Source organism: Equus przewalskii, chromosome 7, assembly GCF_037783145.1.
Source record: "Equus przewalskii isolate Varuska chromosome 7, EquPr2, whole genome shotgun sequence".
In the NCBI taxonomy this organism is placed as follows: Eukaryota; Metazoa; Chordata; class Mammalia; order Perissodactyla; family Equidae; genus Equus; species Equus przewalskii.
Genome location: NC_091837.1, coordinates 53739807 through 53883985, shown reverse-complemented (window position 1 = coordinate 53883985; position 144179 = coordinate 53739807). Strand labels below are relative to the sequence as shown.

General features: G+C 37.1%; 2 protein-coding genes and 1 long non-coding RNA gene across 9 annotated transcripts; all 3 read left to right on the top strand.

Moving 5' to 3' along the window:
• The first annotated feature begins 52764 nt into the window (after positions 1-52764).
• Positions 52765-83279, top strand: DSC1 (desmocollin 1). 2 transcript variants are annotated; one of them, XM_008506549.2, is made up of 17 exons: positions 52783-53305; positions 55823-55907; positions 57179-57381; positions 58585-58704; positions 59550-59705; positions 65295-65439; positions 66622-66788; positions 67247-67381; positions 68806-68991; positions 70412-70674; positions 70820-70962; positions 77065-77277; positions 77738-77980; positions 79293-79414; positions 80193-80447; positions 81188-81233; positions 81315-82950. In XM_008506549.2, the coding sequence occupies exons 1-16, from the start codon at positions 53243-53245 to the stop codon at positions 81221-81223; spliced, it is 2535 nt and encodes an 844-aa protein (XP_008504771.2). In that variant the 5' UTR covers positions 52783-53242; the 3' UTR covers positions 81224-81233; positions 81315-82950. The 2 variants fall into 2 exon arrangements, with proteins under 2 accessions (XP_008504770.2, XP_008504771.2); XM_008506548.2 differs by lacking the exon at positions 81188-81233 and having other exon boundaries at positions 52765-53305; positions 81315-83279.
• Positions 83280-85963: 2684 nt separating this feature from the next.
• On the top strand, positions 85964-88137 carry LOC139084529 (uncharacterized). 3 transcript variants are annotated; one of them, XR_011541973.1, is made up of 2 exons: positions 85964-86565; positions 87817-88137. It is a non-coding gene; the product is annotated as an uncharacterized lncRNA (long non-coding RNA). The 3 variants fall into 3 exon arrangements; XR_011541974.1 differs by having other exon boundaries at positions 85964-86684; XR_011541975.1 differs by having other exon boundaries at positions 85964-87702.
• Positions 88138-101727: 13590 nt separating this feature from the next.
• On the top strand, positions 101728-135788 carry DSC2 (desmocollin 2). 4 transcript variants are annotated; one of them, XM_070629832.1, is made up of 17 exons: positions 101831-103012; positions 110010-110094; positions 110984-111183; positions 112120-112239; positions 113491-113646; positions 114949-115093; positions 115988-116154; positions 119776-119910; positions 120149-120334; positions 121834-122090; positions 122219-122361; positions 126824-127051; positions 130571-130807; positions 131182-131306; positions 132575-132826; positions 133376-133421; positions 133509-135788. In XM_070629832.1, exons 1-16 carry the CDS (start codon positions 102944-102946, stop codon positions 133409-133411), a joined length of 2541 nt encoding a protein of 846 aa, XP_070485933.1. In that variant the 5' UTR covers positions 101831-102943; the 3' UTR covers positions 133412-133421; positions 133509-135788. The 4 variants fall into 4 exon arrangements, with proteins under 4 accessions (XP_070485931.1, XP_070485933.1, XP_070485934.1 ...); XM_070629833.1 differs by having other exon boundaries at positions 102429-103012; positions 112129-112239; XM_070629830.1 differs by lacking the exon at positions 133376-133421 and having other exon boundaries at positions 101728-103012.
• Positions 135789-144179: the final 8391 nt, after the last annotated feature.

The following is a 144179-nucleotide window of genomic DNA, read 5'->3' as shown; positions in this document are numbered from 1 at the left end:
CAAATAGCCAAAGCAATCCTGAGAAAAAGGAACAAAGCTGGAGGCATCACAATCCCTGACTTCAAAATATACTACAGGGGCTGGCCCTGTGCCCAGTGGTTAAGTTTGCACACTTCCCTGTGGCAGCATAGGGTTTTGCTCGTTCGGATCCTGGGTGCAGACATGGCACCACTCATCAGGCCACGCTGAGGTGGTATCCCACATGCCACAACTAGAAGGACCCACAACTAAAATATACAACTATGTACTGGGGGGATTTGGGGAGAAAAAGGGGAAAGAAAAAAATATATGTATACTACAAAGCTATAGTAATCAAAACAGCATGGTACTGGCACAAAAACAGACATATAGATCAGTAGAACAGAATTGAAAGGCCAGAAATAAAGCCACACATCCATGCACAGTTAATCTTTGACAAAGGAGCCTAGAACATACAATTAAGAAAGGAAATCTCTTCAATAAATGGTCCTGGGAAAACAGGAGAGCCACATGTAAAAGAATGAAAATAGATCATTATCTTGCACCATACACAAAAATTAACTCAAAATGGCTTAATGACTTGAATGTAAGACCTGAAACCATAAAACTCCTAGAAGAAAATATAGGCGGTACACTATTTGACATTGGTTTTAGCAGCATCTTTTTAAATATCATGTCTACAGGCGGTACACTATTTGACATTGGTTTTAGCAGCATCTTTTTAAATATCATGTCTACTCAGGCAAGAGAAACAAAAGAAAAAGTTAACAAATGGGATTACAGCAGACTAAAAACCTTCTACAAAGCAGAAGAAACCATAAACAAAAGGAAAAGACAACCCACCAACTTGGAGAAAACATTTGCTAATCATATATCCGACAAGGAGTTGATCTCCAAAATATATAAAGAACTCTTACAACTCAACAACAAAAAAACAAACAGCCTGATCAAAAAATGGGCAGAGGATATGAACAGACATTTTTCCAAAGAAGATATACAGGTAGCCTACAGACACATGAAACGATGTTAAACATCACTAATTATTAGCGAAATGCAAATCAAAACTACAACGATACACCACCTTACACCAGTCAGAATGTCTATAATTACCAAGCCAAAAAACAACAAACATTGGAGAGGATGTGGAGAAAAGGGAATGTCATACACTGCTGATGGGAATGCAAACTGGCACAGCCATTATGGAAAACAGTATGGAGATTTCTCAAAAAATTAAAAATAGAAATACCATATGACCCAGCTATCCCACTACTGGGTATTTATACAAAGAACTTGAAATCAATCATCTAAAGAGGTATAGACACCCCTATGTTCATTACAGCATTATTCACAATAGCCAAGATGTGGAAGCAACCCAAGTTCCCTTCTAGGGATGAATGGATAAAAAAGATGTGGTATATATAAATATGCAATGGAATACTACTCAGCCATAAAAAAGACAAAATCATCCCAGTTGCAACAATATTGATGGACCTTGAGGGTATGATGTTAAGCAAAATAAGCCAGACAGAGAAAGACAAATACTGCATGATTTCACTCATACGTGGAAGATAACAAATACATGGATAAAGAGAACAGATTAGTGGTTACTAGAGGGGAAGAGCATTGGGGGGTGGGTGAAAGGTGTAAAGGGGTATATATGTGTGGTGATGGACAAAAATTAGACTGCTGGTGGTGAGCACAATGAAGTCTATTCAGAAACTGATAAATAATAATGCACACCCGAAATGACACAATGTAATAAACCATTATGATCTCAATAAAATTACTGGAAAAAAAAGAATTCATGGAATTAGTATACATACATTTAAGAACTAAAGGAAAATATGTTGACAATGGCTCAAAAATAGGGACTATTAATAGAGAAAAATAATCTAATAGAAAGAAGTAAGTGGAAATTCCAGAGTTGAAAAGATGCAAATGTCCATTGGGGAATTTTTTGTAAGAGCAAAAAACTGGAAGCAATCCAATTATCCATCAATTGACCAATGACTATACAAGATGTGGTATATCTACACAATTGAATACTATTCAGCAATGAAAAGGAATAAACTTCTGAAACACACTACAACATAGATGAACTTTAACATTATGTCAACTGAAAGAAGCCAGACACAGACAATATATTGTATAATTCCATTTATATCAAACATCCAGAAAATGAATATGTATAGGGACAGAAAGAGGAGCAGTGGCTGCCTAGGCCTGGAGTTGGAGTGGGGATTGACTGCAAATGAGCACGAGGGAAGTTTTCAGAGTGATGGAAATGTTTTAAAATTGGATTGGGTGATGATTGCACAACCCTATAAATTTTCTAAAAGAATTGTTGAACTCTATATTTACAATGGGCAAGTGTTATGGGATGTAAATTATACACCAATAAATCAATTTAAAAATAGAGGAAAAATATGTAGGTATACAGATCACGAGGGGATCTTGTAGGAGGTGCAGAAGGAAGACATCACAGAAGTGATATACAGCTGCATGGCCCATATGACTTCTCTTCATTATCTGGCCAATGAAAGCGATGTGTAGCACTTCCAGATGGAAGCTTAAGAATCATCATTTGATTTGCCATGTTGGGTTTTTTTCTGCTTTAATCACTGACCTACAATACAGTTGGGGGCTCCTCTGTTAGCCTTGGTCTTAGAGAAGGACAGACACAGAATAGAGTCCCAGTTTATCTGTAATGAATGTGTAGCATAAACAAGAAATAAATCCTGTTATTTTAAATCACTATTTTTGGATTGTTTGTTATCACAGCTTAATGTCACCCATCCTGATGTGTACACATTCTCTAAAAGATACTCCAAACACACAATTGTTTAAACCTCTTTGCCTGTATTTGCTCATTCTTGTAGGGTATTAACCTACAAGTAATATTGACTGTCATTTTTCTTTTCTAAGGCTAAGTTTTAAAAAATTCTCTTTATCTGTGATGCATATAGTTGAGTGACTGGTAGTGAACTGATGTCTTATCTAATGAGTCTGTTCTCAAATCATCTCCATTTACCTGTGATGGGCTGACTAGAACAATCAGAGTCTGGAGATAGAGCCATCTGCTTGGGTGTGGTAGGTATTAGGAAATAGACACAGTTGTAGGTGTTGAAAGAAAGTCTAGTCAGTGACAGAACATGTCTGTTGAAGCAAATTCCTAACTGGTATTAAGTGATGAGTTACAGAAGGGTTGATAAAAATTATCTTAACACTCAGGACTTCCAGGTTAGACCTGAGAAGGCTGGAGTTTCTGGGCTGATTATGTCTGTTCATCAGCGATTTTATCTACTTGCTCTGTTTTTCTATTAAAGTATGGTCACGTTAGATGTGTGCCATGATGTGAAAGAGACTGAGAAACATAGCTCTAAAGGGTAAAAATCATATTTTAACAAAGCAGTTTTGAGGAGAGGAAAATGGAGCCAGAGGAAAATAGAGGTAGGTATTAATTAAGGGAGCACAGTGTCTCAATACATGAGTCCTTTTAGAGAATGATTTAGCAGCAATTGAGCAGCTGCGACCAGCCTTAGCATTTCAGTTCATATGTAATCATATTTAGTCTTTATTACTGTGAGGAAATCATTGCTAGTAACATTTTAAAGATGAGGAACCTGGAGCTCAGAGAGAAAATAAGTTAGCTTGAATCATGAGTTTGCGAATGAGGACACTGGGATTTGAATCAAGCTGTGGGACTAGAAAGCTCAGTCATGGGATCCAGGAGCAGGTGATAGTATGGAGAGCACGCAGGCAATTTGGCTGCCAATATCAGTGAAACCTGCCCTCTGGCAACAAGACCCAGCCACTGGGTTTGGTGTTGGTATGAGTTCTTCAGTTCCTAGCCAGGGAAGAGAGGAATTGGCATGAATAAAACAGGGTCACCAATTCTAGAGAGATTAGCACATAAAACTGGAGCTTGGTCACAAGGGAAAAGGCAGAAGCTATTGTCAGAACCTCAGTTTAAGATCAAGATCAGAATTGCAGCTGAGGGAAGTGTTGTTAATCTTGGAGTGTTAGGTTAAAAGTTCTCAGGATGAAGTGGAGGAATTAGGAGACCGATGAGCCCTCAACTGTGGGTGAAGATGGAAGAGCCCAGGAATCATCCAGCACCAACACAGGGGACTTGAGGCTATGTTAAGATTCGTTTTATAGTTTTGTCCACATTCATTATCCTGACCTTTGGGAGAGCCTGTGCTGACTTCTGTGAATGCCTTACTCATATTAAGCTCAACTCTGTAATGGTTGACTATGGGCATTTTCAAGACCACACTATAATTAGTCTTTAAAACGTGGTTAATGACCCCGGTGATCTAGTAGCAATTTCCAAATCTGAAAATGCACCAGAGTAACGTAGGGAGTGTGTTAAAATAGACTTCTTGGGCCTAGCTGATTAAATGAGAGAGAATATCTGGTAGGGTAGGGATCTGGAATCTGTATTTTTAAGAGATTCCCCAAAAGGAATGATGCAACCACAAAATGAGAGCAGACTCTCTAATGTTATTAAAAACTATAAATTAACCAAGTATTCTTTTGGCTTTTGGTTGTTATTCTCCAACCATGTGCCTTCTACTTTTTGAATTGGCCTAAATTTATCAACGTCATTCCTTTTTAACTTTCTCAGTTCTTTCTATTATTCTCTTTAAAATCAAAATAAAGCACACTTCATCAAGCAGAAATAAATGTTCTATTTAGAAAAGATTTTTTTTTTTTAAATGAGACGTGAAAAGGAGGAAAATATGTACTGTCATTTAGTACTTGTCATTTAGTCCTAAAGATTTTCTTTAGGACAACAACTTGAAATTACTGATCCAAGAATACAAGGGCCAACACACAATTTCTTGATAAGAATAGTCCTTTCCCAAAACTCTAGTACCATGGTATAGTCTTAGTTTTCCTTAATGTTGAATGAATTTTTAAAAAGTCCCAGATATTAAGCTCCAACTAGGACACTTGCAAATGTCAGTCAACCTTCCTCCGCTGCTATCCTCAAAGAGAGAAAGTCACGTGCCTGGCCTCAGTTTGATTTTCAGCCATGGTTTGGGAAGACTTTTAAATATTGTCTGTTCAGCTCTAACAGACTCTGTGCTAGACCATTTACATCTTTATTTTAAAATAACTGTATAATATTTTATTTTGTCATTTTCACTTTATATATGAGAAAACTGAGGCTTAGAAAAAGTAATTTGCCCAAGGTATATAGAATATCAAAGTGGTGGAGTAAGATTTTAACCTAGGCAGTTTCACTCCCAGATTTGCTGGATTAAATACTGTGCTGTAGACTCGTTACTCTGGCGAAACTTCATGGTAATAACTAAACATAATGAGACAGTTGAGTTATTAACACAAAAAGATTAAAAATAACAGATTATTTCAAAAATTATTACAGAAGAAAAGATTATAAAGGCCATCTGCCCTGACTTCCTGATTTGAGAAAGCTGCGATCAAAAGACATTAAAATTAAGCTCAGAGTCATACTGTTAGCAAGAGACTAGATAAACCAGTTCTTCTGACTGCCGCTGTAGTGTGCTGTGGTTTCAGCCCAGCAACTCAGATGTGTACAAGGGTAATGAGGGTTTCATAGGGATAAAATGGATCGAACTCGTGAAGAACTTTTGGCCGTAAAAATGAAGTTTGGTCTACATGTTAGTGAACAAAAGCAGATGTTTAAGGCTAATGTGCTGTTTAAGGCTAACGTATTGAAGGGTGAGGGCAGTAATCCTAAATGCTTGTGACGACTCAAAAAGATGTGAAGACTTCCAGTTTTCTCTTGGGATGTTGACAACTGGAAAGGGCATTACTCTCATCCTTATAACAGTGACACAAAAATTCAGACAAACTACAAATCCCTAGCTTTACTTTGAACCCATGAGAGGACTGAGGTCATAGTGCAACTAAGTAACCTAAAAGATAAAAAGAGAAAAATGCCTGCAGGAAGAGAGGGATGTGAGCACTTGTTTACCTGGGGCAGATGTGACCAGGCAAACTAAGAAGAATCCAGCTAAGGAATTAAAGGAATTGGTGGAAGCCAAGAGTGACCTGGTGAGAGTGTGGAGCCCCGGGGGGCTATAGATATAAGGGCCATTCACACCTTCTTGCAGACTCTTCTCCAGGAACCTCATCTGGTTCTCAAAAAAAAGATTGACGAGAGTCTTGAGAAAGCAATTTGATGGTACAAGCCTGGAGGAGGGGAATAGTAGTCTCTGTAGTAAAGGCAGGAAGCCCTGTGCAGACCTCCTTCCTTATCTCTCCTATGGAATACGTGCCTGAAACTGCAGGCAGAGGAATAACACACACTGCTGTACTTTTGGCTCTGGGGAAAACCATTCTAGCTGTGTGTAGGGAACAGAAAAAACTCTCTAGCCTTGCAGGACAAAGTAGGAATATGTGTGGAGTCCAGAACTACAGCTTGTAGGTGGGGCAGGAGCACTAAGAAGGCCGCATCCTCAAGATCCAGGGACATCGCGTTTGCGTAAGACTGACGCTTAATCAAAATAATAGACCCCTCCTCTTGCTTCCCTCCCACCAAGGTAACAGGCATTAAGCAACAGATAACAGTGAAATAATGCTGGGAGGGTTACAAGAGTGTGGAGAGGGATGCCCTTTCTGAGGCATGGCAGAAAGGGGAGACCTCAAGCTAAAGGTAAAGCAGATATTGAGAAAAAACTCCGCAAATCAGTCCCCACCCTAACTGCAAGCTATCTCTAGAAGAATTTGAATGCCGTGCGTGGTATACTGATTGTAACCATAGCAACAAGAAAACCAAGACCCAATTCAACCCCTTCCTAGATTGACAATTCCCCACAATAAGGGTCTAGTATGATGAAAGGCGCATGCACACATAGAAGCTGTTTGCCTCAGTTTCTATTCCTACACAAGATATCCAACTTTCAACAAAAAACTGTGGAGCACACCACAAGGCAAGAAAAAGTAGTACACTACCAAGAGAAAAGCAATCAATGGAACCAAATTCAGATATGATAGAGAGAAGAGAACTATCAGAAAAGAAATTTAAAATAACTGTGATTAATATGTTAAAGGTGCTAAAGGAAAAGATTGACAACATACAAGAACAGATAAGCAATTTCAGCAGAAAGATGGAAACTATAAGATGGAATAAAATAGAAATGTTAGAAATGAAAAATATAGTAACAGAGATGAAGAATATTATTATAAGCCTCTTTAGAAGACTTGATACAACTGAGGAAATAATTAGTCAATAGGCTAATTGCATTAGGTCAGTAGGCATTACCCAAACTAAAACACAAAGAGATCCAAACTGTATTTCTTATTTATTGTTAGTGAGAATGCAAAATGGTATAACCACTTTGGAAAAAATTTTCTCCTTTCTTATAAAGTTAAGCATATGCTTACCATATGATCCAGGAACCCACTCTGAATAATTACCCTAGAGAAATAAATAATGCATGTTCACATAAAAACCTATATGTAAATATTTATAATAACTTTAGTCATAATTGTTAAAAATTATAAAAACCTCAAATGTCTTTCAATGAGTGACTGGATAAACAAACTATGGCACATTCATACAATGAAATACTACTCAGCCATAAAAAGAAACAGAGTTTATACTCATAAGTAACATGGTTGAATCTTGAAGCATTTGCTAAATGAAAGAAGTCAAACCAAAAAAACCCCTCCATACCATAGGATTTCATTATATGACATTTGGGAAAAGGCAGAACTACAAGATGGAAGAACTTATCAGTGGTTGACAAGCTGGAGTCGGGGGAGTAGCTTACTATGAAGGGGCAACATGAGGAAATTTGGAGGGGTGATGGAACTCTTTTCTATGATAATTTTGATGGTAGATTTATAACTCAATGTATTTGTCAAAATGCTTAGAACTCAACACCACAAAGAGTAAATTTTACTGTAAGTTAAAAAATACATTTAAAAAAGAGAGGTGAATTGTTTGTGTTTCTGTACACAGAATTTGGAATTGGAGTAGTTTTTAGGGCTGGTGATCTTTAGCAAATATACTATAAATATAATTCAAATTTATTCTGACTCCTTTAAATGTCTGAGTGATTCCAGTGTGAAATCTCAAGAGAGTGTTTCTCAAACAGTCCTCCCTCACAGAGAACACTGACTTAGAACTTGAATGAGCTTCTCTCTTGTTCTGTGACTCAGCCAGATTCAACATAATGCACATTATAACATGTACTAATTTAAAAACTAATTGTTTGCTTCTTAACTAGTTAACATTCTGATTAATCTTTTTCTTCCTCACAAATATGCATTGTCAGTCTCTCCTCACCATCTTATGAGGCATCAAATTGTTCACTCACTAAAGAATGCTTGTGGGTGTGCTAAAGAACTATGAGGTATGTTGGAGACATGTTTTCTTTACCTAAGTATGTTCCAAGTAACCATCCACTGCTAAATGATTTACGTAAATTATATGGCTTATTTATTCAATTTATATTGCCTTGCTCTCCAAAAGAATGGTGATGGTAATTTATAATTATGATCAGCTTTGTTCACATTTCTAAAAATCCTTTGACTTCTTCCTCTATTGTTTGAATAATTGCACTTACATACAAAAAGAATGAATAAAATGATGGGAATTTTAAGCACTGTGGGAGCTGTTCTTCAAAAAGTGTTCATTTTGGGATTTGTTATTCATAAATAGAGTTGCCCTAATATCGTTGATCAATAGCCTTGAAATAGTTTTGGTCACTAACCTAAGTTCGCCAATCTAGATATATTAATGCAAATGTTCATTTAAAGTGCGGAGGAGGTTAATGACAGAAGACTGAGGTGGGATTCTTTCTTTTCCACTTCATTACATATTAATGTTACCAATAAGCTTTGGGGGAAAATCTTCTAGCTACTATTTAAAGCCAAAGGAAATCATAGAAATTAACTACAAAAAGGGATCCTGACAACGCCGATGAGTTTCTGACTGACTGAAGCATAACACAGTTCTCTCTTTCATACAGAATCTAGGATTTAGTCTTTGTAATCAGCATGCGATTTTGAAAGATGAGACAATTCTTTGATGATTAAGGCAAAAATTTGTATTTGCTTAATTCATTTTGTTAGGTGTACCAGGTCATGTCAGTAGCAACAAAAGTTCATCATCACAAGGTTAGGATAAATTGGGTTACAGTTGTATGTCCAAAGCAGAATTCCTGTCTTTCTAGATCAAATGCCCTCTTTACTGTTTCCTCTTTGTCTTACAGGGACCTTCTAATTCACTTAAACTCAAAACTGCACCCTCTTTGACTCATTCTTTTCCCTACTTCCTTCAACACTACCCCTATTTGCCATTAAACTGTATCAGTCCTGTATCTCCTGAGTGAATCCATTCCTTGTGAATGCTCTTCCTGCCACAATATTTCTGGCCCTCAATATTTATCACCTCTTTGCATGAAGCTTTGCCTCGGTTTCCTACGAACCAAGTGTCTCTTCTGGAATCAGTGTCCTTCTACACATCTTAGTCCCAATCTTAAATCTGTTTGTGTGGTTCATCTCTGTTCCCAAACCACCCTTGTGATATTCTATGATCACTTAAGATAAATATGACAACACATAGACTGGACCTCATTTTATAAAGGGGTTTTTTTTTTTAATGCTGGGATGAGAATCTTTACCCAAGTAGGAGTAGAAAGATAATGAATTTTTTCTTTTTAAATAGGAGGCATATGCAGCAGTATAAAGACTGGATTTGTAGAGAGAGAGAGAGAGACAGTATGACCAATCAGAAGGGCATTGTGATAGTTTAGGAGAAAGGTACTGAAAGCTGGAACTAGAGTGGTTGCAATGAGAAGGGAGAAGAAAAAGACAGACTGAAAAACTGTTAAATAAATAAAATCTACAAGATTCTAGCAAGGAATTATTTAAGGAGAGTGATGAGTAAGGAGGGACCACCAATGACTATGAGGTTTCTAGTCTTTGTGATGAAGAGGATGGATGTGCCAGTGACAGATGGAGGGAAGAGCAGATGCCGGAGGCATCAGGAAGCATGGGCAGACTTTACATTTAGAGAGGTTGTATTTTAACCTAGTTCTAGTACTTCAGTCCCTTTGACAACAAACAAGTGTCAGTTTCTTTCTGTCTTAATTTACATGTCTGTGTACTAGGGTAAAAATACCTACCTAAACAGGATGGTTATGAGGATTGAATGAGCAACTGAATGAAATGCACCTGCCACGCAGTGAGTTCTGGACCAATAAATGGAATTTATTATTATTCTTTGTATTATTATGATTACTCTAAGGAAATAAGCACCATCTAAGTTGTTAATCAGTAGTTAGTGATTGTCTCTCTACACTAAAATGGACATGATGCAGCATTTATATGAGGCATGCCTCACGACTCAGGAGGTGACTTGACTCATGGGACTCCAGCAGTCCATTCATATAAGATGATCTGTCTTTGAGAAGAGTCTTCCAGGAGGTTTACTCAGCTAATCTGCTTTTGCTTGTGGTTTGAAGTAATTTGGAAAGGATCCATTAAATGAAATGGGAAATGCAGGAAGACAGGCTGAGGAATCTAGGTGGGAGCTGTCTGCGGAGGAGTCAGGGAGGGGACATAAATGAAAGGCTTCATTAAGGTAGAAGCTGAGGGATTGAGGGCTGGGACAAAGAGGATCTGCTGGAGCCAGAGCTGTACAGTAGACAGGGTGTGGTGTGTGAGCTGTTAGCTGGAGAGGTGCAATCACCATAAAAAGAGGGAGGTGCCTGGGAAGGGCAGGCAGGAGGAGGGTGGAGACGTGGGAGGGGCAGGATTGGGAAGGGACAAATGGGAAATTGCTGGGCCTAGTGGGGTGGGGCTCTCCCAATAAATCATTTACACTTGCTGGAACTGGCTTGAATGTCTTCCTTTACATTGTGGCTCTCCTAGAAGGACACTGCTCCCTTTCTTTGTTGGCTCTATGTTCGTCACTCTATGACTCAGCCAAGGCAGCCGGAAGGCTTCATGTCACTCTGGGAGTGAGAGGCACGGAGCAGTTGGGTCTGTTTCACTTGAGCAAGCACAAGCAGGATTGCACATCTCTAGAACACGGAAGATAGTATCAGGAACGGGACAAACATAATATCAGGGTGGGACAGAATTATTGCTTGAATTAATTATATTGCAAAAATGTGTTGCTCATGAAATTATGTGCATGATACATACATAAGTATGTATTTAGGTTTTTGTGATTAAAAATATTTTTTTATTCAGTGTTTTAAATTATAACCTGCAGCACTATGTGCAACTGTGGTTGCTATGTGAAAAAGAGGGAGGAAGAGGAGGATGTCCACTGGAGCGTTGAGTATGGCTTTAGTATAAGCCAGAACGAGGTTCAAATCTCAGCTCTGCCACTTGGATGTGTGGCTTTAGGCAAGTTAGTTAACCTCTCTAGGTCTTATTTTCTTCACCTGTAGAGAGTGAAAAGTAATACCTATGAAAGGGGTGTATGGGGATTAAATAAGCAATGTAGCCAGACATAGTACGTACTTAACAAACGGCAGTTCTTATCACTTATTAAGTTTTACGTTAGGAGCTTTTCCTTGTAGTTATCTCACATATCTTTTCAAAGCCATCGAAGCACAAGTGTGATCCCACTTTCGCAGGAGAAGGGAACTCAGCTACACTGGCTAAGCTATTTGCTGGAATCACAGAAATGATAGGTAGTAGAGCTGGCATTAAAGTTCAGGTCTTTTGACTTCCAAGCTCCATGTCCTTTCTATACATGAAGTAAAGACACAATGAAGCAGGAATCAAGGCCTCCATTCAGCATTTATTCAGTTCAGGGCTTCTTTTCACGGTGCAATGCGAAAAACACCACATATTGTACTTCTATGAAGTGGGGTGATTGATGCTAGGTTGGGGGTTGCATTTTGGCTTGAGAAACTTTTTAGAGATGCTCTCAAACCTGTAGCACTGAACACCCAGAACAGAACAGTTCCACTGCTTCACTTGCAAAGAGGGGGGTTGCCTCGGGAGACGGGTATACAGTAGATATGGCCAAAGATGCACGACAGTGGGAGGAAGTATGGGCAGGTTGAAGATGTTGCAGCCTCTCTTGCTGCAGTCAATGACTGCTTTGGAAAGCAGATGCTTGCCTATAAGGATGCTTTTCATTTTTACCTGTGAAATGGCTGTATTGACCATAATCGTGTACTCTAACAAAGAGAGGCAACATAGAAGGATGCCAGGCAGTTTAGTGAAGCCTCTGCAGATATGGAAGCATAATCTACTCTAAGAAATTTGACATCAAAGTGGACATTAGTGGTTTCTAAATGTCTCTCCTACACCAGTTATGTTGTAGTGGCTCAAACCTATTGCCGTTAGAAGAAAGCCCACATTTTCAAGTATTGCTAGAAAAACCCCATGAAAGCTGCTTTTTCTTTAGCTCATTTTCCTCATTTCTTGGTACTCTCTACCTCAAGCTCTATGCTCACACCAGATCAAACTTCCCTCCATTTCTTATATAGCTTTCCTGTTGACCTTCATACATGCTGTTTCCTTGACTCTTCCCCTTTACTTGGTAATTCTTATCCTTCAGAGAGTAGCTTGAAGGTCATTCCCACCAACTAGCCTTGCTGACTCCCCTCTGTGATGTCTGTGTTGGAAACCTTGGTGTGTGCTCCCAACGCCCACTGCCCTTTCCCTGCCATGGCCCCTTTGCATGCACCACAGTGCTGTTTACTTATCTGCCCCCTCCCACAAGACCTCTGCCCCCAAGGGCAGGGCTCACAGCTCTCCACTTCGCCAGTGTATCCCCTGGGCCGAACTCCGTGCCTGGCACACAGCAGAGCAGGCTCTCCATAAATATTTGTTGAATGAGTAAAGACATGCATAAAGGTATAATTCTACAGTTTGTGAAATGAGCTTCTCGGGAAGAACATGGAGTTTATGAGCAGAGCTTTCCAGCAAGTTGTATTCAGTCAAAATACTACAAACATGCATATTATTAGCTCTATATTTCTTGGTTTTGAATGATAATAATTATTTCTGCAAGTTCTGAGTATTTGCATCAATTTATGAACTGCACGTAATATTAAACATGACAGTAGATGGCTCCTGTTTAAAAGTTATATTAGTAATATTCTGGAATTAAAGAGATTGATTGGGCACAACTATTTTAAAAACAATAGACTTTTCCCCCCAAAATACACACAGTTTGTCTTATTTGTAGATAATTTTGCTTCAGAAAAGTATATTTTTAAGTCAATGTATCTGAAATATTACATCCTTACAATGTCTGGGGCCCGTGCGAGTTAAGCAGGTCCTTAGTCTCATTTCTACATCACAAATCAGCAACATGAGGCCTGTAGAACATAAGGAAGGGGAGAATACAAGCATGAATTGATAGAATGACATGGTGGAGGTGCTTTCATATTCATTTTATCCTCTCGACAACCCTGCATAGGGTACCACGCTTATTTTTCACTTTACAGAAAAGAACACTGCAACACGGAATGGTCAGGCAGTTTGCTCAGGATCACAAAGTGAGTCTGTGACAGTCAGGTTGCCTGAAACCCTCATGCTCTTTCTAACACACCAAAGATACGGCAACTGCCTCTGTGTTAAGTGAGCCCAGCTCCTGAGCCCTGGCTTAGTATTCCACGTGACAGACTGTGTCTGCTTATTCAAGTAGGTACAGGTGTGTCCCCAAGGAAAGCTGACTGTCAGCAACATTTATCAGAATGGCATATTTCTGGGAGCAAAATGTCTCAGTCTCAATTCTGGCTCCATCTTTCCCTAACTGTGTGAACGAAGCAAATTACTTAACCTCTTTCTGCCTTTCGGGTTCCTCACTGTGAAACAGGTATTAACTAACTCATTGGGTTCTTCTGAGGATTAAACCTCATAATGCATGGAAGTTGTTAAACCCTGTATTCAGCACGTAGTAAATGTACCTCAAAATCAGACATTTTTAATATAATGCTTAGGCATGTGTTTTATTTATCCATTATTAATAATTTACTATAATTATATTAAAACAATATTTTATTAAAGAACTAATGGATTTAAACATGCAATCGGCTTACTAAATTACATAACATGGGTCTGAAACATCTGGTCCCTTGATTCAGAACCATTAATTGGCTACTGATACTTTAGAATCTGCAAAATATACGTAACACATTTGTCATCTTCACGATTTGGAAGTGAATTTTCATATAAGGGGTAGTAAGATTAAAAAAAATTTAAGACCATAGTGTCCTACTTCTTGCATTCTTTTCACCTTTGATTCCTATTCTCTAGTGGAAGCAAACGAAAGTAAATGTTTTCTCATCTTACTTGAGCTACTTTTTTTGACTGTTTATGATTTGATAATCTTAATTCTGGTACTAAAATATACAGCTATTAACTTGAGCCTGCATTATAGTAATTTCTGCGGTTGGTTCTACTTCTCATAGAGTTTTCACGTATATGAACCTTTCACAATGCTATGCTGCTTATTAGGAAATTTAAAGGTAAAAGATAAGACACTATTTTTCTATTCCTCTCAGTTGAATTTTTGTATAATCTTTTTACAGTTTTGTTAGATCAACTCAAAGAAATCTTATTTTATGGTTGAACACATAACTTAAGCCAGCTGAGGGGCCGGCCCCATGGCCGAGTGGTTAAGTTCACGCACTCTGCTTCAGGGGCCCAGGGTTCGCCGGTTCGAATCCTGGGCACAGACATGGCACCGCTCAGCAAGCCATGCTGAGGCAGCATCCCACATGCCACAACTAGAAGGACCCACAACTAAAAATATGCAACTATGTACTGGGGGGCTTTGGGAGAAAAAGGAAAAATAAAATTAAAAAAAAGGCAGCTGAGTACAGATGCAAATACTTCCCCTCTCTCCTGTATCACCTGCAAAATTCAGATTGTTCTGGAAAGAGCAAAGTTGGAGATTTTAAATAACTGTAGTCTAATTTCATTTTTAAGTGAAGTAAACTTATGTAGTTTAATGCCTAGTTTTGCCACAAATAAGGTAACAAGGCTGGGTGAATTTGCTATCCATTTTTAAGTTAAATTATGTCATGCCTTCCTAAACCCCATTCTCAGATTCTAAAACAGTTTGCATCTGATGCTAGTAAAAGAATGAGTATTGACTCCTGGGTTCCATGGCCTTGCTTTCTACCTGGAGAAAGTCTAGCCACAGCTATTCCTTCCCCCACACCCCCCCCCAACGCTGTCAGTCTTTCCCAATTCAAGTTTCAAAATATTTCATAATACCTATCTGACTGGGGGCAGCTCAGATATTCATAAGCTAGAGGAACACCACAAATTTAAAATGAGAACAACAAAAAACTCACTAAAATAAAAATGATAGAAAGGCCTAGTTTTGTTTTTAATTTTCATATTAAACTTAAAAAAGTTTATATATGTGTATTCCTTTAATAGGACACTTACTTCTAACACACAGAGAATCCATGGCAAAAGTGCCCAGAAGTTTCTTGAAGCAGTGAAAGAGTTACTAATAGAGAGAGCTTCAACACTAGCTTCTCTTGCTGTGTATTTCACATTTTTATAATATCTAGCATTCTTATATAAGATCTATTTCCTCCAGGAGGCAATAAAGGAACTTTTCTCTGCTAACCTATGGGTCAAGGCTAACGTAAACAGAGCTGTCAAACTCTCATAACAAGAGACTTCCTGAAGTTCACAGAGTTTGAACTTTTAAGTCAAATGCAATAGTGTCAAGATAACAGGAGGGTTTTTGATATGGAGACCAATCTCCAGGAAAGGCATTATGGGATCCCTCAGTTATAACAATTAAACTGCCACCACTGCCCAGCTGAGAAGTTGCGAAATGGAATCAAATGATTCCAGATTATCTCAGCCAGCAATCAGGACTTTCGCCTGGCTTTAGTCTGACCTCAGAAGACGAATGGGGCAAGTCTCACCGTGGAGGAGCTATGGGTTTGGATGCAAGGCTGGAGAATTTAACATAGATGGGTGCACAGAAACCATCACTAACAGGACACCTGGGAGAGACCTGGAGTCTGCTGTGACAGCTTGATTGCCGCTTCGCTCCTCAGAAAATGGGCATTGGCAGCAGCCCACAAATATAATCTGCATTCCTCTACATGAATGTTAATCACACACCTAAATCTTGCATTTTATTTTTAAACTTTGACACATGCACTCTATACACGTATCAGATATTTTAGCTTTCATACAGTCTAAAAGTTTTGCTTTTGGAGGGATTTTTACAATGTCAGGTATGTTTAGTAAATGTGCATTTTTATTTTGACCAAACTACTGGCCCCACACCTCAAAATGGGTTTGAATGCACCAACAGAATGTTTTTTGCTAGGTGAGAGAGGTGGCCTGGTTCTCTGACCTGGCAAGCCTGGACTTGTCACCACTCTGCGAGCGTCATAATGAAGTCAATCATTGATGAAAGGAGCATCAAAAGTCAGTTGGAATTTTTGGAAGAAAATCAAGTTTTATCTGCTTGTACATATCTAAAATTCAGTGTCAGATTGCTTAGCTCTTTAAAGAAGGGAGATATCTAAACTTGAAGAATAAAAACCCAAGAGAGGAAAGGAGGAACTGGTGATACCAGAGCTTCTCTGATGTCGCAAGAAGAAATCTTAGATCTGTACAGCATGATGAATGGGCAGGAAAGAACACTTTCAATGTGGTTGTCTTATTTAAAGCAGTTTATTTCCAAGGTCCAAAGTTAAATTTGCAGTAAGGAATCTGATTCTTATTGAATGACTCAAAAGGAAGGGCCTTTGCCTCTCATTAGAAGTAAATGAAAAGTAGAGACAAATAACCAACATTTTGTAGAATTTGCTTAGATGAAGCTATTTACCCTAAATAAAACACATGACAATTTCTCTTCTCCATTGTGGGATCATATCTTTATAATAACAGTAGGAGGGGAATGGAACTATGGTACTGCAACAGAATAAAGACAAAAATAATCTCAAAAGTTTAAGAAATGATTTGTAATATTGCCACATGAAATTCTAGCAATCACTATTTAATACTTAATTCACGATCATTTCTCAATGGGACAAGAAGTACATATGCTTACAGTACTGTTTAAGAATAAAAACTTAAGAGAGCAATGCAAATATGTAGAGCCTTTCATCATAGATAATATTTTTAGGTTGAAGTTAATCCAACCAATATAAGGTTCTGGGAAGTTAGATGTGCCTCCCAAATGGAATATTTCTTTTGAGAAGTAATATCTTAATCTATAGTTTGTGAATTTTTTTCCATGATGATAAGTAAGAGAGAGACCAAAGAGAGAAAGGCAAATGTGCGTTTCAGTTGAGAGTAGGCCAAGTACACAGTGACTCACAGCGTCCTAATCAGACAGGCGTGACAGCTCACTGAAAAAGAAGTTCACCCCACCCACCCCGCAAAGTGTTCTTTCCCAAGCTCAGCACACTGACAGCTACTTTCTAGACATGTCACCATGCTTATTCTGGATTATCTAGGAAATTATACCACCATGCTGACCGAGGCCGGTTAAATCATTATGTGACTCTAATGCTGGCCTCTCAGATACATTCAGCTGTGAGCATGGATTTGATTCAGGAGCTGATCTCATTTATTTATGGCTTTTTGATTTGCTTTACATTTTTCCAGCATTTTATAGGACCCATATACTTTTGAGGGAAATTATAATAAACATTTCTACTCACATTTCTTGTTCACATCCAACTCTATAGGATTACATAAATGAAATAAATTTATGACTTAAAGGAACTTTAAAAATCATCTCATCTAAATCTCTCATTTTATAGATGAGAAAAATATAGGCTTTACCTACCGTTACATAGGATTTTTTTTTTGCTGGGATGAAAATCCAGTCTCCTTTACTAATACTCTGATTTTTAAGAACAGAGTTATTTCATGAGTTATATAGCATGAATACACTTTGCAAATTATTGCTAGTGAGATCTGCAGAAAGATTAGGCATTTGAGTTTAAATTCATGATTTCTTGACATGGTGGTGCATTGGAATCACTTGGGAAATTAAAAAAACAAACCAACAAAATAAAACAGTGGAAAGACCCAACATGGACCTATTGACTCAGAATTTGGTAAGGTTGGACCCAATCATTAGTATATTTTAAAAAACTCTCCAGGTGCTTCTAACACAGTATGTGTGGATCAGTGTTTGAGAATACTCAAGAGTATTTAACACTTAGCTGGATGTTAAACAGGTACACGTTTGCTTTCCAAAATGGTTCCACAGAAAGTAGGTTAAAGTATCCAGCTAAAGTAGATAAAGTATCTAGCTACTTAAAGAATGCAATTATAAAATTTTAGCTTGAGGAAATCCCAATAATCTTCAATTTCATGCTGGTTGTTTCCAGGCTCTCTGTTGTCACTATTTCATTTATGGCACATGTTAGAAAACCTCTGAGTTTTATTAAAAGGCATGTCCACTGAATTTTATTTAGGAATTTATAACTGACGCCAGGACCAAAATGAATGTTGGAAGATTGTAAAATGAGAATTCGATGTTTTGACTAAATCCTGAATAAACGTGCAATAGGAATTTACGAAGGCTACATTTTTTTATTACTAATATAAGGATGTCTGTAGTTGATTGGTGTCCAAGAATAACATAAAAGACAGAAATCGCAGCATCTTAGGCCATGCTGTTGATCAAATGGCATCATGGGTATCAGGCCAAATCACAGGCCAAGCTTGATATATCGAGGACCCATTTCATGTAGGGATTTTATAAAAAACAATATTCAAAGATCATTTCTATTCTCTTTCTAATTGTGCCCCTACCCATCACTTCAACAAGCTACATAATTAAAAGACTAAGAAAAGATGTTTCTGAAGGTGTCACTTTTTGATGTCCCACGTAGGCCAGAGACAGACACCTTAGACATCTTGGCGCCCAAGGACATTCTTTAGGTGTAGAGGACAACTGTAGTGTTCTCTTCTTAACACTCCTCTATTCTCCTGGGAGCAACACTTCTCTTCCTTTGGGAATCCACCTTCCTTTCCTTTTAAGCCCATATTTTCAGAGGGAGGTCTTAATCACAATAGTCCTCTCATCTGGCCACAAGAGTGGCACATGACCTATGAAGATCTGCACCAGGTCTTCTTGGGATCAAGGAAAATGGTGCTTAAAAGAAAAAAGCCCTCTCTTCTCTGCTGGTGAAGGCACAAGACAATCTCCTGTAGAAGAAAGTGAAGGCGAATGAAGAGACAAAATAAGGTAAGGTAGAGAGTCCTGGCTGTGCCAGGGTCCCTGTCCTATCATCCTGTGATCCTCCTACCTCTCCGCCCCGCCTCAATCCTTTGTTTTTGTCAATCTATAAGCTTTTCTTTTTGGTCTCAGTTAGTTTGGGCAGGGTTTCTATAACTCAAAACCAAAAGAGTTTTAATTCAATAAAAATTCAAAATGCCCTTAGATTTCATAGACCATTTAGGGAAAATTCACATGATTTGACTTTCTCACATAATGCACTCCTTGGGGAGAGGGGATGGCAGAGGCAATTTCATTGCTGGCTAGTCTCACATAAATTTTCATTGCTGGCTGTTCTGTGGAAAAACAGAAAGCTGAAAACAGCAGCAACAACAAAAATCTCATAGAAAATGTAGAATTAAGTCAAAAGAGGGACAATAGAGAAGAGAGCGGATTTCAATAGTTATTACTAAATATATTTTGTATTTATCATTTGCATAAACACAAATACTTGCACATCTCAAATTCTTATAGACTAAATTTAATATTTTAAGTTCAAAATATCATTAATTTTGGAAAAAGCTTCCCAAGTAAGCTAAATTTTTATTCATACATTTGTAAGTTCTGATAGTATGTTAGATATGGTTTTCTTCAATTTAAGTAGATTTTATCTACTGGTTAATTTAATTACATTAACAAAAACTTCTAAGTGATTTGAAATGATCAATGTTCTTGCCAGAATATGTCACTTTCATCCCATTTTATCTATAATCTTAGTTTTGGTTTTAATTTGACTTAACATATTAAACATTTTCAAACAATAGAATATCCCAAGATGTCTTATGTTCTGAACAACAATTATATTATTTTCAATGTATTTGTACTTTTTTATTAGTTGATCAGGCTTCACTTGCAATATGTACTGTAATGTTTAAGCATATTGTGCTTTTATTCACCATCAGCCTAGTTGACACAGCTTTTGTAATTTCAGTTTCTACAGTCAAAAGTTTGAGTCATACTCAAAGGGCCAATGGATTTTTTGAGTTTGCTGAATGCCATGTTTCTTGCTTCATGTGAAGACATGAAAAATGTGTTGCATGGCCACAAGTGATGCCGAGTATGTGTCAATTTGTGTTTATGACAGGCATGGGAAAATCTCTGCAGGAATGTGCTTGTATTTCTAGTCAGTAAGTACTTACTGAGTGTCCACTATATGTCTGAGCTGGGAATTGTGGAACTGTCAAAATGAGTGTAGGGCATGGTCCCTTTGAATTAATGTGCATAACAACATGAGAAAACAACAAGGACTAAATTATGCTTTTCATGAGAAGTTCAGAAAACGAAACATATAGGCCAGATGCGTTTTCTTGGAAAATGTGGGACCTGTACAGGACCAAAATCAGTGACAAGCATAGACAGAAAAAAGAGAAGAAGACATGCCCAGTACTGGGCTAACCTCCCCTGGAAGTGGAAACCTCATGTACAATATCCTGATCAAAAGATTAACCCACCCGTATTTGTCCTCATGAGTGGCAAGGAACTCGGTAACTTGTGGGGATACTCATCCCATCCTAGATAGTTTAATTAAGTTTCTTTCTTATGTTTAAATGCAATTAATCTGGATTAAAAGTTTTGGCCTCATCTGGTAGTTGGGCTCCTACAATCTGTAGGCTGGTCACCCAACTTTGTCAGGAGGAACTGAGCTCCCATCTTCTCCTCTTACATTCCTTCGAAAAAGGAGTGTTAGGAACCTAGAGCCTTCCTGGAACTGCATGAAAATTTCTGCGGCACTGAGGACTCTACAAGGAGAAGGAGATGCTTTAACTCTCTGACATTTCTTTGAAACAACAGGATCCATCTTATATTTTTCTTTTGGGGTGATAAAGGGAAAAGAGAATTGAATAGATGGAGACTTGAACTTCTTGAGAGCTTACTGTGTTATAGGCCCTTGGGGTGTGTGTGTGTGTGTGTGTGTGTGTGTGTGAGTGTGTGTAGTGGAGGGGTACTTTACTTATATTACTGCATTTAATCCTCATAACTACACTATAAAGCAGGTGTCATTATCCACATTGCTTAAGAGACACGTACAGCTTAGAGGATCTCTGCTCATCCTCTCTTCACTCACTGCGACTTTCTATTTCTTTTCTTTTAAAGAAAGGTCTTTATAGAGCTACGCATTTAAGTTAAGGTGATCTTAGTGTTCGTATACAGTCTCACTTTTGAGATTGATGGAGATCAATGTTATAATTATGTCCCAATAAAAGGTGTAAACTTGGACCATCTGGGCAAACCTGAACCTCAGGTTACCATAACTTGAGGCCACTCCTAAGCCACCAGGAGGTCCTAGCCAGAAACACTGTAGCTTAGAGACTTGATCATAGTAATTGCACCTTTTGTTTCTAACACTCATGGCTCCTGTCTCTATGCACAGTATGAGAAAGTATATATCCACTTCTTATATCAACATCCACTCAAGAAGTTAAGCTTTCTTGTTTTTATAAGGAATACATTCTCACCTAAATTCACTTGAGTTCCTGACAAAATTCCAAACAACAAATGACTTCTCTAAATCTCCTAGGACAACAGCTGAGGCGGAGTTCTGTCTTGCGTGGCACTGTGGCTGCTGACAGGGCAGCTCATTTTTGGCCTCCTGTCCACTCAGTTTCTCAAGGGTTGAACAGGTTGGAGCTGTTCTCCAGCTCTCTTTGCTCAGGTCTGTGCAGTAGCCATCCAGACCTATCTCAGGAAAGGGTGAAATTAGTGTTGTAGAATCCCTTTGAGATCCCTGATGAAAGATGGTTTGATAGTATAAGATATTATTATCATAAACAGACCCTGGGATTGTGTCCTTGGGGTTATAAGTGATACTCACTCAATGTGAACACCGTATAAAGAAATGAACTTCAAACATCCACTTGGTAGTATCTTCTAATGACTTTCATTATTTTGGATCAGCAAATGTTTAGTCAATCCACAGTGAGAAATGCTCTGTGAGATCATTACTTAACAAGAAACTAAAACTTGTTTAACACGCACAGATAGACTGAATCATATTTTGAGGTGAGATAAGCACTATTAATACAGGTAGAAACTTGTTCAAATTATATGCCTTGGAAGAGCCAACTACCAAACAGAAGAAGACTCTATTTTGTCAGCATTATCCAAAATGATTCAAGATTAGATAAAGCCAAATTAACAGAATCTTGTCCAGTTTTACTTTACTATCTCAAAAATTGCAAGTCTTAAAAGGAATTCTAATTGTCATTTTATGTTAAACCAAGAATGAAGAAGTTGAAGCTGACTAAATTCTATTGAATAAATTATTATGCAATTTAAAGATTTAAAGTTATGAAATTCAGTGTGGAAAATGATTTGACTATTCAATTTATCTCTTTTTCTTAAGTCCCATCAACTTACAGATTTAGGACATCAATTTTTTTGGCTCTGTTATATTTTGGGTGATCTGAAGTGATAAGTGGTAGAATTATATTACTTAATTTAGCAACAGATTTACACATAGGAATACTTTTTACAGTTTTGCATTTGAAAATATTTTTTAAACCACAAAGCCTGCTTCAGAAACAAAATACTTGATTCCAAGGATGCGAGATGCTTACATAAACATTTCTTACACAAATGAAGAAAGAAACTGTAGAGCACCTAGAAATATTATGAGTAGACTGGTGGACTTTTGATTTTGTAAAGCTGTCTGCCTATAGATTTACTAGGGCTAGGTTAGTCATAGCAACTTTATGAGGTTTAACTTTGGCTCCCTTTCACAAGGAAAGAGATTTCTGCATTTTCCAATCTGCTTGTTTGTCACATCAAAGGAAAATTCGAGCTCTAAGGTAAGCAAGCTCACTATTGATGTTGCTGTTCTGGTCCCCAGGAATGTAGAATCCAGGTGAAGAGAATCACTTTGCAGTTATTTCAGTGCTACAGGCCAACACGAGCAAGGCACGTGCAGAAAAGTTGTAAAGCAGTAGTTTTCAAACTTTAGCGTGCGTAGAAACGACCTGTGGTTCTTGCTAAACATGCATTTTCCTTGATCCCTCCCTTCCCCCATCCCAGGACAGATTCATTTGGTCTGGAATAGATCAGGAATTTCAGGTTTACTAAGCACCTGGGTGTTTCCCAATGTTTGTAATCCAGACGCCACTCTGAGAACGCTCCTCCAAGTTATTAGGGACTAGAACAACGGCTGGGAATTTAAGACAGGTGTGGTAATAGAATGTTTCTTATAGCATGATCCAGGGTGGTAAAAAGGCGTGGTTAGAACCAAACTTATGAAATTTTATTTTCTGCCATTTCTCTTCCTTTCTTATCAGCTCCTCCCCAAATCCACTCTCCACCCCATATGCCTTTTAGATTAGACCTGATTTCTCCTCATCTTTCTAGGATGATAACTGATATGAGTTTACAATGAGTCACTTTCAAAGGGGGTGTTTTCACTATAATAGGGTACCCTTGAAATATATTCCTCATCAACAGCTCCTCTAATTATTAGAGAAGAAGTTTAGTCTAGTGGTTAAAGCCAGGCTACCTGGATTCAAATTCCACCTGTATTATTTCCTTGCGATGTGCCCTGAGACAGTCACTTTATACTTTATGTTTGTTATCTTTAAAAAGAGTAGTAATAATAGTGTCTATGTCATAGGATTGTTGTAAGGAATAAATAGACTAACTGATATAAAACACTTAGAACAGCGTGAAAAAATGTTACAGTTGTATAAATGTTGTTATTTATTATATGTTGTGTTTAAGCCAGTGGATCAGTTATCTGGGCCTTTATCTGGGTCCTTAGACTTCGTGTGAAACTGGAGCAAGATTTTGAGTCTCAGATTTAGGGAAATGAAGAGTATTCTTTTTACTAATCTTCAGGAACCATTGGCTTCTCTATGTAAACATAAATAAAGACGTAAGTAGGCATAGTAACCAACTTAAAGAAGCAATGGGAGAACTGAGATAACAAGAAGTGGGATATTTGTGAATGAAGCTGAGTCTCATATCAATGCATAAAACAGTAATAAAAATCATTTCAAAAAGGCATTTGACACAATTTGACAGCCATTCCTAATAACACTATTGTTATTTTTTTAAGCCTAGGAAGAGGGGGCTGGCCCTGTGGCCGAGTGGTTAAGTTCATGCACTCTGCTTCAGTGGCCCCGGGTTTCACTGGTTTGGATCCTGGACTCAGACCTAGCATCGCTCCTCAAGCCATCCTGAAGCAGTGTCCCAAATAGCAGGCCCAGAAGGACCTACAACTAGAATATATAACTATATACTGGGGACATTCGGGTAGAAAAAGAAAAAAGAAATTTGGCAACAGATGTTAGCTCAGGTGCCAATCTTTAAAAAAAAAATCTAGGTAGAGAAGTACATTGTCTTAACATTAACAAAGTTCTATCAGCCTAACAGGCAAGCTCACACTTACCTTCCTGACTAATCAGGGTCCTGCTAGGTGTTTGAAAGCTGTGATGAGGTTACCTTAGCACCTGGCACCAGAGCTTTGCTTGAGGAGAGAAATATCATTGGTTAGGGAAATACCTTTTATCCTAAATATCTTAGGGAAAATAAGTTTTTTGGTGATAATAAAGTGAGGACTGGAAGTAAGGACTCCAAGGAAATAAGGAAACAAAGAAATAGATCAACCACTCTACATTACAAATAAACATGAATTTAGAGGAGAATAGAGAAAAGAGCAGAGCAGAGAGTAGAAGCTACTCAGAAATTCCTGGCATGTGATTAGGTAAATTATGGTATTTTAAGAAGTGTTTCTAATATTATAACATTTTGTTTTATTGTTTTTGCTTCCTAGTTTCTACCATGCACTTGCACATATCTCTAAACCTCCCATGAAGCCTGATATGCCCATATATTTCTGTTGGGTGGTGTTGTGAATAAAGGGCTAAAACTATAAAAGAAAATGCGGTTCACTGGACACTGACATAAAGAGAGGTCAGGGAATTCCATGTGGTGAATTGCAGGAAAGCCAATGACAGGCTATGGCAGAACTGAGAGTGGCATAGAAAACCACCTGCAGGGTACACATTTTATCACTTAAGCTTCCCAAGAATCTATCAGGTAAAGCCTATTATTATTATGCCCTTTATATAGATAGGAAAACCCAGGTGGGAGGCTTGAATCAAGATGGTAGAGTAGGAAAATCCTTAGCTCACCTCCTCCCATGAACATGCCAAAACTACCACTACATATAGAAAAACTATTGCTAAGAATGACCTGAAGACTAGCAGAAAAGATTTTCCACAACTAAGGAAATAAAGAAAAAGCCACCTTTAGAAGGGCTGAAGGAGCAGAGATACCGTCTAGACAGCACCCACATCCCTGGAACAGGAATGCACAAGTGGGAGGGATACCACAACCAGTGAGGTTCTCCCAGATAAGAGAGGGGCCCGAGCCCCACATTGAACTCCCCAGCCTGGGGGACCTGCATAGGAATATGGGCTCCCATAATATCTGACTTTGAAAACCAGTAGAGCTTATGCCCAGGAAAGCCACGGGGCTACAGGAAACTGAGACTCCACTCCTAAAGAGCACATGCACAAACTCACTTGCTCCAAGTCCCAGTACAGAGGCAGCAGTTTGAAAAGAGCCCAGGTTATACATGAAAGAGATTTATTAACTAATTTTAGGGCATGTGCTGGAGGGGCAGGGACGTGTTGGAACTTTCTCTGAGGACGGAAGCACTGGCAGGCACCTTTTTTTTTTTTTGGTTCTCCTTCTACTCAACTGGTCCAGCTCCGGGAGGCACCATTTCTAACAGTCTCCACCTACCTTGCTAGCAGCCACTCACCCTCCCCTGACGTTCCTTTGCAGACCTGCCCCAGCCAGTGCACCTCTAAAACGGATCCTGCACTACCTCACCTGATGGGTGAACCTGGCCAGCACTGGAGCACCTCCAAAGCAGCTCTTGCCTCACCCCACTCAGTGGGTGGCCCCGGTGGGCATTAGAGTTCCTCCAAAGTGGTTCCCACCCTGCAGGGCCAGCCCCATACACTAGTGCACCTTCTGTAATTGTGGCCCAGGCACAATAGGAGGTTCACATGCAGCCTACCTGGGGAACACACCTGGAGCACCTGGCTCTGGCGACTAGGGGGGATTACGCTATTAGTCCCCACAGGTCACCATCTACATAAGTCCACTCCTTCAAGACTGCGAGATAACAGCTGATCTACTTAATATCTAGAAACAAACACAGAGAGCTAGGCAAAAATGAGGAAACATAGGAATATGTTCCAAATAAAAGAAAAAGACAAAACCTCATAAAAAGAACTAAACAAAACAGAAATAAGCAATCTACCAGATAAAGAGTGTTTGAAGTAATGGTCATAAAGATGCTCACCAAACTCAGGCAAAGAATAGGTGAACATAGTGATAACTTCAACAGAGAGATAGAAAATATAAGAAAAAACCAATCAGAACTGAAGAATATAATAACTGAAATGAAAAATACAGTAGAGTGAATCAACAACACAATAGATGATGCAGAAGAACAGATCAGTGATCTAGAAGACAGCTAGTAGAAATCAGCCAATCAGACCAACAACAAAAAGAATTAAACAAACAAACATAGCTTAAGGGAACTCTAGGACAACATCAAGTGTACTAACATTTGCATTATAGAGGTGCCAGAAGAGGAAGAGAGACAGAAAGGGATAGAAAACCTATTTGAAGAAATACTGGCTGAAAACTTCCCCGACCTGGTGAAGGAAACAGATATCCAAGTCCAGGAAGCACAGAGAGTCCCAAATAAGATGAAGGCAAAGAGACCCACAAGAACATACTTACAGGCCAGAAACTTTACAGACCAGAAAGGAGTGGAACAATATATTCAAAGTGCCCATTTACAGTTGCATCAAAAAGAGTAAAATACCTAGGAATAAATTTAACCATGGAGGTGAAAGACCTGTACTCTGAAAACTCTAAGACATTGATGAAAGAAATAAAGACAACACAAATAAATGGAAAAATATATCATGCTCATGGATTGGAACAATTACTATTGTTAAAATGCCCATACTACCCAAAGAAATCTACAAATTCAATGCAATCCCTACCAAAATATCAATGGCACTTTTCACAGAACTAGAACAAATAATCCTAAAATTTCTATGGAATCACAAAAGACCTTGAATAGCCAAAGCAATATTGAGAAAGAAGAACAAAGCTGAAGGTATCATGCTTCCTAATTTCAAACTATACTACAAAATATTAGTAATCAGAACTGTATGGTGCTGGCACAAAACAGACACATAGATGAATGGAACAGAATAGAGAGCCCAGAAACAAACCCATGCTTATATGATCAATTAATCTATGACAAAGGAGGCAAGAATATACAATGGGGAAAAGACACTCTCTTCAGTAAATTATGTTGGGAAGTTTGGACAGCTACATGCAAAAGAATGAAATTGGGCCATTTTCTTACACCATATACGGAAATAAACTCAAAATGGATTAAAGACTTAAATGTAAGACTGAAACCATAAAACTCCTAGAAGAAAACATAAGGCAGTCAGCTCTTTGACTCAGTCTTAGCAATATTTTTTTGGATCTGTCGCCTCAGGCAAAGGCAACAAAAGCAAAAATAAACAAATGGGACTGCATCAAACTAAAAAGCTTTCACACAGCAAAGGAAAACATCAACAAGGTGAAAGGGCAACCTACTGAATGGCAGAAGATATTTGCAAATGACGTATTCAATAAGGGATTAATATCCAAAATATATAAAGAACCCATGTGACTCAATATCAAAAAAACAATCTGATTGAAAAATGGGCAGAGAACTTGAATAGACATTTTTCCTAAGAAGACATACAAATGGACAACAGAAACATGAAAAGATGCTCCACATCACTAATCATCAAGGAAATACAAATCCAAGCCACAATGAGATATCACCTCACACCTGTTAAAATGGTTATTATCAAAAAGACAACAAGTGTTGATGAGGATGTGGAGAAAAGGGAACCCGTCTCCACTGTTAGTGGGAATGAAAATTGGTGCAGCCACAATGCAAAGCAGTACAGAGAATCCTCAAAAAATTAAAAATAGAGCTCTATATGATCCAGCAATTCCACTTCTGGGTATTTATCTAAAGAAAAGGAAAATACTAACTCAAAAAGATATCTGCACCCCATGTTCATTGCAGCATTTTGCAGCATTATTTACAATAAGCGAGATATGGAGGCAACCTAAATGTCTATTGATAGATGAACAGATACAGAAGTTGTGGTATATGATATATATGTATACGCACAATGGAATATTGCTCAGCTATAAAAAAGAATGAAATCTTGCCACTTGTGACAACATGGATAAACCTAGAGGGTATTAAGCTAAGTGAAATTAGTCAGACAGAGAAAGACAAATACCTTATGATTTCACTTATATGTAGAATCTAAAAAATGAACTCAGAAAACAAAACAGAAACAAGCTCATAGATACAAAGAACAAACTGGTAGTCATCAGAAGGGAGGACAGTGGGGGGATCAGTGAAACAGGTGAAGGAGATTAAAAGGTACAAATGTCCGGTTATAAAATACACAAGTCGTGGGGATGTGATGTACAGCATAGGGAATATAGTCAATAATCTCATAACTTTGTATGGTGACAGTTGGTTACTGGACTTATCATGGTGATCATTTCATAATGTATATTGATGCTGAATCACTATGTTGTACATCTGAAACTAATATAATATTGTATGTCAACTATACTTCAATAAAATAAATAAATAAATAATGGGGGAAAAATTAAAGCATAGACAGGCTAACTCACTTGTCCAAGATCATACAGCCAACAACTGGCAGAACTAGGTTGTAAAAAAAGGCCGCCAGATATAGAGCACAATATAACACCCTTCACCACAACATTGTAATGCTGGTTGACTTTGGAGATGGAAGGATGATAGCTAAGTCATGCATGAGAGCAGGAGAGTCAAAAGTTCAATGGGATGACCTGAGAGTGGGAACCTAAATAATAGGTGTAAACAGGAGGGCCTGAGCTGGGTGCTCAGAGCTAGTGATGACAGGAAACAGGGAGCGCCTGAGATAGATGGGGCTCTGGCTGAGAGCTAGGATTTTGCTGCTCACTGCGGCATGATGTGTTTGCAGGCCAGCTCCGTTTAAAGCACGTAAAGGTAGACTAGAAAATATTTAAAGGTGAGACATGACTGTTCCAATTAAATTCAGAAATGAAAGAAAAATGCTTCATCTCACTGTTGCTTAACATTATGCTGACAAGTGTAATAAGACCTACAACAGAAAAAGAGAAAATGGGAAAGGATTGGAAAAGAATGGAGAAAAATTGTTGCTATTTGCACGTAACATTTTAGTCAGCAGATTACTGGGCATGAAATTAGTAAACAACTAGTAGAGGGTTGTTCATGCTTCACAGGAACCTTTGTGAAACACATCGTTACAGTTTATTTTATAGAGACATTTATAGAAAGCTGACTACAGTCCTGATTACAAAAGGTAGGTTTATTCATTCTTATAAATTCTTTGCCTTCTTTATAAGGTTGTGAGTTTAACCCTTTAGGTATTGTTAACTGTAAATACAAGGTCTTGACAAATCAAAATATTGATACTCCAAAACTAAGCAGCACCAGCTAGTATTTCTGTCCCAGGGGACCCTTGTTCTGAGCACATGGTTTTAGTGGAAAAGGAATAATTAAAAATACAGTTTGTTAAAATGGATAAAAAGGAAAAGAAATATGTAAAAATCAACATATTTTAAAACACAAATATTACCAGATTAAAATCTCTCTCTCTGTTTCTGTTTCTCTCTCACACTCACACACACATGTACACACGCACACAACATACATATAGGATGTGAGGTCCAGGAGGTGCCTTTGTGTGAAAATAGAAAAAGAAGCTCTTCCTTCTGGCAGATACAGCTTCAGGCCAGGGCACACAGCTGATGTGGAGGACTGTGGCTGGATTTCATCTCCAGCTCACCCCTCCCCAGGTAGCCTTACTCAGGGCACAACCCGAAGAAACATATGCAGTAGATTTGTGGAAAGAGATCTTTTTAGCAACAGCAACAATAAAATATAGTATAGTTAGAAATGACCTAACAAGTTAAAGAAAATTGCAAAAATTTACTGATAAATATAAAATAATAAATTGAGAGTCAGCGTGTGCTTGAATTGGAAGTTTAAATATTTTACAATATTTCGAATTTGGAAACTCCAGCTAAAATACTGTTTTCTGTAGTAGAGGCCGGGGGGATCCAAAGGGTGTTTCTTAGATCATAAAACTCATTTACTGACCACAACACAACCCCACAGATATACATGTCCTCTTCAACTCTCCAAGTGTGTATAAACAACATTGGCTCCCAAATGGAGAAACCTTATAGGCAATAAGGAAAGGAAAGGGGAAGAAAGCTGAGAGGCTGAGCATTTATTACAAACAGACTGACGTTGTTCAGATGATGAGATGGAACTAATAGTAGCAGATAGGTAATATCACTGTTTATTTTCACCCCTGCTGTCACCAACACCACCACCCTTTATCCCAAATTTCCCTCATCTTTTAATCTTGTTTCTTTGAGGACCCTGTCCAACTAGCCTAACCATTCATCGCTGCCAAGAATTCATGAATATCCATAATTCAGGTCACTTCTTCCTCCATACAAAGTGAAAGACCAAGTGTAATGTTTTTGGCTTTACCCATTGGGAGAATTTGCCTTCCCCACCAGCGCCACCCCTGAGTAGGGCTATAATATAGCAGCAGTCCACTTATAATTAGTTCCAACATATTGTGCTGACTTATTGTGAGCCAGGAGTAAGTTTTGTTTCTCTTTTTGTTTCTTTCCCCCTACTTCATCAGTTGATCATAATTAACCCCTATGAGGTTATGTGTGTTAACCGGAAAAGAGACATGAATACAAAAGAAATAGGTGCCATGAGAATCTGGGCCATTTGGTCATATAAATTACTTGTGCCTTCTGGGCCTTCTCAAGCCCAATCCCAAATTATAATGTCCATCATCTAATGAAGTTTTCATGTTCTCAAAAATGAGACCAAAGTCTTCTGTCTTGGAGGATTTTATTATACCCAGATCATGATGGAAAGACTCAGTTGCGTTACAGGGTCCTTGCTCAAGGATTCTCAATTTACCCTTCAGTCAATAGACTGGGTCTGTAAACTCACTTACCTCTGGAAGCTGGATGAGGAACCATGAATTTTCTATCATGATGACTATTAGGCTTTTGCTCACCACCTCTTGATAAAGCAATGCCCTGATGGCTGACAATCTATCTCAACTCTTACAACACCACAATCTGTTATCCATCACCACAGATACTAGTGGGTTCAGGCAGCTTAATTGCCACTCCAGCCTTGCTTCTCATTGTAATAACTGTGTCAAACTTACATCTGGCCTCTGTCATTCTGGAACCTCATTATCCCCATCACCAGTAGGAAGTTGAGGCAACATCTTTTAGAGTAAACTCCAGCCTATAAGGACAACTACTATCAATCTCCTGAAAGATGCCATTGTCCCTGCACCAGTACAGTCCTCATTTCCTTAGTTTAAGTAGTGCCTTCCAGGCCCTCTCATTGAGCATAATACTGTCTCACATAATAAATTCATTAAAATACTCCCACCTCCCGAATCTTCTTGCTCCCAAATTTCGACATCTCCAATTCATTTACTGTAGACCATTTCCGCGTCCAAATTTCAAGGAATGAGATTCTCAGCAGCATTTTAGGAGTGGCTCCAAGTGTTCTTGTGAGAATTAAATCTTTACTCACAGAAGAGTGTTCTCATATCAAAAAATTCTCCCTTATCCAGTTTTATAGTCTACCTTCTATAGTCAAACACCAACTTCCACATGTGATCTCATAGTTCCTACCAGTACAAGTGGACTAGCACTTTCAATTCCTTTGGTGTATAAGCTATTTCTCTCCAGAGCACAGATTGTATTTCCCTGTAAGGCTGTGTTGAGGCCTGTAATGCTTAATCTTATGTGTCAACTTGGCTACCATGTCAGCTATTTGGTCAAGCATCAGTCTAGATGTTGCTGTGAAGGAATTTTTCAGTTGTGATTAGTCAGTAGACTTTAAGTAAAGCAGATTACCCTCCATAATATGGGTAGGCCTCATCCAAACAGTTGAAAGCCTTAAAAGCAAAGACAGAGTTTCCCTGAAGTAGAAGGATTTCTCAAGACTACAACATAAAAATCCTGCCTGAGTTTTTAGACTGCTGCCCTGTGGAATTTGAACTCAAGACAGTGTGAACTCTTACCTGAATTTCCAGCCTGCTGACCTGCTCTATGGACTTTGAACTTGCCAGCCTCCACAATCGCATGAGCCACTTCCTTAAAATAAATCTCTCTCTCTCAATCTGCACACCCACACACACATACCACACATGTATCGTTCCTATTGGATGTATATTGGTTCTCTTGGTTTTGATCCTGTGGAAAACTCTGACTAACACGAGACCCAAATTTGATTATAGGCCTGAAGGTAATGAGAAGACATAGGGGTAGATATTGAAAGAGGCTGCTCACTTCCAGCAAGGAGCATTCCATCCTGAGGGTTTGCCTTCTAGGACTACTTCCTATTGTCTTGGCCTGGGTTGTCCTAGAAGCAGAGCCTGAGGCAAGGTAAAACCTTCAGTGCAGGTTGTCTATTTGGGAAGCAGGGAGCAGGAGTGAAGGGCAGGGGAGAGAAAAATGGGAGAACGAAGAGCCAGTACACAGTAGGTGCATTACTGAGTCGGTCACCACCGCAGGTGACTGATGCTCGATCCCATGTCAACTTCTAAGGAGTCTTATGAAATGTCTCTGAGAACTCTATGGCCGGGAGATAAAAGGGAGAATTACTTATCTATTCAGCTTGCACCCTCCATTGTTCAAGATTGTGCTTTGTATTGTGCATACATGGGTACTACATGGATTCACTACTTACGTAATGAACCTTGAAATTTGTCACCCAGAACTACTTGAGGGGTAAAACAGTAAAACCAAACACTCTATTCTCTATCACCCATATCCTATAATTCAGTCTCTCACTTGCATACTTTTATTTTACTTTCTTTCCAGTGCCTAATCTTTGATTCCTACCTTTTGTCCCATTCACAGTGCCCTACTGGTTTCTAGTAGGTTCAGATCTTGTCTCTGCCACTTACCAGCTCTCTGACCTTAGGGAAGTTACTTCAACTCTCTAGGCCTCAGTTTTCTTGTCTATAAAACGGGATAATAACAGTACTAACTTTATGGAGTTGTTGTGAACATGATTTGAGATAATGCATTTAAGGCACTTAGCATCTGATATATGGAAACCAGTCAATAAATGATAGCTATTATGACTATGATAGTGGTTACAACAACAATGATGATATTTGTTTGGCTCAGGTACTACAATTCATCATCTACTCTCTTATCTTTTGATCTTTGGGTTTCTGCTGGTCCTGACCAATAAACTACAAATCCAAATTTATGGTCTCTTCACCTTAGTTGGACTGTTGGAGCAGAGTTAGCTATAATTACCAAAAAAGAGAAGATGAGGACTCATATCTATTCATATTCCTAGCTTTAGCTAGAATAACACTACTGTTTTTCACACAGTGGTTATTGAAAGGCTTGCTATCTCACTTTTTTGGAGTGATGTCCTTGCTTATTCTGAGCAAAAATTGAAATCAAGACAAGGAACACCTCAAAACCACCCTCCACTCCCTGCTTATATAGATACACACACTTGGGCATCTCCATCTTTCACCCCCTCCTTTTGTCATTTCTCAGAAGATGCTTTGTACCATTATCTAAATCTAAGAATTCAACATTTGTCCTTACTTCATCAAATCAACAAACCTATTGTTACCTCGATATGCTAGTCAAGGTGTGAGACTCTGACTTAAAAGAGTTCTGGAACCTGACTGCCTCACTTTCAATATTTGCTCTGCCATTATCTAGCAGTGTAGCATTTGAGAAGTCATTTAGCCCTTGAACTTCTCAGCATAACCTCTGCTAAAATGGAAAATAAGAATACTTATCGTATAGTGTGGGTTGTGAGGGTAAGTTAATGTGTGTGAAGTGCTTAGAACAAGGCCTAGACTCTAAGGGTTGTATAAGAAATAGCAATTACTTTTCTTCTTCATGTAGAGGATACACTGGTTGAGAGACTTAGGGAGAAGCAGAGCAAAAGGGAGAGATCCTCTCTCCCTGCCCTCTGGCATCTTGAGCTAAGATATTACATCCTTTCTCCCAGGGATTTGATACTTGAGCAGAGGAACCAAAGCTTGAAGGACAGATGAGAAGAACATTCAAGCCTGTATCAGGGGCTTTGAGAGCTTATGTGGATGGCAATGTCAAGTGTCCTCTGGTGGTGTTGTCAGTGGTGGCATCCTAGGTAGAAGCTTCCTGTGACAGGAACTTCAGTGTGCTTTCTTATAGCAGTTTTCTGAGCCTTGTTCATCAGCTTTTCTGTTGATTTTTTGATGTGTCTATGACTATTTCATTAAATTCCTTTCTGTTATGTTAGCTGGTGTCCACTTCTCTTGTCTGAGGCCAGGAATCCTGATGATTACAGTGACCACTACTGATTCTTAAAGTTCTCTCTTTCCTTGGGGGTCATCATTCCCTTATTCCTACTGCTCCTCAGAGTCATACTTTCCTGATTTTTATGCCAAATCCTTTGACCCTATATGTTGTCACTGTTCCCTTCATGGATTTTCTTTTTCTCTCATTCTGTACACTCTTTCTGATTGAGCTCATTCATGTCTCCAACTCCTTCAACTTTAATGTAAATGGTTCTTACATCTATTTTTTTCACCTAAGTCTTCAGTCCCAAATTCCAGATGCAATATTTTACTTTCTACTTATTATATGATCTAAATAAACTGATTAAATCATCTTCCATGTCGGAATTAGCTCATACCCCTGGACTCTCTTATTATACTAGCCAAAATTACGCAAAGTCATCTTGACTCTTCCCATATCTCCTATTCTCTTCTCCTGTTGCTCACTGCTTCATTTATGATCTCTCTTCTTTAGGCTGAAGAACTGCAAGGCCTTCCAAACTTGTGCTTTTTAAAGTGAGATCTGATATTGGTCTTCTGCTCAACGGTTTCAGAGTTCTTTGTTTTCCTCATATACACAAAGTAATTCTAGTCGAATTATTTCAATTCAAAATTAATCAGCTCAAGGACCATTTTGGAGGCCTTAATATAAGCTGTGAAGTACTAGAAATGCAAAGATACGTACAAATGATTCCTTACTCTTAGAGAGGTCAATGTCTTCTGGGAAAGGAAAATGCAATGCATTGAGAGCAACTTATGATCCACTTCAGTTCTCTCAGCCTTGCTCTTCTCTTTCTCTCCCAGATCTGCATGGTTCCTGGCTGATGTAACACAGGCACAAAGACAGCATCTTGCCTCTCCTCACAGAGTGCCTTGTCACTTCGCTTCCATATTCCCATCACCACACAGGTTTGTAGTGAAATTAAGTCCTGAATAAATGATTGTTCCGGAAATGTCATTTTAATTTTATATTTAAAACACACTAGCATTGATTATAAGCAAAACCTAAATAAGAACAACTCCATGTTGTTCTATCCATGGAGGATAATCGGGGATTTATACCTTATTTTTTTGATATTGTCTTTAATAGACTTCTAGCTTATAAGAGTGGGAGGCATCTTCATAGAGAAAATTCTCCCAACAAACCTAGCAGCTTCTTTATTGGAATGATTACACCAAATAAGTAAATATCCTCAGAATATTATTTAATTCTATTTATTAATGAGATTCTACTAAGTCATTAAGCTAAAGCTAGAGTTTAACATGTAATACCCTTAATAAAATAAAAAGAAGTCAAATGATTTTTATTAAAATGTTCTCTCTCTTACAAATGAAGGGGTAAAAACAACAAAAAAATAACCTCTTCTACCTTATATCAGAAGATATTTGCTGTGAAATGTACTTACTTTTTAGGATCATCCATGAATGTTCGCTGAAGATATCAAAATGTCTCGATTATTTGACTTGTGTACTAACAATTCAAAAAACACAAGGCATTTGTCTCAGTATTTATTGGCTTTGCTTTTGATTTTTGAAATCTTGTATTGTGAGATAAATTCAGATTTACGTAAGTTGCACAAATAGTACAGAGAGTTCTCCTATATTCTGTACCCAGCTTTCCCTTATATTAACATCTTACATAACTATAGAACAAATTGAAACCAAGAAATTTATCTTGGTACAATAATAATTAAACCACAGAATTTGGGGGATGGGAGGGTTCACCAATTTCTTCACTAAAGTCCTTTTCCAGGATCCAATCCAAGATACTGTGTTGCATTTAATTGTCCTGTCACCTGATTCCTCCCATCTGTAACAGTTCCTTAGTCTTTCTTTGTCTTTCATTGCTTTAACATTTTGAGGAGTACTGGTCAATTATTTTGTAGAATATCCCTCAATTTAGGTTTGTCTGATGTTTTCTCATGATTAGATTGAGTTTCTGCATTTTTGAAGGATACCACAGAGGTGGTAGTCCCCTCTCAGTACATCATATCGCAAGGGACATGGAGTTGATATGCATTATTGATGATGTTAATCTTGATCATGCGATGAAGGTGGTCTCTAACAAGCTTCTCTATAAAGTCATAATTTTTCTTTTTATCATTAATATTTTGAGGGAGATACTTTGAGACAACTCAAAATATGCCATTTATGCTTAAACTTTTATCAACACATTTTAGCATCGATGGGTGGATCTTGCCTGTGGCAATTACTATTGTGGTATTCTAAAGGTGATTTTCTATTTCCCTCTTTCACTCTACATTTACTAATTGGAGTTCATCTGTAAAGGAGAATTTTATTTATCTATTTATCTCCATTGATGGACTTGTAATGTTTATTTTATTCTTTGGGTTATAGTCCAATAATATGTAACGATTTTGTTGCTCACGGTATTCTAACTTTGGCCATTAGGGGCTCTTTCAGATTGGCTCCTGCACCCTTTTGGCTTGTCTCTATGTCCCCCCTGCCCTCCTTTTTTTTTTTAAGCATTTCCTTACTTTCTGACATCAAGAGATGCTCTAGATACCTTGTATTTTTCCTGCCCTAGACCTGCAATCAATCAGTTTCCAAGGATTTCTGGATTCTTTTATTGGAGATATAGAAACCAAGATCTGGGCACCAGTTATGCTCATTGCTACTGGGGCATCAGAGGTTACAGAAAAAAGAGAGATACAAAAAAAACAAAACTGGCAAAGGAAATTTGAAGAGAAGTCTCAGCACAGAAACTGTGTGGAGGGCCTAGCACTCCACAAGGCCAGCTTGGGGCAGGAGGGCAGAGATACTCAGGAAGAATGCCTGTAAGACAGAAATAGGACTCAGCAACTCTGACCTCATTGACAGTCATAATAATGTAGAAATTGAACAGTGACTTAATCAGAATTTGTGAAGGAAGTGGGGTGGGAGGTAGAGAACTATGGATGGGGGTTGTAAGAGAGCTAAATACTCGTATTTCCTGTAGTAGAAAATCAGCAAATAACTGTCTAAATTTTAACAATAACAGTTTCTGTATAAGCACATTATTTAGCAATATGGTGGCAAAGAGCAGAAGAAATAGCTTAAAAAGTTGAATGTAGTTGCTTCTAAAGAGTGAGAATTGGGAATTCAGAGAAGGCAAAAACTACCTTTTTTTAATGAGTGTATTTGATCTTTACATGCATTTTTGGTATCAACAAAAATTAAATTTAAAAAGAGAAGAAGAAGGCATCACAATCCCTGACTTCAAAACTTACTACAAAGCTACAGTAATCAAAACAGCATGGTACTGGTACAAAAACAGGTGCACAGATCAATGGAACGAATTGAAAGCCCAGAAATAAAACCACACATCTATGGACAGCTTATCTTCGACAAAGGAGCTGAGTGCATACAATGGAGAAAAGAAAGTCTTTTCAACAAATGGTGCTGGGAAAACCGGAAAGCCATATGTAAAAGAATGAAAATTGACCATTCTTTTTCACCATTCACCAAAATAAACTCAAAATGGATCAAAGACCCAAAGGTGAGACCTGAAACCATAAGGCTTCTAGAAGAAAACGTAGGCAGTACACTCTTTGACATGAGTATTAAAAGGACCTTTTCGGACACCATGTCTTCTCAGAGAAGGGAAACAATAGAAAGAATAAACAAATGGGACTTCATCAGACTAAAGAGCTTCTTCAAGGCAAATGAAAACAGGATTGAAACAAAAAAACAACCCTCTAACTGGGAAAAAATATTTGCAAGTCATATATCTGACAAAGGCTTAATATCCATAATATATAAAGAACACTCACAACTCAACAACAAAAAATCAAACAACCTGATCAAAAAACAGGCTGGAGACATGAACAGACATTTCTCCAAAGAAGATATACTGATGGCCAATAGGCACATGAAAAGATGCTCATCATCGCTGATCATCAGGGAAATGCAAATCAAAACTAAGATATCACCTTAAACCCATTAGAATGACAAAAATATCTAAATCTAATAGTAAATGTTGGAGAGGTTGTGGAGAGAATGGAACCCTCATACACTGCTGGTGGGAATGCAAACTAGTGCAGCCACTATGGAAAACAGTATGGAGATTCCTCAAAAAATTAAAAATAGAACTACCATACGATCCAGCCATTCCACTACTGGGTATCTATCCAAAGAGCTTGAAGTCAGCAATTCCAAAAGTCCTATGCACCCCAATGTTCATTGCAGCATTATTTACAATAGCCAAGACATGGGAGCAACCTAAGTGCCCATCAACAGATGAATGGATAAAGAAGTTGTGGTATATATATATACAATGGAATACTACTCAGCTGCAAAACAGACCAAAATCATCCCATTTGCAACAACATGGATGGACCTCGAGGGAATTATGTTAAGTGAAATAACATATTATCCAGCTAGATTATCCAGCTAGAGAAGGATAATCTCTGTATGACTCCACTCATATGAGGAATTTAAAAATGTGGACAAAGAGAACAGATTAGTGGCTACCAGAGGAAAGGTGGGGTGGGGGGGTGGGCACAAAGGGTGAAGTGGTGCACCTACAAGACGAATGACAAACATTAATGTACAACTGAAATCACACAAGATTGTAACCTATCATTAACTCAATAAAAAAAAAAAGAATGGACTTAAAAAAAAAAAGAGAGAAGAAGAGCACAGCCACAAAAGTTACAATAGGTAAGAGTTGATGGAGCTGCCTCTATTCCATGTGAAATAAATACAAGGAGATTCACACCTAGAGATATATTTTTTAATATATCACCTAGATGTATATTTGATCATAATTATATATATATTTATAATTATAATTTATATAATATATAATTATATAATTATATATTTATTATTTATATATATTATTTATGTTATTAACAGAAGATAAAACAAAAGTTTTGGGAAAAATAAATGCTGTTACCGAAGAACATTGTATTCTAACAAATTGTGTACCTTGTATAAAGTCAATGGAACTTCAGTTTTAAATATTTTCAAGTTAACAAAACATGCACCTACTGAAAACAAAATGTATTTTCATGTTTAATCCAGTTGACAGCTCATTTCACAGATTAGGTAACTGATTTGCAGGGACGTTTTATAACATACTCTAAATTCTTAAGCGTAAGAAGCAGAACTAGCATTAAACTCAGGTCTGTTTGACTTACCTGTTATGTTAGGTGGGAGCATTATTCCAGGAGCTTGACAATATTCCCTCTTCCTACTCTTCCTCCTTTTTCTTCTCTTTCTCTCTCTTTTTGCTGCTTGAGAAAATTTTTAAAAAACCAAAAAATCCTCAACAACAAAGTTTTGAGCCAGGAGTTCCAAACTCAGAATACAGATGTCTGTTAATTTTTCCTAAAAGGAGGAGGAGAGAAATAATCTATTCGTTATCAATTTTTTGCCAGTGGAACCACAGCAGCAGTGAAAGGGACAAAATCTGTGTGCTGGACACTGTGCTGGATTGTGGGGGTACAACGATGAACAAGACTGATGTGGCCCTGCCCGAATGGAGGGCACATTCTAATGGGGAAGATAGACAGAGACGGAAAAAAACGTAAGTAAAACACAGTATTGGCTTGTAATAACTGCCAAGAAGGAAACAAAGAAGGTGCTGGCAGAGGAAATAACGGGGACCATGTGATCTACTCTAAAGTGGGTGGCCAGGAGAAACTCTGAGAATATGATTTACCCTGATTCACGGTAGTTGAGAATGAGCTAGCCATGCGCTAGCTGGTGAGGAGGCGTTCCAGACAGAAGGACAGGAAGTGACCAAGTCAAGACAAGAATGACTACTGAAGTGTATGGACTCGTGTGGACAAATTAGGCATTTTCTCATTATGATTGCATTGGTTCCTGTTTTAGAGTAGTATTCTGTTAGTTTTTTATTTAGGTAGGCCAGTCGTTGTCATTCTTGGAAGCACATTAAAATCAGCTGGAAAGGTTTTTTTAAAAAATACATGTGCCTGAGCTCCAATCCCAGGGAGTCTGATTTAATTGGTCTGGGGTGGGGCCCAGACATCAGTATTTTTCTTAAAACTCTACAACTGATTGAAGTGTGTGGACAAAGTTGAGGACCTCTGGTCTAGTCAGTGGCTACTCATCAGAATCACCTGGGGTACTTGTTAAAAATATAGATTCCTAGTCCACTGCCTCAAGAATCTGATTGTGTAAGTCTGAGATAGACCAAGGAAATCTGTACTTTTGACAAGTACCCTGGGTGCCTCTGATAATTAGCCAAGTTTGAGTAACATTGGGGGCATCCAATAAAAATGAGAAACAAACTAGACTGGTCTGTTTCTTGCTTGATGACACATTTCCTCAAACTCATCCTACTGCTGCCTCTTGTTGAGAAAAAATTTCCTTCTAAAATTTCCTACTTTTTCTGTGTGTGAGTGTGTGTGTATGTGTGTTTGTGTATGTGTATTTGGTTTAGCTATTGACTAATCCTTTTCAGAGCATTCAAGTGCCAATTTTCAATATTTATTTTATGTACACACTTTCACACATGCTCACAATATAAAAAACACAACAAACTGTATAGTGGTAAAATACTTGTGTATATTTAATCACTCTAAACACTAAAAAGACTTTTTTAATTGCTATTTTTCTTTGGGGGGCATTTCTTCTTTTACAGTCAGATGCTACTTTCCTCACCAATTCTGAATCACCTTGTTCTATCCAAATGAATTTGGGATTCTTAAATGGCATTCTCAGAGTCTGACAGCACTGGGTCTAGAATATAATCAAGCACATTGTCTCCAATTTCCTTCACGTCTTCCCTGCCAGAACACCTCACCCTCATCCTCATTGAGGAGATAACACCACTAATTGGAGGTGGGAAGGGAGCTCCATTCTGCTGACCAGCCTTTTTCAAGTGACTCTGCCCAATGAGACTCTGTACAAAACTGTTTCTTGTTAGACAGGTGTCTTTCCACCAGGGATCACGTTGCAACTACTAAGTGTAGGTGGGTGGTGTAGGGATGAAGGAACTCCTTCTTTATTTTCATAATTTAAGTATTATATGCAGCATTCTAATTTACAGTATCTGCTGCATACGTTCGTACCTCTTAAATCAGCAGGGAGTCCTAGAAATACACATTTCACATAGAAGGATCTCTTTGCAACTTATCTTCAGGAAATAAATATCAAGTTGCTGCTCCAGACGTAGAAGAATTTCCACATTTAACGAACCAGCAAAACAAATAACCAAAAATGAATAAAACAGCAGCAGCATCAACAACAATAACAAAATAACACATTTGGGGACAATAACCCTTGGTTCTCTTTATTTTCCTTCTTCACTATACTCTTCCCTTCTTACCAGTGGCTACTTTTCACTTAGATCTTCAAACTCTCTGCAGTTAGAGTTTTTAACTTAGGCTCAACATGTTTATTCTGTTTTAATTTTCCTACAACAAAGTGAAATATATCGATTTTTTCTTTTACTTGCACTTGGAAATAGAACAAGATTTTCCAGGTCTAAAAACAGAACAAAATAGAATAAACAATGAATGTTATACTTGTTGGTGAATAACCAACTCTCCAGAAAAAATAAAAATTAAAAAAAACCCTCTGATTTAGAACATGTGACATTTGCCATGGTGGAAATACCCCCACCATAGCTGATTTCAAGCTGCCAACGTGGTGTCTGTGAGTGCAGATTTTGGAAGAGATGTACACAGTTGGCTCTAGAGAACCAGGACATACAGCTTCAGCACACCCTGGTGAGAACTTTATGGATATTTGTTCATTTAATTTCCATTATATTGCAGCGAAGTAGAAGGAGAAGCACTAAATTTATTCAGGACAATTGGGTTTGAGTCTGGGCCTAGCTACTTACTACCCTTGTGAACTCAGGCCAGTAATGTCATTCTCTCTGATCCTGAGTCCTTCTACCTAAAGTATTTAAATCTTTCTCTTTAATTATCTCCTTTTGAATGTTTTCAGCTTGTTAGCATGTTTCAAAACAATTGTAAAGTCAGTCATGTTGACAGTATGTGCCCTTGATGTGATGAAAATGGCATTTTACTCCAATCCAGTCATGAGAAAAATATCAGACAAATCCCAGTAGGACACACAATGAGAGACTATTACAGTCAAGAGGAACCTAAGAAGACATATCTACTAAATGTAATGTGGTATCAGGGATGGGATGCTGGAACAGAAAAAGAACATTAGGCAAAAACCAAAGAAATCTGAATAAAGTATGGAGTTTAGCTGTTAATAATATATCAATCTTGGCTCATAATTGTAACAAATGTGCCGTACTAATGTAAGATATTAATGATAGAGGAAAGTGAGTACAAAGTGTGTGGCAATTCTCTGTACTGTCTTTACAATTTTTCTGTAAATCTGAAACTGTTCTAAAACATAAAAACAAGAACAACCAAAAAACGAAGTATAAGGTTTCCTCTATGTGATAAATACTTGAAAACGACTATTATATAATATCAACATGGAAGCGTCTCTTGTGTAGGATAAAAGTTGTGAGTTTCTTTAACCATTCTTTGCATGATACAGCTTCAAGTTCTGCCTCCATCCTGGGAGTTTCTGATTATTTCCTGCGTAAGTATTGTTCTTTCGTGATTTTTGGTTTTGTTTATACACTTCTCTGCCAATTGTCCGTCCTTTGGACCCCTTTATCTCATTGGCTTCAACTCATTTTTCAAGAGCCACTAAAATAGCACCTCCTCCCTTGTGACACACTAAATCTAAAAACGTTACTTTCCCTATTCACCATGCTGAATGACTTTGTCTCTTCTCTCATGGCGTTTGTTCATAGTTGTTATGTCACCATGCTGTGTATAATATCTTTTCTCATCTGTTTCTTTTATCACACTGAGACAAGAGGCCATGTCTATGTCCTGAAAATGTAGAAAAGAACCAGACGCATAGAAGTGGCATGCTAAGTTGATACAGTTGGTCCATCCTGGGCTAGCTTTTCCCTTCAATCCATTTTGGTCAGTTCCCTCTTCATATATTCTTGTGCCTCTCTTATTTCATATGTTCTCCATACTCTTTCTGCTTATCTAATTCCTGTCCACCTTTCAAATCTCCTTTTATAGGATATACTAATCTCTTTCTGAACCTCAGTTTCTAGTTAGCAAAACACCACTAATTTGTCTCTCCTTGTTTCAATGTGCTTGTAGTTTGTCTGAGCTCAGGACCCTTGTCTTCATGCCGTGCTTGATGCTTGTATTCCTCACAGGTCACCTAGTATTTTGCTAAGATGTGCTGATGGTCTGGTTTTCTGAATATCCTGCTCTTCATGGAATGTCCTTCCTCTGAGTACTGGAGGCACTAAATTTCTGTACCAATATTTAGCATGTGATTGTATATTTCCTGTTCTGTTCTGTCTTTGGTGCATATACATTTTGTCTGCTTAACAACGTTGTAAGCATTTTTAGGGCGTAGTTGCTCCCCCCAATTCATTTTCTTTTTCTCACATTTTCAAGCAGTGTGCTAGACACATTACAGATACTTATTAATAAGTGCTGAACTTATTTCATATAAAGACTCACTCTCTCTGAGGACCTGGAAAAATATTAGGCCCATTCCAATTTGAATCCAGACCCTGTGAATGGAATCTGGGAGTTCCTAAACTCAGCATTTTCTAGACTCACTTTCCCTAAATTACCCCACTGCAGGAGAATTGTCTGTTACCAACTGATTGCAGAAGCACCTATAATGCAATGATAATTTGAGCCCAGTGGCTAATTGAGGCTATTTCATAAAGGGAGTATGCTTTAAGGGGTGTAGTTTCTTTTGTTTAGTGTTAATTACTCTTAATCTATTTACATAAAAGAAACCACAGCTAACACAAATGTATAGTATAGAAGTGTATTTTTAATGTAGTTTAGTCTAAAAATATTCATCGGTTACTATTTTCCCTTTCTCCATCCCATAACTATTTTATACATTACACACTATTTCCAAAAGTTAAAAGTTCTTATGTACTTTATTAATGAAAACAGAAATACAGATGTCTAAGAAAATATTTCTTTCTATTCTATGTTTTGTCTACTTGTTGTATGATACAACTGATTAATATTAAAGATTTTCCCAATATTTGCCATTTCTTTTAACTGAAATTCACTAAAAGATTTGCAGAATTTAGAAATCTGAATAATATGCTGAGATCATAAAACACCTAACATCCAATTCTAGAAATTATAATTATGAAAAGAACCCTTATCTTACAGCTTTAGTTTTTTTTTATTTTTCACTAATTTACTATTCAAATCAGTAAGCCAGATCTATGGACTTATAGGCAAAAGACCTAAATCTGCCCGTAGCCAAGACTAATGGTGTAACCTTGGGCACACCCTTTTTCTCTCAATTTTCTCATTTGGAAATCGAGGATTCAATGAGACAATGTGTATGAAAGGTTTCGATAAACTCTAAGATGGCATTTTAGTACTTTTAAGAAGACACTTATTCCAAGTTATAAAATTTGAAAATAAAAAAGTAAAACCTGATCAGGTAATAACCTTAAGAGCTCCAGGGACCTAGAAAATCAATTTAATAAAATTGCCCGTCCTTATTGGTGAAGGCAATTTTTTCATTCAGACTTCCCCACTTAGGTCAAGACATACGTAGGGTGCATAGCTCAAAAGAATTATTCCAAGTTGGTTTACTGCATTTGTTCTAATCAGTCCTGAAATAAACATTTGCTTTTGCGTCTCCCGTTGCTTTAGCCATGCAGAGCTGCTTTGATCGTGTTGTAGATCTTGCACATCTCTCTCCTTTGTGCCATTATTTATTGTGCTGTCCACGTGGAATAGCTTTCCGCCTTTCCTCCTTTACTGACAAATTCCTACATATCCTTCAAGACTCATTTGAAACATCATGGTTCTGGAAAGATCTCCCTGCCCCTTCTGCTCTGACTTGGTTAATTATCATGCCTTTGTGCCCCCATCAGACAGTGAACTTATTGTAGTCATCTCACTTTTCACTCTGTGTGTGTGTGTGTGTGGGAAGGATTGGCCCTGAGCTAACATCTGTGGCCAATCTTCCTCTTTTTGCTTGAGGAAGATTGTCCCTGAGTGAACATCTCTGCTAATCTTCCTCTATTTTATGTGGGATGCTGCCACAGCATGGCTTGGTGAGCAGTGCTGAGTCCTTGCCCAGGATCTGAACCTGTGAACCCCAGGCCACCAAAGCAAATCATGCGAACTTAGCCACTATGCCACTGGGCCGGCCCCACTTTTCGCTTTTATTTGAGTAAATCCTGATCTAGCCCATGGTGCATAATAAGCATTCAATAAAACTAGTTGAATCAGTCATTCTTCTATCCTTTTCTATCTTTTCTTATGTCTTCTTTTTCTTTCTCCTGGTCTTTCATCTCCTATGCATTTTTAATATTTTTGTCAAGCATATTATTTTAAAATTTACAAACTTGGGTATTTTCTGTTAATTTTTTACTATCACTACTGTCTCTAATTTTGTGCCACAGAACTTAAAAATCCTGAATGTTGTGGTTTTGATACATTGAGATGTATGCAATTATTTCATTTCATTTGAAAAAGACTAGAATTGTAGAATGCCCTATATTGCATTTTTTAAATAGTACAACTCAATTATCCCCTCAAGTTATATTTATTCTTTAGTATCCATTTTCTAGTACATTCAGTGAACAGGGTATTTGCCAGGCTACCCATTAGCCAAACTATTCATTGGTTCTACTTCCTAGCCTGGCCCAATATCCTGTCTCTAGTTGTTCATGGTGTGAGTCTGTATATCCTTCCTGTTCATTAAGGTCAATAGCCACCCTCCTCCACTCACCAGAACAGTCCACAGTGGTACAGCAATCCAGTCCCTAGAATCGAATTATTTGGTTTAATGTAACACCACCAGGGCTTCAGCAAAACATGGCATAATGTGCTTCTCTTTCAGAATAGTGATGAAATAGCAAAAGACTAAGCATAACAGTCTAGGCTAAGCTGAGGTAAAGCTGAGCTTTTTCACTATACCTGAGTCCTCTGATCTGTCTTAGGAGAAAGTGTGCAGGCACTCACGTACATCTTCAAAGTATAGGCAAAATGTCGAAAAACATTCTAGTTCAAATTGATGTAGGGAAACTTTTACCAAAAGACAACATAATTTACAAAGTGTTTCTCTATCCACACAGGAGAAAGTGTTTTGTTTGATTGTGCATAGCAGTTTCTGTTTCCCATTCCCATCTTTCTAATTATCTTCCAGTACTTAAGAAATAGCAGTGGTTCATAACAGCCATTATAAAGACCAGCAACCTAATCTCTTGTCTTCATCCTTATACCTGCAAAGCAGCAGCAGGACCATAGAGACAACAGTCTGTTTTCTCAATTAACCTTAGGTAGGAACAAATTCCTAGGGGCATTTCATGAAACACTATACAGAATCTGATCAATAGACATTTATTTTTGTTACCTCCAAAACATGCTGCAAGATCCTTGGAGAATGGGTTTTATTTTTAGTTCTACAACAAGGAAATTAGAGATGGTTCCTTTGGGTATGTATCACATTTGCTATAGAAATGACAATGCTTACATTTCAATCTAGCCAACGAATCAATTTATAAAGCTCTGGGTGAGTTTTGTGGCTGTTACTTCAGAAAATACCAGCAGTTTCTCAGGGACGATTAGCATTTCAATAGACTGATAAGGCAAAAGTACATTTGCACCGTCATCAGATTCAACACAAAGATAGAAAAGGCTAGAAACTAAAAGTTTAACAACCTTCTTATCTCAAAATAAGCTCCATTGAACAGAAAGTTTTAATTATTAACTTGTTTGGTTTATTTTGAATTTGCCAGTTTCCTCATAGTTCCAAATAAATGCCAATATATTAAAAGAGCATATACATCATAAAAAAATGCAATGGCTTGGTAGTTGTGAAAATTGCTCAACATCTTAACCAGGTAAATAATTCAGATTAAAATTATAATGTCTTACTTATCAATATAGCAGGATTTGTAATGAAATGATAATATTCAGTCTTGGCTGGGATATTTATTGTTGCATTCATCGTCAGTAAGAATGTATATTTGTACTCTGCTTTTGATATGCAAGTTGGCTTTATATATCAAGAGCCATTAAATCCCATATTTTTTTACCTAGAACTTCTACTTGTGGGACTCTATCTCAAGAAATGATCCCAAATTCAGAAAAGGGTTATGTATGAAGATAGTCTTTATAATAAAGAAAAGTTGGAAACAACTTAAATATCTAATAGGGAGTGGTTAAATCAATAGTAATGCATTTATTTGAAGGAATTTAATAGTCACTAACATATCTATATAGGATTTGTTGTGACATAGGACAAATGTTTGTTTATATTATTAAGGGGAAAATGCATACTACAAAATTATGTTTATAGCACAGTCTAACAATGTTAAAAATTCTATACACAGAAACTAGGCTGGAAGATATAAACTGGAAGATTACTTTTAGATCATGGGTGAAGTTTTCCCTCCTAATTTTCCATCTTAACAAAGTTTAGGTAGTGAGTATATATTCTTATATTTAAAAGTAAACAGTTAATGATATGAATTTTATATATAAGATAAATAATTGACAATAGGCTTCCATCTACTTTTCAAACATTTATTTTGAAGGCCACCAAAGAAAATAATAATTGAAGAAAATAATCAGGAAATGAATAAAATTCTAAAATGTTCATTTCACCAGGATTTTAATCCTGACCCTATCTTATGAATACTTTAACTAATTTTCAAAACATGTAGTAGATTGTAAGCTCTTTTAGAGCAGAGATCACATCTTCTTCAGCTTTCTATCATCAGCACCATGGGTAGGACTTAGAGTATAGAAGGTGTTAGTAAATGATTGATGGAAACTTGACTAGTATTATTGAAATGACAATAAAGAAAAGGCCAGTTTGGCGGACATCTCTTGATTTGCCTGTCTAGCCACTATTCCTCCTTTTTCTGTCAACAGCCCACAGTCATCTTTGGGCAACAACCTCTCTGCCACTTTTTGCCCACGAAATCTGGCCCACTCTTTGTCTTTAGGTTTATGGGCAAGATTTGGCCAGTGGGATTGTATTTTGCTTCAACTATTATATACAAGACTTGGCTTTCGACTATGGATTATGAAACCAATAGGGTGTAATCTTGTAGCTCCTGTAGCCATCTTTGTCTCCACACTGAGAAAACTGAATGATAATGAAACCAACACAAAGAAAGGCAGAGCTAAGAGATGGAGAGAACCAATATCTTGGGGACATGATTTGATCACTTGGCTTGAGCTATTCCTGAATCTAGGATATCCCTGGACTTTCCAATTACATGACCTAACAAATCCCTTTATCCTCAACAATTTTGTTTGTTTTATTTTTCTGAAGCCAATTCGAGTTAGATGTGTGCTGAATAGAGAGTTCTAAATTATATAGACCTGTATGCTGGCGTTTCTTTTCATAAGTCTGCCAACAGTTTTGATAATAGTGAGAAGTGGTCATTTTATGTAAAATTAACCAGTATTCTATGGAAAGAGTTAAGAAATATTTGCTAGTAGTTATCAGTACCTATGAGTCACTTCTAATTTTTAATAATCTTTCACCCAGATAAAAGTCTGTGAGTCCAGTGGAATTGAAGGGGCTTCCCACTGCCGTATATTGAACTCATGGGATCCAAGATGTCTTCTATAACTAAGACTTCTTTTTTCTTTGTTTATACACTTCTACTTTCCCATATTAAGATCACACACTCTGTTTTACCCCTGTAGTTTCTTTTCTCTTTGGTCATGTGTACTTAGCACAAAGTGCCTTGTTATGGCTTCATCAATGTATACAGCATTCTTACTGGTCCAGAGTCTCTTAGAATAAACTGAGTCACCAGACAGAGATAATAATTCAATCAGTAAGTGGTTATTTTAAGGCCTTGAATTTGTTCATAACCAGCACTTTCTGCAAATTGGCTGTGCATGAACATCTCTTACGAAATTTTTCATTGTATTTCCATCCTTTGAAATTCATAGGAAAGCATATTTCTTGACATGCCGTAAGCTAACAACTGAAGACCTGCAAGGGTCATGTGGGTCTTCGGACTTAAATTTTTCTCTGTATGGCCATGAATCTGTGGTGGAAAACAAATTATGCAATGTTTATATACTTAGAAATTCTTTTCTTATACAGGAGTCTCTACACTAATTATTGTCTATTCTTAATTTCTCTAACTTGCTAAGATATTGAATATCTGCTACAGCGTCTCTTTACCTTCTATTTTGAACTGGAAAGAGAACTACGTTTGTGTTTTCCTTTACAAAGTGTGCCTTTCTTTTTAAATAATAAGATTTCAGTCTTCTTTTTTCTGTATATGGTACTCATCTCCTAGCAGAGGTCAGAGCCCAGTATATGGATCCTTGAATATTTGTTCAATGAATAAATCCATTTGTATATCTTTAGATAGCTTTTACATAAGAGACCTTGGATTTTTGATAATTTTATGTTTGTTTCATTTGAAATTCAGTCTCTTTAACTTTTTATTGCACACCTAGGCAATTATATTGTGTAAAATAGGAGCATTTGTTATGAGCCAGACACTCTTCAAAGTACTTTCTATGTAATATCACATTTATCCTCACAATAACCTATAAATTAGTAGCTATTATTATCCCTATTTTATAGACGAAGAAACTGAGGCACAGAAGGGTTAAGCAACTTGCCTAATGATATATTGCTAATAAGTAGTAAAGCTGGGAGTTGAACCCAGGAAATCTAGCTGCAGAGTCTAAACTTTTAACCACTGTACCACACTGTCAATCAATCAGTTAGGCTGTTAACTTACACATAGATTAAAACAAAAAAATACAACAAACATACACATAAAATTAAAATAGAGTTCTTTCTGAATAACCTGATGGCATAAAATTGGAAGAGATAAATTTTGTTTTCACTTAACTTGATTTTAAGGTGGTCAATTTTATTATAATAAATTGTTTTCCTATAAGTACTTATATTTTAAAAGAAAACTTTGTGTATAAGTAGCAAATATAGGAGAAATACTATTGATGTGACCGATTTGCAATGGTTTGGAGTTTTGTACACATTTTTGTATTCCTTTTGAGAAAGAGAGATAATGGGAGAAGAAAACATGTAGTAGACAGCTAAACGAAGTGAGATGAAGAAAATCAGTTTTCCAGAACCACGGAGAGTATTCTGGATTCACCTGAAGCTCGCAATGCCTTGCATGTCTTCAACAGGCCAATACATGCTAATGTTTTCAGTATCATCAATTTAATTTTTTTAATGTTTTCTTTCCCATTTCAAAGGAGGATGTCAAAATTTAGGAAGATGTAATGATGACTTCATTAGCTGGAAAAGGTATTACCACTTTCCAGGACTGGAGAACTGGAGAACTTGAGTATAGAATTTTTTAAGTTACAGGAAGATATATATATATATATACACACATACATAAGATATATATATATATGTACAGATATATATGTATTAGAATACACACTTAGATAATTATGCTTAAACATACACAGACAGAATTACACTTGAATCTACACATATACACTTAGGCAATTATTCCTGTTTCTCTATTTCAATTCTTTTTTCTTTCTCCCAAAATATCAAATAGAAAAATATCCAATTAAAGTGATTTTATATTCTTATTGAGAAGTCAAATTCCAATGCAGACACAAATATATTTATTAGTGGCTATACGTTTGGCAATAAAATACTACAGGATATCTTTTAGTTCTTGTTCCAGGGTCTTTTATTTCCCAAATCTGCCTGGCCTCTAATTCCAAAGGAGCAGTTATATTATTATTTCCACCTCTACATGTAAGAAGCAATTGCTCCCACTGTCAAATATGCAAAAGAAAATCTTTCATCTTTCCTTTCTTGGCAGCATGGGTATTGAGCTGTACTTTTACTTTTCAGTTAAACATGAGGTAGAAATGTAAGTAGGAAGAGGAGGAAGAGGCAATTCACACATAAAAATTTATAAAGGAAGTCGTTTTACAGCCATTTTCCTTGACTATAGAATGACTCCTACAAAAGAGGCCAGATGCCCACAGTATTCTAGAATGATTGGCTGTTATTAAGTGGTGTAGGTTATAACTGCTTCTGAATACATTTTACTTATCTCAGATTGGCTTATTGTTCAGCAAGACAGAATTCTTACATACCTGATCATCATTTTCTGCTGCTTTTCAATATATTGGTGTATATTTGTCATCGAAATAGCATGAGAGAGTGAAAAGAATAGCACTTTGGTGGCAGTCAGACCTGGGTTCAAATGTTTACTTCTCCATTGTCTGTGGCTTAATGGGCAAAAGATAGTTTCTTACGTTCTCGTGGTTTCACCATCTGAAAGGAGTCCTCATTGGGTTGTGTGGGAGGATTCAATAAAATGCTTGTCATGGTTCCTGGTTCTTAGCAGTGGCTCAGTGAGTATGAATTTTATTTCCCTCTCTATATCCCAAATTAAGCAATTACCATTTGAAAATATTTACTCTCCTTCCCTAACTTCCGTCACTGCTGTTGAGTGCAATTGATATTGCACTCACTGACTTATGACGGGAGAAATGATGCTACAGTCCTCATTGCAAGGGTCATTAGAGTTTAAAAAACTAAATTTGATGGAATATTGTACTTTTAGGCTAGGATATCCTGCATGTAATGTACAAATAATTAGGATGAATGAAGTGATTTTAAAGAGAGTTGGTCTCAGATTGTAGTTGTTCTCGGAAAAAAGATAGGGGAAAAAAATATCACCTCATGAGTAACAAAAAGAACTCAATAAGAAAATTATATCCCTGATCTTTCTTTATTCTATTACTTTTATGAGGTCTATATACACTCCAGTAAATTCTTTGTGACATCTAGAGGATCAAACCACAGTGGACAGACAATAATAGGGAGTGGACACCTATGAAGTTGCTGCTCTAGACTGGAGTATGAGATCTTTGGCAGAACTGCAACGCTGTATGTGACAGACTACACCTAAATGCTTAGATAAGGAGATAACTTCTGATGATTGTGATTACACATGCAAATGTCCCCTGATTTGCCAATGGTAGCTGAGGAAGCATCCCTTACTTGCACGGAGTTTGTGCACAAGTTATGTTTGTACCCAGGGGCAAGACAGGTTAATAAGGCAAAGAAGGAGGGGAGGATGTGGGAGTGGGTAATAACTGGGGAGGACTTCAGAGCATCAACCTGGGGGGAAAGGGAGGAGGGCTGAGGCTCGAGGGTGTTCCCTCTTGCTTCTGCCTGTGTGTTAAGTGGCAGAAGAAATTTTGAAAGCTGCGAGGAGGAGCTAGTGACTAGGTTTTGGGATGTTTTGTACCCCACCCTCCCCACTTGTAGGAAAACCTCTTCAGATCCAGAGGTAACTGAATTGGAAGGAGGAAGACTGATCCGGGAATAGGAGGAAAGTAATTCTCCCACCGCGCCTCCTCCTCCTATCATTTATCACTTGCCTCCTGACTCTCCTCCAAACCAAGCTGCTCTGTGCCAAGGCGGCAGCAGAATCCCCTGCACGAGTGCCAGCCACTGGGAATCTGCTTAAGCCGCCCTGTGCATCCCAAGCTGCCCTATATCCGGTCGCCATCCCTGACCATTGGGACCACTTCTGATGGCTGTGGCCTCTGCTGCCGCAGGGAGCATCTTCCGTAAGCAGCTCCTTTTCTCTCTCTTGGTGAGTAACAACCAAAGTATCAGGGAATTCAAGCATGTTACTATGCGCTTTCTCCCTCCAGTTTGGGCTTGAAGGAGAGTAGAGATGGGAATGGAAGGCAGAGAAGATAGACTGGGAAAACAAAAACAGATTTGACAAAAATACAAGGAAGAGTTGAGAGACTTGTGACCTGGAATCGCTGGTGTTTTGCTTAATCTTAAATGCCCACTGCTAGGAAGTTAAAGTTTTTCAAGGGACTCTCCTGTTCAATCTTGCTGTAGTGTTTTTCTAAGGAGCAGTGGAATGAATTCTATCTGCAGGCATTGGCCCAGAAGGTTCTGAGGGTTGCTTTAGCTACTAGTCATTAAATAAACTGTAGTTATTTAACATGCTTAGCTCCACTGAGCTGCGAGAAGAGGAAAACGATTCTTGGTGAAGATGCGAATTATCCAAGACTTTCTTAATTTTACCCAGGAAGAGCTAAGAGAAGGGCAGAGCTCTTCGTTCAAGCAAGGGGTTTCACTTGAGAAAAATATTAAAGAAAAGCGTGACAGTCATTGAAAAAATGCCATTGACTTGGCTTCCACCTAGGTTTTTAATAACTTTGTAACTGTGTACTCAGGTGCTAATTTTTCTTTGGTAAATGGGGGGAGGGGGAGGCAGCCTACATCTACATCTTGCATTTCTGAGCACTGAATTCCCTTCTTTCTTAATTTTAGCAAAGTATTTTAACTTCAAATTATATTTTCAGAATGTAAAGATTTTAGCGTATGGGCATAAACACTTTCTCCATGTACGTAGTACAGGATGTAGGGTTGCTGGGCACATTCGCATCCTGTAACTGCCTGGGGCAGTGGGGCGGGAGGCGGGAGGGTGGGCGATGGATCTCAGAGACCTTCTTAAGTTAGTGTTAGGTAAAATGTGAAAGCTTCCCAAAGATTCACCCAGATTTATTTTACTTTTGATTTCCGGTTCGTCTCCTGCACATCAATCCCTAACCCCAATAATGACTAAAAGGGTGTCTGACCTCAGCTCCCTCCAAATCACTAAGCTGCCAATTTGACCTGAAGATTGGAATAGTACTTCTGGAAACCTCCATTGGCTCTGCCTGCAGAGGCAGAGCCAATGAAGTGGGGGTCTTAGGGCAGGAAAAAAAAGAAGATGGGGGTAGGAATGGAAATGTGGATGCATTCTATCAAGTAATGTATGTGTATATATATACATATATATGTATGTGTATATATATGTATACATATGTATGTATGTATATTTGTATATGTATGCATATTTCTAATTACAAAATGTTCCTTCCACATTACATATTTAGACCATTACTAATAGAATTCTTTATGTTCAGAAAGTTTTTAAGTGTAATTTAGTTCATTCCTTGGCATTAAAAATGAAAATATTAAAAAGTCAAATAAATAAAAACATCTCATGTTTTAAAAGATGGTTATTTAAATTAAAACTGAATACAAAAGTGACTTTTTAAATTCTAATTTTTGGTATAATCTGCCTAACAGAGCTTTTGTAAAATTGCAAGCTATTTAAATAGGCTGATATAATATATCCAATAGATTTGAGTTGAGTTGGAAAAAGAGTATACATCCATAATATGGCTGATAATCTTCTTTCCTTCTCCCAAATAATGGATCTTTTAGCTCTAGAAATACAGCTTCAGAGAAAAATTGATCATAAAATTGACCTATCTGTTTCAGGGAAATCCAGCTCTGCTCTATTTTATACTTACATAATTAAAGATCATCATTTTGATAAACACAAAGAGGAAGCAAGTAAACAGAAAATGCCAAGAAAAAGAAGCAAAATAGGTTTTGGACTGATAGACACTTTTAAACTGATAGATTTTCTTTTATTTTTCATACAGTCTCTATCTCCTTTCTTGAACCACTTAGCTTTTTAAAATAATGCTTGTGTCTTGAATTTAACTAAAAGTCTTTATCCTGTTGAAGGCCACTCTCTATATTTTGAAATATATTTCTTTTTAGACGAGACTTGTGAATGAGGTCATTTAGGCTTTGAAGTTTATGCCAAGCCAGACGAAGGAGTGATTTGAGATAGGTGAATATTTGTGGGTGTTGTTCTTTAGGAGGATCTAAAAAAATCCTGAAATATTTTCTAGACTTAATGAACTACACCCTCAAGTTGTTTGGGGCTATGAAAAAGATGATTTGTATACAAATACGTGATTATTATATTTCAGAGCTAAGTGTTTTCTTCACACTAGAAAATCAGAATGACATTTATGAATGGCCTTAGAGATGATAACCTCTATATAAAATCAATGATTTGTAACACATTTTCTTGAGATTCACTTTAGTTTCTTCATTGGTACTAAATGACTGTGGTGCCCCAAAGCCACTTTCTTTGCTGTTTCCTTTTTCAAAGAATATGAAAAATATCGAAGGATTAGAAGATTAATTTGTTTCTGAAATTGACAGTATTTTTATCAATAAGACAAAACTGTAATGTGAAAGTTTGTGATCAAATGTAATTCTGGATTTTTTTCTTTTTTTTGAGGTTTTAATATTATTTTGCGATGCATGTCAGAAAATTTCTCTTCAAGTTCCTTCTCATCTTCAGGCTGAAACGCTTGTGGGCAAAGGTGAGAAATGGTATTAGGAATTTTATAGTTTGAACTGCTGCATTAGCTTCAGGCTGCTCTCATAAAGTCTGGGATAAAAGCCATATAGTCTCCACTTGGCATTAAAATTCGACTTAAAATGAAAGACAAACCACTTGTTTCTTGGTAGTGGTTAGAAACAATTAAAGCACCAAGTTATTTATATACTTTTCTTGCCAGAAAAATTAGCAAACATAGAGGGCTAAGTTATCTTAGTTTAGTGCAAACAAAACAAGGCACCCAAACCAGAAGCAGATTTTAATTTATATCAACCAATCTGCTGCCAAAATTCCAAACAAGTTTCTTTGATTGATTAGATATAAAAGAGATGTGTCAAAATAAAATTGGTGCTTGAGGATGATTACAATGAACCAGTACCCAGTAAGAATTGATGTGATCTATTTCACAGAATAGCTGTGAAAGTCAAGTAAAATTTCAACTGATCTTATTATCACAGTCATACCTGAAGCATGGGTTGGTTGGTCTGAGTCCAAGGTTGACATTCCTTTCATCATTGGCCTTAAGTTTACACTTAGAAAAATACACCTTGAATGTAGAAGTGGTATGCTTTCCAAGATAGACATTGCTTTGACCAGTGCTTTGACATTTTAAATTAATCCCTTATATCTTTTAAAAATACTCTTCTTTTAAATAAAAATACTTAAAAGATATATAGTCTATACTCTAAAGACACAGTAAATATGCTAACTGTATTAAATATGAATCTATAAAGAATTATTTTGATAACCATAATATATACTAAGCATTGGGTTTATTAAATCTCCAAAAGATACTGCAGAATGATTATTTGCAATATTACTGAGAAATATTCCCTAAGTATAGACCAGTTTCCTTATTTCTTGCAAGAGTTTTAACAAAGATTATTGCAAACAAGTTCAAAATCTACCGATGTCACACAACTATCCTACATATGATGTAAAACTACAAACTTGTATATATATGTACAAACCCATAAATGAAAGTTAAAGTGGAAACTACAGATTTGGTGATGAAAATATTTTATGTCTATTCATAAATTAATTTACAATGGAAGCAATGGAAACTGTGACTCCATTAATTTAATTATTTAATTTTCATGGCCCCTAATTTTTAAAATAGTCGGTACTTAACAGATTTCAAGTGTAACCTCCCTCTTTCTGCTTCTCATGCACTAACTTGTAGTTGTCATTCCTGTAAAACTTGTTCTATGCCTGTTTCATCCTACAAATTACTGTGAAATTTCTTCCCTCTAGTGAATCTGAAGGAGTGTCTCCAGTCGGCCAGCCTAGTCCTGTCAAGTGATCCTGACTTCAGGATTCTAGAAGATGGCTCAATTTACACAACACATGACCTCATTTTGTCTTCTGAAAGGAAGAGTTTTTCCATCTTTGTTTTGGACAGTCAGAGAAAGGAACAGAAAGAGATTGAAATTGTACTGGCAGCAGGAGGAAACAAGGTACATTAGGCAAAGACTTAACCTTATTGATCTGTTTATGAGTCCTTCATTTCATAGACTTCCTTCCACATTAAAATCATTATTCTTGAATGCTCACTTGTCTATTCCACTGGTAATTACCATATGGAAAGACTAGACTGTTTTAAGGAGTGGTAGAGTTATTTACAAAATGATGTAAAAACGAACAACTGTAGCCAGGGAGCAAAGTCAGAATACCAAAGGTTTCGGATAGTGTTTTGAGGTGTGGCAATAATTAGAACAACTAACCTGAAGAACAAGGCAGGGATGGGTCTACAACTCAGCGAGAATTGATTGAGGCTGGAGGTGGGGCACTCCACCCTGACTAGCTCTCTCCCAAGTGACTATGCATTTCAGCCTCTCTTTAAAGAGGAGAAGAGATTGTCTAAAGCTTACTCCTATCCTAATCAAAAATCCCATGGAGTCCTTCTCTTTGGAGAATGGGATGGTCAGTCCACAGGACTGGTTTGAGTGTTTTGACTCTAGGCTCATTTTCTTGCAGTGAGTAGTGGTGATCAGGGAGTGGGAAGGAAGAAGATTACTGGAATTCACATAAATCTCACGTTAAGCAAACTCTGCACAATGAATTTGGCCTTATAAAATCATTTATTAATAAGTGGTTCAATATATAAGAGATTTTCCTGGATAAATTCCTTTTGATTACAGGAATTCCTCTTCATCAAATTTAGAATATGTTTAAGTCTTACAATATATTATTTTATACCCAAATTGTAAAGAGTCCCTACATCACATAAAATAAAACATACTTGAACAAATGCTGACCTGTATCTTTATAACGGTATACGAATGCTTTGAAATGCAGCTAGTGTTTTAACAAATTTTGGTTGCTCCACTTTTGGTGGAATAAAATGTATTCCCAAATAATTGTTAATAGATTTTCTATTTTTAGGGAGTCTATACTTCTCAGGATGGCCTCTTTCCCCAATGGCCTGTAAACTTCTTCTTGATTAACTGGTTAAATCAAGAAATAGGTCAAACTGGCTCTTAATTCTTGTGTAAGTGTGTGTGTTTATCTTATTAATAAAAACAGAAGTGGTTTTGGGGTTATCCATGATATTGTTTTGTATACCCTTTATTTGTTTTCTTCATGTTGATGTAACGTGAAAATCACAGTTCCTAGAATGATAAGTGATGCTGTATTTCTTCATCTCTCATCAAATATAGACTCCTAAGAAGAGACATACCAAAGACACAGTCCTCAAGCGCAGCAAGAGACGGTGGGCTCCTATTCCATGTTCACTGATGGAGAACTCGTTAGGTCCATTTCCACAACATGTTCAGCAGGTACACTTCATTTTGTTTGAGTTTATATGTTAGAGGATTTTTGTTTGTTTTGAAAACTTTCCATTTGAACTGCACAGTATATTGAACCAAGGCTTTAACCTATTGGTACTAATAAAGACTATCTATTCACCAGATCTAGGGTCCTACAGAAGTGAGTCAGTGTATTTTATCACTTCCTTCTAGAAATCATATTTAGTATTTAGAAACAAGTTTCATATTTTGAGTCTCTGATGCTCTTAGGTCTCCGTTGAGATTCTCCTGAATATTCTACCAGACTTCAGCGTTCACGTACAAAAGACACGCCTACAGAGTTTGCATAATTCACCTCTCAATTTGATTAACACTTACCTTCACAAGAAAAGGCCAGTGTTTCTGTTTACCAAAAAGGTGGTGTCACTGCCACATAGCTAGTGTGTAAACATAAGCCAGCTTTGAAATTATGCACTTCTTGAAGAATTCATTGTGAGAGGAAAATTGCATTACTTTACTTTTTTATCAGAAAACGTTTTATTCCAAATAATTCAAAATCACTGAAACTGTTAACTATTCTTCACATAGGAATAGGAATAAGTAATATGAATTGTAAAGATATCCAACTCCATGAATTTTTTATAAATATGCGGACAACACAAAAGAATTTGAGATCAAATAGGTGACAGAGTTTGTGGCTTTGTACATTGCAGAATATGAATAAGAATTTGAAAAATATGAGAGATGGTGGATAGATAAGCAGAGGAAAGAAAGGATGGGTTGAGTAAGAAAGAGAGCAAGTGATAAAAACTAAGCCATCACAAGAGTTTAGGTTGAAGATATTTATTATCCTAAATTGTCACTTATTGTTACAGGTCCAATCTGATGCTGCACAGAACTACACCATCTTTTACTCCGTCAGTGGACCAGGAGTGGACAAAGAGCCCTTCAATTTGTTCTTTATAGATAAAGACACTGGGGATATCTTTTGTACACGAAGCATAGACCGTGAGCAATATGACCAGTTTCCGGTAAGATTATTTATTCAGAATTATGTTTTTTATTACAGGTTTAATATTTTCAATGCTGGTTGTTTGCATATTAGAAGAATCAATTATTTGATATTTTAAATGCTGTTAATGTGTAATGTAAACTTCAAATTTCTATGGGTGCCATTGATGAAGAAAGACAACAGATATCATGAGGGAAGGAAAGGGAGGAAAAGGTATAGAAAATATAAGGGCAGAATTTTAAGGACAGGTTTGATTTGGGATAATGACAATGAATTTTGTTGAGTTTGAAGTTCCCTATAATAACATTGCTCAATTATTCTCAAACCTGATTGTACATTATAAATCACATTAGAACTTTTTAAATATACTGATGCTCGGGTCCATTGCCAGAAATTCTGATTTAATTGTTCTGGGGTGGGTCCCAGGCAATTGAAAATTCAAAGTCATCCAAGGTGATCCTAAACACACCCTAGGTTTGAGATCTGCTGCTTTAGCCTTCTGCATATCATCGTGCTTCTTTTCTTCTCTTCTTCCCTCTGACTGTCCTTCAGCAACAAGAATCTTGAGTATCATTTTATTTCCTTAGTAATCCAGAAAAAATTTACCAACTCTTCTTATTCAATTTAATCTTACCCAAATAAAAGTTCTAACTCTTCTGAAAATTAAATCCTTTTTTTGTTTCTGTTTCAAACTTCACATACCTCCTTAGTGTCCTGATGTCCAATCTGACGTATAAGAGAAATTCATAGTGAGTTTCGGGGGGATGGTGAATGACTTTGTTTAAGCACTTGGTGTCTTGAATTATAAGAGAGTATAGTAAAGGAGTTCTTTGCTAAAGGAGTACAGAAAAGGGAAATTCATCTCATACTTAGGTAGTCCAGAAAGTAATATCTTAGCAGACACTCAAGAGATGAGTAGGAATTGGTGGTTACATAACGGTAGCCATGAATGAAGGTAGCAGTTGGGGGGGGGGGGCGGGCAGCAAGGGGACAAGAGGAGGAGTGGGTAGCTAAGTGTTCTAGGCAGAGGCATCAGCAATATAAGACCCATTGGTTAAGAAGAAAACAACCAGAACAACAGCAAACCCTGGCTGGAGTGTTGTTTACAGCTAAGGAAGAGTGTGAAATTACTCTCTACTTACTAGAGCAGTAATGAAAGACTAGAGTGTGAAGGACCTTATAATTCATGCTAAGGGCCCTATCCTATGGATATCAAAGCACTATACAAGGTAGTGAAATTTTTAAAACAACATAAATGTTGGACTTTATGGATTTCATAATTAAATAAAATGTTTGGATTAGAATGACATTTTTTTATACTTTTATGCTCCCACTCAAATTCTTTGGAATAAACATACTCATAAAAATGTCAAATTGTTACTTTAAAAAGTAGCTTACATAGGCTCTTACAGGAGAGGTATGCTAAGCACTATTGCAAACATTTTGCTCTTTCTATCAAATAGCCAAATAAATAATTGATAGGTAAATGTATATACATATATATTTATCTATCTATATCTATATATATCTATATAGAAAGATACATATATATATACAGGTAGGTACTCTGCTGCTCTTATATTTCCTTCACAAGAAGAGAAGATCTAACACTAGTAGCCATTCTTGAGGAGAAATAAGCAGCTGCCTACTCTGTATGTCTCCATGAGCACTTCGTTTCTTATTCTACTGATAACATCCTGTTTATGGATTTTTGAGGTCTTCAGCCGCTTCTCACTGGTCAACCTGCTGTCTATATTGGCTTCTTATTGGGATCATTGCTAGAGAGAAGGAGGACAGACTAGTTTAAAATTAAACATAAGTTACTTTGCTATTTTTTGACACCTTTTAAAGGACAAAAGAATAAAATAGTTTGGAATTTATACTCAAAGTTGGGCTTTTGAATAATTTTTCCTTCAGAATTACCCATGTTTCTCTAGTTTCCATTAACATGATTGAGATTGAGTTGATCTTAAGAAACACCACTTGCAAATCAGTAAAATTCATAAAAGTATGATAATCAGTTGTAAACATGATGCAAGTTATAAAATCACTTGAGGCAATATAGAATGGAAGCCTTCTCTGTCAACGTAGAGCTTAAAATAAAAATAATATTTCTTTGCTTTTCCATCAAATCAATTTCACTTATTGTTTTATACTGGAAAGCTTATTTCTCTGGAAATTAGTAGCACTTCAGTATTTACCATTTTTCCTTTTAGCCTTGGACAGGTCACAACCCCAAGAATCTGTCTTCTTCTCTGATATATGGGCCACTGATGATTGTCTTACCTACCTCAGAGCTGTTGTGATCATTGAATGCTCTAATGTTGGTGAAATCAGCATATAAACTGTAAAAATCTTTAAAAATATTCTAATGGTAGATCAAACAACATATATGCTCCAGAATTTTGTTCTCAAACCTGGGGATTTTGATGGGATTTCCCAATTCTTTGCTTTTATCTAACCTATATAAATGTTATGTATTAATAAATTATTTAAAATTATTTGATTTCATTGACTATTGAGAAGAGTAGCCATGGGTCTAATTCAATACATATCCTTTTTGTGCTTCTGTTCTCTCTTGCCCTATGTTGTGTAGCTTAATCTTGGCTTCTAAAGGTTTTTCTGGGTAAGTCACACCATTATTGCAGCTTGAGGAATTTGTCTTAAACATTAAATTCATCTATCCTTTCAGGGAGTTTTATAATGCCATTTTTCTGAGTTTTCCAAAGAAGAGTTACATAAGAAGGGACTTTTCTTCAATAACTCCAAGTTATTCTCTGAAAAAAAAGCAGTTGCAAATACCCTTCTTCTTTGAGTGTTGAGGCAAATCTGAATTATAAACCCTTAGAGAAAAATTGGCTCTAGAACAATCTGGTGCCTTCTTCCTGTCCACCCAGAGCCTTACTATTTTGTACCACATGGAGTTTTTTTCCAGACATATGCTTACCCATTGTCTTTATATTTGTGTTGCTAATCACATTCTGTACCCGCTGAGCTTTCGTGTCATTGCTTTCCCTCTTCCTCTGCCCTGTGTACACTGGATATCTCTCTTTATAAGGCCAAACTCAAGTCCCAGCTCTGTGTATCTTCCAAAACTGTTTGCATCTTCCCAAAGATGAGAGTGATCTGAGCAAATTGAAGTGCAAAAGGGCTAAAAGAGAGGAGATTCTTCAAGCTACGGAATAATTCAAGAGGAAAATGATATGAAACACATATGAAATTTAAATAATACTCTTCTAACTCAACTAAAAATATGACTACTTTTAAAGTATAATATTCTATATTATACTTATTATAACAATATTTAAGTATATTGTTTTTAATACAGAATAATGGGAGCTGGACTGCAAAACTACTACTTTTATTAAGTTTTTTGAAATGTTTGCTTTAATGACTAAATAAGAAAGTGTTTATAATTAGTTTCTCTATTACATGAACATGAGTGGATTCTCCTAGGGAGCTAGGCTATGCTTTAAAGTTTAGCTACGTTCCTAGCTTGGATCATTCTCTTTACAATAATGATTCAATTTTGATTTATTTTGTAGATACTTATCTCATTATTCGCAAAAAATAAAAACCAGCACCCTGAAATAGTACCTTAAATAAAATCACCACATCTGAATCAGTGGAATGTGAAATGATAGTATTTATTTATAGTTGAGTGTCATGAAATATTATTTCAAACTACAAGTGATTATATGGTGGGAAATAGATGATCCTCATTTTTGTTGAAGAGGAAAACTAGCAAAAATTGGTGTAAATTACAGCAGGATGGACTTAGGTTAGATAGGGAGATATTTTAATGCCAATGTGATGAGGTAGAAGGATTCATTACAAGTCATTCCACAGAATGTTTACGACAGTCTTTACAGAGGGCACACTTAAAGGATGGTTTGTCTTCCTAAAAAGGAAAGATGGATGGAATTGAATGCAAAATGCTATTTACTGAAGAATTACCCAATCTAAGGTACTATGTTAGGTGCTTCAGGAACACGAATATCCATAAGTCTCAGGCTTCATCCCTGAGGACAATTGTAACCTAATAGAGACATAAAACAATTTCATAGTTTTCTCTAGCTAAAAATCTCAAAATGGCAGCAGTTTAAAGAAAGAAAAATTCACCTCAAATATGGGGGGGAAGGGAGAGATTGGTAGAAAGGCTGAATAGTGTGACATCTGGATGTGATGGTGGCGGTGATGATGATGGTGTGACAGCAGTGGTGGTGGTGAAGTAGTGATGACACACCCCTGCATTCCACTCCTGAGTTCAGAAGTTATTGAGAATAAGATGTAGCAGTCAAACTGATGGAAATCAAAGTATAAGTTTTATTACTGAAAAAGCCCACCTGAGGGATGGCTGGGAAAAAGTGAATAAGGCAACAGAGAGAACACAGGTGCTTATCTCAATGACTCCCATGTCAGAGATTGGAGTAGAAATTCCTTCCCCTCCAGGTCTGCATGAACAGTGAAGATGAAATGTTGCCTTTTAACACAATAGTGAGGATTTTGTGATTACTTTGGTAAATGATACACAAATCACTGAAGAGTCTGATTAGAGAACGTCATGATTAAAATTGTGCTTAATGAAAATGATCTGACTTCTAAGTGCTACATAGATTGAAGAAGGTCAGTTAGGACAATTGCAGGAAAGTTGGGAGGACAACATGTAGGATCCATCTGGAGTCACATGAGAATGTTGGCATTGGGAATAGAAAAGACGATGGATGATAGAGACACAGACATGCCACAATCTCTAGAATTTGGCAACTGACTAGTAAGGCTAACGAAAGAAAGGGAGGAGTTAGATATCTGGGATTTTAATCCTGGTTCGTTTGGAAGATGGTTACAGTAGGGAAGTCAGGAAGACCCAATTGTGGTGAAGAACTGAGTTAATACAGAGTTCACTTTGGGCAGGTGCAGTTGGTCCTATGAGTGAAGAAAATCTGCCTAACTCAACAACCATTTATTGAATACTTGCTATGCATAACTTTTATAAGAAAAGTGAAGAAATAATTTGATGATGTTGAAAGGAAAAGGACATTAAATCCTGGCATTTGGGGCCATGATATATCATTTTGAGGTGGAGTTTGGATTTTGTAAATGATTTCTTTAGCATGTTTATTACACAAGAAATACACATTTATGATAGAAAAGTCAGAAAATGCAGGTAAATAGAGAAAAGAATCCATAACTGAGTCACCCAGCTATAGTTGATATGTATTTATATGTATATACAAATCTGTAAATAAATAGAATCATATTTTTTGTAAACTTTTAAGAAATACTTGTTATTAGCACAACTGGGGAAGTCCACATGCGTTCTAACAAGTAGAACAGCATGCAGTTAATTCAGGGAATGGAATAGGCTTATTCAGCTGGAGTGCTTGGCACTTGGTGGGAGAATAGTGAGAACGGTGCAAGAGGATTGAAGCCATACGGCAGGTGGAGACTGTGCTGGTTTGTTGTCTTTCCATGGCATAAGTTCTCAGCTACAAATACCTTTATGGATGATTTCTTTAAACATTACATCTTTCCCCTAACTGCTAGGTTTAATTTGTGCATAATTTGTTATTTACGAATAAGCTCAGGGTGTTTGTCTACTTTTCAGCTATATGCCTATGCAACAACTGCAGATGGTTATGCCCCAGAGTACCCACTCCCCTTAGTATTCAAAGTTGAAGATGATAACGATAATGCCCCATATTTTGAAAACAAAGTGACTGTCTTTAACGTGCCTGAAAATTGCCGATCTGGTAAGTTCGCATTTTAGGAAAACACTAGATTTTTGCATCAGTTGAATTCTTCATTAATATTTTAAACATGATTATGTAAAACATTTTTAAATGCTTGACTTTCAAGGATATTCTACATAAAACTTTGTAATCTTAGAAAATCATATACTCTTCAAAGGCAAACCTTTTTGTGCTCATTTTGCTATGCATGTATATAGGGCAGCTAGTTGATACATAAAGTTACTAACTGTTAGATTAATCCACAATGAATAGGAATGTGCGACAGACAAATGCACTTTATGTTCTCTATCTTGACCATGTACTTATGTGTCACAGGTGTATTTATAAAACAATAAGTAATTCGAATCTTTATAAAGACTCAATACATTTTCAAGGACCCAGAAATATATCATGACATGGAAATGCTGATCTGACTTAGAACGACATATACATTGCTTTACTTGGCATATTTTCCTAACAAATTGAAAAAAATTTTTAACTGGTTTGATGCTATAGGCAGCCAAGATTGTGACTTTGGCATACCTAGGGGCATAAGACTGTCTAGTTGTAAAAAAAATTTGCACGAAAGGTTGTTAACTTTATGCCTTCTCCATTCTGTTGCCATTATGGATGTATATTTAATACTGTTCTCTCATAATAAGTGGTTTGCTAAAGCAACATTTCCAAAGGATATGCAAATGATACTCAGACATGTACATAATGTTTATGTCTTACATATATTATTTGCATATATTAATAATTAAGCACATTTATTAGAATGTAAAAGCATAAATTCTTTGTTGTCATAGGCAAAGTTTTGATACTCCTCTAATTAACATAATCAAATTTAGCTATAAAGGACATGAGATATACAGAGAAGATCCCATCTAAAAATGGCCCATGAACTAAGGTGATGGCTTTAGGGGAAGAATCTGAGAACCGCTGTTACCAAGGTGGGGTGGGTGTTCTCGCATAGGTAGAATACAAACCATGGTATTCACAGTAGCCACATAACTAAAGTTTCCAAGCAAGGGAGACTTGAAGTTTAGAGAACATTTAGACACTCCTCCACTTATCTGTAAAATTAATCTACTTGTGGTTTGGGGAAGAATATGCTATAACAATGCCTTGATTTACTTTTTGTTTGTAATTCAATTATATCACTATTTTAAATTGTTGACAATATTGGATTTGCCTAAACAGGTACTTCAGTGGGACAAGTGACTGCCATAGACCTTGATGAACCTGACACTCTACATACTCGTCTGAAGTATAAAATCTTACAGCAAATCCCAGACCATCCAAAGCATTTCTCCATACATCCAGATACAGGCGTCATCACCACAACCACACCTTTACTGGATAGAGAAGTAATGAATTGATTCATTAATTTCACTGTTACTAAACTATATTTAAACAGAGAACGAATTCCCAGAGAAGTCACAGTAAGGCCCGTCTGGCCACCTCTCCAAGCATGTTTCCATCTAGGCTGTGGTTAGGGCTTCTCTGGACACTTCCTTTGCCCCTACTGAGATTTTGGGAAGGTATAACTTATTAAGAGAGGTCTCAGCTGAGATCATTGCCCTGATTTGATGTGTGGATGCTAAAATAGCTTTAAATTGTGAAATGTTATATTAGACACATCAGCTTTCCATTGTACTGACTGACCAACGTCTTGTTCTATATTTGTATTTATGGTGGCTCTTTTTGAAAAAGAAATCGAAAAATAATATTTGTAAAATAATCAGAGCCTGAACAGTGGCTATGAGAATTGCACGTTATACCAAATAGAAGTATTCATCAATGTACCTTTTTCCTTTTTTTTCAGAAATGTGATACATACACGTTAGTAATGGAAGTGCGAGACATGGGGGGGCAACCTTTTGGTTTATTTAATACAGGAACAATTACTATTTCACTCGAGGATGAAAATGACAATGCACCCTATTTTGCAGAAACTTCGGTGAGTATATCTCTGTATTCATTTATCTAAGTTCATTTACTTTTTCAAAAAAACAAATATGGAATTTGGGGGCTCTGTGAGATTACACATTTTGGTTTTAATAGCTACCACATACAAATAACAAAAGCAGAAAAATATGACTTCTGTAAAAATAATTGAAGTGCCAGTTATTTCTGGATGCTAGGGAAATAACTATTCTCTTGGTCATCTAAGAGGTTCTTAGCCAATGAAGCCATTCATGTATTCAATGTTTTCTTGGATACTAAGCTCTGGTATCAGATTCCTTGGATTTAAATTCTTTTTATAGGATGAAACAGAAGAGGCTTTCTCCCTGTATCCTTTACACTTTAACTTCTTAAGATGACAAAGGGACTAGCTTTACATCCTCTGCTTTGTTGGGGAGTCAATAGTACAGGCTGCCCCACCACCATCTGTATGCAGGCTCTTCCTGTATCTTGTACGAGCAAACTTTCCCTTAGGAAGTACACAGTGCAAGAAATACACACAGAACAGTACTTCCAGAAAATGGATCTTCTTTCTTGAACTTTTAGTGTGTAATCTTTATTTTTCCATTAATCTATACCAGAGTATAAGTCAAAGAAGAGAAAACCTGCAGTGATAGGCACATTCGTATTATTTTTTTACATTAATCTCTACAACTTATAAGGATATATTTTATGCCATATTTAATATGAGGAAGTGGAAGCTCAGTTAAGTAACTTGCACATGATCTCATACATACAGACCATGTAAGACAAAAAACTGGGATTAGAACCTAGATCTGTGATGCTCCAGTGCCTAGCAGGCTATCATCCTTGTATGAATTCATCTTACATCTCTAGAAGATTCTGATTTACTATATTTTTAAGTTTTTTAATATCATATGCTTCCATAACCATATTTCTTTTTTGGGGAGGTGTAGAGAGGAGAAACTATGATTTAATTTCTCAAAGAAGGGAAAACATTTTCCTTAAAGTGTTTGCTAGTGAATCAAAAGTAAATAATAAAAAAGAAGATTGGCATATTAACAAGTCATCCAGGAATAATAAGAAATCAGTGCAGGTTATAATTATCTAGAACTATTGAGGGCTTAATATATTAATATAAAGCATTTTATGTCTAAAAAAGGAGCAATAGACTGTAAATATTGTTGAGGTTCAGAAGAGAGACAAACCTAAGGGTTTGAATGATTAGAAAAATCACCTCAGAGAAGTTGAGAAGTTAAGACCTGAGAATAGATAAGATTTCAAAAAGCATTTTAGTGAAGAAAGAAGTCAGCTATGCATTAAATGTGTAAATTCTTCCCAATATATGATTGCATATTTCCATATCACTTTGTTTTCTTTTTCTTTAAATATAAGTTTTAGAGTAAAAAATTGTTGTCAAAGCTTTGAATTTATAATAACAAGAGGGAATTGTTTCAGTATTTTGCAGAAGTAGAGGAAAACAGAATTGACGTTGAGATTTTACGAATGGCGATACATGACCAGGATTTGCCAAACACTCCTCACTCCCAGGCTGTGTACACGATCCTACAGGGAAATGAAAACGGACACTTCAAAATTAGCACCGACCCAAAGACAAATGAAGCAGTCTTGTGTGTTGTCAAGGTAAACAATAACAACAACAACACAGATATATATATGTGTATATATATATATAGGAATTCCTGAATGTATATAACTAGAGTATTGCAATGCAATGCTGAAATGACTTACACTGGTTTACATAAACTTTTATAGTTATTATGATTATTTTACCCTCTTTTTCTCTCTTAGAGGACAGGCATGGCAGGTGCAAAACTCATTGTTCTACATACGAGGAAAATGGAGGCAGAGAAATGTTGAGTTAGTAATCAGATATTAGCCTTAGAAGGGGTCTTGGATGCCCATTTGTCCAGATCCCTTATTTTGTCTAACACAAAACAGGAAGAAATGGAAGAGTCACTGAAATCAAACCTCTTGACTTTTCACTTCTGCTTATGCTCATGTTGTACTTTTACCTCTCTGTAACGTATTTTATAAGACAGATCATTTACTAAATATTCAGTAGCTATTCCCATTAACCCCCCTATATTTGAGGTAGCTGGTGTTTGGGGAGTTTTAAAATTGCAATTACTGGCACCTATCATGATTACTTTAACTGAACCTGGTTCCTTTCTGAGTCCGTCTGCCCACAGCCCTCACTAAACTCTTACGTATCTTCCCTCATTAATTTCCTGGAGACAGTGTATTTTCTTAGAAGCAATATACATAAATTGTGCTTTCCTCATAAGATTTTTAGAAAATGTCTTTTACTTATTCTATTACCTATTCTTTCTCTTTTTCTCTCTCTTTCTATCCTTTTTCTGGCTTCTAGATTTCTCTTGCTTTCCATTTTTTGTTATCTTGATAGATTTTAGGCCCTAATTATTAAACTATTGTTTTGGGATTCTTTCTAATTATTCAGTTCAGGACTGAGCACTTTGATTGGGAATTAAGCAAATTCAAATATAATGTGCTTTGGAAAGTTGTGTCTAGATAAAATGATCTCTCTTGACTCATATACTCAGAGTAACACTCCATTATAGCCAAATCCCGTGTCCTCATAGTCTGTCTAATTATTTCACATACTTAGCCTGGAGGGACTTCTGCTGTCTTAGTTATCACTGTTATCCCATTTGATAAGTAATGAAATATTGAGAAATAATAGTCTATTTGAATTTATTCAAATACTTATTCTGTATTTCCATTAATATTTAAACTTGTGATGAAAAAATGAAGACAGGATCTTCCGAAAGAAAAGTGAGAAGAAAAAATTGGTTGAACCTTAAAATCAACAATTTTGCATTTGATAGTGTTTGTCATTACAGGAAGCTAATTATTAGCCAGTAACTACGTTAGCACCAACTTTTGGTGATATTTTATACACAAAAATGGTGTTCCCTGGGAACAAACTGATATTCCCTTTTGTGCGAAAACTTGGAATCATAATTACGTCTTCCATATACAGTGTTATCTATTGACTGATTAAAGTATGTTTTTTGAACAGCCATTGAACTATGAAGTCAATCGCCAAATTGTTTTGCAAATTGGTGTACTTAATGAAGCACAATTCTCTAAAGCAGCAAACTCACAAACTCCTCCTACTATGTGCACTACAACTGTCACTGTTAAAGTAAAGGACAGTGATGAGGGCCCTGAATGCCAACCGCCAGTAAAAGTTATTCAGAGTAAAGATGGCCTCCCAGCTGGCAAAGAACTCCTTGGATACAAAGCGTCAGATCCAGAAACGCGCAATGGGGAAGGCCTAAGGTAATGTCTTTTTCAAAAAGTTTCTTAGTTTTAATTGCGATGTAAATTGAGTTCTAACTTAGGAAAGTTCTATGTATTTTTCAAATTGATAGATTTTGAGATTATGCCCATTCTTGGAGTATTTACATTTTTTTCTAAAAATTAGGTATAAGAAGATAGGAGACGACGATGGTTGGTTTGACATTAATGAATACACTGGTGACTTGAAAACTTTAAAAGTGCTAGATAGAGAATCAAAATTTGTAAAAAATGACCAATACAATGTTTCCGTGGTTGCAATGGATGCAGGTGAGTGCCATTTTCTAGAAATAAAATATAAATATAGGATATATTTTTAAGGAAATCTTGGGGTGAAATCTGTTTATTTCCATGTGAAAATTTAATGCAAATAATGTTTGCATTATGATTTTTCAATTTATTGGAGACCACCAAATTTAGGCCCGGCGCATCAGTAATGGAAAATAAGGGCAATGAATGGTCCAAGTCTAAATTTCAAGGTCCGTATTACTTGATCTCTGCCATGGATATGGTGACATCCTCAAGGATCTCCATTTTTTTCAGGAATACAGATTTAGGTTATTATGATTTGAGCTTGCTGAAAGGGTTCAACTCACCTAAAACAGTTGAGTTCAAGGTAGGTTTGTTCTGAGCCTCCCTTCATGGGGAACAAAACGTTTTTCCTGTATCCTAAAGCAATGATCAAATATGACTCAAGTCTTTCGCTGTGCTTTGCAATCCTTGTCTAAGGTTAATTTTAGAACCTATCTTGTGAAGAAATGCCCTTCAAATGTCATAAATTAGTGATCTCAAAACTCTGTTTGAACATACACTCCTACAGTAAGCTATTTTTGGATTTTGTAGCATTGTAGTGTAAGCCCTGACAGTTGGCTTTTCTTTTTGAAATGAGAGTACCTGACTTAAGCTTTGATTGCTGAGGCATGCACTTCAAAGAAGCATTTACTTCAAAGATGGCTATCTGGAATAAACACATTGCCAGCCTCAGAATTAGATAAAGAGTCAGGCTGCCATCCTACCCCACTCTACCCCTAACCCCAGGCTCCTTTGTTTTAGAGATCTTGGTTCATTTCCATAACTGACCATTTAGGCCACTTGTTTCTTCTCCCTCCCCACCCACCTCACCCTATCCCCTCCACTTTAAATTCCCAATCTGTTTTAAATTCACCAATAAAGAATAAGCCTACAAAACCCTAGGTTTCCACCTTTGACCCCAATAAAAGCACAACTCCTGGAGCTCTCTCGCGATCTCTCCTCTCCCCCTCCTTCTCTCTCCCCTTCCCTCTCTCCCCTTCTCCCTGTGATCTCGCTGTGTGGCACAGGACTCATAAGTAATAAACCTTTTTTTTCCATGTTTCCTGATGGTATGGCTGAGGGGATGTTGCAATCATAATAAGAGCCACAAGGCCTGGTTGAGTGACAACATTGGTCGTCGATAGACTGAGACCAGCATACCACAACCTCCATATATTTACTAGTATGTTTATTTATCTATATGTACTATGTATACTTAGTAATGCTAATGTATACATCATAAAAATATACTAAATAGATATTAAAAGAGGATGATAAAAAATATAAATAGAAATTACAATGTTACATCCCATTACACTAATTATAGACTCACTCATTTGGGGTAAATTTCCAGAAAGATGAATGAACTTATACTTTTATGATAGAGCCTATGCTTTTGACTATCTGCCTAATCCAAGGTGGTTTCCACTATTTTTATGGTTAGCATATTTTTATATACTAGATGTTCAAAACAAACAAGCTGATACAGCAATGCTGTGGTCTTTTTCTGTAGAATCATTGAATTTCTTTAGAAGGAATAGGTGAGTGTATGAATAAATATATATAAAATCCCACGGAAATTAACAAAAGTTGAAAATAGGTCATGAAATGGTTCATGTTAATTCATTTTGCCCCTTGATATTTTGATAATAAAATAAAGACAAATGTTTCTCATATGTTATATCCCTACTCTTTTCTATAGCTTTACAATAAAAGCCACGTCTACTAAAAGATGATTCTCTGACAAGACACAAAGATTACAATAATGAAGATGCTGGCTGCTTCTAATTTATATGGGAAGGGCAAGACCATTCATACACATCTGCACTATTCAGATTTTTTCTTTCTTCCTCACTCAGCCTTGTTCTATTCCTGTTGCCTTTGAGGAAAATACTGTGTTGCACATCATAATCAGTGACCAAGCAGTTTTAAAGAACTATTGCCATGAGCTAAAAAATATTTAGGTTGAAAAATCTGACAGAAAATCTAAATGTGAATATTGTTATTTAACCATCTTCATATGATCTTTTCCTCTTGATACCTCTCACACATACTTTTAATGTAGTTCTTTCAGTATAGGTAGAAAGAAAAACTACTTAAGAGTGGAGAAGACTTTAGTTGAGAAATATAGCTAATGTTGCCACTACTCTGTAATCCTGGGTGATTTGCTGCTCCTATATAAGTAAAAGTGAAATCTGAATGGTTCAAGAATACCATTATGATGTCAAGCAAGGATTTATGTTTACTCATTTATTCCACAATGTCCATTGTCTAGGAGTTCCAAATAGTAATAGAATAGTAATAGTAATCCAAATAGTAGTTCCAAATTCTCACATGATATCTGTTAAAGGATTATTATATTCTTATAAGAGGTTGGTTCTTTGGCATGAAAATTTTCCCCCTAAGAGTATGTATGGATCTCTTAAGAAGTGGAAGTCAGTTAAGAGCAGCCCAGATTAAAGGATAAAGGGAGGAGATTTCACAGAAATGCAGAAGCTTGGCGATAGGAAAATGAAATACCATTTGGAGAGCAGGCAAATATAGAGAACAGAAATATAAGAAATTAACTATGTCTTTTGATGCTAAAAGACAATGTCTGTAAGCACAGTGATCATAGTACAAGGAAGTAAAATGTCAAGTCTGAACCGTACAAGTCTATGTCCCAGGCTCATGGATAACCTGGGTGTGCTCAAGAAGAAGTAAAGATAAGGATGTTATAAATTTTAGTGGAAGGCCATACGGTGACATGAAGGATTTTGTTGCTTTGAACTTTAATCCATCGATATATCCTTCCAAGAGCCCAATAATTACATTTGCCCCTCTGAATCAGGGGGACTAGTTCCAGAACCCCCACCGTTGCCAAAGTCCAAGGATGCTCAAGTCTCTAATGTAAAACGGTATAATATTTGCTTATAACCTATGAGCATCCTCTCATATACTTTAAATCATCTCTAGATTACTTATAATATCTAATACAATGGGGATGCTATGTAAATAGTGGTTATACTATATTGTTTAGGGAATAATGACAAGAAAAGTGTGTACATGTTGAGCACAGACACAACCATTGTAGGCCTTTCATCCATGGTTGGTTGAATCTGTGGATGTGGAACCTGAGATATGGAGGGCCGACTGTACTTACATTTCCACATTTAGTTTTGATGTTCATAAATATTTCAGGATGATGATCTAGGTATTCTTCTAGCTTTCTTAGAATCCACTTTCTTCCTTTGTATTTCCTGTGTCAATCCTCTTTGTCAGTCAAGCTGGTTTCCCTACTGCCATTCTAGAAAACACTGTTTTATACACCCTCTGCCTAGAATCGTTCTATGCTCTCCTGTTTGAAATTAAGATCTCAACTTCAAATGAATCACACTGACAGCTTCTGCGATTGTTCCCATTGTTTTGTTAAGGTCTTCTCTTAACACTTTTTAAGCCCTCCTTCCCTGGAATAATATGTTATCACAGGTCAGGTGTCTTCTCTATGAAAAGGGTGTTTCATTGCTTCTCATGTATATTCTATTCCTCTAACTGGATTGATTGTGAGCTCAATTTCTCATAAGGAGGCTTTTTCTTGCAAAATCATCCCTTTACCAAGCACCTGGCAGAGATTTTGGCATATGTTTGCTTAATGCAGGTACTGATAGTTGTCATTCTGCTGTTGTTTGAGTTTCATGAACCTCCAGGTCCAGGTTGTCAATTTCACTACCAAGAGCTTTGCTACTCCCGGCGCATAATTGGTACTTGGAACAATTAGTTTTAATATAAAAAATTGAGTTCAAACGTTTACAAAATGCTTTGTTATATTTGGCTGTAAAAATTTTTTCTTAAAATAACAAATATTTAAGGGTTGTCATGTAGAAGAGGTAAACATTGTGTGTGTATAGTCCAAAAAGAACACGAACAAGTTGTTGGAAATGATTAGGAGACATATTGTAGCTTAATAAGACAGAACCTAAAAACTCTCCAACAATTAAAGAGTTCTGTGCCTGGAGTGGACTGATTCGTAATGCAGTGAACTTCTAGTTCCTGAAAACATTTCAGTGGCAATGGGAAACCATTGCTTGTCGGACTCCATGTGGTTGACATGTGTAAGTTTAGATTTCAGTTAACCCAAGATGTACTTTCCAGCCCTGAGACTGGGATGTTCCTTACTCGCTGATACTTGGCATTTCCTTATGTGCTTAATTTAAGCATTATACCCACTTAATTAACTTTTCACAACCTTCAGCCATACTCAACAATTACTTATTTTTGGCTCTATTTCCCAGAAGTAAGGTGAAAACATATCAATCATTTGTAGTTTTAGAAGACTTCTAGGACTTCATTTTCAGCTCTGGTTTTGACTACCACCCATTTTGTTAATTTCAAGCATTCGTTTTTAACAACATGCTTAAAACAGAGACTGTGATGGAAAACAATCTTATGTGATAAATGCTGGCTGAATAGAGGATGAAATGAGTCTTGATTTGCTTTCCATTTGGTGCTCTACTTCTTTATTTGATTTTTAAAGTGTGATTTCTTTTTATCGTTCCATAAAGAGAAACTGCTCTTTGCTTAAATTTTAAAAAGTAAAATCATAGCACTCATGTTGACTCACAGGTAATGCCTCTAACTACATTTTTTTTTTAAATTTAAAAAGACCTTCTTTTTCCTGTTACTCACTTTTTTGTTAGTTTGCTGATTTTGAAGTTGTTACTTATATTCATATTTTTACAATTACCTGGCAGTCTCAAAATGTTTATATGCTGTTGCAGATTTCTTTTTATTTCTAGATATTTTAAAAACTTGTTCAAATAGAATAGTTTTCAAATAGATATATGCAGTAGTTACCTTATGTAAGTCATTAATTTAAAAGTCCCTTTGAATAAATTAATTTTGTAGTTGTTCAACAGAAAAAAGTTTGACTGAGATATACCACATGATATGGCTTAAATGTTATTTCGAACGAAAAATAAAAAAGATTATATTTGCATATGACATATAGTAGTCTTTATGATAAATTCAACATATATGCTCCAAAATTTAGACCAGTATTCAAAGCACAAAAATGAGAAATTTTATCAATTCTTTGTTTATTTCAATCTTTAAAGTTTACTGTTTATTATAGTTTATTTTTCACAAACAGTAAAATTTGAACATGTTTTCTGAACTTCATTATCTCTTAAACACAAATAATAGGCTCTATTTTAATAAAAAATATTGAGACTTATGTGTAAAGCATTAGGCCAATAATAGTGCTGATCTATAGAATAGAGATGAGTAGGAGTTCCTATTCTCAAGAACATATTAATTGGACTAAGGTGGGGGTGCAAACTTATTTTAATGGTTTATTCAATTAGTTTTTTTACAAAATGTAAAAATAGTAAGCACATTATGTTCACTGTGTAGTATTAAGTTATAAATTAGCTGAGAAATACTCGGCAGAGCACTAGGCTTTCAAGATGAGTACAGCTTAGTTCTTACTATGAACATGTTCCCAGTTCAGTGTGTGAGCCAATGATGACTCAAGTAGTGTCTTGAGAAATCAAAGGACAATATGGCTACCATTGTCCACAGAAGCCACAGCAAATTTCGTGAGGAGGATTCTTAAAGGATAATAGGAATTTTTCAGGCAAAGAGGAGGATAAAAGTATTTCTGTCAGTGGCAACAGAATGTACCAAACAGACATGAAGGAGCGCACTTAGTGGGTTTGATAAAAGAAACGGTTAGGAGAGGAAGCCAAGGAGGTGATTGATGACCAAATGTAAAACCTTTGTATTCTAAGGATAAATATACGCTCTTTATGTAAGAAATCAATTTTATTTTCAACTGGATATTCTGTAGTGACATTACTCATAATCTCATACCTTTTAGTTTTGAAAAACACCTCAACTTATCATCTGATACAGTCACCAATCTTCACGGAAGAATGACAAACCACTATTTTGTCCTTGTAGCAATGGTATTTGTGATCTTGGAAGTGTGTCTGCTAATTCAAGTTCACACAACTAGCAGAAAGCAGATGTTAACTGTGTATCATAAAGATTGCTGAAATAAATTTTTAAGTGAAGACATAACCTATTTTTGATTTTTCTTAGATGGCAGATCTTGCACTGGAACATTAGTAGTTCTTTTGGAAGATGATAATGACCACCCACCACAACTTGAAAAAGAAGCGACAATTTGTCGACATAATAAAGAGTATGCTGTTCTAGAACCTGTAGATCCAGATGGACCTGAAAATGGTCCACCTTTTCAATTCTTTCTGGATAATTCTGCCAGCAAACTTTGGACTATAGAAACAAAGGATGGTGTGTAATTATATTAAATCTTGTAATCAATAGGAACTCAAGATGGCTGATGGTCTTGACTTTCACCTTAGTTCATTATACTAAATAAATACTCATGTTAGGAAATTATTTTATTGATCCTAAAAAAAAGGAAAATGGCTTTCTTTTAATAAAGCAATGAATAATATATTTATGTTAAGTTCAGACTCTTGTTCCAAATATCTTTTAAGAAAATATATACATCTATTTTAAGATAATATTTGAATAACATGTTAAGTATAGATTATTCTAATATAAATGTAGAGCAATATCAATTATTGTTTCTGGTTTCTTGAGAAATCAAAATAATTTTTAAGAAGAAAAATGAATCACTAGAATTCTTTTCTAAGCTAAATTACCACCTTCCCCCCAGGAATAACAATTGGGAAAAATATAGCTACTGAAATGTCATATCAATATATATTCTATCTTTTTCTCCTAGGTAAAACTGCCATTCTTCGTGAACGGCAAAATCTTGATTATAACTACTATACTGTGCCTATCGAAATAAAAGATAGACATGGTTTGGTTGGAAAACACATGTTATCAGTGAGAGTATGTGACTGTACAACTCCATCTGACTGTAGAATGAATATTGTCGATGAGAGAGATGTTAAGTTATCAAATGTAATACTTGGAAAATGGGCTATTCTTGCCATGGTGTTGGGCTCTGCATTGTTGTTATGTAAGTATAACTATCTAGAATGTGTCAGCTGAAGTTTTATCTAATATTTTTTGAAAATGTATATGGCAATTCTTTATATCAATGACATTTATAGCCTTTGGTAAATGTATCCTTTTAAAAATCTTGTACATACTATATGACTTGGCGTCCTGAGCCACAGAAGAAGCATATGAGGGAGAGCAGATTAAATTGAAAGCAAATTTCAGAGGTGTAGCCTTAGTTCTTCCAACACTTAGCTGTAAGACACTGGATAAAAAATTTCCTCTTCTTTGAGCTCATTTTTTCCATGTGTAAAATGAAGAGGTTGGATAAAATTATTATTAAGATATCCTTCCATACAAAATATTATAGTCTTTCAACCAGCCAAATATACATAGTGAATGCACCAAAAGAACTAGTGATAACAGAGTAGTTCCAAAATTTACTTAAATGTTACTAATGAAGCGATGTAGCATACATCTTAAGACTCCAATGAGTGGAAAATTGTCTTATGGTGAACCACTGAGGAAAAGTAATGTGTACAGAGGATGCTAAGATTTTGCCTTCTGCAGACTGTGTTTTGGAGATACAAAAGTGGCAGAAATCATTGCCCACACTTCCTTCATTCCTTCTTTTCTTTCTTCCTCTCTCCATCCCTTTCTTCCTTCCTTCCTTCCTTCCTTGCTTCCTTCTCCTCTTTCTTTTTTAACAGTCTATTGGACTACACACAACCTCTTTGCATTTACAGACTTTTCCCATAGTCTTTGCTGTGTGCTAATTCATTGATTTGAGTTTCAGATTAAGCTGGATGTTCCTCTTAGCACTATATTAGTTGATGCACACTTTCAAAACTGGGCACTGAGTTTATATAATTGCCTTTCTTGTTTGTACTTATGCCAAATGCTCTTTGTTTTGTGGTTCTAAGCCCTTTGAGTGTGTTCTATATGGATTTTAAATATCAATAATACTAGCTTAAATTTCAATTAAATGAAGTTACTATTTCAGTGTGGAGGAAATAAGAGAAACTTTAAATTAATTCTTGATCTGGGAAGAAAGCTATTACTAAACTATGCTCACTTGATCCTTCTTAATTTTTATTGATTTATTTCTTACGTAGCCTAATAATATAACCTCACTAAGACAAAGATGGTCTATATAACAATACATTTGTTAATATTCTGTTTTAAATTTTATGACCCAAAGAGATAATTTCTGGAACAAATCTTTTAAAATTCTGTGAAGAAACTTTTAGAAAAATCATATGATTCAAATGATTTAATATATACTCAGCATGAAAAAAATACTCTTTTACTTAAATATTTTCATTTTTTAGGTATTCTGTTTACGTGTTTCTGTGTCACTGCTAAGAAAACAGTAAAGAAATGTTTTCCAGAAGATGTAGCCCAGCAAAATTTAATTGTATCAAATACTGAAGGACCTGGAGAAGAAGTAATGGTAAATCAGACTTCACTTTCCTTTGAATTGTATGGTGATCCGATGATGACAATTGATTACTACATAATAGTAATAATAATAATAATAATAGCTAATGTTTATTGAGCATTTACCATGCCAAGCAGAGTTCCAAGTGCCCTGCACATGTTAATTCATTTAAACTCCACAGTTGTATTGCATTAGTTTCCTAGGGTTGCCATGACAAAGTACCACAAACTGAGTGACTTAAACAATAGCAATGTATTGTCTCAGTTCCAGAGGCGACAAGTTGGAGATCAAGATGTTGGCAGAGCCATTCTCCCCCTGAAGGTGCTAGGGAACGATCTGTTGTTCCAGGCCTCTCTCTAGCTTCTGGTGGTACCCGGGCTTATGGCAAGATAAATCAGATCTTCATGTTGCATTCTCGCTGTGTGCCAGTCTGTGTCCACATTTCCCCTTTTCTTGTAAGGGCACCATCATTTTGGATTAGGGACCAACACTAATTGAGTTTGAACTTATCTTAATTTAACTAATTACACCTGTAATCTACAATGTCTCTATCTTCAAGTAAGATCACATTCTGAGGCACTAAGGGTTAAGACCTCAACATATGAACTTTGGAGGCGACACAGTTCGACCCATAACACCCATGATATGGGTACAATTATTATCTTGACTTTCTGTATGAGGAACTGAGAGGCACAACAAGTAAGTGGTTTGCCTATGGTGGGAAGGAAATGAAAGCAAACTGTTAGTTTCAATTTGCTTCATCATTTTATATGTCTGATTTTATTTATAGGAGGCAAATATTAGACTCCCCATTCAGACATCCAACATTTGCGATACAAGCATGTCTGGTGGCACCCTTGGTGGCCAGGGAGTCAAAACACAGCAAAATTTTGAGATGGTCAAAGGTGGATACACTTTGGATTCCAGCAAAGGAGGTGGACATCAGACCTTGGAATCCGTCAAGGGGGTAGGACAAGGAGTAACGGATACTGGCCGATTCACATACACCGACTGGCACAGCTTCACCCAACCTCGGCTTGGTGAAGTAAGTGCCAAAGTCTTTAAGCTCATATTACATGAAAGTTAAACACTATTTATAAATCAGGATTTCCTGAAAATTTTCCTCCTTACACCTGGAACTCTTCGCCTTTTTAACGTTGAATTATCACAGATATGGATGTCAGGTTCAAACCCAGAAAGAAAAACGATCTTTTAAAATTCAATTTTTAAAATGAGGTTTACAAAACTTTCTCTAAGAGTGGCATATGTAGATATGTTTAGGAAGTATGAAAAGACTGATAGCTTCTTCCCTAAAAGTTACCAGGAAAATCACCTGGAGTGAAATATTTGCTATAGAGTAATGCACAGATCATAAATTAGAAACATCTTTCAGTGTGTTGAATCCTTCACGTGGTTATGAAGTCCTGGCTATCAACATCATCCAGATAGACTGTTAAGCTTTTATTTGGGGTTTTAGTTCCTTATTTTATGTTTAGATTAATCAATATAGGTTAATACTAGCCAGTTTAATGTAGTACCTTATTATAGCTATATGATAGCGTATAAACATAAGAATCATAGACTATATTGGTTTCAGAGATACAAAGAAGCTACAGAGGTATATTTCAACTATACAAATCTTATGTTCAAATGGGAAATTGTTAGTTGTATGATATATGCATAGCTTTAATTTTTATAAATGTGTTCACTAGGAGCATCTATATATTTGCTACATTTTAAGAATGAATATAATTCAGACCAATCATGTGCATTTTTTATATGTAGGAATCCATTAGAGGACACACTCTGATTAAAAATTAAACAGTAAAAGGTAAATCAAAGACATTATTTTTATGTTAGTATGTTTAGGTGTTTTAAAAGAAATAATAAAATGTGTTCTTTTGTGATACAGAAGGTGTATCTGTGTGGACAAGATGAGGAGCATAAACATTCTGAAGACTACGTGCGCTCGTACAACTATGAAGGAAAAGGGTCCATGGCCGGCTCGGTAGGCTGCTGCAGTGATCGGCAGGAAGAAGAAGGACTTGAGTTTTTAGATCATCTGGAACCCAAATTTAGGACGCTAGCGAAGACGTGTATAAAGAATTAAATGTGCCTTTAATAGAGTACCATCTACAAATGCCTATGTAGGAGTGTATTGAATATCAGATGGTAGCAGCATCTGCTAATGTGTTTATTGGAGGTAAACTTTGAGTCATGTATAGATAAGGATACTATAAATATGAAGCTCCCCTAAATTCTGCTTGTCTGATATGACTTCCATGTTCTCTAGAAATACAAGTTTCACTTGTTAATTTTCTTTTATATGCTTGTATATATTGCCCTTTCTGGAATGTACTATGTACTTTCTTGCATCTTCTATTTGAAAACTTGTTACTTCGTACGCTATGGAAGAGTAGGTGGGAGAGCTGGGTGTTGTGGAGGCTAATGAAAAATGAATTTTTATTTTAGATGAAAATTAAATATTTTCTCCAAAATCTTGGGGAGAACTATTTAGAAATATTGTCTTTGGTGACAGAGAATTGCTTCCTCTACCCAAGTGGCTATGTATGGAAGGATTTTTAAGTATTCTTTGGTGCAGTCTTCAATTTGGTAAATAAAAGCTCATTTCTCCCTACAATTTTAACTTGTGGAGGTGTACCCAGTACTGTTTTCTTTCAGGAGGCTTCAGAGCTTTGTCCTTGGGTCTCTGACTATGTGAATGTGTTATCAGGTTCCTACAGCTTCTAGGATTGTTGGAAAGGCATGGATTAGAACAAGCTCACAGCAGTTTGAGCCACAGAGATTTCATAAGGCTCATATGAAAGAATTTCCATGAAAGAATTGCAGCCTTAATACCAATGGGTTGACTCAGACCCACAAATATGTTTTGTTTTTACATAATGAGCTATTACCTTTTAAAAATACAAATACTTGGCAAGAACATGCACTCTCTAGTTTGACACAGGGCCACCATCTTCAAGCATTTGTGGAACTAGCCCAGCAGGTATGAGGCTTGCAACCCTGATACGCAGTGCTTAGGCCTTTGAACATGCTAAAAATTGAATGGCCATCCATATTGGAACCTAAAGCTCAATCTACATTAATTTACTTTAAGAAAATCAGAAATAAAGAGTTTGGCATATATATGTTAAAAAATTAAAATCTCTTAAAATTACATTTACCAAACATTTGTTGAATGATGGATAAATGAGTGAACACATAAGTTCATAAATTATTTTGAATGCATAATATTTTAATAGGATATTATATTTTATTCCTTTAGAAAAAAGCCGTGTATTTAAATAATATTTTAATAGTCTTTTGTGCCAAACTCTATAGATTTATAAACAATAACAATATATATCACATGGAAATTTCTCATTCAGACAAAAACTTTTTTTAATCTATTAACTAGTTAACTATTGAGAAAATGAGCAGTTGATTTTTAAAACTTTTGTGATTAGCCTCCTCATTCTCAGTTACAGTTTCTAATTAAAGGTGTTACTTGATACGACATTGGATATTAGAGCAGAGGAAAAAAGTTTGAGTAAGTAAGATTTTATTTTATAAGGTGTCCACAATGTATGCTTTTCATAGCCTTTGTGAGTAAAATAATTTTAGGGGGTAATACAATTCTGTTGTCTGATGTACTCGTTACTCTAACAATGACACCAGTTTTAAAATTTTAAAATATAATCTTATATTTCAGATATAATTTTATAGAAATTTTTATAGAAATTTTAAAATATATATTATATTTTGAAATTTTAAAATATATCATTAAAAATTTAGAAGTATATTGTGCTAAGTTATATTCGTGAATATAAGTGCAGAATGTTTTCTGAGCAATTAAAAATCATTAGCCAAACATTAACTTTTGTGTTTGTTTATGTATTCATATTTCTTCCATTTGTTTAATTATGAAAGAGAGAATTTATATCTGAACATAAAGTACAATTAAAGGCCAGTGGAAGATTTCTTGGTTAGCAAGAGAGGACACTCTAAGAGTGCTACCAGAATTATTAGAAAGTGTGGGAAATGAATCTGCATTAAGCAGTTTTGGCTAATTAAATGATTTCAAAATATCATTAAAATTTATCTCACAGAGGAACTATGACTGTTTTATGATATACTTAGGAATTTCAAAGTTATTCTCTGTTTACACTCAAAATTAAATGTTAATTTTATGATTGATGAAATTCACAAAACTCCACTGGACTATTTACAAGTTTAGTTTTGTAACAAAACTTTGTACTTTATGGATTGTTTTATATAAGTTAATTGTCGGTAAATTCATTGTCACTTAGTTAATCATGAATTTTTTTTATAATTAAATCTATAGTTAGGGAAAATATACAATTACATTTTCCTTATCTTGATTCAGATCTCAAACTATTTCATGTGAAAAAATTCCATGGAAGCACCAAGATAGACAAAAATTGGCATAACTGTTATAAATGAGCTTTGTTAAACAGTTTCTTAACTTTACTGAGCTTTTCATTCCTCCTGAGTTTATTAAAAATATTTTATAAAACGATATCAACGCATATGTTTACTTTTAGAAAATGGAATATGCTATGCTATTTGGAAAATATTCACAATATATGTTTTAGAGTTGAGGATTTTTATTTTCATAGAAAAGAAAAACTAACTCAGTTTTTGCAGTGTGTTAGTTATGAGTTCTGTACTAGCTGAAAATCCTAAATTAGATTAGGGTAATGAAACAAACAAACCATGTATATTGCTGCATCTCTCTGGTCTCTTTTATTTGCTTTTCTAATAAATCCGAAGGAACATTGCATTTGGCCAGATACTGCATTTGTTTTTCTACTTATGTAGGAAAAAGAAAATAGAACACAGCAGAACATAGCATTGCTAAGAATCGATAGACCCTTATGTATTTTGTAGGGCCCAATAAAAGTAAGCACGCATAATTTTTAAAAACTCTTTGAAAGGATGGTGTTGCATAAAAAATAAAAACCACACTTAAATCACCTCAAATCCTAACCACTAACAATAAAATAACTATTTTCAAATATATGGAGTAATTTAGTATATAAGGAGCATTAAAAAACAAATGTGTGAAGTACATTCATAATACACATTTTGTGATGATAGATCAAATTATTTTAAAATGTCTACTTCTTAAAGTAGGTATTTTTATTGATAGGAATAAAGTGTGCTTTGATAAAACCAAGCTATAGAGTTAGAAGTTTTTTATTTCCTAACTTTAGAGAAAAAAAAAACAATTAAAAACAAGTGTGGCCTTCCCCCATATTTGGCCTGAGAATACATAGGATTTCAAAATTTTTCATATTTAGTTGTCAGTATGTAACAATTAATGCCTGAAATTGTGGTGTTTTTGTTTGCCCATGTTTAGGGACCTTTAAATGCTATAACATGGAATTATTAACATTAAAAAGAAACTTCAAGGCTTTCTTTGAGATATCTGAGGTTTTATCTAGAATTCATACCCAAAAATTCATGTAGAATTATTTTGTCAAGTATAATTCGAGAAAAACTAAAAGGAACCCTATAGTTCAAAGTGGGAATGAAACAAATTCCTTGTTTTAGCTTTACCTCTCCTAAATATATAGAAAACTGAGGAATTAATGGGTGGACGACATTTATATAGTTCATTTATATAAAACTTAAGACCCAGGTTCACAAGGACATTTCGTCCGCAGTAGGCGTTCTACAACAGGGAGAGGTTGCTGTTCTACACGCACTCTATTTCTCTCCTCTGAGATCCCCACTGAGATTCTAAATCAGTGGTTCTTGAAGTGTGATTCCTGGACCAGCAGCATCAGCATCCCCTGGAAGCTTGTTAGAAATGCTAATTCTTGGATCCCTCCTCAGATCCATTAAATCGGAGACTCTGAGGGTGAGACCCTGCAGGTGTTCCTAACGTGCTATCAAGTTCACCTCAGTACTAGCTCCTTGCTACTCTGAGTTGTTCACATGACCTGAGAGCTTGGGAGGAAACTGGATTCAGGCCCCACCCCAAACCTGTTAGATCAGAGTCCGAGTTTTGACAAGATCCCTACGCACATGAAACATTGATATCACTGCATAGATGATCCTTTGAGACGAAACCTGCAAAAACTAATAGGTGAACAACACAATTAGTCAATTAGAGTGAGTGACACAGGGGGCCTCAGGCAGTAGGTCTACAGCTGACATGTGGTAGGGAAATTTGTCCCAGCTTACCTGGTGACCCAAATTCAAGATCACCTTGCCTCTTATCACAAAGCAGAACCCCCCACTCTGTGTTTTTATGTACCTGGATAATTGATTTTCCATGAAGTTTGTGGCTAACAGTGCCGTATATGAGAGGATATACAGTGACACAGAAGGTAACCAAGTTTAGGTTAATGAAATGTTGTTACCGAACCAGGTTTGTTTTGCCCACTGCACAGTATGCCAATCACTGAGACGACAAATTTTGCAGCAGAGAAAGGGTTTATTCATAAGGCAGCCAAGTGAGGAGACAGAACAAGTCTCAAATCCACCTCCCTGAAAATAGGAATCGGGGAAATTTATGGGATAAAGGGGCAGGGCGGTCTGAAGCGTGGGGGTAGACGATCGGAGATAAGGAACAGTGAGGTATTTGACGATCTGCACAAGCACGGTCAAGCTTCACAGCTCTTAATAGATGGGTGTTCACAAAGTGGTGGTATTAGCATAATGTCAGGGTGAAGTTTTGGGGCCCCCTGACATCAAAGGGGTACCTATCAGACATTTGAGCAGGTCCACTTGATGGGTCAGTGGTCTCTACTGGCCTGAACTGGACAAGGAGTCCACTTTCAGTTCAGGAAAAACAACTTAAGCACCCGTTACCATGGTGACCCAAGCATCAGAGATGTTATCTTGTTACCGAACCTGAAGTGAGTTCGCTCACCCGTTGCACAGCAAGCCAATCTCTGACACCGGATGTGGTGGAAGAAAGTACGAATTTTATTTTTGCACAGCGCTGAACAAGGAGAAAGGGCAGCAAATGCTGAAATCCCAAACTCCCCAAAAAGCTGAAAGGAAGGGTTTTTATTTGGGGTTTTAGGTAGGGGAGGGGGAGCACATGGCCTTGCTGGTCGGAGTTTTCCCGCCAGCCTGTCTTTGGCCTTGAGACACTTGCAGAGAGGAGGGAGCCCGTGACCTTGCTGGTAAGCAGCTTTCCCACCAGCCTGTATCTCTTTGTGGGGAGGAGATGATCCAGGTGCTTGTCCTTGACGGTGTCTGTCTTCAGGGAGGATTGTGGATTCTGGAGCCAGGAAGCCAGAGAGTAAGCAGGAAATGAGTGTTTTGGTTTTAATCCCATATATGCTGAGTTTAATGTGGGGAAACTGATATTAGGTTTGGTATCAATCTATAAGGATCCCAGTGGGAGTGTGGGAATATATTGCTTTCTACCTGACTTTTAAGAAGCTGCAGCACAGCTAACAATGGATGGGGAAACCATGAAAGGCTACAGTTAATAACTGCCTGGAAAAAGAAACCAGTTACTAGCTAGCTAATCATTAATGGCTACCTTGCCACTGGTTTCAACGTTCATTGCCACTTTACTTAGCAAATTTATCTTGCTACCTCATAATTAAGAAAAAAATCACATTTTGACATTAATTTATTTTTGGTCAGGCCTATCCAACAAATTAACCAAATCACATTTAAAAACCAAACTGAATAACCCTGACAGTTTAAAACAACACACTTGCAGTCTCCTGAGATCATTTTGGGACATAGATGTCTTCATGTATTCTTTTCTTACTGAGCCAGTTTATCGCCATGTATGCTTTTAATGTTTTATTTTTCTGGGTGTAGCTGACTTTGAGTATCATAGATATGGCTAAGAAACTGTCAGGACCAGTTGTGTTAATATTAAGTAACCATATTCTGTCATGATTATTTCTACTTGTTTCAGACTGGGAAATCAGGCAGAAGAAAATTAAGACCAATTTTCAGAGTTGTTTAATTTTAATTTAATATTAATGTATTCTTAATAATAGATATAAAATAATATAAGTATATAATATACATAATTATGAAGCACGTTGAATATTAATATTAAATACTAATTTGATATTTATACTTAAATATACTTAAACATTAAAAGAACACTTGCCACTGACAAACACATGTCCCTTGGCATTCCTTGGGTGTCATAGCAGAGACTGCTGGCTGTCTGCCAACTATCTCCTAATCTAGTTCTTTCTTAGAGATGAAACTCTGATTTCATTTCGGGCTGCTGTTTGCCAACCCTCTTGAATGAAGTCTAACCTGTCCTAAATTGTGGGCAATGAGAAGTAAGTGAAATGCTGTGTAGGAGATATTCTGAGTAGGTGTCTTAAAGGAGCTGATTCACTTGAAAGATGTAGGGTTTTTCTTTTTGCTTCCCCCAATTGTATGTCATGATCTAGAATACAGATGTGATGCCTGGTGCTCAAGCAGCCATCTTGTGATGCTTCAAATAGGAAGCCATGAGCCATTTGTTGAGAATTGTGGAGCACAAAGATAGAAGGAGCCTGGATGACTTTGTGGAGCCTCCAAACCCGCCCTGGACTTCCTGCCTCTAGACTTATTCACTTGACTGAATAAATCTTTGTGTGTTTAAGCAATGAAATTTTAGGTTTTCTGTTAAATGTAGCTGAATCTAATCTGATAGAAGGAGAGAATGAAGACTGGATGGAATTAACTGATTTACCTAAGTCATAATTTAATAAACTTCATCTGCCTGGGTACTCATTTTCTTTTGGCTAAGATTTCAAAAATGGTTAGTCATAAAGATATTTCAGTGTTCTCTAAACAGACGGAAATGAAGTGAAGTATTAATTATTTCATGGAAATCAAAGAAGAGTGCCTTTTCCGGGTGACTTGAAAATACTCTTTTCCATGTTCTCTAAAGTCAGAAGCCTGCCTTTGTAGGAAGCCATAAATCTAGGGGTAAGGCAATCTGGATTCTTCTATACTGTTATATGGTCTTAGGAAGTCATCAAATCTCATTTACTTCAATCTCTTCAACTATAAAAAGGATTTTATTTATTGATTTTATCAGCTAAACTGTGATGTTCTTCAAAGCAAGGATGACATTTTATTCATTGTTGTATTCTTCCTTACACCTGTGCTCGACAAGGTGGGGGTTTTTTCATGTATATGTGGCATTTAATATTTAATTGATGCATTAACTTAAGAATTTAAATGAAAAAAATCTTCCCTAAAGACACACATTTTAAAATTTAGCATATTGTTTCCACTACTTCATCCTCTGTCTCTACGAATTGTGCGATCAAATCGGAGTGTTCCCTTGAGTCTGAAAGATTGGACATTTGGTTGCATTCTAATAGCCTGAGGCATATTCTCATTTTTCAGTTAATTAATACCTAGGCAAATAAAAGTAAATATCACTTATTTTCTTATTAATTAATCTAATGAATTTTCACCACAACTTAAAACTTTTTTTATGCCTACTTGAATAGACTTCAAAATGAGTAAAGGTGAGTTTAACAAACACAGGAAATTACAAAAGTTTCAGCATGTGACAAAGAAGACAATTTTACGGTTTTGCTGTATGACAAATGGTGATTCCAGATACTAATTGAGTTAGTTGAAATTGTGCTGTTCCACATTAGAGGCTATATAAAAAGATATTTTTTAAGTGATCTCAGTGAATTGGCTAGAACTGGCATTAGACTACCTGGTAACAGAAAGAAATGTGGCTTAAACAAGGGAAAAGTTTATTTTCTCTAGTGTAAAACAGGTTCAGAATCTTGGTCTCATACGGAGGTTTCTTAATGTCATCAATGTCCCGGCAGCTTTCTCTTTTCTGCTCAACCATACTCTGTACAAACTGCTTGAAATCACAAGACAACCGATGTAACTCGAGCTGTCGCGTCTGTATCTATAGCAGGAAAAAAGGGGAAAAAGGAAGCCTTTCATTTAAGGGAACATTTCCAAAAGTTCCTTCCAACAACTTCTGCCTACATACCCTTAGGAGAACTTAGTCACATGTCCATTTCTGTCTACAAAATAGAGTGAGAAATGTGGTTTTTCAGCTGAGCAAGTCAGTTGAGCAAAGTCAGGACACTGTAACTAAGGAGGATGCTGAATAATGATGTGAGATAATCTGGGAGCAAATATGCATAGGAGGAATACTATTTCTTCTTCTCTCTTTTTTTTTTTTTGGTGAGGGAGATTGGCCCTGAGCTAACATCTGTTGCCAATCTTCCTCCTTTTTTTTTTTTCTCCCCAAAGCCCCAGTACATAGCTGTATATCCTAGTTGTAGGTCATTCTAGTTCTTCCAAGCCGGAAGCTGCCACAGCATGGCCTAAGTGGTGTGTGGGTCTGTACCTGGGATCTGAACTGGCAAACCCGGGGCCACCGAAGCGGAGCATGCAAACTTAATCACTCGGCCACGGGGCCCTCCCCAAGGAATACTATTTCTTATTCATAACCAATGTAACCCTGCCCCAGGTCAATATGATTCTTAGCAAAATATTTCTTTCTTACATAACAGGTAACACACTGTGTAGTTACAGTGGAGAGACATCCTCTTTCATTTGCTAAGTTTTATAAAATATCACAGGACAAAAACTTATTTTAAAAGTCACATAAATAAAATATAAATAAAATAAAATAAAATGAAAGTCACATAAATAAAACTTCAATTTTCTTCACATAAGTAAAGCCTGATTGCATCCTCAGGTCAGATGTGGCCTGCAAATTTTTTGGCAGGGGAAGGTGAGGGGGAAAGATTTTACAGTTGAGAACAATTATGAATAATTGCTACATTAAAAATCAGGACATTTTGCCCAAAATGCAAATTTGTGACTTCTTTTGAAAAATTCTCAGGTCTGGTAACATTAAGTCCATTTTCCCAAAGGCCACCAATTGGCTGGAAGTGACAAGTGGCTTTCTCAGTGTCCTCTACCAGTGCCAGTGCCCTCTGAAGTTTATCACTGAGGTCTCAGGAAGGCTGTCAATTGTCGCTTATCATGATACTTGTACTGTTGTTTTCTGAAGGTAGATATGGGGGAAAAAAGAGACGTATTTTCTATACTCTTATCTTTCTCAAAAGCAGAATAATAAAAAGGGCTGGTCTTTTCAACCAACCTGACTTAGGTGTTATTATTCCTATTTACTAACAGGAATACTGAGGCTGAGAGAGGTTAGCTGACTTGGACAAGATCAGACTGCCAGGTTCTCATAGAGCCAAGATTTAAGTGAAGTCTGACCAGCGATTGCCCCCGAACATGTCTCTTCAAATGGCCTTCTCATGTCCGTAACACAATGAAAAACAATGTTTATAGCTTCTTAATCCTGAATGAAAGATATACTTCCTAGGAATTTGTGTTAAATATTTCATTCATTTACATCCTTCTAAAATGTAAATTTTGATCTCCAGCTGGGAAATTTCTGTGGGAAGGAGGGAGCCACAGCACAATCTTCCTCACATCAGAGCAATCATCTCCACACCAGAATCGATGGGTTAAGTAGACGGATGGCTTACATTTGGGGTTACCCTAACTATCCACATACTGATGATAATCAAGTTTCCATCTCCAGATTGGACATCTCTTTTGAATTCCACATCCACATCGCTCACAGAAATCTCAAACTCGCTATCTTCAACAGCAAATTATCTAACTCCACAAACTAGCACTTCCCTGCTGTCTCCATCTTTGTTACAAACAGTGTCATCCACTCTCTGTCCAAACGTGTGTCAAACTCAGAATTCTGCAATTATCTGAGCATATGAAGAATAGAAAATTAATGGACTCCAGAGAAGACAGATTTATAAAGCAAAGAACTACAATACTGTGGTGAGATAACAGATAACAGAGGCACATATCAGAGCCTGTATGCACACAGACGACTCTCCATGCTTTCCCCACGTGGGGAAGTCCGGGAAGGCTCCCTGAGCAAGGTGGAAGGAGGCACTGTAGGTGAAGTGGAAGGAAGGATCCCCAAACGAAACAAAGCCAAAAGCAAATAACCAAAAGCAAAACAAAACAAGCAGAAAACAAGAACTATTAGAGTTCCGAAAAAAACCAATTTGGAAACCACTATTATGGAGAGTGGGTTGGAGGGGTTGTAGAGCTGGAAGACCAGTGAAAATGGTCCAGATGACAGACGAGTGATCAAATACAGCAATAAAGCTGGAGATTGATGGAATGTGAGGGGGAGGCGAAGAGAGGGTGTCTAGGATGACTTCCTGGTTTCTTTCTTGAGTAAGTGGGAGAATCACAAAACCATTAACTATAACGAGAAGAAAAGCAAAGCGATTTTGTTATGGAAAGATAATGACTCAGTTTGGGACATTTTGAACTTGAGGTATTTGTGGGAGTTCCAGGAAGGTACTGCCTATCTCAAAGTTGGAAAGAAAGGACGTACTTGATGCTACCACCTCCACTCCCACTCTTTATTGCTTAATATCCATGTAATCCATCGCCAGATACTGGAAATTCATTTACAGCAGGGACCACTTTTTATTTAGCTTTATATCTAAGTGACTAGAGGTATAAAAACTTTTCTCTGTATGGATATTCAGAGCATCTTTTCTTTCCTCTGTTCCATGAGGACAACCTGGGCATTCCCCCTTATACCTCCTTCCTTCCCTCCCTCCCATTTCCCCCACACCTCAACCCCACTCTAGACTCTAGGGTTTTGTTAGGAAAATCAAGCTAGTCAGTAATATGCTAGTGAGGATTACTACTGAGTGCAACAAAATGAATGTGAGAAAGAAGGATGTGAATTATATCTCAATAAAGCGCTTTCAAAAAAAGAAAGAGGAGAGAAGAGAAAAAAAAGAGCTCAGAGGATAAGGCAGTGGTTGATTTTATTTTACGCGATGATGGTTTTGATGAGAAATAGAAAGAATAGAAATGGAAAGTATAGAAAGAGAAATAGGAAAAAGTTACATTTAAATTTTCAGGAAGCAGCAGCAAACTGTGTAAGGGATATGGAGAAGCTTAGCTATGGGAAGAAAAGATTTTAAAGATAGTTTCCGTGTATTAAGAATACCTCCTGAAAAGGTTAGAAATGGTGTGAAGTACTTGGACAGGATTCTGTTTTACTGACTGTGTTTACTAGAAAGCTCCCTCTGCTGAGAGTAGACCTGGGTAGGGGCAGGCAGGAACACTCACACAGCTAGCCTGGTAAATGTTTATCGAGTGGTTAGCTTGTTTGGTTTTTTTGAGTTTTATTGAGGTATATTGACAAACAAGATATATACATATAAAGTGTACAATGTGATGATTTAATATACATATGCTTCATGAAATGACTACCAGAATCGGGTTAATGAACACATCCAACAACTCATATAGTTAACTTTTTTGGTTTGTGCGTGTGATGAGAACACTTGAGTTCTGTTTTCTATGCACAGTTCCAGTACCCAACACAGTATCATTAACTAGAGTCACTGTGTCGCACTTAGATCCCCAGAGTTATTCATTTTATAGATGAAGGCTTGTATCCTTTGACCAGCGTCTCCAGTCTGCCCCACCTCCCAGACCCTGACACCACATTTTAATCTTCATCAGGATATCTCTCTATATCTATAGCTTGCTTGCTCTATCTATCTATCTATCGTCTGTCTATCATCTATCTCTCTGTCTATCTCTTTCTGTGTCTATCCATATCTGTTAACTGGCTTCCCCAAAACTGATGAGGTGAGCAAATTAACCATAGTTAAATAAATTAACCCCTGCTGTTACTTTCTCTGGAGCAAGCTAAGTAGAATTATCTATACGAAATGCAGCTTAATTGCAAATCAACGCTTGTAATTAGGAATTCTGGGACTTGTTATTTTCAGTTTGAGCCTCATGTTTATGGCCACTGTTTATTAATGCTTTGCATATGCTTTCTGCAACCAGAAACTGCATGAAACTCTCATGTCTCATTTTCAGCGGTTCTGAAGCATAACAGCGTCTGTATGGGGTTTCTTCTCAGAGGCTCGTGTGTAAATTTCAGGTTTGCTTATAACCAATATTCTACATGTGATTATCTTAAAGCCACATCATAATTTGTTAATCATTAGTCTGTGGATTACAGGTAGTTGGATAGCATATATATATTTATTCAACAAATATTTACTGAGGGCCTGCCTTGTGACAGGCACAGCTGTAGGGCCTGAAAGCAGAGACCAATCTAAGCCCTCATGAAAGTTACATTCTAACACAGAGACATGGATCAAGAAAGAAAAATAAGTAAAATGTGAGAGCTGGACGGCAGGATTGAGTAGTTTGTAGTAGACCAATGCTCCCACTGAGACTAACTAGGAGGCCTGGATAAAATGCAAAATCCATCTGTTGAGAGCTATCAGCAAGCTGCAGAATCAACAAGAACTGGAGAGGCTAGTATTCCAGAGAGGCGAGCACCAAAGAAAGGTGAATTTATCTTTTGTAAGATAACTTCACTTTTTTCCCAGGGAACATTTGAAGATACTGGACACAGGTTTGTTGCTGTTAGTGCTGTCCAGTCGATTCTGACTCCTAGTGACCCTGTGTACAGCAGAGCAGAGCCCTGCCTGGTCTTTTTAGGTCATCCTCTCACCTTCCAGTGCTTTATCAGACTATGCTCTGCTGCTATTCATAACGTTTTTGTGGCCAATTTTTTGGAAGTGGGTGGCCAGGTCCTTCTTCCTAGTCTATCGCATTCTAGAAGCTCCAGCTGAAACCCATCCACTGTGAATGATGGCATAGCTTTCAGCATCACAGCTGCCACAATGTGACAACTGACAGACAGGTGGCGTGTTTCCCTGATGGGGAAAGCAACCCTGGTGGAGGCAGTGAGAGCACTGAATCTTAACCTCTAGACCACCAGGGCTGGCAGCGAATCCAGGCTTGGCCAAAGCAGAAGGCCACTGCTTGGGAAGAGAGAAAGTAATGGAGATTTTAGCAATTGCGTGGGGCCAAAGTGACAAAATTAGAGACTGGAGAGATTTCTCTGACTTAAGGTTTCCCTTCAAGATATTTGTCGAGTCCTAAACCTTCATGGGACAGGAAGCTAACAAACTAAGCCAAACCTTCGTATAAACAGAAAGGAGTTTCCACAGTCTCAGGAAAAAAAGGTCTCTAGGGTGAAGGAGCCACAGTAAACTCACCAGGCTCTTAGTTAAAAACCCTAGAAAGTAATCAGAGCTTTGAAATTGTAATGGGAATGCCTAGAGAAGGCCTCACTGAGAAGGAGACATAAGAGTCAAAACCTAAAGGAGGTGAGGGAGCAGGCAGTGTGGCTGTTTTGGAGAAGAGTGGTCCATGTAGAGTGGAGGGCCAGAGGAGGAGTGTGCTTAGCTTGTTCAGGGAACAGCAAAGAGCCCAATGTGGCTGCAGCACAGTGTGTGAGGGAAGGGTAGGAAGAGTCGGGGTCACAGAGATCATGGTGGAGTGTGCAAGGCCATATGAACCACTGGAAAATCTTTGGATTTGATCTAAATGACCTAAGAAGACTCTATTTTAAAAATGTTTTCATTTTGGAATCATTCTGGAGGAGTCTGGGTAGACAAATGTCACGATCTGACTGCTGGATTAAAAAGAGACCAAAATGAGGAGTGTTGGCAGTTGAAAGACTAAGTAGGAGGTTTTGGTTTTTGTTTTGTTTTTTTGAGGAAGATTGGCCCTGAGCTAGCATCTGCTGCCAATTCTCCTCTTTTTGCTGAGGAAGACTGGCCCTGAGCTAACAACCATGCCCATCCTCCTCTACTTTATATGTGGGACGCCTGCCACAGCATGGCTTGCCCAGCAGTGCTATGTCCACACCAGGGATCTGAACCGGTGAACCCCAGGCTGCTGAAGCAGAACGTGCGGCTGTGCCACTGGGCCAGACCCCAATTAGGAGGTTTTTTGAGTAGCCCAGGCGAGAGTTGACAATGGATTGGACTGGGATGGAGATGGTGAGGAGGGGATGAATTCCAGGTATATTTTAAAGGTGGAGTTCATAGGACTTATTGACAGATTGGATTCAGAGTATAAGACAAAAAGAGGAGCCAAGGAAATCTACAAGATCTAAACAATTGAAAGGATGGAGTTGCCACTAATTGAAATGGAGTTGCCATTGTGGGGTGCGCATTTTTCGTGGAGAAGTTCAGGAGCCCAGAATTGGAAAGATTAACTTCGCATGTCTACTAGACGTCTAAGTTAAGATTTCATGTGGCAGTTGGAGCCTGGAGTTCAAGGGAGAGGGCTGGCATAGAGCTTTAGATATGCCAGTCACCAGCATGGAGATAGTGTTTAAAGCCAGAAGCCCAAACGAGATCAACAAGATAGCAAGAGTAGACGGAACCAAAAGAATGGTCCAACAACTGTGTCCTGGGGCCCTCCACTAGTAAGAGAGAATGGAGAGGAGGAGGAATCAATCGATGAGGCAGAGAAGAAAAACCAGAAACCAAGTGAAGAATGTGTTTCAAGGACGGGTGTACCAACTCCGTAACTAAGACAATTAGATGAACCTGAAAAACGCCACTAACTTTAGCAATACAAATGTCTCTGTAACCTTTGTAAGAATACTTTTAGTGAAGTGGTAGGAGGGAAAACCTGATTAGAAAGGGTTCAAGAGATAATGAGAAAAGAAACTGAACACAGTAAATATAGAACAGCTTTTCCCAGAATTTTTTCCATAAAGGAGAGCAGAGAAATGGGGTGTGATAGCTAGAGAGAGAAATAGGATATGGAAACGTACAGATTTCTGAGGGGTTTTTTGTTTGTTCTTTTAGTTGAGTGTAGTTCAGTTTATTTACCATTGGGGAAGACAGAGATGGATTAAACTGACAGTGCAGGAGAGAAGGAGCAGAGCTGCTAGAGCAACATCCTGGAGAAGGTGGGAGGAGATGGGAATGAAACCCAAACGGAGGAGTAGACAGTACCCACGAACAGAGGCACTTCTTCCACAGTATAGAAGAAAAGAACATGTATATGGTACAGATGCAGGCAGGTGGGTGGATGCCACGAAGCCTGTAGAAGTTCTCTTGATAATCTCTATTTTCTTTGTGAACTAGAAAGCTAAGTCAGTAATTGAAAGTGAGGATAAAAGAAGATGTATAGGAGGTTCGAGCAGAAATAAGGAAGTATGAAAATATTGCCAAGGAGAATGGGGAAGTGAATGGGTTAGGCAATTAGACTAAGACTGCGGGGCAGTACTCAGGGTTGCTTAAAGTAAAGATCATGACCTTAAAACGAAACTCTGGAACTTGTATATGAGTTTCTCTCTAGCCACATTCAATTGTGAGTGTGTAGCAGCTGGGAAGGTGGAGAGATACACTTAATGGGGGAGTGACTTTTTTTTAATAAAGATTGGCCCTGAGCTAACATCTGTTGCCAATCTTTTCTTTTTTCTTCTCCCCAAAGCCCCCCAGTACAAAGTTGTACATTCTAGTTGTAGGTCCTTCTGGTTGTGCTACACGGAACACCGCTTCAGCATGGCTTGATGAGCGGTGCCATGTCCACACCCACAATCCAAACCAGTGAAACCCTGGGCCTCCGAACCGGAGCTCGTGAACTTAACCACTTGGCCATGGAGCTGGACTCTGGGCAGTATCTTTGACTCCCCGGGGAGAATCAGCTTCCTAATTTTTGTCAGTCTGACGGGTGTATAAGGATATTTTATGATTTACATATACATTTCTGTTTCTTAAAATACACTTTGTAGGCTTTGAGATTCCTCTGTGGTAAAATTTCTGGTCACACTCTTTGCCCATTTTTTTCTATTGAGGTTCCTATCATGTTTCTATTGATGTTTAGAAGTTCCATTCATGTTCTAGATATTATTCCCTTGTCTGTTTTAGTCATAACTAATGTCTTCTCCCAATCTATCATCTATTAACTTTATTCATGGTGTCCTTTGTTGAATAGAAAGCCTGAATTTTAACATGATCAAATGTATCTTTTTTTAATTTGTTTATGGTTTATGCATTTTGGGTATTATTTCAAAAATCTTTCTCTACCCTGGGTCACATGGATGTTTTCCGATATTGTCTTCTGTTAACTTCATGTCTTTGTCCCTCAAAAAAGTTTAACCCATCTGGAGGCCACTTTGCACGTGGTGTTAAGTTGGGAATCAGTTTTGTTTTCCTCTAATAATAAGACAGTTTTCTTGATGCCACGACTAAATAACTTCCGCTTTTCTCAATGGTGTGCGTTAGCCCCACTTTTATGAGACATTCAGCTCCCATTTCGGCACTGGTCTCTTTCTGAAAGTTAAAACCCATTAGCCTATTTGCCCGTTCTGGTGCAAAAATCACACTAGAAATTCTTGGTAGGCCCATTTCACATTTTAATAAATGTACTGATACGTGTCCGTCAAGTTTGAGAACAGATTAGAAAATCCCACCCTGCTAAATTTGAACCAAGACATCACTTTAACATGCCAACAAATATTAAAAATAGAAAAAGAAGGGGCCAGCCTGGTGGCCTAGTGGTTAGGTTCATGCGCTCTGCTTTGGTGGTCTGGGTTCGCAGGTTTGGATCCTTGGTGTGGACCTAGCACTGCTCGTCAAGCCATGATGTGGAGGCATCCCACATAAAGTGGAGGAAGATGGGCACAGATGTTATCTCAGTGCCCATCTTCCTCAAGCAAAAAAGGGGAAGATTGGCAACAGATGTTAGCTCACGGCCAATCTTCCTTACAAAAAAAAAGTAGAAAAAGAAAAGCAAAAAACTATTTACCAAAAAAATGCTCAGGAATCATTCATTCATTTACTCACTCATCCAACAAATAGTTATTAGCTGTCTACCATGGGCCAGGATTCATGATGCATAGCGCTGGGGACACGGCATAAACCAAGAAACACAGGTCACTGCAGTCAGGAAAATGTACCGTCTTTGGTGAGAAGTATTAATCAAATAATTACTCAAATTTAATACTGTAATTATGACAAGTGCTTTAAAAAGAGGCAGCTGTTTAATCAGGAAGATTTGACCTGGTCAGAGAGGAATTGATCTGATAGGGGAGAAAATGAAAGTTGATATTTTTATGACAGGTGTGAATTAACCAGGCCAGAAAGACGGAAGAAAGTTCCAGATCGAGGAAAGAACATGTACAATGCGCCTGTGGTAGAAAGCTCCTCCTAAGTGTGAAGGTCTGAAAAAATAGAGGTGTGTTTGTGTGTGGCAATGTTTAGAAGTCAGAGGGAGCAGGAGGAGCCAGCCAACAAGAATGCATAGACACAGCCAGCAAGCGAAGACAACAGCAGATGCTGTTGTCAAAACCAAGATCAAACGTTCTAGATGAGGTTATCTCACAGAACGTGAGTTTCTCGTCTCTAGGCCTATCTAAGAAGAGGGTAACATTTCATAATCCACGAACAGATTTAACAAGTGTTTTTCTATTGGTGATTTTTCATCCTTATGGAATGCTGTTTATGTATCCTTTTGCACTTAACTTGAGATTAATCTCTTTTCTTTTACAAAGGAGTCAGCACGATGAAAATCTCAGATGGAGAGTGCCTCTTGTCCTACCCAGTTATTTTATACACCCTCAGGCAGTTCCTTGAGCACGTCCCCTTTCTGTCTTCTTTGCCACAGCATCTCAAAGCCAAGGACCATGCCTGAGACATAGTGGATGCTCAATAAATACTTGTTGCATTAGTTGATCAGTAAAGCAACAAATGGAAATTTTGTAGTTTTAAGGGTATCTTCATTCACAGCACTCCTAGGGGGCATATGTCAGTGGCATCTATGAGGCAGAGCAGACATTGTGAACCATCTCTGCTCATAGTCAACACAATTACCTCAGAATGCATTCATTGACTTCGTTTTATTGAAAGTCTATTAAGGGAAAAGTACTGTAATAAGAATTGATTTATAGTTTATTTCACCCTCTATCCCTTATTTATTTCAAAAATATACTTTGAAATGTCAGCACCAGCCCACTGGTGCAGCGGTTAAGCGCACACATTCTGCTTCGGTGGCCCGGGGTTCCCCAGTTCCGATCCCGGGTGTGGACATGGCACCACTTGGCAAGCCATGCTGTGGCAGGCGTCCCACATATAAAGTAGAGGAAGATGGGCACAGATGTTAGCTCAGGGCCAGTCTTCCTCAGCAAAAAGAGGAGTATTGGCGGCAGATGTTAGCTCAGGGCTAATCTTCCTCAAAAAAAATTAATTAATTAAAACAATAAAAAATATATACTTTGAAATGTAACGGAAATTGAGTTTGATTAGTACACTATGTTTTATTTGAAAAGGGAATTTCAAAGAAATAGGGACAATATTAAGAAATAAATATTGTATTTATTGGACAATGAAACATTTAAAAAACTTTTCTCCCATTATAAAAGGATTCTCATAAAAAAAAATTTGTCCCAATTTTCAAAAAGTACACAACTAGCACAAACCTTGGCACTTCATCCTAGTGTTGCATAGTTAATCCATTTGCATCAGACAAGGTCTGGGGGTTCATGTTGACAGGTGGGGGTTCCAGGATTTGGGAGTGGTGAGTGAGTTAACACTGGGGTTCAGCCCTATCCCTGGACCTGGGGAGAGATGATGGAAGAACAGGAACCAGGCAGCCATCCTGGGGATGAGGTGGGGTGGGGGATATGAGTGGGTTGTAGAGATATGGTAGCACAGTGGCAGGGGGGAGTGGGGTACCCATAGTAACTAACACTTAGGGAACGCTTAGCATATGCCAGGCTTTATTTTGCATGTCTTTCATGGATCATATCATTTAATTTTGCAACAACTCTGAGAGGTAAATAACAGTGCTCATTTTATTGGGGTTATCAGATGTTTTCCTCTCTATTCTCACCTATAAAGTAACTGGACAATGTCCTTTAGTCTTGTTTTTTTCCCTTAGGCCTGTATTTCTTTTGCTTTTGGCTTCCATCTTATGTCATACGCCATGCCGAGATAGATTCGCCCTAAAGATCAAGTGTCCGTGTGGACCCTGCTCCCCAGGCTCCGGCAGCTGGAGGACTGGCAGGAATCATGCCCAGAGCTCTCAGGGAGAACTGTCACCATGTACACATCAGTGAGTAAGAGGGGGTTTTTTTGTTGCCATTAATATGTTTAGTTTCTGGTTTCTGAAATTAGAAAACTGTGAAGCTCGGCTGCCCAGATGGGCTCCACGGGCCTTCCGCTGCTGTCTGTTCATCTCTTTAAGGACAACTGTGGTTCCGACTTTCTATCTGCAAATAAATACCCATTTCCAGCCAAGCTTCTCCAAAAATCCACCACAAGAAGTCTAAATGGTTTAATTTTAGAAGTGGAATATACCATAGACAGCATCCGGTATTACTTTAATTATCTTACTTAATGAATGGGAGTGCTGACACCTGAGAGGTTACTTGAGCAGCCCAAGACACAAAGGAGGTTGCTCCTGAGTTTGGGTCCCACGCACCCTTTAATATAGTACAACGGAAAACCGGTTCAAGTCAGCAGAATCATCTTCACAGCCAGAAGACATTCTTAAAATAACAAAATTCCTCTACTCATATTGCATTTCATGTTACACCTGTTGTTTCAAAATTGTATTACAGAGGAATCCATTTCAGTGACTACATTGTCTAGTCCAAACACATTGAATAAATTGAGATGCTTGTTTAGAATAAGTAGTTTATATTTCATTCCTTTGTTTAGAAAAATTTCATGATGAAACAAAAAAAAATCAACTTTTAATAGCCTCAATCAGTTACCTAGTGTGAAAAATGAAAATAAATATCTAAGATGAATTCTTTTCAAATTGCTCTTCCACCCTTTCCTGGAATGAGAAAAAACATGAGCCAGCCTTAAGGCATTAAAGGTTAAAGAGTAGGCAAGAGCATGGAAATGTCCTATTGTCAAGGACGATGATGATGGCCTGAGAAGATTTCCAGAACCTACAACCAGCTTGCTTCTCCATCCTCTGGAAAGCTTCATGCCAGAGATTATGATGTCATCATTAACAGGAGGAGGTGTGTTTATAAAATCATTGCTGGAAAAACATGAGGGTTAAAAAATATGGAAACAGAAGGATGTCAACTATAGCCTCATGCTGATGACCCAAGCTTATTTTACCAACAAAGGTTCAATGATAAATTTTGTGAATAGGGATATGAATAGAACAGCTCAGTGTGTGTCATTCACTGATAAAACAGAGCGTGGGCTTATTACATAGAATGTAAGGCATGTACCATTTGACATTACGTTTGACTTTAAATATATGGTCAATATTATACTAATTTTGGCTCTGTGTATAATGGCATTAGGATGGTAAATGTTCTCAAGAACTGAAATGGCGTGAGTGTCATGGTTGGCTCTTGAAACAGGTTTCTCCAAACACCCTGGAGGAGACAAAGCAAACCAAATGGAAGAGACAAGTTTCTCCTTTGTGGTCAGACTTCCCTGGTTTAAACCCGTAATTGAAAAGAAGTGGAAGATGAGTCAGAGTGCCCTGTCATTGCTTTCTGAAGAGCTGCAAGCACACTGCCTTTATATTGTAATCTTCCAGGGTAAGTGCTGCAATATTTCATCCAGTTTAAGTACACTTCAAACCAAAAGGTAAATTTTATCCCATTCTTTTTCTTTTCTTACCATGAACTCTGGTTTTGGTGGTAGGAAAGAAAGGGAGAAATTTCCACTCTATGTCCAGGAGTCCAATTTAGGAGATAAGTTATGACGGCCAATGGTTGGCTTTAATTGTGATAAGGGAGGGTCTTGGAGAAAATTAGTAGCCCATATTTAGTCAACATCGAGGACTCAAGAGATGCATTTTCCATAGTAATTCACACTTGATTTTGTTATTTTCTTTTAGCCCGGATTCCATTATTTATTTATTTACTATTCTCTTAACTTATGGTAATTTTCTCATATCTTTGTTATATTGGCCATGAAATTTCCAAAAAAAACCTCCCAAGACCCCAAAGAAAGGTGTGGCACAGATGAAAACCCCGTGTGAACTGCCCTAAGATGTCTGCAGTGAATTTACTCCAGCAAAAAGCGTGTAAAATAGTCTCCCTGGGGTCAACCCTCTAACAGTTGGGCTGTGGGCAGCCGTGACAGAAAATCCGGCCTCTCCAGCTCCCGGACGGCCTTTGCGGGTCTGTAGCTGCCCCCAGAGCGGGGCCCGCAGTCGGCCGAGAGGGCAGCGCGCAGGGCGGAGCCGGGGCCGGGCGCGCGCTCGGGGAGTGAGTCTTTGTACAGTCAGGGCTTCAGCTGGGCAGGGCCAGCTGTTAATCCTGCAGGCGGACACCGGGGCGGGGGGGCAGATGCGGCATATAGGTGGCGTCCGCTGGTGAGAAACACCTAGCGCAGGTAAAAGGGAGGCGGCGAAAGGGAGTTCCCACCTGTTGCGTTCTTAGAGAAATGAAGACTTGAGAAAATACCAAGGAGGGGCCGATCGGTGTCTTTCGGACGCGCCTGGAGCTCCACCCTCGGCCAGAGGGAAAGACCCTTGGGTGAGAGGCAGGAGCTTCAGAGAAATCGAGAAGAAAAGCGCCTCTCCTCGCGCTGCACCTCTTTCGCCTCACACTCTTGCGCACCAGCCTGTACCCGGCCGCGCGGCCCCTGTGCCCGCCGAGTCCTCGCATCCCGGCCTCCGGGTGCCTCGGCAGCCGACGTGTCCCCAAGTCCTCCCATGGCGGCAGCCCGACCCACGAGCTCCGGGAGCGGGGCCCTCTGCCGGCTAGTCCTGCTGACCCTCACGGTGAGTGGCTGCCCGGCCACCGGCCTCCGGGAGGGGGCTCCGACCTATTGTGGAGAAGGTGGAAACTTTGGGAGCGGGGGTGAGTGGGGGTAGCGGGCAAAGCGGGGGTTAATGGGCTGGCTGAAAAAATGGAATTGGTGGGGGTGGGGGAGGGAAGACAGAAAGAGGATGGCGACCTGGCGCCGCGATCCCCAAGGCAAGGCAAAGGGTGTCTCCGCAGATGGGATCAGCGCACCAGATAAGAGACAGAGGCACGAGTTGTAAACGCCCATCCAAAATCGTGGCCGCTGGGCACGAGCGGGCCAGCGCCGTGTGCCAGCGCTGCCCCTCCGCGCCTCTCGCAATTCCCGGGGAGGGTGCAGTCCAGCTCGGCCGCAGCGCGGGGTTCAGGCGCCGGAGAGGGGGAGCCGTTGGGCGGACGCGACGGGAAGCGCCTGTCCTCGGGGAAAAGAGAGGACTCCGGGCTTTAGGGAGGATTGCTGTGTGTGTGTGTGTGTGTGTGTGTGTGTGTGTGTGTGTGTGTTGGGGGGAGGTGGTCTCAACCCTCTGCGCGTGAAGATCGTAGGTGGGCGGGCCCTACGTGACCCTTTGTGTAAGTTCTGTTGTTTCTCACCACCTGAGGTTACTTTCTCCTTAATTTGTGGGGAAGTGATCATCCTGTTCTGCCTTCTGCTCCCCACTGTGGCTTCTTCCCCACCTTAAGGAACACAATATCAAAGACCCTGCCTACCCAGAGCTGGGAGCTCAAGCGGGTGGCCTTATTTGGGGCGGGACTACTGCCTCCCTGGCAGAAAAGACTGGGATCTCATTGGAGGATCAGAAGTTCCCCAGTAAAGGAATTCAGTACGAAGGAACAGCCCCTGGGAGAGTTTGGGATTAGAGGTCCCCCAGACTGGACGTCCTTGGTTCCCTGGAAGGAGAGAAGTTAAATACACTAGGTGCAACAGAGGCCTCAACTGGGTAGCGTCCTTTCATGTTGAGCCTCAGGTTTGGGGGCTCAAGTCGACCTTAAAGGACAAGGGACAAACCTGGAGAACAGACAGCAGTAAGATTCCTTCTGGGAAAGGTGGAACTGAGGGACTGAAATAGTCGGATAATTTTCCTTTCTCGACTGCTCTCATTTTACAGCAAATTCCTTACATTTTTAAGTCATGAAATTGTAATTGTTACTATCATTAGAATGTCTTAAGAAGCTGCACAGGCCAGAAGTGGGGTAGAGAGAAAAAGAGCGCTGCCTCTGGTTGCAGCCCGCATGCTGCGGCGTTCTAGCTGGAAGGCTTGGTGCGAGTCCCGCAAGTTGTTCTGACCCTCTTGTGCATATGTGTGCAAAGCCCTGCCAGTCTCAGCCTCAGATGGTTGTTGTGGTCGTGAGCCTCGAGTGTGATAGAAGATGTTATTAAATAAGAGTGACTTTGGGGGACACGCTTTACATTTCCTCCTCTCCACACACCCAAGTAATCCCTCACCGTTCCCCAAATCAGTTTCTCCCGCTTCCTCAAATTGCGTCACCTCGCACGTTTCTTAATTACTTGAACTCTGACCTCTGCCTAAACACCGAGTGAAGCTTCTGGAAGATCATCAGGGATCTCCATTGCTAATCCAAATCATACGGTTGCACCTTGTAGATTGTGCCTTTATTCTTGAAATTCACTCCTCTCTTCTTTTGCCCTTCCTGACCACCCAGAATTAGACTCCCTATTATAAGTCCTGTCACTCAAATATACAGGTGCCTACATTTACTAAATTTATGTCGCTAGCGTGCATGTGCTCATTGAACAATGGGCCTTTTATCTCTCTACTGTGAAGTGTGCCACAGCATTATCATCTTCCCAAACAATGTTGCTTTTCTTCTAGTGTCCGGTATTTCAATAAATGACGCTACCATGTACCTTGTTCCTCAAGTAGGAAGTTTGGAAGCTGTTTGTTTTACCTTCCTCACTGCTCCCCTCCCCAAATCCGCCATTAAATCCTACTAATCTGCATTCAGAAATATCTCATGGATAGCTTTACTTCCATCCAGCACCTCTGCTGTTACTTTTTGCTATTACAAATAATGTCACAATGAATAAACTTATATATATGTCATTTCATATATGGGCAGGTGTATCAATAGAACAGATTACCAGAAATAGGATTGCCGGATAAAAGTGTGAATGACTGTATAATTTTGTTAGTCATTACCAGCTCCCTCTCCTCTCCATAAAGGTCGTATGTGTTTACACAGAAAGCTATGTTATGACACATGGCATAGCACATCATTGAGGAGCATATATATATATACACATATAGCATATATATACATTAAGACATTATTTTAGATAGGAAAAGTCAACAATATATCAATTCTCACTAAGTTAAATTGTAAACTTTATGATCATATTATATATATATAGTGGGAGACTACTTGATCTAGGCAGTCATTTGGCAAAAGGTAAAGTTGAATTCATACCTCATGCAGCACACTACAGAAAACTCCAAATAGATGAAAGATTTAAATGTAACATATGATACTATACAGATAATAGAAGAAAACATGGTGAATTTCTATTTAAATTTGGAGCCAGGAAGTCCTATTTATGGCTCAGCTTTCAAAAGCCATTTATCAAAATTGAGAAAATCAGCTATGTTAAAGTGTGTGCACGCACACACACACACACACACACACGTCCGTGGCAAAAAACTAAACCAAACCAAACCAAAACGTCATAAGCGAAGTCAAAGGTAACTGATACACTGGAAAAAAGCTATTTGCAGATCATATTTTAAAAGGCTAATCTATTAATATATAAAGAGTTCCTGTATATCAAGAAGTCAGACATGAACATGGATGTGAGAAATTAGCATAAAGTAATAAAAATAGACCATAAAAACATTTTAGCCTCACTCATAATCATAAAAGATGAATTTAAAACTACATTGAAATCTCATTTCTCATTTGGCAAACATCCAAGAGTTTGGAGAAATAGAAACTCTCATAGATTGTTGGTGAGTGTAACAAAAAGTTACAACCTTTATGGACTATATAGAGTTATATAAGATGCAAATAGAAATTATTTTACTTCTTACTTTTTAGTTTGTGTGCATCTAATATCTTTATATCTATTCACATACCTGCATTGTTTTAGTTATTGAGACTTCATAGAATCTTTTAACATTTGCTAGGGCTAATATCCTTCTATTGCTTTTCTTTTTCCTAATTTTCCTATCTTAACTATATATTTTTCCTGATGACCTTTTAAATCAGCTTGTCTAGTTCCAGAAAAAACACTGTTGAGATTTTTATTGGGATCATAAAGTTTAAAATTTAACTTAATGAGAATTGATATATTTGTGTTGTTTATTTTTCCTATCCAAAATAATGATACGTCTTTCTTTTTGTGCAAGTCTACTTTTGGGTCCTTGAGAAATATTTTCAGATTTTTCTCAAATAGGCTTACATGTTTCTTGTTAAGTTTACTCCTTGGCATTTTCACTTTTTATTGCTTTTGAAAATGATTTCTTGTCTTCTATTATATTATTTAACTGGTTTTATTTATGTGTTGGAAGACTAATGATTTCTGTATTTTAGTAGTTATTTCTGCTCCTTTACCTAAATGATCTTATTATTTTGTGGTAATTTATTGATTGATTTGCTTGGATTTTCCAGATAAACAGTCATATCAAATGCAAATAGAGATTTTTTTTACCTCTTCCTTTCCAATTCATATGCCATCTAATATTTTCCTCTTGCCTGATATACCTTAATATAATGTTAACTATAAATGATGACCTTGGAAAGTCTACTTGCTTCTGAATTTAGTGGGGATGCCTCTAGTGGTTTCCCATTGATGTTGTTATTATAATATAATATAAAAATCATATTGAAGAAGTATTCATCGATTTCTGTATTTTGAGGCTTTTCAAAAATATGTAAATAGAGTTACTGAATTTGGTCAAAGGTCTTTCAGCATCTGTGGTAGTGATCACATGCCAGGCCTTCTTAAAACTAATTTAATGGCTTGAGGTTCCTAGACTAAGCAAGTGATGTAAATGTGGACCACAGATCCATGCTTGAGCTGGTTTACTTCTGACTCAACGTTACAATGAAAGTTTAGTATTTGAGGTCCCAGTGGGTGGCTCTTCTCTCAGATCTTATGTGGCCCACGCTTTGATTTCACTCTCAGAGGCCAACAAACCAGAGTCAAATCTTTTCAGATCAGAAGTTGTTTCTGGGCTCCTCATACCACTCTGTGTTCCAGTTTTATCCTCAGCTTTTGCCTAGCAATTCTTGCTAAATGGTTTAGGATGGTTAAAAACTGTATCCGTCATTTTTAGTTTTGGCATGGGAGTTTGTCTGAATGACCTAGTTGCCATTTTTTGAAATGAAAATTGTTACCCCCTGATCCGTTCTCCACACTGGCCAGACATACCTTATTCAAATAGAAAGATACTTAGGTAGTTTATCTGCTTAAAATGAATCTGTGTTTTCTTATTGTCTTTAGGAAAAAAAATCCTTATACTTTGTTAATGCTGTTCAAAATCTGTTCCATGCCTACTTCTCTGAATCCATGTTAGACTCCTGTCACCCTTGTGCTATATGCATCAGCCATTCCCGATTTCATTTTCAGCTCTGTGTCGTCTCTGGGCCTTCGAATGTGCTGTGCCTTTGTTTGGAACATGTCGACTCTGCCTCCTTTTGACATGGCTAATTTGTGGCCACTCTTCAGCTGACATCATCTGTCTCTTAAACAAGGCTTGTTCCCAATGCTCTCCCATAGCACCCTCTACTTCCCCATCACAGATTCATCTTACTTCATTGAAATGGCAAACAGGTCATACCCTTGAATTGAATGTTTCATGAGGATCATGTTTATTCTGTGTCTGGTGCGTAGTGGAGATTCAATAAATACTTGTTGAATGCAGAATGAATGGACGTCCAGGACACCGTTACCCAAAGTTTTGTCTTAATCTGGCCATTTCTCCCCTTCTCCACCATTTTTACCTTAGTCCAAGTCCCCGTCGTCCCCCTCTTAGATTCCTCCTGTAGCTTCCAAATTGGTCTCTTTGCTTCCACTCTTGCTCCTCTGTAGTCTGTTCTCACATAGCCACCAGAATGCTTCTATGTAAATGCTCTCCAGATTACGCCACTTCAAAGCTTCTAAACTACTGTTGCTTCTCTTCGCACTCAGAATAAAATCTGCACTCCTACTACAGCCTTTTAGACTCTACGTGATGTGCCCCTGCTTGTCTCTTTACTATCATCTCGCATCACTCTTCCCTCACTGTGCTCTCCCACTGTGACCTCCTTTTTGTTCCTCCAACACACCAGGTGAAGTCCCCCTCCAGGGCCTTTGTTCTGTTTTTGCTCCATCTGGAAGACTCCTCCACAGTCAGTGAAGTGCTTTGCTTCCTCATTTCCTTCAGGCTTCTGGTCTTCCCTTTGTCACTCTCTTTCCCTACTTTATTTTTGTCATGACATTTGTCTCTTGGCATTATGTGACCTTTGTCCATTTGCGTATTTTTTTTTGTCTCTCCTTCTAAAGTAATCTCCACGAGGTCAAGGACTTTGCTTTGTTCACTGCTGTAGCCTTTAAACACTGCCTAGCACCTAGTAAACAATGATTGCTAGTGGATGTATGCTTTCAGTCACCTGGAGCTGGCCTCCTCAGTTATCCGGTTCTACTGCTGTTCTCTCTCAACTCAGCAGCCAGTGAAATTCTTCTCATCTTTTAATTTCCAATCCAAATACAGTCTCTTCATTGAGTCCATCGGTAAATTCCAAATGAAATGTAATTTCTGCCTTGCCTGATCCTTCACATGTAATTTAAATCGCATAATTAAAGTTTCTTTCTTTCTTTCTTTGATTGGCCCTGAGCTAACATCTGTTGCCAGTCTTTCTCCTTTTTTTTCTTCTTCTCCCCAAAGCCCCCCAATACTTAGTTGTATATTCTAGTTGCAGGTCCTTCTAGTTCTGCTATGTGGGATGCTGCCTCAGCATGGCTTGATGAGCAGTGCTAGGTCCACGCCTAGGATCCGAACCTGCAAAACCTGGGGCCACCTAAGCAAAGCGAGTGAACTTAACCACTCGGCCATGGGGCCAGCCCCCAAAGGTTCTGTAATGAGTATTGGAAATGAAAATTTTCGTCCAAATTTTGATGATTTTAATGTATGTTTCTAGACTTTTTAAATAACAGTGTAAATACTAGTTAGCCACCTTGCTTTTGATCAAAGGCCTTTGCAAAACTGTAGAAAAACATTGTGATCTTTCAGACGTATCCAATGTAAAATTTCAGAGAGAACAAAATTAAATTTCAGTATATTCAAATGTTGTATTGGAGGTGGTTCACCATAAATCACTAACTCATTTAAGAAATTTTAAGTGAAATGTTTTCTAAAATGACCTTAACTCTCATTTGTGAGAAGATGCACCTTCAGATGGCATTCAGATTTAAAGTTATTTGCCTGTTTATAGGGTCATACATAATACTCTCCAAGTCATTCCAAGGCAATAAGTTAATGCTTCTCTTTAAAAGCATTGAGATTTTGTTTAGGATATTATTAATTTGGTACCATAGCTCATCCTCAATTGCAAATCAATTGAAACAATTTGCTGGTTCATCACATTTGTTTTTGTTTCACTTTTCTATTTACATAACTGGGCTGCCTTCCTAATGTTTTTTAACACTCTCACAATAGGTTGTCATTGGTTTCTCAGTATACCCACTGAGTCAGTCAATGGAGTGACTGTTAACTCCATTTTACAGAATAGAGAGCAAAGCCCAAGAGGGTGTGGAATTCCGAGTTGCTTTGTGAAGGGGGGAGCCATGGCTCTCAGTCTGTTGTTTTATTCTTCGCCTCCACACAATTTTTTCTGATTTCTTACTTACTCCAGTGTATGTTTTTTATTTTATTTTGCCAACTATATAAACTGCCTTATAATTATATAAATTTATAATTTATATAAACTATATACACATGAAAAGGAATTTTTATGCATAATATTCATTTGATATTTTAGATCTTAATATTTGCCTGTGATGCCTGCAAAAAAGTGACACTGCGTGTTCCCTCCAAACTAGACGCTGAGAAATTTGTTGGCAGAGGTAAGAAACTGCCAAAATATGTAGTAAATCCTAATTTGGTGTGATCTTGTAACATTAGTGTAAATTTTTAGAAAGATAACTGTATTGGAACTAATTGTTAAATCGAATATAATACATTACCATTTATAATACATATAGAGTCATTCCAATGAAAGGAAGTTTGGGTTTTATTGAAGAACATGATTATATGAAGCAGATAAAGTTTAGTTTGAGTAATAAAATTATTATTAATGTTTATCCTAGATGAAGGATATGGTGTATGTTATAATATGCTTCTATGAAATTGAGAAACAGTATTGAAGCTATTTCTTGAGTTATTGTTTGGGGATTCTCATCCTAAAACATTTTGGCATCTCATTGACATTTACTTGCACATATTATTTTTTATCAATTTTTTTTTCACGTAACTCAACTGTGAAAAGATCAGACCAATGAGAACAGAGAATGTGATGACTATTAACAATAGATGTAAAGAGTTCAGTAATATTTTGATTCAATAACTGCTGATTTTCATCCTCTAGATTCTGTTTAACTTCCTTCAAGTGTCCCTATGTGTTACTCTATGGCTGATTTCAGTTAATAAAGAAAAACTTTTTTTGGTGTCAGTTTAAATATTCAAACATTGGAGTTCACAAGCCTTTATTTCAAGACAAGTATCTCTTTTTTTTAAAGGTTGTAAAGTACGTATTATAAGTGATGTATTTAAATACAATTTAATTAACCATATGATTTCATATGTCCTTTTAAAAATGCAAAATTTATAAGTGTCAGTGTAATTAATTTTAAGTTTTTGGCTCCCTCACCAAATACATAGATTACTGTTAAAAGTCCATATTGTTTTATAGACTGTTTTTACCTTACAAATGATTTTTATGTATGTTTTCCACAGTTAACCTGAAGGAATGCTTTAAATCTGCAAATCTAATTCGTTCAAGTGATCCTGATTTCCAAATTTTAGAAGATGGTTCAGTCTATACAAAGAATGCTATTCTTTTGTCTTCAGAGAAGAGAAATTTTACCATATTACTTTCCAACACTGAGAACCAAGAAGAGAAGAAAATGGTTGTCCTTTTAGAGCATCAAACAAAGGTATACCAAACTAGAAAAATGAAATATAGTGAAATATTTTCTTCACGTGTAACTAAAATTACCAGGGAAGATGTGGAATCAGAAAGGATATGCAATAGTTTGCTTGAAGAAGAATGGAAAACATGACACAATTTAACAATGTTCAAATGGAAAAGGGTTGTGCAACATAGATTATTACAGGTTGTAATTCCTTTTCAGTTGGGACATAAAAGGAGAAACTGGGATATGTTACAGCATAAGAACTCGAGGGACACAAAGAAGTATTTCTTGATCTTTACTGTTGAATAGATTTCCAAAAAGAAACCTTGAAACTCTATCTCTGGAGGTCTCATGTATCTTAGACAGCACATTTTGTAATCTTAGAAAATAGATGACTATTTTAGGTTGAGGTTCAGACCTCATGCATGCTTATTATATTGTCACACTCAAGATCAAAATGACCTCTATTCAACCATTGGCCGTTACTCACTGCCACAGTTTGAGAGTTGTCACCATGTTTTTCTCCTCATTCTGACACAGATCTCTCTGTTGGCCCCCTGGCTCTTCCTAATTGCTGGTGAGTGGAAGATGCTTATGCTAATTTAGAAGAACACACACTCTATTTTCTTTACATATCTCTCCTCCCAAGTTTTTGCATGGCAATATGGCAACAGCAATTTTTATTTTCCCAGTTTTGCTTCTAGGCTTCCAATTCCATCTCTCTTCCTTCCATATTTCTACCAAGTTATTTTCTCAAGAGATTGCTGTGCTAACAGGGCAGTTATTTCTTCATTGTCTTTTTGCAGTGTTGATATTTAGTGTGGTTTTCAAGCACCACCATGGTTTTACACCTCCCCAGCTAATCCTCATGAGAGGAGAAAGATGCATCAGAGTTCTAATGTTTGAGAATAAAGTAGTCATTGACTTTATCATTGTTTTTCTGTCTTCTCAATTGAGGTACTAAAGAAAAGACATTCTAAGGAAAAAGTTCTAAGACGTGCCAAGAGAAGATGGGCTCCTATTCCTTGTTCAGTGCTAGAGAATTCCTTGGGTCCTTTCCCCCTTTTTCTGCAACAGGTACAATTTACTTTTCTTCCACTGTGAAAGTTTATGGGTTCCATCTTTTTTTTAATTTGGACAATGAGTATGCAGTTATTTAAAAAATAGTTGTGTATGAATATATGAATGAATGAGTAGGTGTATTATATGTTTCAATATATGGATATAAATATATATCTTTATACCTACGTATACTTTTTGAAGTTTTAGTCATGCAAAGGTCATTTATAAAACTGTAAAACTCATCTAGCACTCTCAAACACATGGTTTCTTAATGAATTTTCCTATCAGCAAGTGCATCACAGAACCTGGGCATAGTCTAGAAAACCCCCAAACGTCTTCCATAACAAAGGATGAAATCACTGATAAATGAACAAATGCCATAAAGGGCAAAGACACATACACCTTTCTGTTGCTTATGTCCAAGTCCACTGCTTAAATCACACCGGCTCCACATTTTCTCTCCTTTTTTAATTTTACTGGCAACCTACGCGAATCTTCTTGTCTTCTTCCACTGTCAGTGGCCAGTAACATTCAGTCTATGACTTGGGTTTCTTTTCCCTCAGTTCTTGAAATGGTGAGAGAGTATCTTCCTTTGTATCCCACCAACAAATTTAACGCAACTGAGAGAAGAGCATATTAAAGTTGAGAAAGAAATTGCTAGAAAATAATTGTTTTAGGCATCCTGATATAAGGGGATGAAAACAACTTGGAAAAAACTTGCTTTTTGAATCAAAATATCACACTTGCCAGGATAGTACACCATTTCTATTCTCATTTTTCCCCCCTCAGCTCTTAGAATAAAGAAGATGCTGACAAGTAACAAAAACTAATTAAGAAAGGCGTTTTCCAAGTTTTTGCTCCACAGACAATATACTTTAAACCCAGTGTCTTAAGTATTATGTTATATATAATAAAAATTCAGGTTTAAAAAAATTGAAAAAAGGAAATTTTACATGCTCAGAATACTTTGTTTTCTAAGACAGAAAAAGTCTTAAATGTTTGGTCCATATAGGCACCATTTCGCCTTTAAAGTTATTCTGGAAAACTAAGATGCTACTACATTATTTTCCTCAGGCCTGGCTCATGAAATTTCCTGATTATTAGGTTGCCTTATTTTATTGCTGCTTTTTATTCATATATAATAATAAATTAAAGAGAGTTATTACTCATTGCAATAAAAATGGCAATGTGATTGCATACGTTTATGCATGAAAGTTTTGCTGAAATAAAAAATTTGTCTCTTTTTATATAATGTATACTTTCTAGATTCAATCTGACACAGCCCAGAACTACACTATCTACTATTCCATAAGGGGGCCTGGAGTTGACCGAGAACCTAAAAATTTATTTTATGTAGAGAGAGATACTGGAAACCTGTATTGCACTCGTCCTGTGGATCGTGAGGAGTATGAATCTTTTGAGGTAAAGTCTAAAGTTTACATATTGTATAAGTAAGTATTAAGCTTGGCTGTTTCATCTCTCATTCTCAATTCATTTGCCTTCTGAGTTTGTCATCTCTGCTCTGGCTATTTCTGGTAGCACAGACTTAACTTGAAGCAAAAAGAATTTTATAGAATAAATAGTGTTAGGTTCTACTGGATTGTTCTTGGTATTGTAGTTTTACTATTTCTTTTCAAAAGAAGAAAAGAGCACCACTTTGAAGAGTAGGTATTTAGTTGGCAGAAAAGATCTGTGAACCTCCGTGTGGTACAGAGAGAGATCCCATAGGAGGTAAGTGAAGTGCAGAAGTTAAGCCTCAGTACTTTTCCAATGGGAGAAAGTTAACTTGTGGTGAGCAAATGAGGAGTATAGACAATGCTTAACTAAGATTATTCAGTCTTTTTATCAACTGATTAACTTCCCATGGTGGAATGAGTTAATATGTAAGAATTTAATCTAACATTGTGTTGATTTCCCAACAAGACCTGGTCATTTTCCTTAACTCAATTTTAATTATTTTACATCTATTTTGAATTAATTAATTATTCATCAGTAGACTAAGTTACCTGATTAGACATGCAAATTTTGAATGAAATATTTAGATTTCGAACTGCCACAACATGGCCTTCTAAGTACCTGTGATGTTCTGCTCTTTCTATGACAGCTGCTATTAGGAAAATTGGATTTGAAATTTTTCTTGTAAAATCAAAAGAAATAAATTGCTTTTCACATAACAATTTACAGCCATTCATCTGTTCTATTTCAGACTCCTCCTTTTTGAATTAAAAAATTCTTATGAAGAGAATTATATCAATTTAACCATCAATATGCCTTAAATCCTAATTAGTAGAACATAGGATAGTATTCCAGTTAACTGCACCTGGGGAATTTGGAATCCTCAGAATTTAACGTTAAATAAGATCCAGAAAGTTGTATTTTAAATCCATGCATGTAAAACTTTCAAACAAAATGAAACAAGATAATCCTCAAGACTGTTTTGGGAAAATAATAATAAAAACAATTGAACTCATGAACAACAATACAACAATGGTGAGGAAAGCAAAATTATCTGTTGTGATAGTAGATAAATTTAAACATGGAATGTTATACTATCCCATGAAATTAACCACCTCTGTGGCACTAGGGTTATGTCCACATCCCAAAACAATGACACGTGGTGAAACTCACACTGCAAATGCAGAACAGTCTCCAAATCAAAGCCAAAGCATGTTTGAACCATATTTCATTTTTCCTTTTTTTTTTCTTATTTTACTCTCTTCACAGCTAATTGCCTTTGCAACAACTCCGGATGGGTATACTCCAGAACTTCCACTGCCACTAGTAATCAAAATTGAGGATGAAAATGATAACTACCCAATTTTTACAGAAACAACTTACATGTTTACAGTTTCTGAAAATTCCAGAGTTGGTGAGCACCTACCTTGACAATATATGGCAGAATATCCTGCTAGCAAGAACAAGGGACTTGCCAGTCAGGCTGCTGTGGGTAGAATTGTACTCAGCCCTTCACTAGCTGTGCACGTGACCTTGGGCAATTTTCCTAGTGGATAAGCCTTAGTTTCCTTATCTGTAAAATGGGATGTCAATGTGCAAGATTGTTATGAAGATTACAGGAAGCATAACACATGGAATGCCAAGCACAGTGCCTGAAAAACAGGAGTTACTCAAGAAATGATACTTTGCTTTCCTGTGTGAGATAAAACAGATACTTTTAAGATACTGTACTCTAAAAAGAATGTCTTTGGGCAACTGAAGTCTTAATCTTGTAAGGTGTACTGGTGTTCAGTAGTGATTAAATGATTGACAGTATTCTGGGCATTATTACAAAGGTGGCTGAGAATAATACAAACGTTTTCTCAATCTTATGAAAATGGGCCATTTCAGCTGGAAGTCAGAATACAGTTTTCAAGTCTTCCTCTAGACAGATCTAACTAAAGGAAGAATTTTCAGAGAAAACTGACCCACACGATTAATTTACGTGCAGGCTTACAAAAAGAAAAAGATTAAAGAATAATTAGAATTCCTTAGTCTAGAAATACGAAGACCATGAAGGGATGTTATCAACATTTATAAAGTTATAAGTAAATATGTATGTGGTCACTAAATTTCAAATGTTAGAATGCTGGGATATTTAAGAGGAAGTGATACTTTATGTAGTAGCCTGCAAATTTATGAAAGCTATTACTCTGATATATAATTAAGTGCTCCAAATCTTTTTTGAGATAGATGGAGAGGAGTAAAATAAAAGGAAAGTTGAAAATGTATAAGTTTTGGAAGTTAAAGAGGATTTTTCAATATGTAGGTTCTACTGTGGGACAGGTGTGTGCAACTGACAAAGATGAACCTGACACGATGCATACGCGTCTGAGGTACTCCATCATCCAGCAGTTGCCAGCATCACCCACCCTATTTTCTATGCATCCAACTACAGGCATGATCACCACGTCATCATCTCAACTAGACAGAGAGGTAACATAAATATTAACAAGTAAAACTTGATTATCACATGACTATTTAGTAGTACCTGTATTTCGATGGAGTGCATTAACCTTGCAGTGCACCAATTTTGAACTCCTAATTTGTTCTCTCCTGAATTGAATGTTTTATTAAATCAAATTTCCTACTATAAACATATTTATAGTATACATACTTAGACTATAATGTATACACTTATACTACAGTATTTATAGTATAAATACTATATATTTATAGTAAAAACAAGAAATGTCAAATATGAAAGGTGAAACTTTTGGAAATGTGTGGAAATTTATTATCCACAGATAACAATGCATCTCCTGTCTGTGTCATCTCTTCCTTGACAATCTCATTTACATACCTCTCTTTACATAGACTAAGAGAAAGTTTATATCTCTTTGATCTCTGGTTTACCATTTTCAATTGCCTGCTAGAAATCCTTATTCAGATGTTTCACAGGTACCTAAAATGCAATACATCTAAAATTGAGTTTGTCTTTCCTTCTAAACATGCTGTCTCCTTCCCATGTCTTCTAGTTAGAATAACATTAATACATTCTTTTCTTATTAATAATTTTTCTATTGTTACCTTGGATTCATGTTCTCAAAATTGTATTTGATGCCTCCTCTTGCGCCCTAGATCAAATCTCTTTTTAAAGCATGTTGATGTTACTCCGAAATGATGTTACATTTATATTCTGCCCATTTCCATTGCAACTGTCCTGGTTTAGTAATTCATTCACTTGGTTATTCAGCTATTACTCCTCCACCAAGTGTTTATTCATCTGAATTCTTATAGCAGTTTATCTGCCCTACTTACTACATTTCTAATCCCTTATCTTAAAATATAGTGAAATGTGTTGGTCAGGTATTTCTTTAATTCCTAAAACGTCATATCAGATTCATTTCCTCTCACTCTCCCTATCCATTAGAGGTCCTCAAATTTTCTGGTCTCAGGACCCCTGTACACTCTTAAATATTATTGAGGATTCCAAAGATGTTTGTTTATATGGGTTATATTTATCAATATTTACTCTATTAGTATTCAAAACTGATGAATGTTTAAAGTATGCATTTATTTACCCATTTAAAATAGTAATAAATATATTACATGTTAACCTAAAGAACACTTTTATTGAATAAGCACATTTTTCAAAACAATAAATAATTTAGTGAGAAGAATGGAATTATTATGCATTTTTCCAAGTCTCTTTGATACCTGACGATCTAAGACTGATGGATTCTCGTAACTCCTTCTGCACTTGGTCTGTCATAATATGTAGTTTTAGCTGAGGTATATAAGGAAAATCCAACGTGATATGAAGTTAGAAAAGAGAGGAGTAATTTAATAGTAATGTCAAATCATTGTGGATATTATGGTTTGATACCACATCAAAAATTGACAAGTGGTAGCTTCTTAAATGTTTTTTGCTGTGTGCATTCTGAAGCCTTGTCAGTGAACTTTCGAACTTTGTTACATTGAAATCTATTGGTCTATCTTATATATTGAGTGAGTGCATAGATAGCCACATACAATTTTATAAGATTATGCATTGGTCATTTGGGAAATATTGGTTCACTGAGTTATGCAGAGCTTCCAAATATTGACACATTTCATTAAACAATATTGAAAAAAATGACCTCCTCACCTCCATTACTAGCACAATGGTTGATAGAAGCTTTCCAGAATTCTCATTTTAGCTTGAAAACTCCAGTTTATCAATGGCAACAAATAGTTGTTTTCCTCGAAGTGACAGAATCATTTTATGTGTGACAAACTGTCTTCAAAATACACTAGTCTGAATAAACATAGGAGTCTTTTACATAAAAATGGTATTCTATGAAAAGAACATTAGCTAGTTCAGCTCATAAGTCAAACAATCACACAAGTACGTTTTCTTGAGAAGAACATCATACTATGTTACGCAGCAGAAGTGTTTTATGCATAGCTGTCATTTCTTCACATAGACTATGGGTTGAAATTTAATAAAATTAGTCCTTTTACTGTGTCTACAGGATATTTCTAAGTGAAATTTTATTTTATTAAAATTTTATTTTGTTATTTATAAATTCATTTATTTTTACTGTTAGTGTGTGCCAGTGAGGAATATAATATCAATATCATTTGCTGAATAAATGAATGAATGAATTGCTGTTACAGCTCCTCAGTTATATAGATTCTTTATGGAACTTATGTGCTTAAGAAAAGCAGGTTATAAACTAAATCCTCTTTTATCATCAAGTCTCAAGTACATCCTTCCGATAAATCAGTTGCAAACATTCGACTAATGAAGGAGTCTTGGAGTACTTTACCCAAGAGTGCTCTGGAGCCACTTTGTGACCCCAGATTTCCAGTTCTCATCTGTTACCTTCAACCCTTTAAGTCTCTTAAACATCAGGATTTTTTTTCCATCTGAAGATATCATAAGCCAATATTTAGGTCCTCTAATCTTCATTTCTTTGTTCTGTCAGCCAATTGATTGTTTCCAATAAATCTTAGTTCACTACAAACAAAATATGTATTCTCTCCTAAAAGTACACTAGCACGAGGTTTTTAGAATTTTTAAATGAAATAAGACCATTATTTTTCAAGTCTTTATATGTGATTGGTTATGAGAGAAGAGTAAACTGGGAAAATTATGTATATAAAAAGCATAGAGATATAAAGAAATTTTAGTTCTATTTTAGGTAATGCATGAGGACAAGAAAGTCTAAGAGGTAATGGAATTAAGGGAAGAAGGTGGCAATGTGAGAGAAGAGTGACTATTTTAGGAAGACGGTTAGGATAGTTTTTCACATATTATTTTGTCTTATGAAAAGAGGTGAATTATTTAGGAAAGTTATCATTTTTTTATAGAAGAGGAAATCTAAGTAAAAAGAATTTTCCAACTTCCCTGAGATTACATTTGTTAATTTTGGAGTTGGGAATAGAACCGGAGTCTCCTAATGTTCAATCAAGAGGATATTATTAGTGTTGTTTTTAATCCTTCTGTATCTCAAGGACTTACGATAAATGAAACCGATACGAAGAGAAACACTTTTTTTTAACTAGTGATGAACCTTCTGTAATCTCTGATGAGTGGAAAGCCCTAATAGCCAGATTCTATATTCCACTGAGAGAAGAAATTACATAGCCCCAGACCTTTGTTTTCATGTGAATTTGATGATCTTTTTATAAATGTAAATATTTAAAATATATCTTTTTTACAGGAGCATATTTCACTTTATTGTTTTATTGTGAGATGGGTACAAGAGTCACTGCTATGTATTCTTGAGCAAAGAATGTTCTTTGGATAGGAGATAAAGATTTTGATATAGTTACTAGGTAATTTTAAATGTACTACGGCTACATCTTTTCTTTTTGTTGAGTAAAACTAAAACCAATTGATTCCATATTCTATGAGTTTCACTTTAAATTTGAGAAACTACTCTATTTTCGTAAATTAATTGAAAATTACTAGTATGAGAAAATTTTTCTTCTGCCAGTGTATGAAAGCTATGAAATTGAATAGCATACCTCTTAAATCTTTGATGCAAGGAAAATTATCAAGTGTAAATCAAGACTTCATTTATAATATTGCCTTCACTCAATAATTAAATTTTATTTTCTTTTCAGTTAGTTGATAGATACCAGTTGAAAATAAAAGTACAAGACATGGATGGTCAGTATTTTGGTTTGCAAACTACTTCAACTTGCATCATTGATATTAAAGACGTGAATGACAACTTGCCAACATTCACCCGTTCTTCTGTAAGTACAGGAAATTAGTAAAAGAAAAATGTGCACCCGGTGTTAATTGCTAAATATGCACATTTCCATCCATGCCCTGTGATTTCAAGTAAAGTACCCCCAAGACAGCAACTTGGACTTAGGGCTTAAAATTATGTCAACATAGTACTTTGGAATTAGAAGAATCGGGCTTACTTCACATGGTGTTCTGTTTTTATGAGCGTTATTAATTAAATTTTGTTTGTTTTTATTATTTTAGTATGTGGCATCAGTGGAAGAAAATACAGTTGATGTGGAAATCTTACGTGTTACCGTTGAAGATAAGGATTTAATTAACACTGCTAATTGGAGAGCTAATTATACCATTTTAAAGGGCAATGAAAATGGAAATTTTAAAATTGTAACAGATCTCAAAACCAATGAAGGAATTCTGTGTGTGGTTAAGGTAAGAATAAATTAGTAAATTAGTTATTTGTAGCTTATAATTTCACAGATCAGTATACTAGAGTTTAATGAAAAGAAAGGAATTCTGCTAAATGTAGGAATAAAATAGATATATAAGTGAATGTAATTGTTATATTCCTCATATATAATGGAATGAATATATTCATTCTGGGGAACCTTTTATAAAGGTATGATTTAAAAAATGTATATAGATTTATATATGTTCAATTAATATAGTATCCACTTTGTAACCAATATCTCTTAATTCAAAAACTAGCACAGCTTTGAAGCCGACAGGACAGTGTCAAACTTTCCTAGCCCATTTGTTTCTGTAGCTGGGTCAAGGAGCCTCCACTTATTTACTGAATTTCCCAAATGATGAGTTACTCCTGGTCAGACCCATGGGGAGGCTGTTTGTAAATTTGTCCATCTGTATCCAGTGTCCATTACATCCTTAGCTTCCCGGTTCAAAATAGGAATCCTCAACCATTCAAAGATGTCAATACTTCTAAAACCTCTTTCTAATCCTATTCTACAGCGTCTCAAAAGAATTCGCAGGTAATTCAGGAGCCAGAGTTAGTCCATAAAGTGATCTGAGCGCTTTTGCCTTTGGACAGAGTTAGAGGCTTATTTCTGCTTCATCCTTAACTAGAACATGATGCTTTTGTGAGTCTGTGGGGTTTCCCTCTTGTACATACTCACAAGGAGCATGGATCCAAAATGATGAATCTTTTTTTCTTACAACGATGAAAATTAGCTGCAGTTTGTGGGTTAATTTCTCTGTTTCAAAACAACAAAGAAATGTCCTTTAAATCTTGTCTGTGTCATCACTCAGCCCCTGCCCTAATCCTTGGTATTCTAAGAAAGAAATTTATCTCTGTGAAATCCAAGACCTAACAAAATTTCTGTCTTCTAGAAAATAGCTTCACCCGTTCTCATCACAACTACATATCAAGCAAAATGAAGTAACAACTTTCCATTAAACTTGATACTGCCAGTTCTTTAGAAAGTAACTGAGATAGAAGAGATAAAAAAGGAGAGTATAATGTCCATAAGCCTTCTATTTTCTTGTTGCTCCCCTCTTAAAAATATATTATAAAATTTGACCCATGTTTTCTACCCCAAACCAGGTATAAATAATTTTCTTCATCTCAGGAGAGTAGAATAAGCTGTCCCCAAATTAATGGAGTAACAAAATAACAGTTGGTTAGGGTATGGAGTCCCCAAAATAATATCTCAAGTGTTAACCTTGAAGCACCTTCATTAAATACTTTCTGAAGTTGTTATTAAGAGCTATGATATTACGTTTGCTAAATTTATCGTTGAGGAACAGGTTTTCTTGCTGGCTCCATGCAAATACTGAATCAGTTGAAGGATTTGCCTCCTTTCTATGTTTAACATTCTCATGACTATTCCAAACACGGCACTTACGTATTTCCAAGTTAGCATTGCCAAATATTAAATGTCTTGATCTGATTTTCAACACGCTTGCTTTTGTAGCCTCTGAATTATGAAGAAAGACAGCAGGTGAACCTGCAAATTGGTGTCGTTAATGAAGCTCCGTATTCGAATGAGGCTAGCTCAAGATCAGCCATGAGCACGGCGACCATTACTGTTAATGTGCAAAATCAGGATGAGGGCCCCGAGTGTAGCCCTGCACTGCAGACTGTTCGAATTAAAGAAAATACACAGCTGAGAACACCGAGCAATGGATATAAAGCATATGACCCAGAAGCAAGAAGCAGCAGAGGCATAAAGTATTTCTAATTCTGTTTCAGTTAACTCCAAATTTGCTATGTTTTTAAAATTTATAACTTATTTTGACACTGGTCTTATAATTTGGCTTATGATACATTTTGTTATTTTAATTCATCGTTATCAACAGGTATAGGAAATTAAATGATCCAAAACAGTGGGTCACTGTTGATGAAAACTCAGGATCAATCACAGTTATCAAGAGCCTGGACAGAGAGGCAGAGAACATCAGAAATGGCATATATAATATTACAGTGGTTGCATCAGACGAAGGTAAGAACTTTGTTTTTAAGATAGCTCCATACATCTTCAACTACATACATTTTCAGTTTTTAAACCAATAACACACATTTTTAGGTCTGCTGTATACATTCTCAAAATTTGTTTCTTGGAGATGACATATAGAGTAATTGAGAGGTTTGCTATAATTTGTTAACTCAGGTCTACTTTCTAATAGCACCCTCAGTTTTAGATGTAATTATACAATAGTTTAGTCATAGAAATACTTAAAACTGTAGCTCATTAAAATTAATCATTAAAAATTGAGAAGATTACTATAGAAGAAATTAGCTTCATTTTATCTAGTCGTATCTTTTAAAATATTCACTTTGGCAAGAAAATTCATTACAGAGAGAACATACTTATTACCCATAGTGCATGCCAAGAAAACAGTTCTATCTTTTTACAGGAAACTGGCAATATATTGGGGGGTTAGAATTCTGATTAAGGACATTATAAAAAATGAATCATAGTCATGATTAATAGCATGTTATAAAATTAGGAAGACAAGCACTATGAATCCATATAATCATATAAAATGTAAAATCATGTTCTGTGAGTCCTACAAAATTGAGAGAAATATGAGCACAATGATTATGTATGAGATCCACTTAGCGCATAAAATATAATTTTACTGTAACAAACATTTAAACTTTGTACTTCTGTAAAATAAACATGCTAACTACAATAATCATTAATTATTACTTTATAATTTGAAAAATTAAAATTTAGAAGTGATTTTGGAAGGTGTTTTCTATTTCAAGTCTCTAAATTAATGAGGAATGGCTCGTATCCATTGGTTGAATTGGTAAAGTTGTAATCATTATTAATTTAACTTCAGCCAATTAAAGACTGTCCTTTAAGTCCTCAGCTTCCTTTGTCCCTTTATCAAGACATGCTTTTTGGTCAAAGACAAATGAAAAGAAGAAAATATGAAAATTAAATCCATTATTTTTATATTTTTAACAGCACTTGGCAAATTGTTTCTTGATAGATGAGATAAAAATTACTCTCTGGAATTAGAGGTTTTTGTGTATAATATTATTCTACATCCTCCTCTGTTGAAGAGGAGATAAAATAATTGAGACATCAAATAGTTTTATGGAGTTTAGTTGAGGGGCACTTTTAATCATCATTGTGGTTTAGAATAAATATGTAATGGGGCCTTTCTCATTAATTTCTTTTGAAGAAAGTAGGGGATAAATAATTCCACATCATTTTATTTTATGAACTAAGATTATACAAAAGTATGTTTTTGTTTGTTTGTTTTTGTTTTTACCTTTTTCTAAAACCTATACTGGCTAATTTCATTGGGGCCCTCCCTGCTGCTTCCTAATGAAAAATGCTTTCTCCTTGTGAGCTCTGACTTCAAGCCCCATGCTCACGTCCCACCCTCCTACTTCTCTACTTATTTCCTCTTTTTAAGACTCTCTCCCAAAGCTTCTGTGTGTAAACTTTTCCACATGTTCCTTTCTTCTGTATATGCTTTCTGTTTTCCAACTTCCTCTCTGCTAAACATAGCTATTTCTTAAACTTTGAGTTCTGTTTCTCTTCTCAATCTCTTCTCAATCTCAACTCTGTTGGCTGTTTCACCCAGGTAGCTCCTCTCTATAGCTGAGTTTTAGGTGTTTATTTTTGTTGTATTATTCCATCTTTTAGGAGGAGTGATTTCAAATTTTTAAAAGGTTTGAGGGGCCGGCCCAGTATAGTGGTTGGGTTCGTGCCCTCAATTTCAGCAGCCTGGGGTTCAAGGATTCAGACCCTGGGTGTGGACCTGCACACCGCTCATCAAGCCATGCTGTGGCGGCATCCTACATACAAAACAGAGGAAGATTGGCACAGATGGTAGCTCAGAGACAACCTTCCTCAAGCAAAAAGAGGAAGATTGGCACAGATGTTAGCTCAGGGCCAATCTTCCTCACCAAAAAACCCAAAAAACATTTGATAGGAGTGAGCCATGCACATAAATCATGGAACCACCAGGAGTCCCCCTTCGTGACTGCATATTTAAAATTAGCACTTACCCATATAGCATTATATCAATATTAGAAGGTGAGATTTGCATGCATAAACTCCAATGAATCAGAGTTTTATTTGTGTAATCAAAAGATGAAAAACAGAACTGTGAAACACTGTGAATTAGATGTCTGAGATCTTTAGTTTACATGTCCTATACCAATACTAATCTGAATATGCAAAAAAAATAGAGTTTATTGAACAACTCGAAAAGTTTAAGGGAAGGGAAATTCAGGCACTTAGCACAGCAGTAGAACAGCACTGTAGAGGCCAATTCAAAGACAATACAGGTAACCAGGTTCAATCAGTCAGACATGTGCTTTCAACTCTGTGTATGGACCCAAATGTGAAGAAATGTTCAAGACATCCGGGAGTCCCAATTTTCAGAAAGAGCAAGAAAACACCACATAACATGGGAACAAGAGAGTTTGAGAGGTGAGGTTATTCTGCCCTAATAGAAAAGTATGCCAGGTAGATAACATACATATCTTCCTGCTTGCTTTCTTTTTTTTTTTTTAAGTTGTCCGAAGTGAGAGAGATTTGCATTGTTTCTTGCATCTCATTTCTTCTCTCCTTGTTCCCTTTTGTTCTTGCTGAAGTAGATCCTTTATTAGTTTTTTCCGTGGTGGGCGGTGGCTGATTGATAAACCCTCTCAGTTTTATTGTTCTGAAAAATATTTTAATATCGTTCTCATGCTTGATTTGACAATTTGACTTGGTTTAAAATTTTGAGTTAACTCCTTCTTTCCCTCAGCACTGTGCAGGTAGTACTCCATTATCTTCTGGCATCTGTTGTTGCTGATGCTTATTATTCTGCTGTCAACCTAGTTATTGTCTCTTTGTAGGTAATATGTCCAAGCAACTTTTCTGGTTCCCTAGGTTGCGTTCTACAGTTTTAATACAATGTTTATGCCGTGAATTTGTTTTTATTTACCTAGCACTGCAGTCAAAGTATGTTTTAAAATAGAACATCAATATTTTTCTTTAATTCTGGGATATTCTCAGCAATTATCTCTTTAAATATTGCTTCCCTGCCATTCTATTTATTCTCTTCTTTGGAGTCCTTATTAGATGAAAGTTGCTGTTTTAGTCCTAGTGGAGTTTAAGCTATAATTTCATTCTTATTTAAACAGTTACACTTTATGTCTTTAAAGATGCTAAATATACATGTTTCAGAGATGTCTCACGTAGAGTGAATTAATCTTCTGGTTGGTGATTTTGTTGACTTTCCTTTTCGCATTAATCTTGCTCCATCTGGAATTTTAATTTGCAAGCTTATATTAAATGGGAGGTGTTTGATCTGCTTTGGCTTTTTCCCCTCTCCCGCCTTACCGCCTAGCAGTCTTGTGCCACCAACTTGTCCTTTTCTGTGGCCCACGTTTCAGATCTGGTTCTTAACTTGGTGGGCTGTGGCTCCTGACCCACAATGGCACTGGAAATATCACAGGTCCTGTTGCCTTGGTCGAGGTTGTGACTGTGGCTGTGCCTGGTCTTCCAGCTTTCTTAGGATGGCAGTTTCATATAAGACATAGCGCTAGGCAGTGGGTGGCACAGATTTTTTTCACCCTTTTTTCCATCACTGATGTCCAAGTCCTCTTTATTAAGCAGAAAGTTTAATGATTTAGAGATAGAAGTCCTGAATTTGCATTCAGCTTCAGACTTCACAACTGTATCACTAATTTGTGACCTGAACCCATGACCACCTCATCTTTGAATCCCCCAGATTTTCCAGTAGAGTGTCCTGTACAAACTAGTTCTTCAGTAAGTTAGTATTCAATATATAGATAGATGAGTTCAAAAAGCTACACCCAGAGTGATTATTTTGGTTTGCAAGTGATTTTCCACTTCTGGAGTCTTTCACCTTTCAAACATTTCCACGTACTATTTTTGTTCTAACCTTCCAAATGCATATCTTCTACCTTTCAATTTCTCTGCCCTCAAACCTTAAGTACTTTCTATAAGTATATTCAACTCCAACCTCCCGAGGTTGACTTTCAAGAACCCTTGGCTCTTCTCTCCGGTGTCAGTTCCCACCAAGCTGCCTTCCCCTTCATTATTGCCAGAACACGGGCATGCATACTCTGCTTCCCACCCCCTTGAGTTTCCTCCTACTTTTAAATATACCAAAAATGCCCTTGTTTGTACTGTCTTCCTTTCTCCTTTTAAAAATCAGTCAAAACTCCTCCCCATAAAAATTTCCATGTCATTGCACCTAGTGATTGAATGACAAATTTAAATAACGGTTATTGTCTGTACAACCCATTTGACAGTGATAATCTTTTTCTTTTAACATTCTCTAAGAACATAGCCTGTGACCGTGCTTCTCACTGTCATTTATATCTTTCAAGTGCCTAATAAATTATTAAGTTTTTTTAATCTATAATTTCCTATTGACAACTCAAAACATTAAAAAATTGTATTTTTATATCCAATTTTCTAGATGGGAGATCATGTACTGGGACACTGGGGATTATACTAGAAGATGTGAACGACAATGGTCCCTCCATACCTAAACAGCAAGTGATAATCTGCAAACCTGTCACGTCGTCTGCGGAGATTGTTGCCGTTGATCCTGATGAACCAATAAACGGCCCACCCTTTCACTTCACTTTGGAGAGTACTTCTGATTCAGACGTACAGAGAAGGTGGATACTGACAGGAATTAATGGTATGTATTTCTAAACATTGTTATGTCCTTTTCAGCATCAGTGTATCTAAAATATTTTTTCTTGATGAAATAGAAGAATAATTCACTTTGGGAATGAGCAATGAAAGAAGGAAAGTGTCTCAGTTTTGCTGTGGTGGGAAATGAGCCTTTCTAGGGCTTATCTCTGATCAGTCCTGTGTCAGGATTCCCTTAGGTGTTGTGTGAATTCTCATTCCCACTCCAAACACACACACACATCCTTAGACTAGGTCTAATATAATCACTTCCTGACTTGAGTACCTCCCACCTACATAGATTCTTTACATGCTAATGGTTTCCTAGTTCATAAGGGAATCTCCATCTTTTGCTGGTCTGTTCCCCAGGAAGCAGACTCTTGAGACAGTTTCTCAGGTGGAATGTTGATTAAGGGGTTTGCTTGACTTCAGTAGCTGTGAAAGGAAGGGAAGGGGGACTGGGCAAAAAGAGAAGCCAAGTGGCAGCTCAGGCCAAGAACAGCCTTGGCTAAGCCCATGGGGAGTCTGAGCTGAGTGGCCCTTCAGAGTGGCCCCAAGTTGAGTCTCTCTCCTCACTCATTGCTCAATCAGTGGGTTGGACTACCCCGAGGGGCACTTTGGCAGGAAGGCACAATCACTGAAGATACTGACAGACCCCAAGCAGCTGGGACAGTAAGTCCTCAATTGTAGGGGATCTGTGTGTACATCACAGTGTCTGCTGTGCTCTCCCTCCTCTCTGCGCTGCATTGATCTCTGACCTTTTCTTGTCTATTGTTTTCTACTCAGGATTCTCCCCCAATTTGGTTCCTAGTCCGTACTTCTGACTTAGCTATGACAGGATCTATGGTGACAAGAATAGCAAAAGTGAAGGGGACCTCTCTTCATATCCCCATTGCATCCCTCCTACATCAGCTCCTAACTCCTCAGCACATTCTTTGTCTCCTGACTACACTACCTGTGGGCATGATGTCATGTCACTCCAGGTTTTGTGCCTCAAGAGCCACTGTAAACTGATGGGGCTTGCCTTTAAAATGTCCTTGAAGGGTTTTCATCCTCATGCTTCCAATGAATATTCCTCAATTTAAAAAGAAAGGTTGTGAGAGAAGGGAAAGGGAGAACAGAATGGGGGAAGAAAAGACCATATGGAAGCTATGATGGATTTTAAGGCACTATGTCCTGAATGCTGCTTTGTGAACTGACAAAATTTTCAATTTTTTTAACGACAATATTCCAGGGGGTGTGTGTGTGTGTGTGTGTGAGGTTATCAACTGTCCTTTCTTGGGAAGAATTAACTTTATATTTAGATTTTGTACTTTCTACTTATTTAGTGTTATATTTTTGAAAATAGTGTTGAAGGAGGTGCTAATTTTTAAAAATATAATAAATAATATTAATATTTAATAATTTAAAAAATTTTTAATATTTAGCAAAATGAAATGTTGGCAGGGTTATGTGGGTTAAAACTTTGTTATTTTAAGGATTTACTGGTATGAAATAACTCAAAAGCCTGGGAAACATGAAGTTAGGCCTTGAAATCAGATAGGCTTGATGATAAGTGCCAGCTCCGCTGTTTATTAGTTATGTAAATCTGACTGTGCTATTTATTCTCTTTGAGCATCAGTTTACTGGTGTAAAATGGGATGATTTGAGGGAGTAAATGAGATAGTGAATAAAATAGACCATGGCACATTATGAATCACAAATTTTGGTTTTATTAGTCATATTGTTCTTTCTTTCTTTCTTTTTTTTTTGGTGAGGAAGAATGGCCCTGAGCTAACATCTGTTGCCATTCTTCCTCATTTTGCTTGAGCAAGATTGTCGCTGAGCTAACATCTGTGCCAGTATGTCTCTATTTTATGTGGGATGCTGCCACAGCGTGGCTAGATGAGCCGTGCTAGGTCTGCGCCTGGGATCAGAACCTGCGAACCTCAGGCCACCAAAGCAGAGTGTGCAAACTTAACCACTACACCACTGGGCCAGCCCCTTGTTGTTATTTTTTATACATAGACTTACGAGGTTAACAATGCTTTCTTTTAAAATTGACTTAATTCAATGATTTCTTTTTTTCTTTTTAAGATTTTATTTTTTTCCCTTTTCTCTCAAAGTCCCCCGGTACATAGTTGTGTATTTTTTGTTTTTTTTCAGTTGTGGGTCCTTCTAGTTGTGGCACGTGGGATGCCGCCTCAGCATGGCTTCATGAGCAGTGCTGTGTCCGTATCCGGGAGTCGAACTGGCAAAACTCTGGGCTGCCAAAGCAGAGTGCGCCACGAACTTAACCACTGGGCCACAGGGCCTGCCCCTCAATGATTTCTTTACTCAAACATTCAGATTTATATTTAGAACTGCAAACAGCATAAAAATAAATGAAAACATCACACTGGGCCAGTTAGGTGGAGAAGGATTATCCCTGGGCATGGGCGTGTGAGATCTGCATTCGAAGTAGTGCCTATCTTTGGCTCTGTACCCAAGACTTTGTTGGATTTGGGCCTGGATATTTTCTACCCTTGACCTAAAAAAAATCCATAAAAATGAAAAAATACACAAGTGGTCCCAGTGTCCTGGGGGACCATGGGATGAAGTTCCAGCAGCTTGATTCCTGCCTACTAACACATTCAAGGTTAGCGATGTTCTAAGTTGTCAGAAATCAGTCTCTGACAATAAGTCAGAACTATTTATGCTTGTTTGGCACAATATATGAAACCAAAGTAAGGAGAAACATCCAGAACTTCAGACTGTTACTCTCTGATGAATCATGTATAAAAGAAAATATGTATTGACTAGTTATATGAAAAATTTTAAAGATGTGATAAAAACCAATCTCTTAACCAGTTTATTACTTTTGATTGGAAGGATTCATTTATGGACAGATAAAATATATTATTACAAAAGCCAAAAGACCTTTCTATAAGAGGCAGCATAGACAAACTTTTATATGCAGTATATTTGCAGTGACTGTCAATTAGAACTACTCAGTGCATTCACATTTACAACCTCGTGGCAGTGTGCCACCCCATGAGGGATATCCATTTGTAGAGAGATATAATGAATATCCTATCACTGCAGCCAGCCCTGGTGGTCCAATGGTTAAGATTCAGCCGAGGGCTGGGTTCATTTCCAGCTCGGGGAATCACACCACCCGTCTGTCATATTGTGGCCACTGTGTGTTGCTGTGATGCTGAAAGCTATGCCACCGGTATTTCAAATACCAGCAGGGTCACCCGTGGGGGACAGGTTTCAAGGGAGCTTCCAGACTAAGACAAACTAGGAAGAAGGTAGAAGGACCTGATCACCCACTTCTGAAAAAATTTGCCATGAAAACCCTATGCATAGCAGTGGAGCATTGTCTGAAATGGCACCAGAAGATGAGAGGATGGCTCAGAAAGACCCAGCGGGGTTCGGCTCTGCTGTACACAGAGTTGCTAGGAGTCGGAATCTATTGGAAGACACTAACACATCCTATCACTAGTTATTTATGCTCAGGAGAAATCAATGACATTCTATAACGTTTGGTTTTATTTTCTTTCAGATACAGCAACACGCCTTTCCTATCAGAATGACCTTCCATTTGGAACATACACAGTACCTATCAGAGTTGCAGATAGACTTGGCCAGTCACATATTACTCCATTAACCGTTATTTTATGTGACTGTATTATCGAAAATGACTGCACCTCTCGCGTAAGTCCAAGGACTGGCAACGGAGAAGTAAAACTTGGAACATGGGCCATTCTTGCGATATTGTTGGGCATAGCATTGCTATTTTGTAAGTCCTTTCATGAATTCAAATAATAGCCTTTAAAATAACTTTCAAGACACATTCTTAGAATCAACACTGTTTTCTATAGCTGTTCATTGGTCTATAGCTGCATTTCTATTTAACACACAAACTTAATTTCTGTATTGAAAGTGCGTTCATGTGCAGTTCTAGTGTTGTCTCAGCATAGACATAAAATTCAATTTAGAAATACAGCATATAGCATGTCTTTGTGGCCTAGCTGGAGGGCAGACTTTTGTATGCTACTTTGACACAAGCAATCATATTTATGTATTCTGGAAAGTCGTCCTGTATTTGTTAACATAAATTCATAACTTGACATTGTTTTATGATAAACTGAAGTTATTTGTCGCATCTTCCAGGTATCCTATTTACCTTAGTCTGTGGGGCTTCTAGGGCAACCAAGCAACCAAAAGTATTTCCTGATGATTTAGCCCAACAGAACCTCATTGTGTCAAACACGGAAGCTCCTGGGGACGACAAAGTGGTAAGTAGTTTGTCTTCTTAAAATAAATACAAAGGATCAATTGACCTAACCAACTAGAATTACCTTTTCTGAGCAAAGTTCTTTTGAGATCAGGTAACTTCCAATATATAAAATGTCATTGGTCCCATGGAACAGATAAAATGACATTGATTCCCACGGTGATACATAGCATTTCAGTTTGGCCATGCAGTGATAATAGTAAAAAGCCTTCAACGTGTCATTCTTATTTTCTACTTCAAATGTTTCATGGCTTTAACTTTAGGCTCAGTCTTTTTTATGTATTGAAACTGCTGTTGGTTCTGTAAAAATGTTTCATTTGATTACTTACAGATCATCAGCATAAGTGTTTTAATGTTTTTCTGGCAACAGCAATAAAATGACTACAAGCTTTGATCAGCATGGGAAGAACTTTAATGCAGTTCTTTCTGGCTCTAATAAGGATTAGAAAGAAGGCTGAGGCCAAGTACAAGAAACAGGAGTGCTAGCAAGTGACTACATTGCTCCATCTTTGATTTCTAGCTCAGTGTGTGGACAAGGAACAAGTGAATTTCCTATAAAAAGCATAATTAAAAATTAGAGAAGGAAAGATTTAGAGAACAGAAGGATGTTGGCATCTACGAAGGTATTGGAAAAAATAAAACTTAGAGTTTCCTACAAAAACACAGTATAAACAATGAGTAGCCAAAGATTTGTCATTAGTATTTTCCCTGCCTGATTTATTTTTATTTTTTTAGATCACAGGGATTTGTTGTTGCAGCTAAGATTTTTGTGAGAACTTTATTTCTATTGTTTTTGTTTTAGTTGAAGGGCAACTAGATGAGACACTGACTATAAACACTGATCGTTATTTCTGTCTCTGCCCTAGTCAGGTGAAGGGAATGAATTCAAACTAAGCAGGGTAAATACACGTAAGACAATAGTTTTGTAATCCTGATTGTGAGGAGTGAGATGCTGGACGGATTTAACAAATGAAAAAAGTTGCACAGTATTCTGAGAAGGTTTTGGAGAGGAAATATCCATTTAGCTTTCTGATTTGTCTCAAGGTAGAGGCCACTTAACATCTGCAATTTGCTCCTTGTATTAGACTCTACATGTAGTACTGGGGTTACTGTAGTTAGGCACTCAGAATTGCCAAGGCAGATTTAGTTCCTGCCCTCAGAAAGCTTACTTTCTAGCACAAAAATTCACTGCCTTGCCTGCATTGTTTGTTCTTTTCTTATTTTTTGGTTGCCTTCTGTATTTCCCCAATGCAAACTGTTTCATTTCAGTATTCCACAAATGGCTTTACAACACATACCGTGGGCAGTTCGGCTCAGGGAATTTGTGGCACCATGGGATCAGGAGTGAAAACTGGAAGGCAGGAGAACATTGAACTGGTGAAAGGACACCAGACCTTGGAATTGGACCGGGGAGATGGGCAGCGCACCCTGGATTCCTGCAGGGGAGGACACGTGGAGGTGGACAACCGCCAATACGCTTACACGGAGTGGCGTAATTTCACTCAGTCCCATCTTGGTGAAGTGAGTTTCCCTAAGTGTCCTACTAATCTGTTTGGGTTTCTTTTCAACTTTCTAAATGATTACAATTTAGTGGCCTGACCTTTATTTTCAATTAATTATTAATCTACTAATTAGAAAGTTGTTTTACCTTCATTTTAATTTAGATATGTTCAGATGTTAAGTGGATATTTACTTTTTCTCATATTTTGTTTGGTTTTTAATTCTTGCTGAAATAGTGTGTAATGATATTTAAATTATTTTTCTCATGACTTTGTGTTAATTGTTCCCATCTGACAAGTCATACCTTAGAAGCCAAAAGTGTGGTACAAGGCAATTCCAGCCTGCACAGTCACTATACCTTTCTAGAAAGATCTGAGCCCACGTCAACTTGGGTTCAGTTTAATGGATGCATTTCACGTTAGCCATAGTTTTGAAAAGCAGAGTAATGATTACTTAAAATGAACACTTGTAAACTTACTGCCACATGTGTGACTTTTAGAAACATGCTATATAGTGAATTTATAGTGTGATTTATGATAGAGACCAATCGTGTGCATTTTTTATATGTAGGAATCCATTAGAGGACAGACACTGACTAAAAATTAAACAATGAAAGGTAAATCAAAGCAATTATTTTTATGTTAGTAAGTTTTGGTGTTTAAAATAATAATAATAAAATGTGTTGTGTTTTTCTCTTTGGCAGAAGGTGCAGCTGTGTAACCAGCACGACAATCATAACCATGCTCAAGACTACGTCCTTACGTATAACTACGAAGGAAAAGGATCGATGGCCGGTTCCGTAGGTTGTTGCAGTGAACAACAAGATGAAGACGGGCTTGAATTTTTGGATCATTTGGAACCCAAATTTAGGACACTAGCAGCAGCATGCACAACAAGATGATTGTTTTCTTTTAAGTCTATAAAAGCCAGTGGCTTTTTCATCTCTTTTTTTTTTTAGTTCTCAGTTTTTAAAAATAGAAGATGCTTTGTTTGGGACTTTTCCCCCATTATTTTGATGGGATCTCCTTAGCCAAATGCACATTTACAGAGAGATACTGTAAATAAGTACACAAATTTCACAATTTTTCCATAGTTTTTAATTACTTGCCTTCCACCCAAGAGGACCTACAGAAAGAAAAATTAAGGAAGTCTGCATTATTGTTTACATTTGGGTATAATGACAACAGCCAATTTACAGTGCAATAAAGTGTAATTAATTCAAGTCTATATCATAGATTACTTGAAGTATAACCTGATAGCAAATTGTAGAGACATTGTTTTAACATTATCTTCAGTTAGCTAATTAATTAATTGTTTGTATGGTGCTTGAAAACTATTGTTCCCCTAAACATTATAAAGTGTGTATATTGCATTGTTATTGTTTTATTCTTATAACATGACCTTTCTTCATAACACAAAGAGAGAGTCCAACCAGGCACTGACTGTTATTACAATTCCATTTTGGTGGACTTTAGTTTCTAGGTTTTGTTCTGTGTAAAATCCTGCGCTGAATCCACATTTCCTGTTACCTACCTTGTCAGTGAACTTTAAGTTTAAAAAATGCTTTCAGAATGTATTTTTACACCTTCAAGGTTTTGGTCTTTCATCTCTCTCTTTCTCTTCTCTCTATTTTTAAAACTCCTATTTGGGTTGGAGAATCTAAATATTTTAAAAAGCTGTCTCTCCTCTCTTATAAAGTGAGTTATTCTGTTTCCATTTTATGTTTGTTTTTCTTAAAATCAATGTAATGTTAACGTTATTGTTTCAAATATCTTGGTTATTGCCTTGTTATCTCCTCAACAAAGAACCTTTAATTTTGCCATTGAAACTGTAAAGATATGTCATTCTTTTATTAGAGGCAACAGTCTATGTTAACAAAAGCAATAGTGTAATTAAAAGTGGGATATGGGATTTAGTATATAATAGCATATTTACAGTTCATATCTGGATATGATATATGCAAAGATATGATGCAAGGATATGGTTTATAAGTACAAAATAGTGATGGTTTTTGAAATACAGATCATGAAAGCTCTCTAGGAATAACTGTTTTATAAATTTTTAGATGAAATGGCTAGTCATATCTACGTGTTTGTAAAGTTTTTTTAATATTTTAAAATTACAGTTTTTAACAAATGTAGAAATGGGCCAAACTATTTAAATTTTGAAATAATGAGACAAAATGAAACTTAATAGCCAACCAAATTCCAGGCTAGGTTTCACAGCTGATTTCAGTCAATGAATTTTCTGTGTATATTAACCATATGGACATTTCAAATGTATTTCTAATATTTATGATTGTTAATAATGTGCCTATCTTGAATTCACAAGGTTGACTTATAACAATTATTCTTAAGGATTAACATTGGGTAATTATTCAATAATCTATTTTTTCAGTTGTTTCATTAATGTTCAAAGATCCTATTTCTCAGTTATTTTAATAAACTATGTACAAAATTCTTATATATTACTAGTTATGATAAAGCAAATCAAGTAGTTTTAAAAATTTAGTGTGAGTTTGTTAATCATATGTCAGATATGAGCTTATGAGATTGTATTTGTCTTAGAGAAGTGAGCCTCTTTTTTAGAATCCTGTTCTACATCTTTTAGAATTTTAGAGTCTGCTTTGGAAAGATCACTGGTCCATTGTTATAACCACATTTATGTAACTTGACTATTCGAAGACTGTGATGCTATGGGATATTGGTTAAACTGCATAATTTCTCTGCTTCTGTTTTTGTTTTTCATCATAAAATGGCGGGGGGGGGGGGATGGGTAACAATAGAACTCCTTTCCTAGGGTGGCTGTAAGACATTAGAATAAAAAATGGTTTTTAAGCATGCAAGTCATACAGAGTGGTCCACCTGAAAGGCACTCCTATTAATACTAAATGATTTAAAATAAGTCAGATGTGCAACCCATTTCATATTAATGAAAATCAATTAAGAAAATAGGATAATTAAAAGGTTTTTGCTTTTTTGTTTCTTTCTTGTTTTTTTTTACTTTAGAATGTTTGTCAATTGAGAATATGTCTCTTCATAATGATTACCTGATGACTGAGTCTTATATATCCAGTGGTTCAGAACATATATTGCTGAGATTGCTGAAGCATCTTCAAAGGATTGCCTAATTTGAAATAGTATGAAACTACTTGGTTCAAATTGGGTGGAAAGCAGAACATCCGCTTCTTAAAATGGACGCTAATTCTAAAGCCCTATGAAAATTAAGTATGCTTAAGATTCCTGCTGTCAAGCCCTTCCTTAGGTTCTCTCCTAGCTGTCTTGCTAGAGAGATTCCTTGCCTCAGAGGCAAGCAGTTGCTTGCCTGGGAGCTTAAGGTTCTTTGGCAGTTGCCACGGTAACCCTAAGTGCAAAGACTCCAGAGAGAGTGCTTTGATGGTAAACCCAGCTCCACCCTTACTAGCTGTGGGATTTGAGAAGTCATTTAAACTTCAAGTTTACTTTCCTCAATTATATGACCTGTATTGAGGGGGTTATAGGGGTCCACTTCATAGTCTTGCTGTCAGAGCCAAAAGGGTTAATTCATGAAAAGAACTAGCACAGAGTTAGCACTGAGTATATATTAGCTGCTATTATTAACATGAGAAGAGAATGCCTTAGTTGGGAATAACCATAGCTTCAGTCTCCACTCTGCTTTACAGCTGATGTCTTGCCATAACATTCCCATTTATCTTTCCCAGAAGCCCGACCAGTAGTTCACCTGTGATGACCTTTGGGAACTTAATGGCTCATAATAGTTTGCAGGTCTCTCATTCTTGGTATCCGGGAAACTCTATCTTATCCATAGCCCACAAATCAGTGTGATGAATCTTGAGACTTAAATGAAAAGCAGATGAGATTCCTTCTCAAGGAGGCAAAATCTTGGGGATTTCCCTTAATAGACGATGCTTCTTTGAAAAGAGGAAGGCAACAGAAATCTGTATTTGGAGATTCCCCATAATCATTTTCTGCTTTTTCTTTTTTTTTTTTTTGATCGCCTGTCTCAAGACTGGTTTTTATTTTGCTTCTTCATTCTGTTGTGCAAAATCTGACTTTGACTACAGACTTTCCCTTTAGTCTCTATCTCTAACCTTTTCCTGGGCTCCACATTGAAGTCTTGACGCCAGACTTCACCCTAGTCAATCTCTTAGGCAGTAATGTACTAAGAATACAATGTTTTTTCTTCTGTGTGTCTAGAGCCATCATATTTTCAACCTCCTTGAACAAATGAAGCTCCAAGAGGTTACATGATATCTTTGTGGATCTACAGCTCTAGTTCAGCTTTTCTGCGAGACCCTGTTATCCTTCTAGTACTTTAAACTCAATATTGCAAAAAGACAAACAGTATGTTACCACAGCACATCAGGTTCTCCTGGGTTTTCCATATAAATAGTGCCCTCCTTCTAATTAATTAGGCTTGAGATTGAGACTCCTCAACTCCATTCCCTTGTTTGCACAGCACATCCTATTTGTTGCCCAAAACTGCCAAGCTTTCTGAGAATTTAAATACAGTTTCATTCATTCACTAATTCTTTTGCATACAGTCATTTCATGCCTTCTAAGTACAACCATGTAAGGCTTTCCTAATAGACTGTGCTGGTATGAGAAGGTACAAGATGAATCAGCTACTCTCCCTGCCCACACACTCTGGTACAGGACAAGACACTGTAGTTTTAAGTATGGAATGGTCTAATGCCTGCAAAACATGTCACCTCATACCTGGCACGTGGTAAGTACTCAATATCTATTTAAAAATTCCAGATAATACAGAAGAACTGTACTGTTCTGGTGAGTGAAATTACTGTGCTTCCACTACTCTTGAGCCAAGTTTTCATGAGCATGAGGAGTGCCCTACCGCTACTGTCCTCCACACCTCTCTTCATATGTTTCTCCTACCAGTACCCCAGTTCAAACCCTCAGCCTCACTCAGGTCCAATGGTGTTTGTGCCTCCATTCTCTCCCCTGTTCCTTCCTTCCAACTGCCATCAAAGAACAGATAGGATCATGGCATTCTCCTGCCTAAGGGCCTTCTATGGTTTTAGGGGATAAATTTGAAATGCAAAATCACATTCAAATACCTGTCTCCCTGTGCCCACACATACTTTCTCTATCTGTGCCTTGCTCATGATGAGGCCTCCATTTGCAATGTTTTTACTCACTTCTTGCCTACTTCTTTTGTGAAAATGTGACTTTTTTGAAGATCTGGTTCAAACACTCCTCTAACCATAGACATTTGTGTGTCTTGATCCCATTGCTGTAAAATTTTCCCTTATAGGTTTATGTGTATGTTTGTGTATGTGCGTGATAAGGCATGCATGTGTTTGTGTGTATTTTTCTCTCATGTGAGAAGCTTGTTGAGGACAAAGAAAGGTGTTCACACTTGTATGCCCATAAAACTTTGACCATCAACACATTTTTATGAGTCAAATTGTATTGCCCAGGTCACAAAGAGAAAAAAGGGAAAGATTACAAATTAAGTTATTTGATTCCTAGTGTATTGCATTACCTTCACTTGACATAATTTTTCCATTATAGATAGGATGTATGTTAGATTTTTTCATTGAATTATTTTTTTCAACATTTAGATATTGAATGCCTGGAACATCAAACATTTGCATTCACAAATTAGTGCAAGAAAGTGAGGTGGGGAGCTTTTGGAATCCCTATTACTTCTCCCTTGGGTTGGTGAAAGTGGCAGATCCTGTCTAGATATTGTGGTTCAGGTTAGCTAACTCCTTTCTACCTCCAATAATTGCATGACCTTCTTGTAACTAGCTGTGCCACACTGAAATATAACCCCCAAAGGATCTTGTCCATCTACTTCACCACTGCATGCCCACCACATAGAACAGTAGACTCTCAAGATATATTTCTTTTTCTGCTTTATCTCCCCAAACCTCCCCTGTACACAGTTGTATATCCTAGTTGCAGGTCCTTCTAGTTGTGGGTCAAGATATTTTTTATGTGAATGGATGAATGAATTCACATACTTATTAGTTATCTGATGGAGATAAAACTGTAGCTTTGCCTAAAGAACTGTTTTTTCCTCAATGTGAAACTCATTGACCAATGTGAAAATCCTATTTGACCCTTACCTCATTATCAACATGCACCAAAACTGTAGTGAAAATAATTTTTGCTAAAAACCTACTCACTAACCCTCCAAGAAAAAGCATCTAAGAGCCACTTATGTTTTTAGAATTCAAGAAATTATTCTCAAGGATTTGCCAAAGCCAAATTAACTATTTTTAAACTGCTGAAAATCAGGCCTTGAGTTAAGAAGTATCTTGAAAAATCAGAAGGCAAGGAAAGTGATGCAGATCTAAGAGCTTCCTCTGAATTACACTAGGAGAACATTCTATAACAGGATACTATGGTGCTCGGGTGTGCCGTGAGAGAGAAGAAAACTTTCAAATAAAGACCGAAGGAAAGGAAAAGAAATGTGCCACTGTGAGCCTCGGAGGCAACGACTATATTGTACGGTGAGCTGATAGTGTCATCTGGAAGGTAACACATACGATTTGCAGCCCTGCCCTGTTCTCTGACAGACTTGGGAGGAACTGAGCTATCCAGCTAACGGCAGGCAAGGCTTAGGAAATAGCAAGACAGCTATGCTTCTATTTTTTTTTTTTGTTTATTTTTGGATAATTTGTCTGCTTTCCTCGATTACTTCCTCTCCCCTAGGGCTGGGTTTCAGTCCTCAGACTGAAATCCTAAAATATGAGATTCTGGGTCTTCCTTCCCAGCAAGATCCTCTCTCTCAACCTTCCTTCCCCCTGTCCTTTACTCCACCAAGCTAAGGTGCAACTTAAATCACTTTTGCTTAACTTTTGTTTAATTAAGCAAATAAATGCATCTCGCAGCTGCATTTTCAATTAAACATGCAACATAGAGTCTTCATGTAAAATCAAACAACATAGTCTTAAAAAAGCAGGAAATAAAAAGGAAACTAGTGCTTTGATATCCAGTTAGTGGGGTAAGCAGAGCCCTTTGATCTTATTTTATTTAAAAAACCCCACATCTTATTTGATAGAGGAATTTTGCTATGGTATAGCTTCTGGGCATATTCCTTCCTTTTAAACCCTTTTAGTATGTTCTAAATTCTAGATATATTTGAGACTATAGAGAAGGATCTCACTGGAGGCCCTCTGTATGTAGTAATAGTTGGTGCAAGGGGAAAGTCAGGGGCTGTTTTATGCCATTCCTTGGCTCCTTTGTGACTGTACGCTCGAGTCCTTACAGAAAATCTGGCCATAGCTAACAGGTTAAAACTGTGGAGTTCCTGCTAGTTGCCTCTTTTCTTTAGTTATGTTAGGATGCAGGAAAGAGGATGGAGCAGAGTACTGTTTCTTTTGCAATTGATAAATATTAGGGTGAACTTGCTGATATTCGCTTGCACTATTTTTTAGTGTGGTTCACAGATCAGCTGCATCAGAATCACCCATGTTTGTTAAAATAAAGATCCCCTATTGAATCAGAACCATAAGGATGACAGGGAGGAAATACGGGAGTCTTCACTTTCAATAAATTTCTTAGGTCACTTTTACATATTCTTAAGTTTGAGAACCACTGATAGGGATTTAGTAATTGGGTTTATGTGATTATTTGGAGATTTATGAAACTTGAGTATTTTAAGTTTGCTTCTTCATATAAGATACATTAAGCAAAATGCTAGAAATGTACCAGCAGTTGAAACACATTGATTAGGAAAATTCCACACCTTCGGTGAATTAATCATTTCAGAATGTGATCTGTACTCCATGGTTCCTAATCACCACGTGGAGCTGAAACGGAAGCATAACCTTTAGGTGGGATCACAGGACAGGAACCCCTAGTAAACATTCAACAAAAGTTAACTAGTTTTGCCACATAAATGCTACCAGTTAATAAGATGTATCCAAATTATATGGTATATGTTCCAAAAACAAATCAGAATTGTCAAATCTTCAGAGACAAATAAGACCTGGAAAGTCAACACCAGGTGCCAGAGGTGACTCTGTCTATGAGGTGGCAGCTATTTGGCTGCACTACGCTGTTGTGTGGAAGCCATCTCAGGAAGGGTGACAGGCAGTGCCCATAGGGTGACTACTATGGCCAGGAGCTTCACAGGGGCCCATGAAACAGGGAAGTGACATGGGGGAAGGGTCAAGATTTTTTCACTTCAAGGTGTATTCCCATGGGAAGAGGGCCAGTAGGAAAGTTTCTAGGAACCAAGAACCTGAGGGGAAACTTTAGGGAATGAGAAGTTCAGAAAGACGGAATTGAAAGGGAGGGGGGTCGACATACAGAGCTTTGATGTCAAATTACCAGGTAATTCAGGTAAAAGGAATTGATCCTAAAGAAGTAAGGTAATGGTACAAAGATTTCATACACATGTAAGGATGTTTATCTCAGGGGCATTAAATATATGGATGATTGAAAATAAACTAAGTGTCCCAAGACAGGAAAGTAAATTATTTATAATACATTGTTGTGATAAAATGTACTGCGATAGAGGCTAATGAATATAATGATGATGTGCACTGACTTGGTAATCAGAAAGATATGAATCTGAATTGCTGCTTTGTTCTCACTAACTGAGTAACCTTGGTAAGTCACAGAAGCCTCACATGTCTAATATATAAAATGGGAACAAAATAGGAATAAATGAGATAATGCACACAAAGATCTTAGCTTAGTGCTTGGCTCATCAATATATCAATAAATGGTAGCTATTGTTATTATCATGATAATGATAATGGAATATCATGCAATCAATTTATTTTGAAGACTCTTTACTTAAATAAGAAAAGGCATAAAATATAGCGTTAGTGAAAAAGTAGGATAATTCTCCAGATCTGTGTAATCTCCAATTCATATAAATATAAGACTGTCTGTAATATTCTAAAATATTGAGTGGTAATCTCTGATGACAGAAATATTTCTTCATTATATGTTTCTGTGTTTCTATTTTATAACAAACATTTATTATTTATAAAATCAGGGAGAAATTAACAAAATGAAATAAAAAGCAAGAAAAAGCTCATAGGCTTTAGGTTTTTTGGAGATTTACAGACCCATGAAGAAAAACCTTAGCCTTACTGTGTCAAGCCTACAATGAACCTAATATATTCACAGTAAATGATTGAATTGAAAGCAAAAAAAAAAAAAAACACTTAACATCTCATGTTAATATAATTGAGTGCACTCATATGCTTTTGGTTTAAAATTTTACTTTAACACAGTTTGTCATCAATAAATTTTCATATTCTGTCTAGACTAAGAAAAAGTAATCAATTTACTAGAAACACCAAATGAAATATATCCAACAATATTTACATGAGTGCCACCAGTGAACCAAGTAAATTGCTCATTTTGTAGCATGCCAGGCTGCTCCCTATTTCTCTTGCCATAGACACAAAGTTAATCTTTTCACACTGAAGACTGTGCTGGGTCTGCACTAGTTTTTAAACGTTGTATAATGCTATGGTCTGGTCTGGAGCCTGAACTTTTTTTTCAATGAAAAAAACAGCAGTCATTTTCTAATGTTGATGTTTCCTTTATCTCACACAAAGTTTTCATATAAACATCAGTTAATTTAATTCCTCTTTTTTCATAAGACATATAGAATCTTGTGGGAGTTAATACTATTTTTAAAAAACTTCTACATAATAGAAGTACTTCTAAAACTCTCTATATGGTTCATTGATTGCTCATAAGTCTTCAGGAAATAAGTTCTAGGACAATAAAAGAATTTGGGTAATTTCTTAGAAACTAGAACAGAATTTAACTTGCAGATACAGTTTTGTTCCTATGATTATAATTGAGTGTGCTATTTCTTCTAAGAATAATGACAAGTTAAACCCTGCCAGTACATTTTAGGTTTAGGCAGGAAAGAAAAAAACAACACTACTGGTTTCAACCATTTTGGTTTTGATTAACAGATTAATTTATCTCCATAAAAATTTTTTAAGAGAAGGGACTAGAGTCTAAAATTCTGCATTTTTATCTCTATCTTCTCAGAGCTCAGCTCTGCTTCTTTACATGAATCAAATAACTCCTTCTTTGGTATACATTTCTTTAATAGAATGAGGAGTTAGACAAGATTAAATACATAGTTACTTGGTTATAATTTTCTGTGATTCTATGTTAATTAAATATGGGTGAAATGATAATTCAGCATTAGTGAAACATTGATTTCCAAATGTTCTCCTAGTCGAAGACATCACATTCCAAATGTTGTGGGGTGTGGGCCCGTGTGTCGAGAGAGGCATTTGGTGTTAGCTCCACACACACATGAAGCTGGTAAGCAGCCCTCATAACGTGTCTTTAATGGACAAGACACAAGTCTCTGTCTCGAACTGGGGACTCTTCTGACACTTTGATTTGTAGCATTTTTCTGGATATGCACCTGAAACTCAATTCCTTAGGAAGTTCCCTTTGGCTTTTTTTTTTTTTTTTTTTTTTTTTTGCCTGAGTTCCTTTGGGAAAGCTTCCAATAATATTTTTGGCAATTTTCAGTCTCTTGTAAAATCTTACCACTTTTTCATCATCTCAATGATCTCATCATTTTCTTTCTTTCTCAGCTTAAATTTATTTATTCATTGCTATAGTCTATTTCCCCATAACTCAACTTGCTTTCCCTTCTCTTCTCCTTTGTAATCACTTGGCAAAACCCTATCACTGCATAAACCCCATTTACCACCTATTTCGTGACTTTTACTTGAGCTCTGGAACATGACTCAAGAAAAAATATTCAACCATGCTGATTCTCAGTCTTGACCCACAATTCTATCCTGTTACTTGAGGTCAGAGTTTTTCCAAAAGTGAGACACTGCCAATTGGTTGAGACATAGCCAATTAATTTGATGAGTGCTGACTCGCATTATTAATGAATTAGAAGACAATGAACAGAAACAGTGCGTATTACACATAGGAATAGTAAGTATTGTCTGTGAAACTTTGTTCCAGATTACATGTATGAACTCTGAGGCAGTTCACAACATTAAAAATATTTCTTTTGGGGCCGGCCCCGTGGCCGAGTGGTTAAGTTCGTGCACCCCGCTTCGGCGGCCCAGGGTGTTGCTGGTTCGGATCCTGGGCACGGACATGGCACCGCTCATCAAGCCATGCTGAGGCGGCGTCCCATATGCCACAACTAGAAGGACCCACAACTAAAAATACACAACTGTGTACTGGGGGGCTTTGGGGAGAAAAAGCAATGAAAAAAGAAAAGGAGATTGGCAACAGTTGTTAGCTTAGGTGTCAATCTTTAGGAAAAAAAAATATATTTCTTTTTGTGGATTAAAGCCAACAATTCAAAATGCTGATCTAGTCCATCTTCTGTTTTATACCTACCCTCCGCTACAGGCTCTACTCCACCCTCCTCGCTTAGC

What these genes read in the sequence shown, in the direction of transcription:
- DSC2 (XM_070629830.1), top strand. Translation starts at nt 102,944, where the DNA reads ATGGCGGCAGCCCGACCCACGAGCTCCGGGAGCGGGGCCCTCTGCCGG. An exon ending in TTTTAGAGCATCAAACAAAG is followed by an intron (nt 111,184 to 112,119) that starts GTATACCAAACT and finishes TTCTCAATTGAG; the next exon opens with GTACTAAAGAAAAGACATTC. An exon ending in CATCTCAACTAGACAGAGAG is followed by an intron (nt 116,155 to 119,775) that starts GTAACATAAATA and finishes TTTTCTTTTCAG; the next exon opens with TTAGTTGATAGATACCAGTT.
- DSC1 (XM_008506548.2), top strand. Translation starts at nt 53,243, where the DNA reads ATGGCTGTGGCCTCTGCTGCCGCAGGGAGCATCTTCCGTAAGCAGCTC. An exon ending in AGCTCCTTTTCTCTCTCTTG is followed by an intron (nt 53,306 to 55,822) that starts GTGAGTAACAAC and finishes CTTTTTTTTGAG; the next exon opens with GTTTTAATATTATTTTGCGA. An exon ending in TGAAACGCTTGTGGGCAAAG is followed by an intron (nt 55,908 to 57,178) that starts GTGAGAAATGGT and finishes TCTTCCCTCTAG; the next exon opens with TGAATCTGAAGGAGTGTCTC.